The following is a 144179-nucleotide window of genomic DNA, read 5'->3' as shown; positions in this document are numbered from 1 at the left end:
CAGTGGTGGGCAAACTGCGGCTCAGGAGCCATATGCGGCTCTTTGGCCCCTTGAGTGTGGCTCTTCCACAAAATACCACGTGTGGGCGCGCACATACAGTGCGATTGAAACTTCGTGACCCATGCGCAGAAGTTGGTATTTTGTGGAAGAGCCACATTCAAGAGGCCAAAGAGCCTCATGTGGCTCACAAGCCGCAGTTTGCCGACCACTGTTCTAGAGAGTAAGATTTTTACTCCTTTTTAAACTATGCGCCAAATCTGTATATAATGAAATACATTAAAAAAAAAAGGCAATCTGTCACACTACAGAATCTTACTAGGCTGAAAATTTTTACAAACCTTGAACTTTTCTGCACTTGTCAACACCTAGTCACTCATAATTTTACACTGAGAAACCTAAGTAATAATCATTCTTCCAGAGTTTTCCAAGTGAAACACAAATTTGTATCGCACTTGTAATTTTCCAGTATTTGTGAAAATTTCCTCCTGGACGTTTTGATAGTTTTGTGGTCATAACATAAATAGTAAAGTTGATTCATTAAAAAAAAAATAAAAACTATAATTTACCAAATCTGGTTCAAATACAAGCACTTGTTAGCCAATAAAAAATTAAATATCTAATAAAAGAATCTTCCTACAAAGAAAACTTTATCCTAGATGCTTCATTGGAAAGTTCTACCAAATACTCAAGTATGAAATAGTTCCAATCCTACGTAAACCATTTCAGAGAGTAATGTACAGACAGATAATGTGGGGAAAGGCATCCTAGGCAGGAACAGCAGGTGCAAAGGCACAAAGGTAGAGAAGAATACCATGAATTTGGGAAATAAGTGGTTGAGTACAGCTGTAGCTCAGGGACTTATTGGTGAGAAGCAGAAGATGGGCTGGGAAGTCAGGCAGGAGCAAATCGTTTAAAGCCATGCTGAGGACGAAGAGGGATTTTATGTTGTCCTATAAACAATTACTTTCCAATTAGAAGGTCAGATCCTATCTGCATTTACCTACAATGAGGGTCTCTGCTATTAGATGATCCTGAGATACCACTTGGTATTTATGCAGAGGAAAATGTATCTATAGAATAAGACAACACCAACATCAACTGAAAACCTTTTGCTAATATTCCAGGAACAAAGAAGTTTCAAAAAACCTTTACAAGTGCCTTTAAAGGGTATCTTAATCACAAGTCCCTCCAAGGACCTGTATAATCCTGAACCTGAGATGGCAGATGTACTGAGCTGCATTTCTGGGCCTATAATATGTATGATAATAGCTAATGTTTATTAAGTACTCTGTGCCAGATACATTGCTAAGCACTTGACCTGAATTATCTCAACTAATTTTCATAATGATCCCGTGAAGCAGGTGTTACCATCTATCTGCATTCTACTGATGAGAAACAAGCCTTAAAGTGATTAACTTGCTCAAGGTCACCCCGCTGATAAGTGGCAAAGACATAACTTGAACTGTGTCTCTCTGACTGTAACACCCATGCTGTTAACTACTATGCCGTGCTGCCCATGGCAGATATCACTAAGGGATTTTTGCACTTTTTTTTTTCATTAGCCCAGACTGGCCCTCCCAACTTCTTTGAGTATAGTTCCCTAGGAAGCCACCATATATAGGTCATAGTTGGCACATGAGACAGGACTAACTTGTGCACTGGCCTACACCCTACTATCAGCCTGATTTGGATTCAGCTGTGTAAGCCTGAGCAACATCAAAAGCTGATTTGCCACCATAGATTGTATTCTAAACATCTTCACTTAGTGTGTGTGCATTAGAAGACCTCTCTAGACTGTTCTTCCCAGGTTACCCACACTGGTTAATTTGCTGGTGTGGAAAAACAAAGGGAAGAATTCAGGCTCTCTGTAAGCTGTCAATATGAGTTTGCTGCCTATAAAGAATACCTTTGGGCTGTAACCGGTTTGGCTCAGTGGATAGAGCATCAGCCTGCGGACTGAAAGGTCCCAGGTTCGATTCCGGTCAAGGGCATGTGCCTTGGTTGCGGGCACATCACCAGTAGGAGGTGTGCAGGAAGCAGCTGATCGATGTTTCTCTCTCATCGATGTTTCTAACTCTCTATTTCTCTCCCTTCCTCTCTGTAAAAAAAATCAATAAAATAAAATTTAAAAAAAGAATACCTTTGGTGAGAAAATTGCAGAGGTGATTCCAGAAAGAGAGTATGGCTTTATGTTACATGCTCCACATATCTGGGTTATTTGAATGAATGCAGAAAATAGACGTATTGTTGAAGACTTTGAGTTGATTTGGATTTTGGAGAAGATTAATGTATTCCTAGATATATCCTATAAAACATTAAAGGCGCCTTGTCATCCCATACAAAGTGGTAAGAAGTCAAGTATCCGTGTTGATTTTATAGAGCCCTTCCAAGCAGACGGCTCCACCTGTTTTTTCCCTTTCTCTCCAAACTCCACAAGAGCCACAAAATTGTCACCAAGTATTTACAATGTACAGATGGTGCGGTGGCTTGTGGTAATTCAGGAATGAAGAATGATAGATAAGTCCAGGGCTGGGAGGAGGGGAGAGGTCTAACTGGACCAAGCAGGGGCTTTATCCCTTGTGAATAGAGGGAGAAACAGGAATGTCCCATTCAGTTTTGAGGCTGGTCCTAGAAGGGCAGCTGGGTGCATGGCCATTTCTGGCTCGGTGGTGGAGCAGGCCAAAGTCTAGGTGCCTGTGGGTACCAGGCAGGCAGAAATCCATGCTAGAAGATGTGCCAACATAGTCTAGAACAGTGATGGCGAACCTTTTGAGCTCGGCGTGTCAGCATTTTGAAAAACCCTAACTTAACTCTGGTGCCATGTCACATATAGAAATGTTTTTATCTTTGCAACCACAGTAAAACAAAGATTTATATTTTTTATATTTATTTTATATACTTAAATGCCATTTAACAAGGAAAAATCAACCAAAAAAATGAGTTTGCCTGTCACCTCTGACACGCGTGTCATAGGTTCGCCATCACTGGTCTAGAAACCCAACTGGGGCTGAGAAGTGAGGGCCCGGGCCCGGTCCCATGAAGAATGATAACAAGAGTTAAGTGAGGTTCCAGGCTAGTCACTTGCCGTTGTTCTCCCTAAAGGAGGAAACGACTAGGGAGAACCCAGCAACAGTTAGCTCAGGTCAAAATCCCCACAATAAGGACTAGGACAATGTGTGGAGGGAGGAGTAGGGAGAGAAGAGGAGAAATGTAAACCACTTAGGCAGAACCTGGGCATTCAGATCCTGACACCAGATTCTAGGAAGGGTTGACAGTGAGACAGACTTTGGGACAACATGGGAACTCAGTTCCCACAGAATGTGGTGCAATGGCTCTGATGCATCTCTCACCTCCTCTAGGATTTTCTCAGCGCCAGGAAGATCTATGTGTGGTGACAGGGAAGGGAACTGACATGACATAAACCTGCCAGTGTTGGGCTCCTTTAATTCTCAAAATGCCTCAGAAACATTAAGACCTGCCCAAGGTCATAACTAGTAAGTGACATGGCCAAGACCCAAATTCACGTATGACTCCAAAGCCTTGATTCTCTCTCTACCCCGTCAAGAGGCTTCTGGGAGGACTTAGCCACACCTGGAAGGAGAGAGACAAGTGACACTGAAGACCAGGCAAAGGGAACTGATTCTGTTATCACCGCCATGGTTTTCAACCCTGGCTATACATCAAAACCTTCTGGGAAGGTTTAAAACACACACACATGCACGCACACATACGTCAGGACCATTCCCAGAGATTCTGGCTTAATTCCTCTGTGATGGGGGCTGGGCATTGGTGTTTTTTGTTGTTGTTGTTGTGTGGTTTTTGTTGTTGTTGTTGTTTTCAAAACTCTCCTGGTGAGTCTCAGGGGCAACAAGGGCTGAGCACCTTTGACCTAGTCCTTTAAGGCCATCTAATGCACTCCGGGCTGCTGGCCCACGAGCAAGCTAAACACCCAGGGCTCACTGCCTTCCTTGCCTGTTTCTATGTTCTTCTCCCTCTTGGCTCTTAGTTTCTGTGCTGCCTTGGGTAGAAACACCCAGTTCCTGCTCAAGCTGTGGAACCCGGCCCTTGCTCTCTGCTCTAGACATGCTAGATCCCTAGGAACTAGACACAAGCCAGGGTGCTGTGTCCTAGAAGCCAGTGGTACCGGGGCTCCGGGAATCCCACAGAGGGATACAGCGCATAGAGGGGAGGGGAGGGAAGGAGCTCAAGGAAAAACAGAATTAAACCCAGGGAGAACATTTGAGGGAGTAGTCATGAAAACAGAGGACCTAGGCAAGGAGAATTCGAGATAGAGATCTAAGAACAACAGCACAGAGAGGAGAGGGTTTATAGGTGAGGTCAGGAGGTGGAGATACTACCTGGAGATGCTGTTGACTGGAAGCCTGGGACCTTGGGCTGGGCGAGGTCCCCATGTGTCTGGCCTGGACCCAGCTTTTCGTTTACTTGCCTGAGCTCAAGGCACCTGTGTGCTGCTATCCTTGTGCTGCCTCACCTTCACACAAAAGAACTGTGGGAAAGGACAGTGCATGCGAATAAGGGACGCTGAAGCAATATTTTGGAGATTCACCAATGAGACTGAGGAGACCTCTTATCTCTCAATGTGTTCTTTCATGTGCCTGAGGCAGTGATCTTTGTAAACTGTTCATAAGAGTTACCTAGATCAGCTCCATCAGACCTTGCTGAGAACTTAGAAGCCAAATATACACCTCCTCTTTGCTTATTTTATCATGAAAACTGGTCTTTCACCAGCAGCTGTGAGCTGGCCAAGGCCGGCTCTACCAAATAGGACTCAGGCTGGCAAGGCTCTTCCCCAGCCAGAGTTCAACTTGCTTCTCTGAGTTCACAGCTTCTTGCTGACTTCTGTCTCGATGGTTCAGCCACCTTTCATCCCCAGCCTTGTTTGAGTTAAATGGACCCTTCCTTCCCTGGAGAGGCAAGGCAGTGGAACAGCAGAAGCCCTTGAGAGGCGTCTGTCCAATCTTATCATCAGAGTCTTAGAATCACAGATTCCTGTGCCTCAGGAGGGACTGACTGAGTAAGAATCTCTGGGTGCTGTACCCCACTGATTTGGTGTATTTCTCATCCAAACAGACACCTGCCTCAATTAGCCTGAACAGAGGAGAATCTTGTATACTGAATTCACAGCCGCCTTTCACGGATACAAATGTGTTATGTGATCTCCGATTCAGGTGTGAATCTGGTACATATGAAGAATCATAGCTATGACTGGTATTTTGGGAGCCAACAGGCATTTGCCTTTCTACCTCCTAAATCATAGTGTGTTTTTAAATGTTAACTTTACAGTAGAGAAGTGATTAAAAACATTTAATTTCCTACCCAGCTGCTGTGTCTGTCTCTATGACAGCACCTAACTATGAGGCAGTACAGAGTAAAGGGAAGAACACTGAATTTTGAAACAGAAGGTCCAGACTTTGAGTCCATACTTTCTCTATTATTAGCTAGATAATCCTGGGCTGATTACATCACCCTTCTGACTTTCAAATTTATCATAATCATCATAGAACTAACATACGATGTTACCAATGTCATTGGCTTTAATGTTCCCAAACAACCTCCCACAGAAGAGAAAACTAGGTCTCAGGAAGTCAGCCACTTTCGCTAAGTGCTCATAGAAAAATCCTACTCTGGGTACGTCACAGGGTTACTGTGAAATTTTGGGGAGAGAATGATGCAACAGTTGTACTATGTGTATGTTTCTCTCTCCAAAACTGTAAGTTACTATAGTCAAGACCCTATTTTATTTATCCTGCTGGTCCATTAGCCAACATTGTACTCAGCATATTAGTAGATGCTAGAAAACACTGGTTGAATGAAAATGAATACAAATGAAAATGTGTATGATTAGAAACAAGTTAACAAGTTTCAATGAGGCCCCATGTAAATGGAGGCACTATTGATCAGCCTACTACGTCAGTATGACAAGGGCCCCACAGATAACTGTGCTTTCCATCCACTGTGGGCATTATGTACGATAAGGTGGCTTACTGGAGGGTCTGTTTACAGGAGGCCTCGTTAGGCCTCTTTGAAGAAACAGTAACCAGACCTCTGGGGAGTGTGTTTGGCCCTGTGAGTCGGCACAGCTCTGTAAACTGTTAACTTGCCCACCTGAACGCACGCCATGCAGCAGGCCCGATAAGGGCCCTAACATCGTGCCTCGTGCTTCTTTACAACCTCTCCTGGCCCTCACCTGGCCTCCTCAGACCTGAGCCTATGCTTCCCCTCCTTTCTTCGGTTCGTACTCCGCATCCTCGGCCTGACCGGGCCTCTCTGGTTCTGACCTTGGCTGTCCTCCTGTTTGGCAACGAGCGTTTTACCCTTCAGAGTGCATCTGCGGCTGCCACCGTGGTCAAACTCCCTTCTCACTCAAGCTTGGCCATCACGTCCATAACCCATAAGACTGATTTCCCACTTTGCTTGGCTAGGCTCCATGGGTCGAAATCCCAATAATCAGACATCAAAACCAGGCAAAGGCATTTTTTTTTTGGGGGGGGGGGTTGTTTTTCTATAGACTTATTTATTTTTTAAAAATTCTTTATTGTTGAAAGTATTCCATATGCCCCCTTTTCCCCCCATTTCCCCTCCCAGCCCGCCTCCGCCCCCATACCATCCTTCACCCCCTATTGTCTGTGTCCACTGGTTATGCATATATGCATACAAGTTCTTTGGTTGATCTCTTACCTGCCCACCCTCAGGCAAAGGCATCTTAAATAAGCCAGTCAAAGAAAGACAAGTATCACACGATCTCACTCATATGTGGAATCTAATGAACAAAATAAACTGATGAACAAAATAGGTCCAGAGACATAGAAGCATGAAACAGACTGTCTAATCTCAGAGGGAAGGCAGGGTTGTGGGGGTGGGAAGAGATTAACGAAAGAACCTGTTTATATATATATGCATAACCCATGGACACAGATAATAAGGTGGTAAAGGCCTGGGGTGGGGATGGGGGGGCAGGCTAGAAAGGGCCAATGGGGGAAAAAGGACATATGTAATACTTTCAACAGTAAAGATTAAAAACAAAAACAGGCAAAGGCGTTCTCAGGGAGGGCCCCCAGGTGGGCCCGGAACTCCCCCTGTGGCCGGGCAGAGCTGCTGTCCTGGGTCTCAGTGCCTGGACATGAACACTGATGGAGGGGACACATGAGGATGGGATACAACATTGTGCCACTCAGAGTAAAACCAAACTGCCAGAAACATGTCCCAAACCTGTAGGGGAGAGGGAAAGAAGGAGCCTTTAGAAACTGAAAAAGATTCAAAAGGAAAAGTTGGTCCGCCGGCAAAAGAACACCAGAGGCAACTTAGTGAGGATGAAGCAGCAGAAAACTGACAAAGGCTATGGAAACATGGAGAGAGTGACAATAAAAGCGGAGTTAGGTGGCATTAAGGTGCCTGCTATAAAGGAGAGATTCCCAGCCTGGTCAGCAGAGAATAGCAGGCACAGCCACCAGGTGGCGCTAGAGTAGAGGCTGCGGGAGAATTTTAGCCGTGGCTCAGCAGGTGGGAGGGGCTCTGGGGGAAAAGTGAATTTGACGGGCTGAGGGTCCCTGGGTGACAGCTCAGAGGTGTAGGCAAGAAGACATACTTTGGTCCTCACACCTCTCAATGGCCTTGTCCTGGCTGGAAACTAAAGGGGCACATACAATACTGGGTTTCTAGTGACAAAATTCCCAGCTGGGCCCTAGCTAACATTTCCAAAGGCACTGATAGGGTATTAGGCAACTCTAGGTTCAGTAACCTTGGGGAATTGCTTCCCATTTTCCACTTGAGTGAGAATTCCACACTGTCATCCCAAACTTTAAATATGTAAGAAGGGCCTAGCATAGTGCCACCCTACCCCAGGAAAGGCCCAAGAATCGCTGTTCTCTTTCCTCAAGAAGCCCGTGTGACAGTCTGCCTCCAGCCTCACACATACCTGGTTGATCTGTGCCCCTCAGAGCTGAAGTGCTCCTGGCCCCATAAAGCCCGCAGCCCCTGTGGCCAAAGACCCTTTTGTCCCAGAGCCTTTGTGGCTGCAGACTTCCCACTGTGAGGCCTAGGCTGCTGCCAGGGGCCACCCCAGGAGCTGGGCTCTCAGCTCACAAACAAAGCATTATCCTCAGTCCTTTCTCTGCCCCTTCCCTGGCCCAGTTGCCCCAGCCCCACACCCAGCCTCCAGCCGCATGCCTATACACTCCCACCCCTCACTCCCACCCCTCGGACCCCCCTTCGCCAGCCATGTGTTTCTGGTCTGCCCGGGAACAGTCACCAGGCTCGCTGGGTTTTCCTGCCTGTAATCCGCTCGCCTCTGGGCCTAGGCGTCCCAGGGTGTGTAACCCAGAGGCTTGCACGGAGGTGATCAGATTTCAGGGAACAGTATGTTTTCCTCCCTGCCTCTGTTTTCTTCAAGGGCCAGGGCCGGCCAGCTGAGCTGTCTTTCCCTTTCCACTCCTCACCCTCCCTCACACGTGGTCTGCCTTCAGCGGGGTGCACAGCTGGCTGGGAGAAGGGGCTGCAGGCAGGGGAGACCAGCCTGTGGCTGCTTCCAGAAGCGTGGAGGAAGAAGGCTGGGCGGAATTTGTGATTTGCGAGGACTAGTTCTGGCCAGATCTCTTTTAAAATGTTTTGTTCTTGCTTCCTTGCTGCTGATCTTCTGCCCCCGCCCCCTCTTTCTCTGTGCTGAGCTGTCATTTCTTAATCCAGCCAGCCCTGTGTGACCTCCTGGTTCCTCTAGTTTAGGCAGTAAACACCCTGTTTTCCCAGGCCACTATTGCTTCGTTTTCTAACCCTCTTACAAAATGCAATTTTTTAAAAAAACTACACAAGTGGTAATGTCCGTGATAAGGGCAGGATTGAAATGTTGAAAAGCATAATTAAATCCAATGTTTATTGATCCTGGCATCTGATTCAATTTTATCCTCTCCTTTCTTGTTCTTGGCAACATTAGGTAAGAAATCAGCTGGGGAGGAAAACCTGAAAAATGTCTACCCTCCTAGAGCAGTATCAAAATAAATATTTTCAACAAAAACACAAACAGTTCACAAGGAAAGCATGAGCATGTGTATCCCGACAAAGGGACTGGGGTCTCTTCTGGCCGCATCACATTTCCACAGGAATTGGTGGCAAGGTGACTGGGAATGTCAGACACCAGACTGGCCTCCGTGAGGGTCATGGGATCAGGTGGGGGTGAGCTTGCCTGGGGTACCCCAGCCTCAGCCTCATGTCATCTGCTGCTTAGACGTGTTTGGGTAAACAGTGGCTCACTGACCAGAGATGGCTGTTTGGCTTGTGAGCTGCTGGACCAGCCTTGGTCCACAGCCTCGTTTTGACCATGTCCAGACCCCCTAGTCATGCCATTAAATGCCTTAACTTAAACCAGTTCGCTCCAGAAGAAAAGTTTATAGTTTCACTGTCAGTGTAAAATAAATATCACTTTTGTAAATAAAAAGTAAGCATAAAAATAGAGAAAGGATGACATGAAACTGTGGAAACAATATTTTTGGTACTTTGCACGTAGCAATAAATTTAATCAATTTATGAATATAAGCTTCTCAATGAGAAAAAGGGAACAGTTTATAATCTTCCGGTAAAATAGGGGTATTTGGCTCAATGTCCAGCTGCTCCTTCACTTATGATGCAGTTATGTCCCAATAAACCCATCATAAGTTGAAAATATCCCAAATCAAAAATGCATTTAATTCACCTAACCTACGGAATATCACAGCTTAGCTGAGCCGACCTCCAATGAGCTCATGACACTTACATTAGCCTGCAATAGGGCAAGATTATCTAGCACAAAGCCTGTTTTGTAATAAAGCATTAAATATCTCATGTAATTTATTATGCATGCCACTTTTGCACCATGATAAAGTTGAAAAATCATAAATTGAGCAATCATTAGCCAAAAAATCGTAAGTTGTTATCAATGGTTGAGTTGGGGACTATAACTAAATTTGCAAGGATGATGAGGCACATATCTGTTGGAGGCTGTTACCAGGCACAGCAGTCAGATTGCCTGCATGTGAGTCCCAGCTCCCCACTCAGCAGCTGGGAGACCGAGCTGTGTGCCTCCACGTCTGTGCGCGTTAGTTCCCTGTTTATCAAATAGCGCTAATATTAGCACCCATCAGAGTTCTGACAATGGCATGAGTTAATACATGCAAAACACTTATGGCCGTGCCAGGCTGGCACTTAGTAAGCTCTCAACGAATGTTAGCTGTAATAATAATCAGCGGTCATGGCAGTAGCTTTAGTTGTACTCGTGGATTTTAAATTCCTACACACTAGAGTATAGAGTCAGAAAGACTGAAAAGCAAGATTGAAAGATTTAACTATTTTTACCTCATAAGTTGGCTACAAGGAGTCAGTTCCTAACTAAAATGATGAAAGTGACTTTTGCTCAACAAAATTCTCTGTTCAATAAGGTCTCTGAAGCAATCTCTAAAATCTAGTCTTGGAATATGTTGAGTTACCTGGTAATGTTTGGAAAGTGATGGAAATAGGTTTCTCATCTACTCCCCTCTGCATCCCAGTCTAGAAAAACACTCGCAAAAAATATTTTATTTCATTTCCAAAGGATCTCTATATAATATTCAAAATAATTTTTAGTTAGTTGTCCACATAAATTTATAACCATATGGTTCATATAATTAAAATATTTGCTGATATTGGAAATTAGTTGCATGGTTTGGGCAGATTGGAAGACACATTCCTGGGTCCTTGATGACTTCTGAAGTCAGCTACCACTTACTGAGGATTAACTGTGCTAAATGGGATTAATATTTTTTTAATCCTCACTGGAGGATATGTTTTTATTGATTTTAGAAAAAGAAGAATAGAGGTGGGGAGAGAGAAGAGAGAAGAGAGAGAGAGAGAGAGAGAGAGAGAGAGAGAGAGAGAGAGAGAGAAATGTGAGGGAGAAACATTGATTGGTTGCCTCCTGCATGTACCCTAACAGGAATCGAACCCATGACCCTTAGTGCACGGGACAACACTCCAGCCAACTGAGCCACTCCAGCCAGGGCCAGGATTAATTTTTTTTTAATTCTCATAGTAACCAAATAACTTATATACTCTGTCTCCATTTTGCAGCTGAAAAAACTGAGGCTCATCAAGGTTAAGTGACTTAAGATTATACTATTTACTAGAGGCCCGGTGCACAAAAATTTGTGCACTCGGGGGGGAAGGGGGGGTCCCTCAGCCCGGCCTGTGCCCTCTCGCAGTCTGGGACCCCTCGGGAGATAACGCCCTGCTAGCTTAGGCCTGCTCCCGGGTGGCAGAGGGCAGGCCCAATCCCTAGGTGCAGCCCCTGGTCGGGCTCAGAGCAGGGCTGATTGGGGAGTTGGGGCGCCGCCCCCTGTCATGCACAGAGCAGGGCGGATTGGGAGGTTGCGATGCCACCCTCAGTCACGCTCAGGGTAGGGCCAATTGGGGGGTTGGGGCACCGCCCCCTATCACACTCAAGGCAGGGTCGATGGGGAGGTTGCGGCGCCACCCCCTGTCACACACAGAGCAGGGCCAATCAGGGGGTTGCCTTCAGGCTGGGGGTCCCCACTGGGGTGCCTGGCCAGCCTGGATGAGGGGATGATGGCTGTTTGCAGCTGGTCACACACCCTTCAGGCTGGGGGTCCCCACTGGGGTGCCTGGCCAGTCTGGGTAAGGGGCTGAGGGCTGTTTTCAGGCTGGCGGGTGACTGAAGCTCACAACCACTCCTTTTTTTCTTTTTTCTTTTTATTCTGGGCCAGCTTTAGCTCTGGCTCCAGCTCTGAGGCCTCTGCTGCTGAAAGCAGGTATCTGGTTTGTTTGGGTTCTATAATCGAAACAATGTATAACTCCAGCTCTGAGATCCCGGCTGGCTGAAAGCAGGTTTCTGGGGTTTTGTTTAGCTTCTATATTTGTTACAATGTTTCAAACTGCAAGCTCAGAGGCCGGCAAGGCAGGCGGGGAACGTTGGATTCCTCCGTCACTGAAGCAAGCAAGCCTCATGTTCGCTTCAAGCTGCCTGGCTGCTGGCCGCCATCGTGGCTGGCAGTTAATTTGCATATTGCCCTGATTAGCCAATGGGAAGGGTAGCGGTTGTATGCTAATTACCATGTTTCTCTTTTATTAGATAGGATGATGAGTTCAAGACTGGAATTCAGGTCTGTCCATCAGTGCCCAGGGCCTACTCTATATCTCCACGCTTCTCTGCCTTAATGAGACCAAAATGTCATTTGAGGCTATAGCTCTGCCTTAGTCATTCCCATGAGATTGGGCTTCAGAGCGGGGAACTAGAGTGGGATGTCTGCCCCCTATAGATTCATGCTGGCCTAGTCCTACATGGAGCCCAGGAAGGGTAAACATTGTGATTATTATTGACATTACCAAGGTCATACTTTTTGTGACTCCATCTAATGTCTTTCAAGCCTTGACTGTGCCTGAGTGCTGGCGTTTCTTTTCAAAACTGTCAAGATATGTAAATTCAGGGGAAGCTTGGGGCGGATGGCCTTGAGGAGGGCCAGTAAATGGGAAAGAAAGGAGCTATCTTTGGTTGTAGCACCTGGGGAGGGCAAGAGGTCTCTTTGGGGGGTGTTCCCCAAGGACTGGGGACAGAAGTCCTCATGGAGAAGCTCACCCTGGGAGAGTGAATAGTGTTCTGAGAAGTGAACTCACAGCAGTCCCAGGGAAGTCCTGAGGGGCACCAACCGCATGTTACCAGGGAGTCTCATTATAACCAATTTCCCCAAACGTCATAGACCTCGTGACAAAGAGCTCTTAGAAGGGGCAGGAAGAGCTGGGCCCAGCTCTACGGAGTCACTGCAGTGAACTTCTTTGCTCTTTGTCCACCACGTTTCTTTAGAGGTTCTCAGGACTGCTCCTCGCAGCCCAGCTCTGAGTACATTTTTGGTTTTGGAATTCAGCTTTGAATCCAGCATTTCCAGACAGGATCATTGTGGCCTCCAGTTGTGACCATCTCTCATTGACCCATGTTCATTTTCCTTGACTCCCGAGAGCTGTGCACTTTGGTGTCCCCCACCCTGACAAGCAATTTCAACATTCTCTTTCCGCCCAGGCCAGCCATGGATCCCTGTTATTTTAATCTCTGCTAAATATCACATTTGCTCAGGCCATGTGTGTTAGTCTGGCCCAGACATCCTTACAGCTGACATATTCAGCTCTTGTTCTCAAAACCCTCAGAGTCTCAGCCCAGCCATGTGCACAAGACAGGATTAGTCTCGTGTGGATTTTTGAGCTCTACAGTTGAAGACTTTAGGTACCAAAAATCAAATTAATGTGTTATTCAGGCCACTCAACATTACACATTCAACATGTTGCTGAGTATGTTACATAAAAACACATACCTGCTAGTCCCTTATGAAAGCAAGCTCTGACATATTCCCTGATTCCTTTCAAATCCTGAATTCATATCTTAGAAATGTCACCCCAAATTGGGCCCGTGATCCATTCAACTCAGGCAATAGCCATAACAGCCAACATCTACTGTGCAATACTGGCACTGTGTTAAGCATGTCTCAAGCATTTTCTTATTTAATTCACTATTCACATAGCAATACTGAGGGATGGACATCACTGTCACCATTTTACAAATGAATCTGAAACTTAGAGTCACAAGTAATTTGCCCCAGCTCACATATCTTGCATGCTACTGAAAAGGACTTAAACCCAGATGTCTGAAGCCCAAACCCAAGCTTTCAACCATTTACATTCTAAGGTCAAGTCTTTTAGGGACGAATCATACTCTCTGCAAGGCACTATCCACATAAGATGGGCTCTCCAAACACTCTTTTATTCTCTCAACAACCATTTAATTAACTTACAGATAACATCTTGTTATCTGTAAGTTAATTAAATTCTTCTTGAATCTAAATCTTCTTTTTGCACAAATGATTTTTATTTTAATCAGATTAGTATGAACTATGTGTTGCCTCTTATTTTGAGCTAATGCTACTATCTCCTATCTTTAAAGAGAAATCCTTAATTCTAAATCTCCAAAATTTGTAAATTCTAATTCCCCCTCATAGAAACTCTAAGGCAGCAGTTTTCAACCTGTGGGTCTCGACCCCTTTGGGGGTCGAACGACCCTTTCACAGGGGTCACCTAAGACCATCAGAAAACACATATATAATTACATATTGTTTTTGTTATTAATCACTATGCTTTAATTATGTTCAATTTGTAACAATGAAAATACATCCTGCATATCAGAATTTACATTACGATTCATAACAGTAGCAAAATTACAGTTATGAAGTAGCAACGAAAATAATTTTATGGTTGGGGGTCACCACAACATGAGGAACTGTATTAAAGGGTCGCGGCATTAGGAAGGTTGAGAACTACTGCTCTAAGGCCTCATCCTCCCATGCCAACAAGTCATGTTTTCAGTTGCTGTAAGGCAGCTATCTCACACCTCCATTCCTGATCCCATAGGCAAACCAATAGCTTTAAAATGATCCCTGTCTATGCCTTCAGTTTCCCTTCAAACTGAAATCTCTTCCCTGTTCTCCATCTGTTCCTAATCTTCTCATAGCCAAAACCTACACTTTCTTCTTCTTCTTTTTTTTTTTTAAAGGGATGTCCTTTTTTTCATTATTATTATTGATTTCAGAGAGGAAGGGAAAGGGAAAGAGAGATAGGAATATCAATGATGAGAAAGAATCATTGATCATCTGCTTCCTGCATGCCCCCTACTGAGGATCTGCACACCCCCTACTGCAACCCAGGCATGTGCCCTTGAACGCAATCAAACCTGAAACCCTTCAGTCCACAGGCCAATGCTCTATCCATTGAGCCAAACCGCCTAGGGCCCTACACTTTCTGACTGGCACAAAGATGGGCCCATTACCCACTTCTTGAATCCATTTTTTTTGACCCCAGATGGAAGTGAGTTCACTCTTATGTGAAATGACCACAGGACTATATGCCTTTGGATACTTCATAAGGTACTTTTCACTTCCTCTATTAGATTTTAGCTATACAAAACATTTCATATTTCTCCTAGAGTATAGCTACTTGAGGGCAGAGTGTGTATCTATTTCATAAGGACTTATATTATTTTCGGTACTTGCATATTGGTCAGTGCATAAAAAAAATATGCATTTGGGTGTCCCCAAAATGGTATATACACACTTTGAATAATTATAAAGGCAGTATTTATTAAAATACATTTCATTTTCAAAATTGAACTATCATCTGTTAAAGTATGTATATATTTTGGGGGGACAGCCTGTATATAAATATATAAATCAATGGTTTTGCATATATATATATATATATATATATATATATATATATATTTATAATTTTCAGAGAGGAAGGGAGAGGGAGAGAGAGATTGAAACATCAATGATGGGAGAGAATCATTGATCAGCTGCCTCCTGCATGCCCCACACTGGGGGTCAAGTCCGCAACTCTGGGCATGTGCCCTGACTGGGAATCAAACCATGACCTCCTGGTTCATAGGTTGACACTCAACCACTGAGCAACACTGGCCGGGCATTGCTTGTTTCTTTTCTGGAACATTTTTACTTCTTTATCAGAATTAGATAACTCTAAGTTCTTGAAGCATTCCATGTGATAGATTACTGTGGGGTTATACAAGGCTAAGACAACATTTTACAGTTTTTATCTGACAACCTCCAACATTTTATTGGTCTTTTAATATGATAGTAGCACACTGAATTGAAGTCTTCTTGGAAAGGTTGAGTCCTTTCCTGGACCAGAATGGAGAGCTCTGTGCTTGTCATGGCAAAATGAAATGTAGCTATTTCTCTCATAAATGCATAATTTTGTTTAACTATAACCTGAAAACACTCTATCTTACATACAAGATGAAGACTGCCCTGGGTGCTCTTTCAAATTATATATCATACACAGATATTATCATTTGTTTCTTGTGCCATAACTACCAGCAAAGTCTCAAAGTTAAAGACACTTTCATAGCAAAAACTATCTGCAATGAGTTGGCCTGAATTTCTGGCTGACGCTGTATGCAGAACTGTCAACCATGGCAGTGACTCTGATGAATACTGGCTAAGCCTTCATTCCCTGCCCATACACCGTGACTATGTTGACAAAAATTATTCAAAATATATCATGTACCCAAGGCCTAAGAGCTTCCTTTCAGATAAAAAAACAACAAAAAACAACTGTTCCTTTTAGAGAAACCTGAGGGTGTGCAAAGAAGAAAAGGAAATCATGATTATCCAATTATTACTGCGGCAATCATATTGTCACCTACGTGAGGACCTTCTTTCAACGAAATCATAATGCTTGCAAAATAACGCTTTCAACCCATTTTAATTTCTAATCTACTTTCCTACCATAGAAAAGAAATTTTCTCTGTGTCATGTTGATCAGGATTCCAAAGCCACTCCAGGAGCAGAAGAACTCAAAGGTTCGTGTGCATAAGGAATCTCAATGGGGCTTCTTGTACAAATTGCTGACTCAAAGGTCCCACCCCAGGCCCACTAATCCAGCATCTCTGGGGGTGTGGCCTGTCATCTGCATTTTTTCAAATGCCCTTTACGGATTCTGATCAGCATTCCTGGGACAAGACTTTGAGACAAATTTGGAAATCATGAATGAGAAAGATTACAAGCCAGGTATCCCAATATTTGGGGATATCAGAATAGAAAGGTGCTTCCTACAGGGGTCAACCCAGGGCCCTGTCTAAGCCCTGCTCAATACCAGAACCCCCTGCCTGGGTCGAAGTGGTGTAGCGGAAATGAGATAGGCTGATAGAACAAGAAGAACAAGGTCTTGGTCCAACCAGCTAAGAGATTTTGGGAAAGCACTTCACCTCTCAGATTATCCTTCATGAGATGAGAGATCTGAGCCTCATTATCCCTACCAACGCTCTATTAACCCAGGAATTAACTCAGCAAAGGCCCAGGCATTGCCTCCAAAGCATCATTTTCCTGCAAAATATATTGTGAGCTACATACAGAAGAGTGGATATTCTAGGAGCCATATTTCAAGAAGGAAGTAGAAACAGATAAAATTAAAAATAAACTTGAAATACTATCATTACAAAATGTAATCAACATAAAAATACGATTTTATAGTCTCTTTTTTCTCTACTAAGTCTTGGAAATCTGGTTATATTTTATTCTTCCGTGCATCTCAATTCAGACTAGCCACATCTCAAGTTCTCAAGAGCCATCTGGACAGTGCGGCTGGGGTCTGCAAACTGAGCTCCATCTGCTCTGCTGCCTGTTTTTGTACAGCCCACTAGCTGAGAATGGTTTTTACATGTTGAAACTATTGGGGGGGGGGGGAGAATATTTCATGATACATGAAAATTATATGAAATTTGAATTTCAGAACCACAAAAATAGTTTTATTAGAACATAGCCATGCCCTTTGTTTACATATTGTCTGTGGCTATTTTTGTGCAACGGCAGAGTTCAGTAGCTGGGACCGAGACTATATGGTTTGTAGAGCCGAAATAGTTGCTATCTGGTTCATTCCAGAAAAAGTTTACAGACCCCAGAGGGGAGGCATAAGAACTGGTCCTGGAGGGCCTGCTGCCTCCGGCCCTTGGTCATTTGCATGTAACCAGGGCTTGGCTAACATGTGGCTTGGACAACTTAGCAAACTTCAATCCAGAGAGACGGGGGGCTGGACGGTAGAGGTTCAAGGGGGAGGCCAACAACATGGAGTACTGATGGAGATGCCATAGCAGAAGGAAAGTCGGGCAGGCCCAGCACGGGGGCTTTGAGCAAAGTGGGATACACCAGGTGGCAGGATATTAGACCAAGGCCAGGGTTGGAGGTGGCACCTCATGAAAGAAGGGGCTCTGAAGATAGACTTGGTCAAGTTTAGAAGCCTGACCCATTTTCCTGTGGAAGGGTTTGGATTTGAGCCTTAAAATGAGGACACACAACAGCAGCTGCCTATTCTTTTTCTGTCAGTGTTTTGTCTCTAAGTCCTGTTCTTATCTGGTGATGAGCTTATTCAACCTCTTTCAAAGCTGTCCCTCTCTCTGGATTTGGGTTTTGCTGGTTCCTTGGTTTTCTGTTTCCCAGGCTGGATATGTGGGTGATTGATATTTCAGCCAAAGGCCTTGAGTTTAGGGAACCTTTCCAGGACTGTAATTACCTGGGATTTATCTCTATCAAAGGCATGTTTTGATCCATCAACTCCTTGTCCCGGCCCAACTGTGGCAGTTCCTGTAAGTCACCTTTCGGTAACATAAAGATAACGTTTATTAATTTTTTCTTTTAAACAATTGGAAAAATGTGACCAAGCCTTTGGTGGGGGGAAAAAAAACACCTTTTCCTGACCTTTTTGATCCATTTCCTCATGAGTTATAAATTCAAGGTAGTATTTCTTTAATGTGGAAGCATTTTTTGCTATATTATTCCATAACTGCTCATGAGCCTTTTGACACACTCATTTCTACTTCCGTTCATCTTAATTACTATTTTCAAGCACTTCCTTGTCCATAAGCTTATTTTACTCTGAAAAAATGGTCCCTTGTTATAGGGAGGGTGCTATTACTTCCATTTTTACAGATTCAGAAACTGAGGCTCAGAGATGTCAACAGATTTGCTCTGGTTCACACAGCTAGTTGGTGGTCAACCTGAGCTAAATATATAGTCTTCTAACTGCTGGGCTCATGGTCTTTCTGCTACATTTTACTGGCTGCCTGTTCTTCTTCCCATCTTCTTCCTTTGTTTATCTCAGCATTTCTTCCTCTCAAGTCATTTTAGCTTTAATCCACATTTTCTTCACCCCCTAATTCCCTCTCTCCCAGGCACACTCACGTCATGTGCTCTTGGAAATAATCACGCCCGCCTCAGGCCCCCTCAGCATCACTCCTTGCTGGACCAAAGAGCCACATCATGTCCTGAAAGTCCCTCTTCTCCTCTTCATGTTCTCGGTCCTACATTCTGCTCTTCTTCCACAGTATTTTGAGCCACATCTCACTTACTGACGTGGGAAGAGGGTGACTCTGTATGCTCTGAGAGAGAACACAAACTTGAGATGCTCAAAGCTAGGGTTCCAGCCAGGATTCTCTTTGGCCCTAGAGCACCCGCAATGAGCTCCAGAGACACCGGGAATTGTTCAAAGCACTCAAAGGTCAATGTCAGTTATCTTGATTTTTTAAAAATCACAAAATGTTAGAGCTGGAAGGTATTTCAGAGATGATGTTATCCATCCTTGGCATTATAGATGAGAAAACGGAGGCCCAAAGAGGTGTGTGAAATCCGACCCCCATTCAGGTGTTGCAGGATTTGGGAATGAGCATCCTAAGATCCTGCAATGATAGGATCACTTCAGTAGTAAAGGACTTGGGACTCAGCGGTTTAATTTAAGACTTTATCAGGCCATTGTTTGCCTAGATTACTGAAATATAATCAGATATAATGAAATACCAGGAAACATGAGAACAAAATTGTACAAGACCTTTCTTCTGAAATGTATCTCTCTCCTCTGCAACTAAGTAGTAGTTTTCTGTTTATCTCTGGTAAGGGTTTGATAAGCCAAAGTAAAAATGGGCAGCAAGGACTTGCCAAGCAGAAGGTATAGCCTGTGGAAAGCCTAGAGATGTGAAAGTAGCTGGCAGTTGGAGGAAATGGTATGTGAGATGGTCGCCTACAGTGTGAGGCATTAACTCCATTCACAGCCTGAGCTGGGCACACAGAGGCCTGATCTTAACTAACCTGAGACTAGCAAACCTTTCTCCTGGGAGCATTTGGATGTTGGTCATCCCAGTTTTTCTAACCAGCTGCTACAAACAAAATTTCAGAGAACCAACTAGAGCCAGGAGCTCGCCCAGTGTGTTCAACTGGATGAAAACAAACTCTGTAGTCCCTGTGAGTTAAAAAGAAATTCAGAACTGAGAACAGCGAGGCCAGCTGGCCAGCACGGAGACAGGCAAATGGCCAAAGGCTCATGTTTGGATGACAAGGGAAGAAAGGATAAAATGCAAGAGAAAACAAGGACTCTCTCTTCAAAGAGTTGGGGAACACCCTCTGCTGCCTGTCACTCCCAGCTGGGGAGGGCAGTGGCAGCAGGACAAGGGGTCAGGAGGAAGCATTCAAGCCCGGACACCCTGCCTGCGACCAGGAGGCCTCCTGGGGTGGGTGCCACTGGGCCGGATGCTGGAAACAGGATGTGGTGTCCAGGCCCCTGCCGATGCCAGGGTCTGCCCTAAAGAACTGGACGTCAGCAAACAGAAAACCATTCAGACCCTGCAGCAGGCAGGGTTTCTATGGCAACCCCATGGCTCTCCCACTCCCTTTCCCCCCTTGCTGCTCCACATTCTTTCCCTTTCTGCACTAAATTTTCCATCTGATTACTTTGGGTAAAGTACAGGCTGGATAAGAGGTGCTGGGGGGGGGGGGCGGTATCTAAAGGGGTGCTGAGTGTAGGAAGAAGAAATTTGGTTTTCCCTATTAAATCTGAGAATTAAAAGCCAGGGGATCTCTAGGCAGACCTATAATCAGGCTGTGTTGTTGTTTTTTGTGTGTTTGGGTTTTTTTGGCGGGGGGGTGGTGGTGGTGGGGGTTGTTGTGTTTGGGGTTTTTTTTTTTTCAGCCTGACGTTGCTTCCAGTTCGGGCTGGCATTTGCTGAGACTCTTTTTTTTTTTTTTTTTTTTTTATAGCCGAAGGCCACTGGTCACCGCTTCCTCCTGGCCCTTCCCTAGCCATCACTCCTGCCTGCTGAAGGGATGCTCTGCTGCCCGATATTGTTCCCAAGTCTGAGCTGGCTGAAGTCCCTCTGCCCTTTCAGTGGCTGACAGATTAAGGGGAAGGGAAAAGCACCCTGGGAATGTTAAAGAGAGTCGAGTCCTGGCCCCACCTCCAAGACTTGGAGTCATTAAGCCCTCACAAAACCTGCACTTTTCACAAGCACCCTCGTTTATGCAGGTTTTGGTGAATGCAGGGCACACACTGAGGAAACACTGTTCTCAGGGGTCACCTCGATTGCAATGTAGCCAAGACCATGGGATACACAGACTTCCAAGTATCTGAGCCAGGATTCAGGCTATAGGGGGTATGGACTCCTCGGGCCATTTGGAGCTGCCCAGTATCCTTTGGCAGCTCTTCACTGACACTAAAACTGTTCAAAAGAAGGAGGTTTCAGTTCTCTTCCTAGTGAGATGTGTGTTCCATTCCCTCTTCCAAAGTGACTCTAGATCTCTAAGAATGGGCAGGTCCGTGCGATGCTTGCTGAAGTCAAAGTTGGTTCACTGGCTGTCATTTCTGATTCTAGTAACCCCAGTAAGACCCAGGGGAAGTCTCATGAAATGAACCAGAAAATGAACAGAAATGAACATGACCAAAAAATGAGAAATTTCTCTCATGTCAGAGACGGAGGACATGTTTGCGTTGACCTTGTTTTCCTCTTTGGTATTGATTAGTTTTAAGCGGGTTGTTTTTATTTTCTTGTGCAGTGACTATATATTGCTTTGAGCTTTATCTGGCCCTTGATTGTCCCACCATTTAAGGCAAAGAAATTAAGGAAATTTCCAAAGGTATCTTTTAATTTTTAAAGTGATTGATTGACTTTAAGAAAGAAGTGGGAAGTGATTAAATCTCTTCTCTAGAAACAAAGATGAGTAGTAACTTGTGGGGAAAATGTGCTGGCATCATGCATTAAAAGTTAACATATAGAGATTTCCCTGAATGGGCCATCCTCTGCTCAATGCCCACCTGATGGAAAACTAAACACTTTATTTATATTACCCTGTATAGGTTCCTAGGGGCTGTGGGATCTTTGATATACTGTCTTTGGGTCTTTTATGGACAATAATAGCTTCATAGCATTCTTTCCTCTGATGCTGGTCCAAATTGAACGTTATATAGTGAATGCCAGAGGAAAGGCATATATTTTTTTAATATATTTTTTTAATTGACTTCAGAGAGGAAAGGAGAGGGAGAGAGATAGAAACATCAATGTTGAGAGAATATCATTATCGGTTGCCTCCTGCATGCCCCACACTGGAGATCAAGCCTGCAACCTAAGCATATGCCCTGACTGGGAATTGAACCGTGACCTCCTGGTTCATAGGTCAACGCTGAGCCCCTGAGTCACACCAGCCAGGCAGCATACATATTTTTTACAGGCAGGAAAAAAAAAATATCTATATGTATATATATATACATATATATATAATTCATCCTTAAAAAGGAATAAAATTCTGACATATGCTACAACTTGGATAAACCTTGAAAACATACTAGGTGAAAAAAGCCACTCTCAAAAAGAATAAATATTATAATTCTACTTGTATGAAGTACCTAGAATAGTCAAATTCATAGTAGAGCAGTGGTTAGCAGAGGCTGGAGGGAGGGGGTGAATGGAAACTGTTTAATGAATATAGAGTTTCTGAGATGATGAAAAAGTTCTGGAGATGGAGGTGGTGATGGCTGCATAGTAAGGTAAATGCACTTCATGCCACTAAACTGTACAGTTGAAAAGGGTTAAAATGGTAAATTTTACCACAATAAGACACCATGGGAAGCATGAAGAAAAGTGACGTCCAAGCAGCAGATGGACTTTCTGCTCCCCTCTTAGCACGAGCAGCTCTGCTCCAGCCCTATTACACAATGGTCGCCATGTTCCAACCTTGCAGGCAGATGTTACAGTCCGTTTTTCAGTGGAGGTCATCGGAGGCCTGGAATCTGCTCTGACCTTCCGATTTGCTCCACTAGTTCTGATGCCTGTTCCTCTTGAGCAGTCCCCTAAGGCAGTGGAAGGAGCAGAAGCGGGGAAGGTGGCTGAAGCAGGCAGCATCTTCTGAATAGCATAGGGCAGCAGGCTTCCTAAGAGAACTGTAGGCTCTCGAAGACATTGCTTTTAGGCAGTGTGTAACTAAAAGCATTTCTCTCCAGTTCCCTAAATAAACAATATATTTGTTGCTTCCCAGACAAGAGTTCTGAAGACAGTGGAATCCAACTTTAATGTTTCCATAGCTTTCAAATTATTTGGATTGCAACCTCACAGAATGACATTCATTTTACATCACAATGTGTACATTTATGTTGATAAATGTATATAACTGAAACAATAGTGTCACGAAATAACACCTTAGTACACTCAGGACACTGTAATTAATATTTTACCTTCTCAAGAATAAATATTCTTGTACTCAATGTACTCGATGGCATTTTTTAAATGCTGGAATTAGCCCATTAAATTTGTTTTAGGACCCTCTAATGCAGTGGTTCTCAACCTTCCTAATGCCGCGACCCTTTAATACAGTTCCTCATGTTGTGGTGACTCCCAACCATAAAATTATTTTCGTTGCTACTTCATTACTGTAATTTTGCTACTGTTATGAATCATAATGTAAATATCTGATATGCAGGATGTATTTTCATTGTTACACATTGAACATAATTAAAGCGTAGTGATTAATCACAAAAACAATATGTAATTAAATATGTGTTTTCCGATGGTCTTAGGAGACCCCTGTGAAAGGGTCGTTCGACCCCCAAAGGGGTCGCGACCCACAGGTTGAGAACCGCTGCTCTAATGGGTCTTTTTAAAAAATACATTTTTATTGATTTCAGAGAGGAAAGGAGAGGGAGAGAGAGATAGAAACATCAATGATTAGAGAGAATCACTGATCTGCTGCCTCCTGCATGCCCCACAGTGGGATCAAGCCCACAACCTGGACCTGTGCCCTGACCGGGAATCAACCATGACTTCCTGGTTCATAGGTTAATACTCAGCCACACCGGCCACACCCCTCTAATGGGTCTTGATCTGCAGTTTGAAAAATACTGCAATGTGTCTGCTGCTCTAGCCATTGCACAACATTAAGTTGCTTGCTCCAGGGGTTAACCCCAGGCAAGATTCTCTGATAGCGAATCCTCTGGCAGGTCCATTTCTCAGTCTCAGAGGGAAAGAGGCTGCTGAGGCAACATAGGAACTAATTGCAAAATGGGTGTGCAAGCGCCATGGGCCACCAGGGCAGCTCGCTGGGCAGGAGAGGCCCAAGTCCTGGAAGGACCTTCGGGAGAAACGGTAAATAATGGGTGTCAGCAAAGTCCACCCTTGGATACCACCACAGAGAATTATCAAATCAAAATTGGGAGATCAGGAAAATGGTAAGAACAGGAAACTCTGAAGTCTTACTAAATGTTTAGGAAGGAGAGAGTCTACGGCCTACGTGACACTTTTTCAGAGGGAAATTAAAGTCAGGCAATATTTGAGGACCCGTGTGGTGTCACCTGGACTTTTCAGAGCCCCGGGAACCCAGTTACCATCCTGCTTCTGACTCCATCTTTCTTACTGTGTTGTCAAGGGAGCTGGGAAACAGAATGCTGCAACCTCTTCCTAGTTTCTGTTTGGTTGTTGTTTCCTGTGCATATCAGAGAGCTCGAAGGGAAGGCAGCCCTGCTCGGGGAGTGAAGGCTTCTTCAACTTAGCCCCAGCAATTGACATTCACTGAGATCATGTGGAGAAAAGCACAAATAATGTGTGACAAGTACCCGGCACCATAAAAACACCTATTCTTTTTGGCAAATTGTGTTGAAATGTTTTTTTTTTATTTTCCTTTAAAAAAATAAAACGACAACAGATGGATAGTGTCTGCAACCCGAGGCTGCAAAAATGATCTGGTTACAGGCATAGGACATTCTGACCAATGTTTCTGCATTTTTTTGCCACCAGGGAATACAGCTGCCCTTGGTCTTGTCTTTCCAAAAGTCAATGAATTTTAGGGAATATAGGCAATGATGCACAGGACCCTGCTCTCTAACCTACTGATAGGCTCGGTAAAGCCTGTAGTAGGGTGGGGATGTGAGGGTGCCTTGACATGAGAAAACAGAGAGGAATAAATGTCACTGTTTTCCTAACTTACAATCTCAGACAAAGGTCTAAGAGACATGAATTTATTTTCATGGAGAAAATGGCAGGGTATTTCAAAATGGCACTGTTCAGAAAAGAGTCATCTATCTTATTCTCCATGGCATCCACATAACCTAATACAGCGCCTGGTTCAGAGTCGATGCTCGATAAATATAATGAGTGAATGAATGGTATGCCAGAGTGGGGAGCTAGCTGACCTGCTTATATCTCAGGGCAGCTGCCTTTCTTCTGCCCTGTCTACACAATCTCTTGAAAGGCTGCTTTACTCCCGTTAAATATTTGTGGAAATTTGCATGTTGGAGAAAAATCAGCATTCTTGCTGGAGAGAATTTCTGAGCCTGTTCACAATGACAGCAATAAGAGATAGTGTTGAACTGAGGCAGAAGAGAAGGGACACAGTGTAAGGACTGTGGATACAGTGAGGCAGGCAGGAGAGCCGAGAACTTCAGGGTTCTGGGTCCTTCTGAATGTCTGTAAATCTGTTGAAAAGATTTTGCCCAGTGGTCACTCTCATTTGTCCATGCTGATTTTGATGGTGAGCAGCTAATATGAACCTATTGGTGCGGTGACTGTTACCATTAAGCTGCAATCAGGAATTCTCCCAGCAAGAAAGTGCAGCCCTCAGGAGGTAGGGGGGTAAGAGATCAACTAACGGACTTGTATGCATGCATATAAGCATAACCAATGGACATAAGACACTGGGGGATAGGGGAGGCTAGGGGATTGTCTAGGGCGGGGGAATAAAATGGACACATATGTAATACCCTTTGTAATATTTTAAGCAATAAAAAAAAAAAAGTGCAGCCCTAACTAACTGAATAAGCCTTGGCAAACAAATTAGTAGCTCATTTGGTGTTTTAAGGCTGTTTTTGTCTTTGCTGGAATCCTTGGCATACAACTACTGGAGGATATTTTAAAACGTTACTTCCTGTCTAGCAAGAAGTGCTCCAGCTGCCATTGGGTTCCATTTCCTCTTACCTTGCCCTTAATGAAGATGAAGAATAGCTCTTCAACACCCTTCAAGTTCTTTAAGGCACTTTAAGCCGAGAATGGCTTTCCTGAAAACCATCTCTTCAGAGGGCTTTCCTAAAACTGTAGCTGTCCCTGCAAATATAACCATTCTCCTTACTGTGAAGAGCCCTAAATTACTCTACTCTCTCCCCCTAACCTGTGCTTTTTAAATCAACACCAAGCCCCTGGGGCCTTTGTGCTTAGGCATAATGATTCTAGAGCAGCGGTTCTCAACCTGTGGGTCGCAACCCCTTTGGAGATCAAACACAAGGGTCGCCTAAGACCATCCTGCATATCAGATATTTACATTACGATTCATAACAGTAGCAAAATTACAGTTACAGTTATGAAGTAGCAATGAAAATAATTTTATGGTTGGGGTCACAACATGAGGAACTGTATTTAAAGGGCCAGAAGGTTGAGAACCACTGTCGAGCAATGGTCTGCATGCCTTCCCAAGTCCCTGATTTATAGACGAGACATGAATGAGATGCTTTTATAAAGAATGTTTGGAGGAGGAAACAAGAATACAGCATTCATTCAGTCAGTCATTCATTTAGCATCTATTTAAATATTATAGATCAGTCACCAAGCCAAGTCATCGTATCAATACCCAGGATTACATAGAACAGACTTGGATCCTATTCTCAAAGTCAAATGTTCTAATAATTATCATCTCCTATTACACTTTCCTGGTTGTTGCCCAAATTCTACCTCCCAGGCTGGACTATTCACCACAGCCTGACATAGCTGGCCCTGGCCCTGCGATGACCCTGTAAATGCTGCTTCCCTGATGGGTATAGGATGGTAGGGTCCCTGTGGATTGGCCAAACAATCACTCAGGAAAGAACAAGTCTCCCTTTTCCTGCTCTCCCCCACCCTTTTCAGTGAGCTGTAAGGAAATGGCAAAATAATGGGCTGGAAATAGCCCCAGGGCCCCTTAATAAATTGCTCCTACACACCCCTCTTGCATTTTAATGGAAAGAAAATGGGTGCAGTAGATCACTTGCACAATTTCAAAACTGAATTGAGTTTAATTCCATAAGATAGATTCATCATAAACAGTGGTATGGGAACACAGAGATCTGAGCCAAAGAGACATGAACAGCCTGTTCCCAAGAGTAAAAAATCATGATGTGCAAACAAACATTAACAAGTAAACAATTGGCTCTCTAGATGTTGGGAGCCTGCTCATCTCCCTGAAAAGGAAGAAGTTCTGCAAAACGAAGGCTTGGCCAGAGGCTCAGGCTGACGTAAGGCATCTACAGAAAGCCTGGCACGTAGTAGGTACGCACTATACGAGGTTTGCAGCTGTCCTGCTTGGTGACATATGATAGTTACACTAGGTACACAGTGCCCCAGCATTCAGCACAGTGCCAGGTGGCTGATGTGATCATTTAAAAGGCACCGCATTACCCTGTCTGGTAAAACAAATCCATAAATCAACCAACCAACCAACCAACCAACAGCCAAAGATAGTTTTATTAAAATTTACAAATGCATGGAACTTTTCCTGCATTCAGCGCGTGATGTCATGGCGAAGATGACAGTAAGGAATAGTACCTGCCTTGAAGCTGCGTTTTAGTGTGTGCATCTGTGTGTACTTGGTGGGAGGGGACAGATGCAAATGCAGTAGTATTATGAAAGAATCCATGGAATCACAGAGGAAGAAAATTGACTAGTTTCCTTAGGGCCGTGGTCAGCAAACTGCGGCTCGCGAGCCACATGCGGCTCTTTGACCCCTTGAGTGTGGCTCTTCCTAAGCCTTAGGAGTACCCTAATTAAGTTAATAACAATGTACCTACCTATACAGTTTAAGTTTAAAAAATTTGGCTCTCAAAAGAAATTTCAATCGTTGTACTGTTGATACTTGGCTCTGTTGACTAATGAGTTTGCCGACCACTGCCTTAGGGAAATCTAGAAAGACTTCTTGGAAGAAATAGAGTTGAATTGAGCTTGAAGGAAGGGGAGGGGTAAATATTCTAAAGAAAGGGAATTCCTGAACAAAAGTAGAAACCGATGGGATTAGAGAGCATATTTAGAAAAGGGCCAGATGACTCTCAAAGAGTCCAATGAGCTGTCTATCTTCACTGTGCAGCTGTGAGTGCCTCGGTGGCCTAAAAAGCAGAACAGGGTTAATACTTCCACAAGCACTAAGCATAGAAGTTTAATTACAATGCTCCTCAAATACTACTTAACATTTTAATTTTTTAAAAATATATTTTATTGATTTTTTTACAGAGAGGAAGGGAGAGAGAGAAAGAGTTAGAAACATCAATGAGAGAGAAACATTGATCAGTTGCCTCCTGCACACCCCCTATTGCGGATGTGCCCGCAACTAAGGTACATGCCCTTGACCAGAATCGAACCTGGGACCCTTCAGTCTGCAGGCCAACGCTCTATCTATCCACTGAGCCAAACCGGTCAGGGCACTACTTAACATTTTAAAAACACTAAATTACAAAACAAAGCTAAGGAGGCCCTACAAACTTCTGACTTTGATCTTATAGAATAGTTTAATTTAAAAAAAAATACTTACATATAACATAATTTTAAAAATTGTTCCAGAATCTCTGATTTTGAGTATTAATTAGAATAGGAGAAATGAATTCTAGAAAGTCAGGGAATTAACCTTTATGCATTTTGGTTGGGGAAATCCCTTCAGGCAACTCTGCTCCACATGGTAACTCAGGAATCCAGACTCCTTGCAAGCACTGGCTCTGCCACCCATTAGAGCTTCCTTGGGATCCTCTGCTGATCTTCTGCTTTCTGATGTCTAACCAAGCAGAGAGAGAGAGATCATGGGACCTTGCACAAAGGTTCAGAAGCCAGGCCTGGATAGGGTGCATATCAGATCCACCACATTGCATGAGTCAGAGCTAGTCTCACGGCCCCACCTGCACTGTTACTGTAGATTAGAGATACTGGGAAACGTAGAGAAGCACCTGTGCATTCCTTTTCTATTGCTACTGTAACAAATTACCACAAACTTGTGGCTTAAAACAACATAAATTTATTCTCTTACAGGATAGATGCCTCATCTGAGTCTCACTGGGCTAAAATCAACGCATCTGTTCCCATGCCATTTCCGGCTTCTAGAGGCTGCCCACATTTCTTGGCTGGTAGCCCCTTGAAAGCCAGCAACATTGCATCTCTTTTAAATGCTGATACTTAACCTACTGGATATTGCTTTGATTCTAGGAGTCAATGGTTATATTTTTGTGGTTGTTGTATTATGTCCTCATATTTCCAAAGTTATATTACATATGGTGCCTGGTTCCCTGAATTTGGGTAAAGCTTTACCAAAATATTACCTCATAGTCCAGCCTTGAAATGAAATGGCTCCCTGCGCACACACCAGGAACAAGACATACTATTCCTTGGACTGCCAAGGTGCCTTCCATCTGGAATGTTCCATTATTCTCTGAGCCCTCTATCAGTGGTGTGCTGGAGGGAGCTTGCATTGGCTCTTAAGAGCCATTGTACACATCTATTCCCAACTTTGTGTTCAGTGACATCTCATTGGTAATTTGAAATGGTCACAGTGAGAGTATTTGCACCACCAAAAAATGGCAAATGCTACAAATGAGGACTTTATTTTTTATTATTAGCATACCACTGGCCCACATTGCTTTAAAATCATGGTCAGGATATATTTGGGGCAATGATTATTCTAACATACTGTTTGACATTATTGTTTTAGTTAGCCTTCAGGATCAAGAGATATTATGTCCTATGGCTTTAGGAGACCCATCAACAACAACAACAAAAACACCCACAATTAGATTTCTACCTGTTATTTAAGAAGTACTTTATTGATCAGTGCCTGTTTTCTCTGCTATAAGGACAGGAATATGCTTCCATTTTATTAATTGATGAATCCCAAGAAGCTAATAACACATGGTAGGTGCTCAATAAATATTTGTTGAGTAAATGAGTATGATTTCCCTGAAACAAGACCACTGTCTTTCTGGTTGGTGATTCTACCAAGCTTTCTCTATCATTAGTATTATAAATTCTCTATGGGAAAAGAGTTAAACTCCTCCCAATAATGCCTTCTTCTGCATTTTCACAATAATGTAGAAAATACCTATATTATATAGTTGGCAATTATCTATATTATGATCAATCTTTTTTTATTATATACATGTGTGACTCTTCCACTATAATAATAGCTTCAAAAATCAAAGGCAATGTTCTTGTTTTGTTTTAATGTTTATTTCCCTTATAAGAGTAATATTTCCTTTCTTTTTATTATTTATTCTCATGATGTGTTACATGGAAAGGACTTATCCTTGCTTAAGTGCAAGCCCATTTGCAACAGGTGGGATGGCCCAACATGCACTCCAAGTCTTACTCCCCTTGTGTCCTCAGCACTGGCGAGAGTTCCAGCTCAATACATGCTATTGAAGGAACAGTGCTGACTTTGCCTTTGTAAATTCTGGAAGGACTTCAGCAAAGCTCAAAGGAAGAAAAGCTGGAAATGCTCCTATCCCTTTGCATGGTCTCCCTCCCACAGACATGTAGTAGCTTATAACCTTGGTCTTTGAACCAGCCACCTGTCAAAGCAAATCTTGATTAAAGAGACTTATGCCAGGGGCCCACCTAAAACTTCATTTTGACAGAAGCTGTGTGTCTGAGTGAGGCTGACCATGTCCTTGGCCTTGGCTGTCCCATCTTGTGACTCAGAAATAACCTGAACTCCTCTGACGTAACAAACTCTGAGAGGCTCTGTTGAACTGATTGACAAATCGTTCCAAGACAGTCTGAGACGCCCGGACAACATATAATTGACACATGGGCAGCCAGGATCAGATAAATAGCTTTCCTTGAGTTTTACTTTTATCCTGAAAACCTGGGCCTTGAGGAAAACATGCTTGGAGTATACTTTGGCTGCTTGCTAAAGAATTATATTTCTGCCCTGGCTGGTTTGACTCAGTGGATAGAATGTTGGCCTGCGGACTGAAGGGTCCCAGGTTCGATTCCAGTCAAGGGCACATGCCTAGGTTGCGGGCTTCATCCCCAACCTAGGGGATGAAGGGGATGTGCAGGAGGCAGCCAATCAATGATTCTCTCTCATCATTGATGTTTCTATCTCTCCCTCTCCCTTCCTCTCTGAAATCAATAAAAAAAAATATATATTTTTTTAAAAAGGAATTCTATTTCTAATGTCTTAAAGGCTTCTAGCTGCAGGCATAAGGACAAGTGCCACTATATTGCAACCACTATGAAATAAACAGCTACACCACAAGAGGCCAGCACACCCTGAACTGATTTTCTGTGGAAACTCCTTAGGGATCCAGAGTTGCATAAAACTCAACGGAAAAAGACAGCCCAACTCCATCTAAACCTTCTTTACCCAGCACAGAAGTCTGTAATCTTTGAATTTGCCAGTTGTTGTTTACAGAATCAATCTACCACGCAGATGCTTTGCAGAAAATAGTTTTTACTGGTGTATGAGGCAGCTCCTTCAGGGATAGTTAGAGGTCAGAGAATTGTATGTTCCACAACCCTATGTCTTGAGTTTTGAGGCTAGTTGGCTAAGACACCAGGCAACATTTAAGGTGGAATATATACTTATGTGTGTATTATGTATTTGTTTATATTAGGTACTAGGGGACAGAGGACCCCTGTTCCAGAGGACAGTGGGAATGATGCTGCCTCCTAGTGGGAGAGAGTGGGAAATTGAAACAGCCTTTAGAATAGACGGGACGAATTGGAGAGGATCTTGGACCCCAGATAAACTATTTTTTCTGCCTTTGAAGAATCTAACTTTTTGCAATGCAAAGGATCTTTTTCTAAAACTCAGCCTCTCTTGGTAGCCCATTCAAACCTACCAAGCAACTTTTTTCCCCTTTATTGATTTCAGAGGGGAAGGGAGAGGGATAGAGAGATAGAAACATCAATGATGAGAGAGAATCATTCATCAGTTGCCTCCTGAGCCCACAACCCAGGCATGTGCCCTGACTGGGAATCAAACCATGACCTTCCAGTTCATAGGTCGACACTCAACTACTGAGCCGTGCTGGCCAGTCAAGATAGATAGATAGATAGATAGATAGATAGATAGATAGATAGATGATAGATAGATAGATAGATAGATAGATAGATAGATAGATAGATATTATTTTTTTTACTACTTCCTATGTGCTCAAACATGTATCTGGAATTAGAGAAGACACCAAGAAAATTTTAGGCAGGATTTTTTCCCTCAGAAGATGAGAGGACAGCTTGTACCTTAGAGTAATTAGGAATAAGCAAGTCTTCATCAGTGTGGCTCAGTCAACAGCCTAATCTTCCTTTGGTCCTCTCTGTCCACTTTCAGAATTCAAAGATTTTCATAATCTTGTTTCCTACTCTTAGGCCAGCTAGCCACATTTCTTGCCAATTCTCTCTTAAATTCTGTTTCAGGAACTCTTGGAGCTGGCGTTAAGGGTAGGACCCTCAGGGAACCCACCTCTAAGACTCTCTAACACATTACTAGAAATCCAGCAAGGCACAGAGAACAGAATTATCACAACTCATAAAGGAGAGGCCATTATGTGAGGGCCTGTGATAAACTGCTCAGATTGGGGAGTGATGTCCCCAGGGCATGGTTACATAATAGTAGAAGATTTCTAAGTTGCTTTGGATCAGGATGACATATGAACAATTCCAGATAGAGGAGAATCAATCGAAATGTAAAAGACGCCCAGAAATTAAGATTCCATGATCAGTATCTAATACCATCTAATAATATAATTTTTTTCTTAAAGACAGTTAGTGTTAATCGAGTACATATTAACAGCTGGGAATAGTAGTAAGCCTTTTATATTTATTGTCCTAACTTACAAAAGCTTTTTGAGTCAGGAATCAAAACAATCCATTTTACAGATGAGAAAACTGAGGTTCATAGAGATTAAGTTACTTGATCAAGTAAGTAGCAGAGTCTAGATTCAACTCTGGTATGTTTATACCTCTAAGGTTGAGATGATCTGCTATGCTTTAAGCTATACTACCTCACCTGAACATGCTAGTTCATATCTGTTTCCTTGTATTTGCTTCTGGCATATCCACCAGTTTTACTCAAAACCCTCTGTTTGCCCAGAGCCCCAGAATGACCAGACCAACCCTGTGCGATGGAAACATAATGTGAGTCACGTTTGTCATTTTAATTTTCTAATTAGCCACACTTTAAAAAATAAAAAGAAATGGGTAGAATTAATGTTAATAACATATTTTATTTAATTCAAAACAGTGTGGAACAAAAGTAGGTTTACGACTGTTCATATGGAAAATAACAGAATTAATAAATAATGATACAAGAAAACTCTGTTTTGCATGCTCACAACTGTAAACCTACTTTTGCCCCACCCTGTATACTCATGTTAGGATTTCAACATGAAATCAATATAACATTATTAATAAAATCATTTACAGCTTTTTGTGGATTAAACCTTTGAAATATGGTGGCATTTACACTTTCAATGCATCTTAGTTCAGATTACCCACATTTCAATTGTTCAATAGCCACATGTGGTTAGGAGCTACTGAATTGGTCATTGCCAATCTAAGCTCATGGATCCCAACTCCCTTAATAATCCTGGGAGCCGAAACCGGTTTGGCTCAGTGGATAGAGCATCGGCCTGCGGACTGAAAGGTCCCAGGTTTGATTCCGGTCAAGGGCATGTACCTGGGTTGCGGGCATATCCCCAGTAGGAGATGTGCAGGAGGCAGCTGATCGATGTTTCTCTCTCATCGATGTTTCTAACTCTCTATCTCTCTCCCTTCCTCTCTGTAAAAAATCAATAAAATATATTTAAAAAAAAAATAATCCTGGGAACTCTTCAGAGGATAGAAAGCAAAGAATTGGCAAGATGAAGAACATGTTTCTAGTTATTTTCTTGATAAGTCCAAGGGAAAAATAAAAGGAATAAACTCCACAATTTCCTTCTACAACTAGTGGTTAGCTCAGTTGCCTAAGAGCAGGTGAGAATCTGAGTGATGGAATCTACATCATTGCAGAGCTTGTATCAGGTATCCTTATACTTTTAGAGGGGTGCTGGACACAAGAAGCTCAGGGAGCTCCAGATCCCTGGCCAGAGGGTAGCCCATGAAGCCAGCTCACTGAGTGCACCCCATAGGGCCACCATCATTTCCCAGCCTCACTTCTCCTGACATTCACTCTCACACCGGCTCCAGTTTGTAAGGCAAGGTGCATAAGCTAGCCCCGAGGAGCACAGGCCCGGCTGTCCTCCTCACACTGATTCTGACATCTGGAGAGCAGAGAGAAACCTCAGACTGCCCCTTCCCCACCCCCATGGAAAATCCTCCACCAAGGAGTTTTCAAACTTTTGCACACATCAGAATGCCCCGGAGAGCTTGTTAAAACTCAGGATTGCTATGCCTCCCCCCAAGATTTTCTGATTCAGAAGATCTGGGCTACGGCCAGGGGATGTGCATTTCCAACAAGTTCCCCCGTGATGAGGAGGCTGCAGGTCGGAGGACCACACTTCGAGAACCAGGGCTCAACCCTAAAGAATCAACATATGATCCAACAGCAAAAAGAAATATAAGAAAAGGCTCCTTTTCCACCCTTAATGAGACAAATATGATTTGTACATAATTGATGTGTTTAGTTAATTTCCCCTGCCCTCCATTATTTCCTCTAGTCCAGAAAGGGATGAAGTGATCATAATGAGAAAAGACTGAAAGGAAGAAATGAAGGGGGCAGAAAGGCTGGAGGGAAACAGGAAGCAAGATGGTGATAGGACAGAGGATCACGTGACATCTGTACGCAGGAAGGGAAAGGGCAGCAAAGTCTCCCTTTGCTGGAACCACCCAGTCCCCCTTGGCTTGGACAGACTGAAGGCAAGTTTGCTCCTCATTCTTTCAACCGGTCACAGAGGCATCTTACACAGGTATTATTTTCCTCTTTGCTTTTTGAGGGGAAACTACCTGAACCATGAGTGACAGTGGGCAGTAGCAGACACATCAAGGGTCTCAGTTATCCCTCTTATTCATCGCTCACCTTCAGGGCACCTGGTTGAAAAGGAGAGGCAGTGAGACTTGCTGAGTAGCAAGCAGCTGGCGATTTGGAATGCATCTTTGGAGAGGCACACTGAGCCTGGCTCAGAACGTCCAAGAAAACGCAGTGGGAGGGGAGGAAAAACAGTGCAATGCCATGACGCCTTGCAGGGCCCGCTTCGGCCTTGCTGAATCGCCTGGAGATTGCATTCCAGCTGCACTGCCGTGACCCAATGTTCCAGTAAACAAGGAGGGGATGGGGTGGACAGACCTCAGATCAGGCTACCCTGGAGCTTTTAAAATAGAGCCCAGGGGGCTGGCTGGGTGGGGCCAGAGTTGCAGGAGTTGCCTTTTTTCATTTCCTGGATCAGGGAGGCACACCCACACCTCCTACTGACAGACATATACACATTCTCGCTTCCAGTGGGACTTGGATGAATTCCCAAAACTCAGATGGTCTCTGGTACAATGGTCAGGAATTGGTGACCTCCTTTTAGGACACTTCCCAAGGAGCCCAGAGCAAGAGAGTGTGCACAGGAGACACTGAGCTCAGGCCAAGTCCGGCCACTGACGAATGGGCCCACTCTCTAAGCAATACTTCCGCCTTCCAGAAGGACAGACAGAGTGGCAGCCAAGCAGCACAGTCACTCGGTCCATTTCCCCCTTTGATTTCACGGCATAAAACAACTGACTGATGATCCTGTGATTCCTCGGGCTTACGCTCCCCTCCCTGCCTCACCCCACACCCTCCTATTTTCTCCTGTCTCCATTTCTATTCCACCAGCCAGCAGATGGGCCTAAGTAGTAGTCAGAGGGGCTTAGTGAAAATATGAAGAAAGCAAAGTTCTGAAAGTTCCTTCTCTGAGTGTCCATCTGCCTGGGGAAATTCAGGGCTTGGTAGCCCAAATGGCATAGTTTCTCCTTCCCAACACATAAATGTGTGAGTGATGCTCTATATTCCATATGACTAGGTGACTAAAGAATTTATCATCCACACTGGGACATCTCTGAGAAAAAAAAAGGGGGGGGGGCGCTATTGAAAACCATTCTGGGACAAAGCCATTAACCAGGGCATAGGGTCACCTGCATGACTAGTGGGTGCATTTCCCACCCTGCATATCACTGCCACCTTCTACAGCCCCACACTGCTTGACTTCCTTCTCTGCTATGATTGACTTGACCCTTTCCTTTACTGAACTTGGCCTAGTCTTCATTTACTTCCTTGTTTAACAGTGCTCCTCAGGCAATAATTGCATCTCTATTTTGAAGCAGGGAGAAGGCAGGTTTTAAAAATCTCCCACGTAAAAAGCTGTATGACTCCTTCATTTAAGCTCTGGGCAGTGTGTTTCAACAGTCTCTGGAGCTGGTTTTCAGTTCCAGAGACTTATTCCATTCAGAAATTTGGTGGCCAGTGTGTACTGTCAGATTTTACTCACCAAATGGTCACACTCCAGTTTTTGGACAAGCAAAACAGCATGAAAAATGATGATTGCTTGAGTACTCATGGCAGGAAAAAAAGCCTTCCTCTTACTATTTCCTTAATAATAATGACAACAGTTCTGGCCTCCTTTCTGTCTCTCCAGGGTGCTTAAAGCACCATGCATATTATGTCTAATGTTTACAGCCACCCTGTAAAGCCTCAGTCATCCTCACTTTACCAACTGGGGCTGTAAGTTGAGGCCAGAAAGGGGATGTACCAAGTACTAGTATTGTCCAGACCCAGATCTACCTGATCCCAGAGCCCATGCCTGCATTCCGCCAGGTCATGTACCTGCCTTTGTAAAAACTTGGACCTACTTCCCCAAGGGCGGTGGCACCTTATACCTCGTATGAGGTTAGCACTCAGTAATTGGTTATTTATATGGCTCCTGTTGCTATTGCTCCGGATTGGTGTTAAGTCCTTCCTCCAGAATCAACTAGCCCAAGAGCAATAGAAACAGAGATGCTGGAGACAGAAGGACCGTAGCAGTCATCTGGTCCACCATTTTCATTTGGGGAGGAACCTGAGTTTCAGCCAAAGTTCATTGGTTTGCCCAAGGTTCTAATCTTCAACTAAGGAAGTTAACTGGATAAAGCACTAGAAAGAACTTTGGCTTTGGAGTCAGACAAATGCAGATTTGAATTCCATTTGCCAGGTAGGAGGACTCACAAGTTACTCGATTGGATTCTGCCTCATTTCATCTGCGGCACTGAGCTGATAGAGCCGATCTCCCAGGATGCTGGGAGGACTAAGCAGGATAATGTACATCAGGTACTCCGTAAGCACTGGTCGTCCACTTTCCCCTCACATCCTTAGACCACTCTAGGGCAGGTTAGAACAGGGGCAGCCCAGCCCTAACCGGTTTGGCTCAGTGGATAGAGCATCAGCCTGCGGACTGAAGGGTCCCAGGTTCGATTCCGGTCAAGGGCATGTGCCTTGGTTGCGGGCAAAGCCCCAGTAGGAGGTGTGCAGGAGGCAGCTGATTGATGTTTCTCTCTCATCGATGTTTCTAACTCTCTATCGCTCTCCCTTCCTCTCTGTAAAAAATCAATAAAATATATTTTAAAAAAAAAAAGAGCAGGGGCAGCCCAGCAGGAGGAATTGAGTGCTGAGTGAAGCTCAAAAACACCGTGGGCTTTACCTAAAAGTAGAAATAGGGCGATTTAGAAGTAACTTTTGCTTATCAATGCCCAAATGCCAACTTTCCAGCAGAGTCTGACACACTAACAGGAAAACATTTCTTCTGGTGAGGCCGAGAGCAAACATTGGAAAGATTATCTGCGGGCCGACTTAGAACCCTAAAGTGAGGCAGAGTGAGGAAGGAGAGCTGGGGGTAGGCTAAGGGAGAGGTCAGGGAAGATGATCCTGAGGGTTTTAAACTGACCCTCTATGATATCTTCTAAAGCAATTTTGAAAGCAGCCTGGTTTCTAGACGCAAATTATATTTTGAATTGGCAGCACAAGTGGAAGGCAGCTTTGAGATGAGTGGTCACTTCTCAGATGCAGTGGTTTCGAAATAAGAAGCATAGGCAAGTTTTGCAACGAAAAGCAAGGTCTGGTGTGGGTTCATTCCAAGATGAATATGGAGAAGGACACTGAGACACTGGACAGCGGGCTCAGCCCCTGAATGATCCAATTACAGGTTTTGAAATGGACCCAGGGACAGAATTTAGAAACCTTAAATGGAAAGGCTGAGGAGAAGCTATTTTGCAACAAATGACTGACTGCAAAAAATCCTCCAGGGAGAAAAGGGTATGGAAAATGCTGTGCGGGTAGTTTCTAAATGCCCCAGGGGAGGTAGAATGGACATTTCTAGGAATAATTAGGGTGAGGTTGCGTGGGGTCTGAGAGAGGACTATGGTATTGTGCTTCCAATTCTCCCAGATGGCTTGTGGAATGGAGAGCACTGGCAAGTACCATCAGCAGAAGCCAAGTACGTGACCCTATTTAACAAACAAAAACAGCGAAACAGCAGAGAAATTTGTTTTGAACTATGAAATTCATAAGTACTGGGCCTAGCCTTTTGTCACCTTGCATTTTTAGTGTCTGGCAGAGCTAATGAATTGAAAAATATTTAATTAATGAATTAATGACATAAGATTGAGAGTTCTCCAGCATAGGAAGTATTCAAGTAATAGTGCCTGCATGCTGACCTTCCTACCCATTCATCCTGTTTCTAAAACATATGCATTCTGTTAATTTGGAGGATAGAATACCTTACTGAAAGTCTAATCTCAAACATCGGCTGCTATTAAAAACTTAGCTGACAGTTATCACACAAATATTTGGTTAAGAGAGTCTGAGAGGCATGATATCTATCCACATGTCTACGTATTCTTTTTTAAAATTGATTTCAGAGAGGAAGGGAGAGGGAGAGAGATATTGAAACATCAATGATGAGAGAGGATCATTGTTCAGCTGCCTTCTGCACACCCCACCCTGGGGATCGAGCCCGCAACCTGGGCATATGCCCTAACCAGGAGTTGAACCATGACCTCCTGGTTCATAGATCGACGATCAACCACTAAGCCATGATGGCCAGGTTCTAAGTATACTGAGCATACCATAGAACTACTTTTACTATATTTATGCTTCAGCATAGGTATTTTTTTGCTTTTATCAAAAATTGTCATGAAAACTACAAATTCCACCTTTTTATTCATTGTGAAGTTGTTAAGGAGAACCTTGCATTACTTAATACCTCCTCTTAGATAAAAAGAAGGATCCCATTTTATTCCTTCTCTCCTCTCTCTTTTCCTTTTATCCTTTTGGTTTCTTTTTCTTTTCTTTGCCCTTCATTATAGTTTCCAGAAAGTCTTGATCAAGTTTTATATTTAATTTCAGCCTCTGCCTTACTTCTTATGATGATTGGAAATTGGGTTTCTATTTCTTAATTCTACATCCCTACTTACCTCCTTATTTTGGTAATCTTAATGTTTCTGTTACATAAAAAACGTCATTTAAAAATAGGAGAATATGCCTAAATTCAATTAAATATATTTTTCTTATGTCCCCAGGTACTTAACTGCTTTGGATGGTGAGCAGTGAGGACAGGCCAGTCAAATGGAAAGTTAGGATGAAAGGCTTGGTCAGCGCTGATTTATGTGTGATTCAGAGCCACTTCTAATGAACCTGCTCTGAATAAGGTGGGTGTGTTCTCTCTTCTTACCAGATTTATCCTTTAAGAGCATGGGAGGAAGAGTCAGGGTCCTTGAATTCTAGCACCTAGTGGCCTCTAACTAGCTATTAACTGGGGGTAGATCTCTACCCCTTCCTGGAACTCAGTTTCTTCATCTCTAGTAAAAAGTTGGATAGAGAAATACTGAGTCCATTTCAGTTCTAACTCCCTATGACTCTCTAGCTTCTACTACTGGTATGGAAGAGTGGTCCCTGCCCTCAACAAGCTTAGATTCTTTGAAGGAGATAGGCTATAAACCTGCCCTATTTGTAAAGAATTATATATGTACAAGTAGATCTGCATACTGAAAGCCCAAGTTTGCTAATCAATACCTGGTTGAGATAGAAATATTTGCCTCTTGTTTTCTTCCTTTAGGATGATAATCTAAACTAATTTGAATAAAATTAGAATTTCATAATTAATTATCCTAAGTCTTTTTATTTTAAGATTATAAGAAACAAACAAAAGAACCTCTATTGTTTCTATTGTTGGGTCTGAGCATTCTTGTTAGGTGAAGTGTGTCCTGCCTATACAGGATGAGAATGACCAGGACTTGGACAAATAATCTGAGTTCTAGTTGAGATAATCTGTCAAAAGGATAATTTAGAATGAAAACACAGTTTGAAAAGTGCATGGGGAAACATACTCTCCTACCCTGACCGAAGATGCATAAATCTGTATAAGCTTTTGAAAGGAAACAGCTAAAGCTTTAAAAATATGCATTACTAATGCTTAAGCAATTTCACTCCTGGGAATGTATACTATAGGTCAGTGATGGCGAACCTTTTGAACTTGGCGTGTCAGCACTTCGAAAAACCCTAACTTAACTCTGGTGCCGTGTCACATATAGAAATTTTTTGATATTTGCAACCATAGTAAAACAAAGATTTATATTTTTGATATTTATTTTATATATTTAAATGCCATTTAACAAAGAAAAATCAACCAAAAAAATGAGTTCGCGTGTCACCTCTGACACGCGTGTCATAGGTTCACCATCACTGCTATAGGTCATCATAACTGCAAACAAAGATCTAGCATAAGGTGCCCCGCCTGCGTGGCTCAGTGGTAGAACCTCAACATATGAACCAGAGGTCTTGGTTTGATTCACAGTCAGGGCATATGTCCCGGTAGGGGGCATGCAGAAGGCAGCAGATGGATGATTCTCTCTTATCATTGATGCTTCTATCTCTCTCTCTTCCTCCCTTTCTGAAATCAATAAATATAAAGATATAGCATAAGGCTGTTTCTCACAACTTTATAAAAATAAAAAAAGTTTAAATCTAAATGTTCTAAACTAGAAGATGATTTTAGGTGGCATAAGGGATAACCTTTTAATATTTAAGTACTTATTTAACATTAATTCAAAATATATGAGTTTTCCATTTATGTTAGTAATATAAAATTTTATTTTAAAATAAACTTAAGGAAAGTCAGATAGGTGGAATTTGAATGAATACATTTGGGGAAAATCCTGTGATGACAGAAATTTCTGTAGTAGGTAGACTTGACTTTAAGCTCTCTAAAGTTCTTTAAACTTTGAGATGCTCTGATTCTATAACAATGGTTCTGTGTCTGTGGCATTGGCTCTCTGCCCTCTAAAAATGAATCGTGCACTTGGGCAGACAGAAGATGCATCTTCAAAGATACCCAGAATGGTGAAGCTGTGTGCATTAATATCCCCCATTTGCTCCTTCCACAACAGTTACACCAGCTCCCTTGCTATTCCTGGTCCACTAATGATCCTTTCCACCTCAGAGACTTATATTGTTGGTCCTTTGGTGAGGGAGGTTCCCCCCCCTCCCCCCCCCCCGACATCTGCACGGCACCTCCTCAGAGAGGTCTTCCCTCTAAAATGGCTCCGTCACCACTCCTCACTCTTATCCTACTGTATTGTTTATTTCTCATTTGTTTCTCTCCTCATAGAATATCAGCTCCATTGAGCATAAAATGCTGTCTTATTCATCACTGGATCCCTTGGGGATGTCTGGAGGCAAAGACCCTAAGGCAGAACTATGCCCAGTGTGTTAAGGCTCAGCAAGGAAGCCTGTGTGAATAAATTGGTGTTGAGGAAGAAGAACCTAGTAGGATTCCCAGGGTGTTTGTTGTTTTTGACACAGGTAACATAAGAGAGCCTGCTGACCACTACCTGCTTTCACCAGTCTTCATGGAAAGGGAAAGTGCAGCATAAGGAAATCTGATAGTGCCTCTCCTGTTGCGAAATCATGGACAGGAAATGGGCATTTGGTTGTCACTGAGGATCATTTCATCTCATATTCCAGTTGAAACTAACGACCTTGGAAGAGGATAGGAGATATTGGAAGGAAACTGCTAGCTTCATAAACAAGTTGAAAAACGAGTTTGATTTTCCTGGACCATGGCTTATAATAATAGAGTAACAGACTCTTGGCAATAGGCAGAACAGGAAGAGAGATTTGGCAGGAAGTTCATAAACTGATCAAGGGAGCTTTACCTTAATATTTGATGCGGAGGGAGAAAAGATTCAGATAAAACTGATAACTCAATATGAAGGGAAGCTCGGGAGTTAAGCAGAAAGAACAATAGTGGTGAAGATCTCCAGAAAACAAGAGGATAAAGGTTTGGTAGCAAAACATATGACCTCAGATATGAGCTAAGCATAGATAATAAAAGTGAAGATGATCATTCCTTTTTGTTGTTGTTAATCCTCACCCGAGGAGATTTTTCAGTTGATTTTTATTTTTAATTTTTAGAGAGAGTGGAAGGGAGGGGAAGAGACACAGAGTGAGATACATCAATGTGAGAGAGACACATCGATTGGTTGCCTCCCACACACGCCCCGACCAGGGCCAGGGACCCAGCCTGCAACGAGGTAGTGCCCTTGACCAGAATCGAACCGGGACCATTTAGTCCGTGGCCAATGCTCTATCTACTGAGCCAAACCAGCTAGGGCGAAGGTGATCATTCTTATAAAAAGGAAGTCATGCTTTTATAAAGAAGAATTAGACTTTTTGGAAAGTGACTCAAAGCTAGAACATTCTGTGCCATTGTTGGGGCGAGTATCACCTGAGAGAGCATCCAGTGCCCAAAAGAAGTACAACTAGTTCAAAGGTTAAAAATTTGCAATATATAGGGTGGGGCAAAATGAGGTTTTAGTTGTGAGTACATGAAACACAGAGTTTATTCTTGTATTATTATTATTTATTAATTATTGCATTATACATTTTCCATACAAACAACTGTAAACCTACTTTTGCCCCACCCTGTATAATAGAATTATCTGCACCTTTAGAAACATATGTGAAGCAGAGAATAGACACTTTGGGGTGAGGATTAATTGAATGCTAAAATACAGAAGCATTTCAGAACATGACGGACATTTTGCAAATATAGATTAGAAAACTAACATAATAAGATACTTAATAGCAATAGAGAAGAGAATTTGAACACCAGGAAGCCTAATACTTCAAAAATAATAATAATGATCTGGTCAATTTTTTCCTTTTTGAAGAAAGCAAAAGAAGTAGCTTGAGGAAATGATGCTCTGTATTCAATCCTAATGTACAGGGGTGATAAAAATGATAGTGAAAAAAATGATAGTGTACATTTATTGAGACCTTTATAAAAGTTAACATGTATTGAGTGCTCACCATGTCTCAAACATCACTTCCTTTAGTCCTCTGAGATTCCTATGCAGCTATCCCCATTTTACAGATGAGGACACTAATAGTTAAAGAGGTTAACTAGTGCAAGGTTACTTAGCAATAAAACCCTGGTCTACCTGACTCCCATGCCCATATTTTTAGCCAGGCCTCTTAAGACTGATGAAAGGTAACGATGCCATTTTAAAGAAAGAGAATTCTAGGAAGAATCAGTCACACGTGTTAAACTTTAGGAAAGTGGATGTCATAAAATAAATAGAAAAGAGAGATTGGGTCTATGGCCAAGGACTCCAAAAGACAGGACATCTCAAGGGACTTGAAAGATTATTTTTTAAATCACATTTTTATTAATATAGTCATAAGTCATCCAACCTGCTGTGCATGTGTGCATAGCCATGCCAAAAATAATACATGGAAACTAACAATTTGGCTGTTCAGGACACTTAGATTTTAAAAAGATGAGCACAAAAGATGGAACAAAAGGCCCCAAAAGACCAGTGTAAGAAAAAGCTGAGACTTACAAAAAGCCTAAAGACAACAGAAATTTTTGTTTTAGTTGTGTTCAGAGTAGGAAGAACAAGAAAAAAAAACGAAAGCTAACTGCTTGAGGCAGATGGTGTAAGACTGTAAACAGGACGAAAGAGCTGGATGCCAACACCGTATCATTTAGAACAAGTCTCATCAAACTTTCATTTGCTTTTTTGATGGTATTACCCAACAGGTCATGTAAAGTAATTGCTCTGAGCAAAACATTTACCAAAGCTCTCATAATACTCTCATGGGCAAGATAGGAAAACCAAGGTAGCTTCCTAACTCCCTAAGCAACTAAGCCCATAATGTAGTATTCAGTGGACTACATTAACCTGAAGGCCAGGCCCTGTGTTCTGTCCTCTTCAACACCTGAGTATGAAATTTAGCCTGAGAACTCAAATGATCACATCCACAGATGACCCAAAGCTGAGCAGGATGGATGCCTGATATGTATGTTAAATGACAGACTCAAGTGGCAGAAATCTGACAGGCTGAGGCTAACAAGATGGGGTTTGATGTAAATCTATGTAAATAATCCTGCTGTCAGAAATCACTGAAACTAGTATAGGATGTGAGATGTTTGACTTTACGGTATTCACTTGAAAAGGACCCGGGAACACTGACTCACACACAACGAGAAATGGACAAAGACAGGGCCTACCAAAGGCCTACCATCTTTGGCTGTATTCATGGAAATACGATGTCCAAATACAAAATGGAAGTATTTTACTGTATCCGTAGTATACATGCCATATTTGGAGAAATGTGTTTTTAATCCAAAGAACAAATTATAAAAGGATCTTAAACAAATAAAAGGAATTATTGATAGCAAAGGTTAACCATGGTCTATTGGGTTCAGAAAACACACTGGTGGAAGAGATGAAAATTACTAGCTTTGTTAAGACAAGAAGCCTGAAGGAATTCTGATACCAAAAGGCTCAGCTCCTTGGAGAGTCCATCTTCTTACTCTCTTCACGTGGCCCTGTGTATTGTCTTTGTAGTATTCACTGCTATCTGAAATTCCCTTGCTTCTTTACTGTCAATTTCCCCTTCATAGACTATAAGATTCACAAGAGAAGGGGCCTGGTCTGATCACTGTTTTATCTGCAGCACCGAGAACAGAGCCCGACACAACAATAGATGCCAAGAGAAAGGAGCGGATTGTCTGAACACAACATTCAGAGGACCTCCCTCATGTCAAGGGGATGGGCCCCAACTCGTCTCCGGGGCCTACCTTTCAGCACGGGATATGGGGCAGGGCAGATCTTTAGAAGAACCCATGGGGATGAAACATCTTACTATATGCAGAGGGACTTGTATGCAAAGGTTTCTGCTGGCCACTGCTGAAGCTTCAGGCAGGTCTGGACACATGGGAAGAAATGGTGGGTCAGGCTGGGAAGAAGTCAAATTTGCATGGACATTAAAGAGCCTGCCTGGCAAAAAAAAAATTCCACAACCTCCAGCTGCGCCCCTTGATGGACTTCCGACCTCTCTGGGTATGCCGAGTGATTCAGGAGGGCAGTCGGTCAAAAATTTACTTGCTGGTGAGGATATGGAGAAACTGGATCACTCCTACATGCTGGTAGCAATGTATAATGATACAGCCACTCTAGGAAAGTTTGGTAATTTCTTATCACAGTAAACATGCAACTACCACACAACCCAGCAATGGCACCTCTGGGCATTTGTCCCAGTGAAAGGAAACTTATATTCACACACAAAAAACCCAACAACCCTGTAAATTAGCAGTTTGTTCATAATAGTCAAAATTTGGAAACAATCTAAATGTCCTTCAACGGGCAAATGGTTAAACTGTGGCACATCCATACCGTGAAATACTACTCAGTGATGAAAAGGAATGAACTCGTGACAAAACAACTTCAGTGAATCTCCAGGTAATGAGGGAATTGGGGGTTGCCAGGAATCAGGGATGGGGGTGGCAGGGGGCACATGAAAACTGACACGGTTTTTAAATGACCCTCTGTATGACCCTACAATCACAGCCGCCCTGCTGTGGGTGCCTCTGACGCAATGCAGTTCCACAAGGAGGGAGCCACTGTCCCCCACTCTGCCACAGACCACCACATAGCCTTGAAACAGAAACTGCTGGGCCTGGTGGAGTCACAGGGGAGAGAGCAGCTCCGAGAGACAAGAGCAGTGTTGGTGGGTCCTGGGGATTGGCCCACAGTTTTATGACCTTCATAGGGCCCAGCAGAACTGGGCATTCACCAGCTTTGAAACTTCCGCGAGTAGCCTTGTTCTTGAACACAGGTGAGAAACCTCTTAATGACCCCAGAACTAGTCAAGGGGGAATTGTCAGGAATCTGAACTCTTGCATACACAAGTGAAAACCACAATCAGGTAACTTGGACTACAAATTTTTGTTTAAATTGGTGTATCCTTATGTCATATGGGTCCTGATTTTTCACTAGGGAGCTGGATTTGGGATCAGAGACCCTCAACCCCAAGCTTCGGGTTTATTGCCCTAAACTGGTATCACTGTGTCTGCTCTGCTTACTTTACAAGGATGCTACTTTGAGAATTATATGAAATGATGTCTATGAGACAGCTTTTTAAATTGTCAAATACTATACCCATGCAATGTTTGGTATCAGTAGTTTAAGAGTGCTTCCTCATCGCCACTGTAACTTCCTTCCTATCATCTCATCTTCTAGAAGCTGCCTAAGCTCTAAGCCTGACTTTCTGTGCCCCCTTTCCGTGGTATTTCAGGTCCGGTGTGACCCAGGAGTGTTTGAGGCACACATCTACGGTAGTCTTTGTCTCTCGGACATCGCCTAAGAGTTGTCCTGGGAATAAAATCTGCTACAATTCCCTGCATGCCTGCCCAGGGCTCTGCTGAGGGTTTGATCATGGACGTTGGGTTAACTGTGGAGGGAGAGGAGCCAATCACCCAACGGCTAGGAATTAGAAAAGTTGCTCCATAAATAAGCTCCTGTGTGTCCAATTTATAACATTTTACAGGTCCCAATGCGTGGAAATTAAGGGGTGGGAATGAATCCTGGAAATGAGGGAGCTGAGAGCCAGGAAGTCGGAGTCCCTGGGTCTGGCACCCACTCCTCAAGGGAACCCTGCTTCCACCGCTCCCTGGGCTGATGCTGCGGGTTGTTTGTGCTTCCTGCTCCCGCGTCCAGCTGGGGGAACAGAGCCAGCTCCTCCTCCAGGCTTGCGGTAGGCAGGGCAAGAGCAAACAGAGATGCCCTGCCCTTTGTTCCAGCAGCTCTGGGAAAGATTCCGTTCCAAGGAAAGTTGGAAAATGAACTGATTCAGAGTCACAGATTGACTCAGCCACTTACTGGCTGTGGGGACTCTGGCTTCAAGCTACTCCTTTGAAACAGGAGTATCTGCTTTGCCTATCTGGATCAGTTGGGAGCTTTTTGGAGTTTTTAAAAATGAAAAAAGTCTGTTGTAAACTGTGAAGCGGACCAATGCAAATAACGTATCTTTTCTGTAGCCCAGGGTCCCCAGGTCCCCAGTGAGGGAAGACCAGCTATACTAGTAACTAGTTAATGAGAGCAACTTCCCATTTAGAGACAGGAACTCTCCTGAGTCCTTCAGCTGAACAAAGGTCTTGTTTCAGCATCAAGAGAGTGTTCAGAAACACACTGGGAGTCCTAGCCTTTTGTATTTGCACATAAACTTTTAAATTGTAGCGGAGGAAAATTATTTTAATCCATGAAAAGACAGATCACTTCATGGGCATTAAAGGAAGCACCAAGTAAAGGCAAACCCCAGTTTTTCAGATGCTGGGAAGAGGGGGAGAGAGTGCATTCCGTGCAAAGCCAGGTATGTGTGTGAACGATGGCAACCAGAAGCAGGGGTGGAAAAGCTGAGAATGGGATGGAAAGGATCCAGCTCTCTGCTGCAGGCCGGGGCTGCTCCACTCACTCACTTCACTCATTCATTCATTTGTTCATTCCGTCATTCACTGAGCATCAGCTCTGTGCTAGTGGATCAGACCAGGATAAGGCAAGGTTTCCGATCGTGAGGCATTCTCAACAAGGAGGTGTTGCTGTGGAGAAGTCTGGTGGGACACAGGGAGAGAGCTGCCTGAGGATGAGTGCAGGCACTTGCCCCAGGTTGGCTGGAACCTTGGCTCAGGGAGCTTCCCAGCTGCCAGCAGGAACGAGTCCCATAAAGGAATCTGAATGTCTCAGGGCGTGCGATGACTCAACAGGACACTAAAACAGAAGTTGCCTTTGCAAACATGCAGATTTGGGGTTCCTAAATCATGATTATTTGAAAAACAGGCCACTGCAGATTTGAGGCAGGGTCCCTGAACATATTAAGGAATCTAGAGGTTGTGACCCCTGAACAAGGTAGAAAGCAGACACCACCTTGGACTTCCAAGCCCTAGGTATAATTAGCCATCTCCTTTTCTGGGCTTCCACAGGCCTGGGCCCATAGCTCTTTTCAGCATGTCTTAGACCAGCCGTGGGCAAACTACGGCCCGCGGGCCGGATCTGGCCCGTTTGAAATGAATAAAACTATTGAAAAAAAAGACCGTACCCTTTTATGTAATGATGTTTACTTTGAATTTATATTAGTTCACACAAACACTCCATCCATGCTTTTGTTCCGGCCCTCCGGTCCAGTTTAAGAACCCATTGTGGCCCTCGAGTCAAAAAGTTTGCCCACCCCTGTCTTAGACTCATGGGAGCCATGCTCACTGTGCTGCGAGCTCTTCCAGAGAAGGAACAGCAGGGGACAGCAGCTAGGCCCCTGGCCATTGGGCAGAAAGACCTAGGTTCACACCCTGTTTAGACCCCTTCATGACTATCATTTTGCTGGGAGGATGGAATTAGATTACATCTGCAAAAATCTGAACTGGTGTAACCAATATGTGATGACTATTATTTTAATGTTTCCATATATTAGCAAATAATAATAGTTGTATCCAGCAGGGTTTGATACAGGAAATAGAAATTGCTTTATTTATATTAAGAAGGAAGGGATTTGAATAAAGTGCTTGCCAAGTTCGTCGAAGGGCTGAAAGAACAGATTCTAGACCAGGGCTACAGAAACAGCTCCTAAAGCAATACAGAAGTGACCTACCAGGGCAGTTGCGACGCCCGGGGCCCCTCTGGTGCTGTGCTGGAATGGAGAAGCCAGGGCCACCTCTGCTACAACCCCTGCTTCTCAGCGCCTGAGAAGCTGGAGAATGGACGCTAGAGCAGCACTGCGGAAAAACCTCACACTTCCACAGCTTTGCTTACCAGCAAAAATGACAAAAAAGGGAGCAGATTCTGCCTTCCACTTCTCATGCTGAGCTCATCTACTTGGTGGAAGACAGTTTACATCTCGAACTCTGAGTGCAAAGATGTATGGGAAATATGGTGCCCCGCTTTCCAACCTCCCCCCCCGAAGGAGGCTGCAAGGCAGCCTGAGTGAGCCCATGTGCACACGGCTCCCATGTACTGACCATCCCATGCCAGGGACTCTGCAGTGGACTTCATGCCAACCTCGCCCACAGCAGTCCAGGGAGGCAAGTGCTCATTTTACAGACGAGGCACCAGAGCATCTGAAGTTGCCATGTCCTGGGTCACAGAGTAGGAGTGGAGATGGGAGGTGACCAGGTTTTACCTTATTCTAGAGCCCATCCTCTTTTTTAAAAAAAATATATTTTATTGATTTTTTACAGAGAGGAAGGGAGAGGGATAGAGAGCTAGAAATATCGATGAGAGAGAAACATCGATCAGCTGCCTCCTGCACAACCCCCACTGGGGATGTGCCTGCAACCAAGGTACATGCCCTTGACTGGAACCGAACCTGGGACCCTTGAGTCCACAGGCTGACGCTCTATCCATTGAGCCAAACTGGTCAGGGCTAGAGTCCATCCTCTTAACCACTATTATACTAGTCGTCACTGAATCTTGCATGCCTAACCCAGCACGTGGCCACGCCTACAAAGTGTGAGAGGAGTTCATTCATCATGGGTTTCAACAGAAAATTAAACCGAGAATCCTGTGGCCTAAAATGTCTTCCCTTTCTGGGTCTGATCCAAGTCAGGAAGGCAGGAGGCTGATGATGAGGAACATGGAGGAGGTGTGGCCACGTGGGTGGGTGAGGCAGAGCTGTGTGTGCAAGTCCAGCAGGGAACTGGGGCCAGAATACAGGGGGAAAGGCCATTCGGAGGATTTGGGTGGTGTCGCCCCCCCTCTTCTGGAAGAGGATTAGAGGATATGGATGGGCCTAATGAGTATGACTGACTGATTCACCCAAGAGATGTTTTCTACTTCCTCTTTCTTTTATTTTTAATAGAAAATGAAAATATGATCTCAGAGAAAAAAGCACACACAAGCACTCTGGTGCCTGCGATAATGGCTTCCTGAGTGCCCTGCCTCTGCTGATAACCACAGACGCTCGTCTCTGCAGGAGCTGCTGGCATGCCGCACACGCAGGCCCACAGTGACTGTGCAGGCTTTTAAACACCTGCCATGAGAAGCACACACAGAAACACATACACAGTGCACAACACCATATATGTACTCATGCTCGCGCACATACACTACTTCTCAAAAAGTGCCTCAAATGTGGTATAACCATGTCATACAGGTTTAAAACAATGGTGGACAATGAATATAGGAGGTATGTATACAAAACAGTAAAAGAAGTGGGGAAAAGCAGCAAAATTGATATGTACACAAGATGAAAATCTCTGTAGAAAAGCATGCATGGTATTTACAGGGACAGGAGGCAACACAAATAATTGATGTCTAGTGATCTCAAAAACTGTCCTCTGTGAATGTATTTAGTTGAACAGAATACGTTTCAAGTGACTGCTCTTTAGCCCCCACACACTCACTCTGTAGCCACCGACTGACTTCCACAGGCACATCAGCTAGGCCTCCAGCTCACCCCTTTCCATTCCCAATATACCTGTTGTTAGGGATCAGCCCCAGGTAGCCCCTGCAGTATCAGTTTGGTGACAGAGCTTGCCACCCTTTCCCCCTTGTCCTTCTGAGATCCTTCCTTGCCCAAGTCAGAAAAGCCCACGTTCTTGCCTCAGAGTACGCACAGGGAAGTTGAGGGATTTGGTGCTGGCCTTAGAGACCAGCTTCCAAGGACAGTTACATGTGTTTTTTTCAGTTACAACAGTTTGCCTCTGTGGACCCAGGGGGCGCTCAGGCCCAGGAATTGAAAATGTCAGTGTTTCCCTTTGGTATTTCTAAGATCCAGTAGGGAAGAGCTGGAAATTGAAGTTAAGGGAGCTGCAGGTGAGAATGATAACTGGGAGCTTTTGAACAGAAGGAGAGGGTGGGCTAGTTGTGAGCATGCCTCCAAGACCCACTGTCTTATTGAAGTTCAAAGCTGAAAGGGATCATGCATTAAACCGTCAGATATAATCCCTTCATTTCCCAGATGCAGAATCCAAAGCCAGGAGAGTGGAATGGTATGTTCAAAGTTAAAACTGATTAGAAGCAACTCTGTAACAACAAATGTAGAGCTCATTTGTGACGGAGCAATGTTTCCTCTCTCTACCGTCCTGTTCCACAGTATTGTCTCACTGACTCAGTGACTTTAAATATATTCTGGATATGAGATATTATTAGAGAAGCTAATTAATTAAAAGTACTTTAAGATTTTCCCTTTTATTAAATGAATATTAAATATTATATAAAATGCACAAATCAGTTGTTTAATATAAGTATGCCTTGCTTTAAAAGAGTTCAAAATACAAAAACCCAAATTCAAAAATAAACTGTCTGATTGTCACATTATAAAATGTATCAGTCTGGTTTTTGTTTGTTTGTTTTTAAATAGGAAGTTTCCACTACATTTTTCAACACTAAAGTTTTTAGGAGAAAAAAAGATGTAACTCAAGAAAAATGATGGTGAATTTAGGTGTAGTTTTGGCATCCTGATCACTCACGAGTGTGGGTTTTTACTACATTTATAAAACAGGAAGAAACTGGGAAGATGTATGGGTTAGCAGTTGGGAACCAGAAGTCTAGCTCTACATTTGCCACTAATCCCTCAGCCCTTACATGAGTCTCCTAAGTCCTCAGTAAGAGGGACCAGATAACTATAGGTTATTCTAAGGTTGCAAAGCATTATGGGAGCACAGTATTCATGAGAGTCAGACCAATAGTCTGGTTCATCTCTGCCTTCACCTCTCTGTGCAAGTCATTTACATTCTCTGAGCTGCAATTCCTCTTGAGGAGATAAAACTTGTGCGATCCACCACCCAGGGCTATTTGAACGCTAAATGAGATCATGCACACCAAGTGCCCAGTGATGGCGAACCTTTTGAGCTCGGCATGTCAGCATTTTGAAAAACCCTAACTTAACTCTGGTGCCGTGTCACATATAGAAATTTTTTGATATTTGCAACCATAGTGAAACAAAGATTTATATTTTTGATATTTATTTTATATATTTAAATGCCATTTAACAAAGAAAAATCAACCAAAAAAATGAGTTCGCGTGTCAGAGGTTTGCCATCACTTGCCCAGACACTGCCTGCCCACCAGAGGCTTCAGCCCCACCTCCAACTCTGCCACTCTGTCATTTGTCATTCTTTATAATTTTATAAATAATCCACGGCATCCATCCGGCTTAGGGTAACATCTTGGACCATGAAGGACTTGAGCAAAAAAGGCCTTTTGCTATCAATGTGGGATGGACGGAAGCCAGGCTGGATGGAGAGGGCTCTGCACCCACACCCCTGCCACGGTTGGCAGCTGTTTGGGAGATTTTGGTCCCACTGTGATTTGTCCTTATTTTGTTCTGCCTTCTCTTCATGAGTTTTGCCCATTTGCCCTTTACGGATGGTTTCATTGTTGTTGTTTTTGAGATTTCCCTTTTCACCTGCCTCTCTTCACTCATGCTGTTATTTCCTGTTTAGATAATTTCCCCCAACCCTCCTCCTCTTCATCTGGCTAATCCTTCAGGGCTCAACTTTCCACATGGAAATTTTCCGACCTATCACCACCCCTGCTATTTGATTTCATAGCACTCTGTGCTTCTCCTTCCTAACTCTTACCATAATTACAGTTACATAATTTATTTGTCTCCTATTAGTCCGTCTCCCTTGCCAGGTTTCAAGCTCTGAGAGAGCAGCACCCTTTTTTATTTTGTTCACTCATCTACTCCTAACACCATAGTGCTTAGCACATAACGGGGTTCCATGAACGGGTGTTGAATGAATGGATAAATGAATAAAAACACACATGAATGAATAAATGAATCCCCAAGCCAGCTGTCACCTATGGGAACTGACTAGCTCATTAACAGAAGTTCTTCCCCTTTTCTCACTTCATATTCAGTTTCATCTACACTCTCTTTGCAGGTTATCTCCACAGCTTCCACACTCTTCAAAAAGGAACTGATTTACTAATACCACAAACGTTTCAACCAGAAAGGCTTGGTAGACTGTGATTCCAAAGAAATTTAATTTTGCCCAAACTGCGGCTTAAGCACACATACCCAATGGCCTCCATATCCTGAGGTAGGGCATTTAAAGCTACGTGGGGAATAGCCATGTAATTATCAAGAGAAGCAGAAGGGCTCAAGGATCTTATGGAAGACAGAACCCATTGTAGATTCCACTTTGACAATTTTTCCAGCCCCACAATTCACTACTAAAGAATCTTGGCTCACCTCCCCTTTGCCTCTGGGATTTCTTACCCTCATTGAGCCCCCAGTGAATCAAATGAGGAGGGAGAAGCTCCTCTAAAAACGTATGTGTTTAGTGAAATCAATGTCTTCTCCTGCTGACAAAGGCCTATAGAACTCAAAGAACATTTGAGCCCCAGAAAGGGACATTGAGGAGGAGATAGAGAGTGAGGGCAGACAGTGGGTTTCCCCGGAGCTGTGGCTCACTCCACTATCCTTGTTTTTCTCTGTATGTTTCTCCCCTTCATTGAATAGCAACACCCAGGGTTCTCTGCCCAGTGACCGGTAGTTTTCTTCTCCAAGTCCAGTCTGACCGAGGACTGGGTTGAACGGCCACAGGCAGCTATGCAGGAAGCACTTGCCACAATAATTTCTGGAGCCCTGCTGTGTTTGGGTCAGCCTTCAGGCTTCCTGACAATATAGCTTTGTCCTCATTTCCTCCCGATACCGGCTGCAGCCCCATGCGATTGTGCTGCACGGCAGTCAGTGCGCCTTCCCCGACTCCCATGGGTGTCTTGTCATTATCAAGGAAACAATAGGCCAAGCTGAGATGTGGAGGGTATATATTCAAGGACACTGTGTTTAATTTCCCTGCTTCCACGAATAGTCCTTAAGAGGAATAGCCTCAGGATTCCTATAACTTGTTTATTTTATTTTTTCCTTTGAAGAACATATCAGGGGCCCCACTTCAGCCTAACTAGTGCCCAATGCAGGGATTCAGGCCTGACTGGGTGTGTGTGACAGAAAGCGATTTAGGTGGCAGGAGTGGGAGTGGGGACCTCAGGCAGCAGCAGATCATTGCCTTGGCCCCAGGGAAAGAGGAACTGCATGCTGAAGCTGCAACAGTTTTCAAAGTTGGAGGAGATGTGAAAAGGAGAAATCTGATGCCAGGACAACATGGGGCAACTGAAAGTGGGAAGGAGGAACATTCGTCTGTTTCTGTGTCCGCGCTGTGGCGTTTTGGGCTTCTGAGACTGTGACAGCGCATCGCTCCACAGAGCTTTGGGGACACCCGGGGGGAGGGGGGGCGGCAGCAGCACTGCCATGGAGGGCACCGGCAGCTGTGGTCCTCAGAGGCTTCTCAGGCAGTGAGCATCCATCAGAGCACATGTCAGAGGAGGAAACACATGCCATGTGGGAGCACGAGACCCCTGGGCACCCCCAGGAATCAACTGGAGGGAGAGATCTCACAGAGAAACAGGAGGAGCCAGTGGAACAGCAATTACTATAGCAGTCACCATGGTCTGAAAATAGTAAATGAAAAAATGCAGAAATACTAGTGAACAGTTTGTAAGTTTTACACTGCATGTCATTCTGAGTAGCGTGATCCCACTCCATGCTGCCGGAGTATGAATCATCCCTGTGTCCAGTATATTCATGTTGTATATTTTCCCTGCCCATTAGTGACTTAGCCGTTGTGGTTATTAGATCAACTGTTGTGGTATCACAGTGCGTCTGTGCAAGTAACCTTTATTTCACTTAATTATGGTCCCAAAGTACAAGAATAGTGATTCTGGCAATTTGGATTGCCAAAGACAAGCACTAAGGTATTTCTTTTAAGTGAAAGGAATAGGAAAAATCATGGTATGCATAGAGTTAGGTAGTATCCATTGGGGGTCTTGATTGGTTCTGGGCAAATCTGAAGCAATGTGTCATTGTTGTTTTATATTTCTTCATGAAATCTGGTCACCCAAATCAGTCTGCCCAACATGAAACAGCCCCAACTCCTTTATCCTGGCTCTTAGGAAGGTGAAATCAAGGTGGTTTCTTGGCATGGAATGTTCCGGAAGCTCAGGAGAGGACCCAACTTTCCACAGGGCATAGCATTAATTTTTAGTTATTCACATTCATTAGAGCATTAATAAAGGCTGCTAAATTTAGTCTACCCTGGAGCACTCAGGAGGTATCTTTTGACTTAGCAAAGGTGCATATTACCTTCCTGGGTGATTTAAAGCACGTTTTTAAAAATGCACACACACCTTTAACTTAAAAATACACGTGCATTAAAAAATACACACACAATACAAGTATAGCTCTCTCCTATGGAAGATCACTGTGTGGACGGAGACATTTTTATATAGGATAAACAAATGGCCATCTCAGCCCATTTTAGGATCACGAGGACACCCCTCACCTCAAGCGTTCTTGTGAAGGGGCCCAAATCCCCCTAGATACCTTGTACGTTCCCTTTTTTACTCTCTCACTCTCTGACCCCAACCATGCACACTTGATCCCCTCACTTCCTTTCTCAGTTTACCTTCACAAGTGCCCATAACAGAATGAGAACTTGTCTTTGACTTATTTCAGGTGAGTCCCCCAGTCTTGGCTTCACATGAACTCTCTGCAAAGCCAAGGCAGTCTGCCACCAGAGGCCACACTGACCACACGGAAGACAGACTCTACGGAGCCATCATTTAGTTCTGCTGTGAGCCAGGGGGGCTCAGGGAGAGGACAAGCCTTCACCAGGTTTCTGGTCGAACTCCACCCTCCACCCAGTGCAGCCCATGACACTCTGGGATCTGCTCACACAGAGAGCTTTCTCTCGAGCCTTTCTATTTACACTCCTATACTTCTGCTTGATCTTCCCATCAAAAGTGTCAATATGAAGAGTGTCTACTTTTGTCCCCCAAAACTCTCATGAGGAACTTGGCTGTGACTGAAGTGCCAGACACTAGTGGCTAGAACACACAGGGGGGGATGAAGCCAGCAAGATGAAACACAATAGCATTTGGGTAGGTTTCCAGAGTTTAAAAGCAAACAACAACAAAAATCTCTGATCATGCCATCCTCAAAGGATTGAAGTTCAAGTGCTGTGATGAGGACAGATGGGGCAGATAATGGTCCCACAGTGAGTTGTAAGAGTTCTTACAAACTCTCCCCTGTCCTTCTAAAGAGAGGTGTTGTCATTGATAGAGTTCCACGAGGCTGAGATGACTCAATGGATATGCCTCCTGGCCAAGGCTTGGGAGAGGGTCAGATTTATTACCTTTAACTTCCTGCCCTGATCCTGAAGAACTGAGATTTTTTTTTTTTCCTATACACAGTTGTTTTGGTCAAAGATGTATCAACCAGTATCAATAGGCAGATGGAACAGCTCTCTGGAGGAAAAAAAATCCCCAAATGTTAGAGGAAGAAGTTTTCAACTGCCAGAATAAGGGCTATAATAGATATGGAAGAAGCACTGAGATAAGGATACTAATACTTTTCTCCTCTAAAAACAAAACAAAACAAAACAAAAAACAACAACCACAACACTTGGAAAGATTAATAAACCTCTCGCATTTGTTTAACTTTTATTCTTTTTTTTCCTCACTCCTAATTCCTCCATAAAGTCTTTTTATCTTCCAACCAAAATGAAATTGTAGCTGTGTGCTCTGAGAACCTGGGATACTTATGTGTACTTTTACAATGTTTTACTATGTCTGCCTTCCCCACCAAAGTGGAAATTTCTACGTAACTGTCTCGAGAGAATTTAGCCATTAGAAAGTGAGCAGTCCGTGTGGTGTAAAGACAAGAGATTTATGACGCTTTCCTGGGGATCATTAGACAGGCCTTCCTCGTTGTCATGCCCCTTCTTTTCTGTACTCCACCCTTTGACTAATGTTGACGCACATTATGTGGGACAGGCCAGTGTTGACATCTATGGTCCATAGAGTGGAACCCACTGAGATTGTGAGGGAGGAGGGACCTGGTTGAACAAGAGACATGCATGACAGAGCTTCTAGTAAACTATCTAGAGAGAAGCATGCAAGGGAAATGGTTATTCAAGGTTAACAAATTGGTCTGTATCACCATCATCTCTGTAACTACCACTATCATCATCAGCACCCACCCATGTCTAGGGCCTCATGGTTTACAAAGTATTTTCATATTCACTCTCTCCTTCCATGCTAGCAACAGTCCTCTGAGGACAGTTCTGCTTTTGGGATCGTGAGTACTGAAATCACTGGCTTTTTCCTGGGCTTTGAAATGGGTATTTTCATAGTATAAGATTTGACACTGGTCATATAAAGTACTACTACCCCTGTACAGGGTGGGGCAAAAGTAAGTTTACCGTTGTGAGTACATGAAACACATATTTATTTTTATAATGTTACTTATTAATTATTGTATTATTTTCTATGCAAACAACAGTAAACCTACTTTTGCCCCACCTGTATATACTCTGGGAAATTGAGGTTACCTATTTGCACTTCTCTTTGTTGTTTGCTAATGAGATGATACTAACCAAACAAATAAATAAATAGACATTAATCGTGAAGATTTTACTATGAAAAGTAGTTTCCTAAATTACCCTCATATGCCCCAGTATACTGTAGGCCTCTGGATAGCAATGTCAGTTCAGACCCTGTGCCCAACAGTCCTCAAAATATCTGGATATCTTCCTTTGCCCTGTATATAGAGACCCAAATAAATAGCCATAGTTCCTTTTGGGAAAGAACTAGAAAAATAGCCTGTTCACCCATCGTGGTGTTGCAGGGTCCCCCTGGCTGTTGCCTGGAAACCCAGCCACCTCATCAGACAGCGTCCCAGGGTGAATATTGGCCCACATCTAGAATCTGTGCAAGGGATGGTGATTGTATTGTGATGACCACCCTCCTCTCAAATACACTTCAACTCCCATCATCCATCTTCATTTTCTTCCTGCTGATTCAAGCTGAGTAATACCATGATCAGCATCTCATCTACTTTCTCCTGGGAACCCGATGTTCTATTAAGTGTTCCCATAACTCTACAGATCAGGCCTCCTTAGGTCTCACTCTGACCTCACCAGTCTTTTCAATAATTATAACCTCTTGACTTTGGCAGTTAAGGGCTGCCTCCTGGCCTTTATTACTTCAGGGTCCTACCCCTATTGCTATAAGCAAGCCAAGGTCTGCAGCAATTTCTGCTACTGTCCTTTGGGCATTCCTGTGAAACACGAGCATTTAGTGGATCATTTGGCCATACCTAGCAAATTCACTGCCACATGATCATTCCCACAGCCTTTTGATCCCTTCATCCACTGTCTACCACTATAATTCTGGCATTCCGGCTTCTCTCTATGTGGACCATCACCTTTTTTATTGTTCTAGGAGCCATCCTACCGGCAAGTTCACACTCTCTCCTGGGATCCATGCCAGGGTATTACCAGGGTGTTAAGTCTTATATCTCAGGAGACTTCCTTCAATTCCCTAAACCCTTCTGTATCCATGTATCTGTTTTAGGTCCCTTGATTAAACACCCTCAGAACTTAATTACAGTGGTCCATTTCAAAGTACCCCTGCCACAAGGTCAAGGGCCTTATCGGTATGTCCAGTGAGTAAGTCAGATGATAATCTTCAACTGACCACAATGTTGGGACCACCATTCCAGGCTGTCATCTACTGATAATACCCAGCTCTGCTCTTCATGTTTTCAGCCTGGAGAAGGTTCCTCTTCAGACGCAGTGGCAGAGGGAGTTTTTGGCTCATGATGGGTAACGGTTGGTCCAGGGCCCAACTCTGGTCTCTGGCCATATTTTGACTTGCTTCTCATCCTTCCTCCAATTGGGTTTACCTGCCATTTATGCTTAAAAAAAAAAAAAAATAAAGTCAGCCACTGGATCCATCAGGTGCTTTTTGTAAGGTAGGGGCTATGCCTGGCCCAATGGTTTTGGTATATGTGAGAAGAGCCAACCATCTCAGAATTTCCAGCTCTCCAGGTGTGCACCAGAGGATCAGGCGGGGCCAGTCTTTCTGTATTGGTGTTAAGGCAATGCCTTCAGCAGGGAAGCCCAACCATTTCTAAGAATGGAGCTTGCTGTTCCAGGAAACAATACTTGCCAAAGAAAGGCTCTTCCCTCCCTCCCTCCCTCCCTCCCTCTCTTCTTCCCTCCCTCCCTCCCTCCCTTTCTCTCTCTCTCTCTCTCTCTCTCTCTCTCTCTCTCTCTCTCTCTCTCTCTCTCTCTCTCTCTCCTCTCTCTCATTCTTGCTCTCAGTAAGTGATGAAACTTTCAGAAGTTTGCTGGCTTGGGACAAGCTTCTTCATCTGAGTTTACATTTGTGTGTGACCAGTTAGCTAAATTGTCCAGAAATGCAAAGAGCAGTCACAGGCCCCATCCTGAGTCTTCTAGAGAAGTCAGCTCTGATCTATGACCCAGACTGCCCTGTGTTCCCCTTAGAAGCAGCTACTTTGTTGCCTCACAAAAGCAGGCCACCATCCCTTCCCCCAGGACTCCACAGCAATGTCTTGCCAGGAGCCAGCACATGACAGTGCTTGCAGAGAAAGCCCCGCTTGAGGCCTTTCATTGTCGGTGCTAGCTGCTGGGCTCCCTGGACGTTAGAATGATAAGTATCTCAACCTCTAGCTCCGTGGTCACAGGCTGGAGTCTAACGTGTGCCCTATGGTCATTTTGCTGATTACGGGTGAACTTCAGACAGTTGAGAACTGGGACCCTGTTCCAGTTACCTCTCCAGGAACTTGAATGCTTCCCTATACCTCATGAATCTGCAGAATAAGGCTGACAAGTGTTCAAGAACAGACCACCTCATGAGATTTCCTGTACTTCCTGCTGCTGCATGTCCCCAAGAAAGCCTTTCCCATGATGGGTCAGCACTTCTGTTGCCAGTTGTAGCAGAAGCAGATGTGAGGAGGAGTGTGAAAAGGCAAAATAATGAAGAAGAAACGCACCTTCCACTTTTTAGTGGGGGAGGAGGGTATAGAAGACGGACATGAGGACTTAAAAAATGTACACATGGGCTCTCGTGTAAAGTTTGCCAAGAGGGCTCACAGTGGATTGGAAGTGGCTTAAGCCGTTGTGGAATTAGCCACAGGCAGCTCCCTCAATCAGACATTTATGTTTTTTTCTTTTTTAAATATATTTTTGTTGATTGCAGAGAGGAAGGGAGAGGGAGAGAGAGAGATAGAAACATCAATAATGAGAGAGAATCATTGATCGGCTACCTCCCGCATACCCCACACTGGGGATCGAGCCCACAACCTAGGCATGTGCCCCAACCGGGAACTGAACTGTGATCTCCTGGTTCATAGGTCAATGCTCAATCAGACATTTAAATGGCAGTGTTGCACCAGTCAAGAACTAATATCCAAGTCTTTTCCTGCTCTGAAACACAAGCATTCAGTGGATCACTTGGCCATACCTAGCATATTCACTGCCACATGACCATTCCCACAGCCTTTTGATCCCTTCATCCACTGTCTACCACTACAATTCTGGCATTCCGGCTTCTCTCTATGTGGACCATCACTTTTTTAATTTTTCTAGGAGCCATCCTACTAGCAAGTTCATACTCTCTCCTGGGATCCATGCCAGGGTATTACCAGGGTGATAAGTCTTAAATCTCAGGAGAGCTCCTTCAATTCCATAAACTATTTGGGTAACTCTTATGGGGGCAGAGGAAGATATCCAGACAAACAGCTCACTGAGTACGACTGTCTCATATGTAAGAGGGAACCACCAAGTTCAGGGCTGTAGGGAACCTTGACAGGCTTGTGGTCACCATAGGCAGCTGGCCCAGATCATCTTGGAGAGAGAAGGTTCTTGTAATGTCAATAGTGTGTCTCGATGCCCAGAAAAGTGCCTGCACCTAACCGGCACTCAATAACTATTTATGGAGTAAGTGAATGGAAGCATTTTTGCCTCAGGTTAACATTAGAATTAGAGAAATATAGTTATCTTAAAGTAAAACAGACATGCTACTTTATTGTCTATAGAGTAATCTCTGGCCTTTACCTTTGTCCACTATCTTAGAGAGAACCCATAAACAAACTTCCTCTGTCCACCCCCTTAACACATACTCACCTTAAGTGTTTGTTTGTTTTTTTGTTTTTTTAAGATGGTAGTTTGGAGAGGGAAGAACAGAGTGGTTACCACAACACGGCAAAGCTTCTAGCCTGTGTATTTCCTCAAAGCCTCCCGTTTGGTTCCGCCAAGGACTAGAGATGACCAGGGGACTGATGTCACACCTGGAATCACAACTGAGCCAAGGTCTGTAGAGAACACAAACTCTGGGATGCCCACAACAGTTCAAGCTAAGTTTTGATGGAAATTCCTGAGATTTCCAGTTCTTTTTGACACTACACTCTGGAGTTTGTGAAATTAATTTATATTTCTCTGGAATTCTAAGACTCGTCTGTGGCCTCTTACAAATATGGGATGTGGAGTACATTCTCCAGTGGGTTTTTTTGGGGTTTTTTAATCCTCACCTAAGGATGTGTTTTATTGGTTTTTAGAGAGAGAGGGAGAGAGATAATCATCAATGTGAGAGAGAAACATCAATCAGTGTGTCCTGTATGCACCCCAACCAGGAATCGAACCCACAGCCTAGATATGTGCCCTGACTGGGAATCGAACCTGCAACCTTTTGGTGTATGGGATAATGCTCTAACCAACCAAGCCACCCGGCCAGGGCCATTCCAGTTTTTATCTGGAGCTGTCTTATACCTCTTTAGGTATAATCCCCTGATGGCATCCCTCTCCCTCTTTCTCCTTTCCTTCCTAGAGAGGCAGCTACCAAATTACCATAGGATAGTTAAAATATCCTTCAGGTTCCATAAATATTTATTGAGTACCTATTCTGTGCAAGGTCTCCTTTAAGGATTATGAGAGAGGGGATGTTTTATTAATGAGAACTAATGGTAAGAAATATATAAACAAAAATAATTAAGATAAAGCAAAACGTAAAATTCCATTAGAGACAAAAGCAAACTGCTCTAGGGGTCTGAGGAGAGGAAACTTCACCTATTTGGGGAGAATTAAAAAACATGTCATTAATGCTGTTTCTAGTTTTAAACAATAGATACAGAAAGAAGTTATACCTGGTGAAAAGTACACGATGAGTAATGGGGTTGGAATATTTAGTCATGTTTTGAAACTAGCAAGGAAGATAGTCTGCCTAGAATATATGAACACATGTAGAAGAATTATGATAGATGAGACTAGACACGCATCTGGAATCACTTTGGGGAGAACCATGAATGGACATAGATGAGTTCGAAGTCAGAGGTGTTTCATATTCATCAAATATCCATCAAATCAGTAGATGTGAAGAATCACAGAAGGCTTTTGAGTAAGGGGGTATTTTTACAAAAAAATTAGGCTTGACGGGAGTTGAGGCTAGAGGTGGGGAAAAACATTAGGCATCTATGCCTAGGTAAACTGTGGCAATAAGTTTGGAGAGTGTTAATGAAGGCATGGAATAATATAGTGTCTGTAGACATAGAAAGGATCCATATTCAAGAGAAAGAAGAGTTATACTTTGGCTATCCGTTGGGTAGAGGGAAAGGGGCACCAAGGATGATTGAAGATCTGAGACTGATACCTAAGAAACTAATGGGAACCACAAACACAGACCTAGGTTAGATCAAGAAGAGGAAACAGTCTGAAGAGCTCAGTTCTTGCTTCCTGTTCCTCCTCTCCACCCCATCTGGACAGGCATCTTGAGACCACCTGCGTATGAGGTCCAGCCTTGCAGCAGAATGAGAGTTCTTTCTGCATAAGAGGCTGGAGTATTTTACTTTCCTCTTGACCACAGAGCTTCAACGAATTTCTGATCCAACAGACCACTTTGATCACACCTTCTGGTTCCTTAACTTCCTGAGGAAAAGCCAGTGAGAAACAAGTTTTCAAATTCATCTGCCAAATGTTCCCAATAGTTTTTTAAACAGTGAAAATAATCTCTGCACACCAGTCCTACAGGGCCTGAACCACTTATCCCCTTGGTATATAGAAACTTGAACTATGAATCGAATTTTTCACATTGGGATGAATATGCCTCAAGGATAACTCTACTTGAGGGTCTTATAAATCCAATGAATGAATAAAAAGCTCTCAGTCTTGCTGGCATATGTCACAGTATTGGAACTGGTCTATTTCGAAGGTAAAAAGATTTTTTAAAAATACAGTCAATCCTTATTATTTATGAATTCTGTATTTGCAAATTCGCCTACTCACTAAAATGTATTGGTAACTCCCAAAGCAATACTAGTAGCACAGTTTTGGTTATTTACAGACATGTGCTGAGTGCAGAAAAATTTGAATCTCTGAACATGCTTGTTACCAGCTAAGGTTGAATTAAGCATACTCTGCCATTTTGTTCCAGCTCTCATACTGTAAACAAGGGTCCTTTTTCCAGTCTACTTGGTACCAGATTTTTAACATTTTTGTGCTTTCTTTCAATAACTGCTGTTTAAAATGGTCCCCAACCTAGTGCTAGAGTGCTTTCTTGTGTTCCCAAGCACAGGAAGGCTGAGATGTGTCTTAGGGAGGAAATACACATGTTCAATAAGCTAGGTTCAGGCATGACTCACAGTGCTGTTGGCTGTGAGTTCAATGTTAATAGGAATCAACAATATATACTGCAAAGACGTCTTTAAACAGAAATGCACATAAAGCAATGTGATGTATTGTTTGGTTCACTAAAACGTTGTGACCAGAAGCTCCACCACCTAACCCTGTTTCTCCCTTGGAACAATGGTTCAATATTCATCAATTCAGTGTTTACAACTTTATAGGACATAACTACTGCAAATAATGAGAGCCAACTGTATCCTTTCCAAACCCACAGCCACATACTAAAACCCAAGGAGCAGAAAGCCATAGGCAGAGGAGCCAACCTGAGATCTGAGTTCATCTGGGTAGATAAAAATCTATCCTGTTCCTGCATGTACCCATTGTACACCCACCTTCATCAAAAAGATCTGAAGTGACTTGCCTGAAAGGTAACGTGAAGCAGGACGAGGTGCACTGAGAAGTCTTAGCGAGAAAGAAAAAGGGCACAGAGAGTTTGGCACAAGATGGTTCCAGGAATGAAGTTCATACAAGATGCAGGATTCCAGGTACTTACCAAAGGTTACAAGGTTGGCCCTAGACTTTTGAGCAGTGGATGAGAATGGGAAATGGGGTAAGATACCCAGTTCATGGGGTCCATAGGTAAGTGTAGCAGAGCAGCCCAGATGAGTTTCTAAGCTCTAGCAGCTTCCCCTCCACCTAGAAAGCTTGCTCCCCAGGTCCCTCCAGGGCCTTCAATCTCAGCAGCTTACACCTCCCTGCTTCTTCACCCCACGGCAGCACACTGATCATTGTGCCTTGAGCACACCAAGGTCATTCCTGACTCAAAACCTGTGCACCATCCTTTTCTTCTTCCCAGAATGCCCTTATCTCAGACCTTCCCATGTCTACCTTGTTCTTGTCATTCAGGTCTCAGCTCTACGTCCCATCCTCGGAGCAGCAGTCTCTGATTGCCTAATGGAAAGTGAACTTCCTCCCCCCAATCCCAATGTGGGATGGCTTTGCCCGGTCTAATCTTTTTTCAATAGCAACTAATCACTATAAGAGAAAATTTAATTTGACTTATTTGATAAATTTGTTTATTGTGTAATCCTCCCATTATAGAAGGTCCATGGGTGCAAGGACCTGGTTTGTACCTCCTAGGACAGAGAAGCCTCAATGAATATTTGTTGAATAATTAGTTGAACAAAAGCAGGTACTAAAACTAGGAAAAGCTTTTTTTGAAGAGTCACCATAAAAGGGATGCTGAGCAATGTGATGGATATATCCTTGGCAGCATCCTTACAGCAGACACTGTTAGGAGTCTCCCGGGACTCTTACTTAGCATCAGGTCAGCTCAGAGTAGGGACAGGGGGCACCCACCAGTAGTAGTTCTATCTGTACTTTCATCCTGTCCTCCTTTCTCTCTAACTTGCAATCCCTCTTGCTGCAACCAAAGGCCATTATACCACCCTCAAGAGATCCAGATAATAGTTGGCTGCCATCATATGCCTAAAATAATATTCATTTCGTAGGTGTGAAAAATGCCATCAATTTACATTATTTAGAAGGAAGCCCCATAAATGAATAAAAGGATGGCATTTTAGAATATTTTTTAAAGTATTATTATTATTATTATTATTATTATTGAGTAGACTCATTGACACAATTGCTAATACAAGTGGTATCTTTTGGACCTATTTAAGTTATTCAAACAAAACATTAGAAAGTTACACTATTGCGTGTACATTTGTGTTTGCTAAAGTCACTGACTAGGACAGCGGTTCTCAACCTGTGGGTCGCGACCCCTTTGGCGGTCGAACGACCTTTTCACAGGGATCGCCTAAGACCATCCTTGCCTATCAGATATTTACATTACGATTCATAACAGTAGCAACATTACAGTTATTAAGTAGCAACAAAAATAATTTTATGGTTGGGTCACAACATGAGGAACTATATTTAAAGGGCCAGAAGGTTGAGAACCACTGGACTAGGGTGTATTCTAAGCATTAACACCAATTTCATCAAGTCTAAGATGCTCTGTCTGTAAGAAAGAAAAAAGGCTGGCAATTATAATTGTAAGACACAGTTTCAGGATGTGTCTCAGAATCTATGAAAAAAAAGGTAAGAGTTAACATTTATTTAAAGCTCAGCTATGATTTAAGCACTGTGCTAAGCATTTCACATAAATGTTCTCTTTTATTCCCCGCAAAATACAAGAGAATAGATGCCATTATGATCTCCATTTTATAGATGACGAAGCTGAGGCCAGTGATCCCAATTCACAAAGCTGGTACATGGTGGAGAGCCAGTATAATCCTTAGTCTGGCAAGGTTTAGCCCCAGATTACCTTTTCAGCTTTATCCTAGCTACAAGCCTCCTAGACATATGTACCCACATACACTCATGCACATACAGTCACAAACACACACAAATACACAATTTCTAATGAAATCCTATCACTCATTCAGCAAAAAACCAAAAAGTCCTTACTGAGATCTATATAACCTCCTCCCTCTCCCATTAGCTCTCTCATCTTACCTCCTATTGATTTCCTTCTCCCTCATTTAGCTCCAGTCACACTGGTTACTTTGCTGGGCTTACTCCTGCTCAGGACCTTTGCACTTGCTGTCCTCTGTGTCAACAACGCTCTTCTCCAGAAAAACATGTCTCAGTCCTTCAGCATTTTACTCAACATTCCCTTCCCAGTGGGGCCTGCCCTGGCCATGCTATCTAAAATGTTGCCCCCTGCCCTGGCATTTCACATATTGTTTGCCTGCTTTATTGCTCCTCCTTAGCCCTTCTTGCTATCAGCCTTTCAAGTCCATCTCAGAGTGTACAAAGAGAAAAGAGGCCCAAGAAAAATGCACAAAAACAAAACACCGCACAGGATTTAGCATTCTAACCTATAACTAATAAGAGAGGATGACATTCTGGCCGAAGTTAGACTAAGTCTAACAAGAACGAAAAAGGAGGTGATAGAAAAGTTACTCATTTAGGTGTACAGGGGAATTTTCTACTAGTATTTGAAGAGTGAGGAGACAGTCCTAGATAAAAACACAAACCAGATGCTATGCAGGCTACTAGGAGTAGCAAAGAGAGACCATTAGAGGAGAGGGCACACATAATAAAGCTCAGCAGTAATACCAGAGTTTAAGTAACAAAATAAACTGGAAATTTCCATGTAAGAGTGCAAATACAATCTTGAGGATTTCTAGAGACTTGGTAGAGAGTGTCTGGCAACTGCAACATGGCTATAGAAGGTATGCTTTTACAGATTTGCCAGACCTGCAGGACATGGCTTAAATGCCCAAGAACTCAAGGATGTAAGTCCACAGGGGACTCTTTAGGGGTTATCTGAAGAAAGAAAAGCCAGTAGTAGCAACATGGCTGGACTGAGCCTGATGCTATCCTCACACAGCACAGAAAATATGGATGTAAGAGAAATTGTTTTCAGTTATCTGGAAATCCGTTGCAAGTCTCGTTGTTGTTTTTTTCTAAAAACAGAGCTTCTCTAAAATTGTTGCACACAAAATTGAGGAAGCTTTAAAGCAACTGCTTAAATTTAGACTTAAATTTGATAAACAAGTAAGCAGTCATCGGGATCATAGTGATGAGAAAATTTTAGGGAAAAATATCTATGATATCCAAAACACCCGACAGCCAAACAAGTAAATGTTGAGTTGTGTACTCTGAACTTCTGGAGGGCAAATTAAAATTCTTAGAAAAAAAAAAAAAAGACCACTGATCCCATGAACAGAAGCTGATTCAATAATATTGACTGAGCACATACTATATACTAGGCACTGTTCTATGGCTAGGGATACAGCATTGAATAAAGCAAAGTTCCTGTCCTTGTGGACTTGCAGTTTAGTCAGGGGAGAAAGGAACAAAAACCAAATATACAAATAAATATGTAATATGATGTCAAATAGTGATAAGTGTCATTTAAAAATAGAGCAAGCTCTTTGGAGAAATAGCTGATTCTAGAGCGAGGGCAGGAAATATACATAAGCTTGAAACATTTTTTGGTGTCAGAAAGTAAGGAAGTGCTTAAAGGAGAGAACCAAGATGGCGGCATAGGTTAACACCGGAGTTTGCTGCTTTGAACAACTACTTCAAAAGTGAAACCAAAAAACGGAAGGGACATCACCCAGAACCACAGGAACGCCGGCTGAGTGGAAGTCCTACAACTGGGAGGAAGGAGAAACGCATACGGACACTCAGAGGAGGCGCAGTGCTGAAGTCAAATTCTGAGGTGCGGAGTGCGCGGAGCGGGCTGGCGGCGGAGGGCACGACTGGCGTTTTCAATCGGGAGGGAGTTGCAGACTCTGAGCTCCAGATCCGGGCGAGTCTTTAGGGACCCAGACTCAAACGGGAGAAGCAGGACTGTCTGGCTTCGGTCAGAGTGAGTGCAGCTTTCTCTCTGAGCTTTGCAACGGGTGCTGGGACTCAGAGAGGCAGAGCCCCTGGGGACAGGACTGAGAGCCGCCATAACTGCTCTCTCCGGCCCACCCTGTTGATCCTGTGCTACCCGCCCCGCCCAAGCCCTGCACACAGGCATTTGCCGGATAGCCTCAGGCAAACGCCAGATTAGCACCTCCCTAGAGGACAGAAGTTCTCTCACTGCTGACACAGCTGATTCTCATAGCCACTTGGCCTGGAGGTCAAACCCTCCCTGGAATTAGCTACAACAATCAAGATTTAACTATAAGACTGCGAACAAAGACCACTAGGGGGTGCACCAAGGAAGCATAACAAAATGCGGAGACAAAGAAACAGGACAAAATTGTCAATGGAAGATATAGAGTTCAGAACCACACTTTTAAGGTCTCTCAAGAACTGTTTAGAAGCCGCCGATAAACTTAATGAGATCTACAAGAAAACTAATAAGACCCTCGATCTTATATTGGGGAACCAACTAGAAATTAAGCATACACGGACTGAAATAACGAATATTATACAGACTCCCGACAGCAGACCAGAGGAGCGCAAGAATCAAGTCAATGATTTGAAATGCGAGGAAGCAAAAAACACCTAACTGGAAAAGCAAAATGAAAAAAGAATCCAAAAATGCGAGGATAGTGTAAGGAGCCTCTGGGACAGCTTCAAGCGTACCAACATCAGAATTATAGGGGTGCCAGAAGATGAGAGAGAGCAAGATATTGAAAACCTATTTGAAGAAATAATGACAGAAAACTTCCCCCACCTGGTGAAAGAAATGGACTTACAGGTCCAAGAAGCGCGGAGAACCCCAAACAAAAGGAATCCAAAGAGGACCACACCAAGACACATCATAATTAAAATGCCAAGAGCAAAAGATAAAGAGAGAATCTTAAAAACAGCAAGAGAAAGAAACTCAGTTACCTACAAGGGAATACCCATACGACTGTCAGCTGATTTCTCAACAGAAACTTTGCAGGCCAGAAGGGAGTGGCAAGAAATATTCAAAGTGATGAATACCAAGAACCTACAACCAAGATTACTTTATCCAGCAAAGCTATCATTCAGAATTGAAGGTCAGATAAAGAGCTTCACAGATAAGGAAAAGCTAAAGGAGTTCATCACCACCAAACCAGGATTATATGAAATGCTGAAAGGTATCCTTTAAGAAGAGGAAGAGGAAGAAAAAGGTAAAGATACAAATTATGAACAACAAATATGCATCTATCAACAAGTGAATCTAAGAATCAAGTGAATAAATAATCTGATGAACAGAATGAACTGTTGATTATAATAGAATCAGGGACATAGAAAGGGAATGGACTGACTATTCCTGGGGGGGAAAGGGGTGTGGGAGATTCGGGAAGAGACTGGACAAAAATCGTGCACCTATGGATGAGGACAGTGGGTGGGGAGTGAGGGCGGAGGGTGGGGCGGGAACTGGGAGGAGGGGAGTTATGGGGGGAAAAAAAAGAGGAACAAATGTAATAATCTGAACAATAAAGATTTAATTTAAAAAAAAAAGAGGAAAAAAAAAATAAAAATAAAATACACTTAAAAAAAAAAAAAAAAAAAGAAAGTAAGGAAGTGCTTAAAAACAAAAAAACAAAACTAAACAAAAAACCCACATTCATGGGAGTATGTCAAAATGACCGAGGAGCAACCTGACAGAGCTCCCAATGGCCAAAACTGGAATAATTTGAGCAATTAAATAAAGTAGTAGTAAATTATTACCCAAGGTGAAAAATAAATATCTGTGTGTCCATGTGATGTAAATAAATAAGTGAAAATAAAAATCACCCATGCAAAAGAATTCCCAATAATTTATGTAGCTAATTCGCCCTGAAGGAGGTGGAACCTAACTCCCACCCCTTAAGTATGGGCTGTGCAAAGTGACTTCCTTCCAAATGCACAAGGTAGAAGGCCGTAGTGTGCACTCCCAAGCTGGCCTGCCCAAGGTCTCATCCTGGCTCTTCCACACACTAGCTGCACGCCCTGACCAGGAATAACATTAAACTGGTGATCTTTCAGTGCATGGGACGACCGATGCTCAGCCAACTGAGCCACACCGGCCAGGGCTGAACTCAGATACTTTAAAGTCAAGAAATAGATAAAATGGCATAGAACTATACCCACACATTGTACCAATGTCAATTTGCTGATTTTGATATTGTGTTATAGTTAAGATATCCTCTGGGGGAACCTGGAGGAAGGGTATTTGAGACCATTCTGAACTATCTTTGCAACTTCCCAAGAATCTATTATTATCCGATATAACAAAGGGTAAAATGCAAATCAACCGAACGGTGGAACTACCGGTCGCTATGACATGCACTAACCACCAGGGGACAGATGCTCAATGCAGGAGCTGCCCCCTGGTGGTCAGTGTGCTCTGTCAGTGTGCTGACGGCTGGCGAGCACAGCGGTGGTGGCAGGAGCCTCTCCCGCCTTCATGGCAGCGCTAAGGATGTCGGACTGGGCTTAGCTGTCAGTCGCTGTCAGTCAGACATCCTCCGAGGGCTGCCAGACTGAGGGGACCCTCCCCGCCCCTCCCCCTCCGCCCCCCCCCCCCCCCTGCACAAGTGCAGGAATGTTGTGTACTGGGCCTCTAGTTCACAATAAACAGCTTAAGAAAAATGCTTTTGTTTAGGAGAAGAAAATAGCAGATATTTTAAAGGTTTTAACTGACTACAATACTGTGATGTGGTTGACAAACTAATCTGGCTAGGATTAATGGAAGCCTCATAGATACAAAGAAGAGATTGACGGTTGCCAGCGGGGAGAGTGTTGGGGGACTGGGTGAAAAGGTGAAGGGGTTAAGAACAACAAATTGGTAGTTACAAAACAGTCACAGGGATGTAAGTACGGCATAGGGGATATGGTCAATAATATTGTAATAACTGTATGGTGCCAGGTGGGTACTAGAAATACCCAGGGGATCACTTTATAAAGTATATGATTGTCTAATCACTATGTTGTATACCTGAAAGTAATACAAAATAATATTGAATGTAAACTGTAATTTTAAAAAAAAATTAATTCTAAAGAAGGTCTCCAGAAGTACCACTTTATTTTGTTTACATCAATCTGCATCTGAAATAGCAATTCAGATTCCAGACTGAAACACACTGACAGCTAGACAAAACACCCAGAATTGGACGGCCCTATCATATAAGATATAGTTGAAGTAAAGGTATTTAACCATGTAAAGTGCAGACTTCCAAGAGACATAGCATAGCTGCTGTCTTCTAAAACCTGGTAGACTGTCATTTGGTAATCAAATTCAGGTGTCTTTGACATTCCTTTAGCTACAATAAACTTACACTTTTTCACAAAACATGAAGTGTTTTGAAAGAACACAGAGAACTCATTTTAGCTGCATTACAGTTTCTCCTCTTTTAAAACAACTGAAGCGGAATAAACTTAGAATATCAAAATGTTCTTCCAAATGAATCTTAATTGCTATTTCACTTGTTTGAAACTGTGTCACTTCGTATAAGGAGCCTCCACTTTATTGTCACCACCTTCAACCATCTCTTCCTGCAACTATGTCAAGAGCTATTAAGATATAAGACCTGTGACTCATACTTAGGGACCAAACGTCTCAGCCTTTCAGATGGGACCAAGAAGTTTTATACTAAATATCTGCCTTGGCTGTCAAGGAAGGGGGTACACCTTTCCTATGTTTCTTTATCTGTGGATGAAACATAGGATGGATTTCATGCTTCAAGGTTAATATTGCTATCAATTTATTAATTTACATTATACACTGAAGTGAAGGTTAGACAAAAATTTGAAAAGAAAGAAATTATTTGACACTTTGCTATTATAAAAGGCTACAAGAAGTATGATGATAAAACCCAATGAAAAGAATCTTGCAGACACTCATTTCCATATCCTGATCATGACAGAGGCCTTGATCGAGCAGTCTCACGATTGTGAGCCTATTCTGTTGGCTGATGAATTTTTCTATTTAGGACCCAGCAGAGAGCATGAGATGAGTGTGCTGCTTTGGCCAAAAAAGCAAACAAAAATGCTGAACATCACGAACCAGAAACAAAACAGCGAATATTATTCTTCCTTCAAACACAACAAACTCTTGCTCCACCTGAAAGGGACAGTGTGTGTGGTTCTGGATGCTAGCTGACTGAAAAGACACCCAGAAACGATAACTCGAGAAAAGAATGAAGCCAAAGAGGGGGTTTGCACACTTAGGATGTGCCAGGTTTTAAACCAGGGGTCCTCAAACTACGTCCCGTGGGCCACATGCGGCCCGCCGGGTGTTTTTGCCGCCGCTGTGTGCATAGGAATTTGTTCATAGTTTTTTTTTAAACTATAGTCCGGCCCTCCAACGGTCTGAGGGACAATGAACTGGCCCCCTGTTTAAAAAGTTTGAGGACCCCTGTATTTAAACTAAAGGGGACGGTGTTAAGGGGGCTTTATTATGAAGCGAGGTGATACTACTGTTATTCCCATTTTAAAGCTGGAGAAACTGAGGCTTACAGAGATTAAGAGAGTAGCAAAGTCACTATGTAAACTGTAATTTTAAAAAAAAGAAGGACTCCAGAAGTACCATTTTATTTAAAAATTTTTTTTAAAATTGCAGTTTACATAGTGTAGAAAGTGACAGAGGTGGAATTTAAACCCACATCTGTTTTGATTCCAAAGACCATACACTTAACTACCGTGTTCTATTTAATGATTACTGGATATGAAGCATCAGTAAAGTGTCCATTCTCCCCGTCTTCATCTAGAGCAGCGATTCTCAACCTGTGGGTCGCGACCCCTTTGGCGGTCAAACGACCCTTTCACAGGGGTCGCCTAAGACCATCCTGCATATCAAATGTTTACATTACGATTCAGAACAGTAGCAACATTACAGTTATGAAGTAGCAATGAAAATAATTTTACGGTTGGGTCACAAAATGAGGAACTGAATTTAAAGGGCCAGAAGGTTGAGGACCACTAATCTAGAGAATCACTGGTTCAGAAAATTGAGGAGCTTGCCCAAAGCTGGCTTGTAGCATAACTGAGGCTTGAACCAAGTTCGCCTGACTCCTAGGCCAGGTCTTCCGGCTGTGCCGTGGATAAAGGATAAAAGCTGAGAGCGGATATCTAAAAATAGATAGAATGGCATAGAACTATACCCACAAATTCTAGAAAATCACAAAGGAAATGGAGAAAGTAAACTTAGAATCTTCCAATACCCAATAGTGTAAACATACTAGGACCTGAAACCATTCTGGAAGCTTGAGAGATGCATTTAGAACAAGAGAAGGAAGTGTAATTGTGCACACAGGGCAATGAACTCACAGAACTCAATGCCCCTACCAAGCAGTAGAGGCTGAGAATGAGGATCCAGACAAGACATCAGATTGTATTTATTTATTTAACATTCTATGTGCTAAACACTGTTCTAGGTGTTTGTTTCGTGTTGAATTAAGCCCTCCCTCCCCCATTTTACATGTTGAAGCCCTAAGCCCCATACCCTCAGAATATGACTGCATTTGGAGACCAGGCCTTTAAAAGGAGTGATTAAGTTCAAATGAAACCATTAGGGTGAGCCCTGGTCCAGTGTGACTGGTGTCCTTATAAAAAGAGATTAGAACAGAGAAAAAGACACCGGGGGCATGTGTGCACAGAGGAAAGACCATGTGAGGGCAAAGCACGAGGTGGCATCTACAAGCCGAGGAGAGGGGCCTGAGGAGAAGCCAATTCTGCTGACACCTTGATGCTGGACATCTGCCCTCCAGGACTGGGAGAAATTGATTAAACAACAGGAATTTAAGCCATGCAGTCGGTGGTACTTTGTCATGGCAGCCGTAGAAAACCGAGGCATTGCTTTAACAATACACATTCATCAATCCCTATAACAACCTTTTGATGTAGGAACTATTATCATCCCCATACTACAAATGAATAACCTGAGGCTTAGAGGGGTTAAATAACCTCATCAGTGTCACCCACTAGTAAGTGCAGAGCTGGGACAACGTCATGAGTGACGGAACTCAAACGGATTATCACAGAAGCCTGGGCCCTACCTCCAACCTTAGCAGGCAGACTTCGAGAAAGACAAACAGCTCGCACATGGTGTTGCTTCTGCTTCTGGACCGGGTAGATGGAGGCCACAAGCTGGTGTGAGCTTCGAAAATGTTGAGGAAGGCACCTGTGAATGACACACAGTGTAAAATAAAGGTCAGAGCACTGAATTGGGCACCAGAGCCCCTGGGCTCAAGTCCAATCCCCAGAGCTCTTCTAATCCCCAGGTATTCTTGAGCAAGTTAAATTCTAAATCTGTTTTCTAATCTGTGAAAAAGGGAATAATATCTGCCTACTACCTGTTGCTTTGGTTACAATAGTATTTCATAGCATTCACTGTGCTTTGTTAAAAATGCTTAGCACCGTTTCCTTGCGTGTGGTTGGCTCTCAAATAATGCACAAGAAATGAGCATGGGGGTTCTCAGCACACCGTGCAAATGTAATGCGCCCTGGTTAACACGGGAAATGACCACTCTTGTTGCATTTTTTTCTAGCCCTGGGTGGAAGGCTGACGAGTCAAGAAGCAAAGGCATGGGCCCAGGTGGCCCCAAGGAAGGTTGCAGAGGAGAGGGCTATGGTCTGCTCCCGATGATAGGGGTTAGGCCCTGACCTGACAGCCTGCACCCTTCACCTTCCCCTCTTCTGTCTGAGTGACAGCTGTTCCCATGTCCCCTTATCTGTAATCTACTGCCTTTGCCCAGGAATCCTTACTATCAGCCAGTCTGTAAAAAGAAGGGGGAGGGGGCTCTGTAAACTGGAATGGAAGCCTTTGTTTGTGTCCTCCACTAGGGGCAGCCCCAAATCCTGTTCCAGAGAGCCACAATGGGTCCCCAGGAGTCTAACTTGCCTTCCTGGCCCAGGGGAGGAAAGATATTACACCCAAAGTAAACACTCAACAAGCACTTTCTCATTGATTCAGAGGTTGAGGAATGAGCCCCTAGCACTCTGGCCATCCTGCCACAAACAGCAGCAAAGCTCACACACCCATCTACTTATTTACTCATCAATTAATTCATTCATCATATATTTATTGAGTGCCTTCTATCTGCAAATCACTGTTCCAGGTGACTACAAAACAGACAAAGATCCCTGCCCTCATATAGCTTACATCATTGTTGGGAGAAGGCAATGAGCTAAACAGATAGAACTTGTTAGGTGGGATGTGTTGTGGAGAAAAATATGCTAAGAAAGGAGATCACCAAATGCTCAGATACAGGCCTAAAGATGAGAGAGTATAGAGAAGCAACAAGCAGAGAGAAAAGCAGTTCAGGAAGAAGCCGGGCAATGTGCCTGGCACATCCTAGAAACAGAGGCCAGCAAGGCTGGTGTTAACAGTGTGAGAGGTCAGGGTTAAAAGGAGGCCTCATAGGAAGGCCCTAAAATTAGATGGCACTTACTTATGCTCATTACACGAGATGAAAGCACGGGTACTGAGTATGGGTAGAAGAGAGACAAGGCCCGATGGCCAAGTCCAGGAGCACGCCAACCTGAGACCTCAGAGAAGAGAGGTACAGGAAGGAGTGGGAGGAAAACCAGGAGGATGTGGGTCCTGCTTTCCCCTCACTGCTCTCTCCAAACTCTCATTTTCTTTTCTGCTCCAGCTCACTCTACCTCTCTAGGCATCACTTTTGGGTAAATAAAGGAGTTTTCTATCAAAGTGCATGAGCCAAAATAGATATTTACCAGGTAAACACTATCCTTTTAATTGGGTGATTCTTCCACAAAGGCACACAGATCGCTGCTCAGTGCATTCGTTGCAATATGTGGATCAGCTGGAATATCCAGTTACCCAGCTCTGTGGATTCCCAGCCTGGCCAGCAGTGTGGAAGGTATTTTCATTATTGTTGCTGTTGTTATTGTTCAGGGACACTTTGGCCCTGGCTGCACCCACCCTCCTTCCTTCTCCCACTCCCCACCCCCGCTCCAGAGGGCAATGAAAGCTCACATCATTTCACGTTGGTCCAGCTGCCAGGCTGGGGAACAGATGTTGTATTGTTAACACAAAGAAGAAAACAAACAGCCCCCTCCTCTGTGTTCCTCCACCTCCCCATCCACCCCCCACTTTAGCCCGCTGGTGAGAATGGGCAATGTCGGGGAGAGGAGAGGATGGGGCTCCAGTGAGTAATGCCACCTCCCTCGCCGAGGCTGAGCCCGGACCGGAGGCGCACAGAGCGTTCTCCCGGCCCTGTTTACAGCAGGCACGGGTTCTGTCAGCTGAGAGGCCGGCTCGTGGCCGGTGCCCCGGAGATGCTCACACTGAGTGGAGCATTGAGAGAAAGAAGACAATGACCCTCTTGTGCATGTGGCCAGAAACGAATCTACCTGCACTTGATGGGCAAAAGCCATCGCCAAGACAACCCAGAGACAGGAGGGAAAGACTGAGGTCTAGCTCTGTGTGCTTGATGATGCCTCTTGGAAGCTTTGAAGAGCCGGGAATGGGGGTTGATTTCTTTTCTGAGGACCACCAGTTTAGAGTCCTCTGCCTTTCCTCCCACTTCTCCTGCAGACCCTTTCCTTGGGTGGGGGTCTGTGGGAGTGGATGGGGGTGGCACAAGCCCGAGAAGGGTAGAGTGAAGGTTAGAAGTGACTAGTGCATGGAGATGAGGCCAAGTGAGGGCAAGCAGGGCCTTGTCAGCCAGGCTAAGGGCCTGGCACTTCCTTTGAATTTACTAAGTTACAATGGAAAGATCTTAGGAAGGAGAGAGAGATACAGGAAGCAGGTACACAGCTCTGTGCGGCTGCTGTAGCAATCCAGGTAGCAGACAGCAAAACCCCTAAGGTGGCATTAGAGTCAGCTGAATTGCTGTCAATGAAGCAATATCAACAGGGCTCAGCAAGCAATTAGGCATGGCGAGCGGCAGCTAAGGAAGACCAGCGCCACCGTAAGAACTTACTCAGTGGTTCTAATCCCTGGAAAAAGGTTACGCCCACCCACCCTTCTGTATACAACATTCAAAATAAAGGTAATATCTAGCCATACAACAAGTAAAGGAATTCCGGAAAGTTTCTGTTATTCTAGGATGGCTACTTTGATATATTTTTAAGCACTGAATGCTTTCAAAATGTTTTGGCTCCCTAATTTTGTTTTCTTGGTGTTTCCAGCAGGTGCCCTTTTGTGCTTATTGGACAGTCCTACACTGGGAAAGCGTCGCGGAATTCATGTGTGGGCCACTAGGTGATAGCACGCCTCTCACAAAGAACAGGGATGCAGGAAGAGGCGTAGCAGGAAGCGGATCAGAAGGTGATGAGCTCAGCCTTGGACTGGACTGTGAGTTTGAAGCATCAATGGAGACAGACACTGCCAGAAGGCAGCTGATTAGATGAGTCTGCAGCGGAGATGGCAGACCTAGGCATCATCAGCACTCATGGGACGAGGGGCAGGGGAGGGGCAGGGGGAGCATAAGGTCATCCAGGGTGAATTTGTGGAGGGGGAGGGGTGAGGGCCCAGAGTGAAACCTGCAGAGAATGGGCATATGAGGGATTGGTCAGGAAAAGAAACCTGTTGAGGAGTATCCAGAAAAACTGAGGAAAATTCAGGCGAGAGCAGAGCCCCAAAGACTAAGGAACAAAGGAGGACATAATGAACAGCGTGAAATGCCCTAGACTAACTTCAAGCCAGGTAAGAGGATGTGCAGGGCTGGTTGGCACCACTGCATGCAACATCAGAGAGGCCACTGGTGGCCCTACTATTAAGAGTGATTTCTGGGGAGAAGTATATGTGGAAGGATGAGTGATCAAATAGAGGTAATGAGTTTATACTGCTAGTGGTAGTTCTAGCAAGGAAGGCTGAGGGGGCGTTTCATGTAAAGATGACAGAGAACACATTAATATCTCACTCGCACCTGCCAGACAAATGCATAAGACCCACCAGACTTGGAAGCAAGGAGGAGGCTTCCATACATAAATGAGTTTGAGGGGAAAACTTTTCTTTGCACCACCTACAGATGACAGTCAGCTGAGGTCATAGTTTTGTTCGGCTTGGATGTGGTGTTCTAGAAAGTCGGTCAAGCATTGACCAGGTACCTACTATGCATACTGGTTAGTGCATGAGCTGCTGGAATTTGGAAACAACAAGCTAACGGAGCTCCTCACCTCATGGAAAGAGAAAACTGGTGTCAGAGGCTGCCCACCTACAGTGTGACACACCATTGTTGGTGGCCCCACACAGTGCTTTTGTAAAACTGAACCATCACTTTTTAAAAATCACAAAAAAGCCTGGCTTCTCCCGAAAAACTAGGAGACGTGTGGCCCTTGCCCTGAATTCCCACCAGAAAGCAACTGACTAGAGCAGCGGTTCTCAACCTGTGGGTCGGGACCCCTTTGGCGGTCAAATGACCCTTTCACAGGGGTCGCCTAAGACCATCCTGCATATCAGATGTTTACATTACGATTCATAACAGTAGCAACATTACAGTTATGAAGTAGCAACAAAAATAATTTTATGGTTGGATCACAACATGAGGAACTGTATTTAAAGGACCAGAAGGTTGAGAACCACTGGACTAGAGCGAAGGTGAGGCTGCCCATTACTGAGAGCATCCATTCTCCAGGCCACTCCAGTCCCCAGAATTCTCTATTAGCTGACGCACAGAGAGAACGTCATTTATAGATGCCTAGCCTTTGGGAGGCACTTGTGTTTGTGATTAAACCCCAGAACAACCTAAGTGATGAATTACTCCGTGCTAGGGAAATCAGTAGAATTAAATTTCTGAGCAAAGATTCTTAGACTTGGTCTTGACAAGGAGGGAGAACAAGAATAGGTGGTGGGTGGACAAATGAATGGATAGATCAAAGAATAAAAAGCATAACCCTTGGGTTCAGGGATGGACTTGATGCTTGTGAGTCACAAGCCACGGCTGGAATTGAGGGAGCACAGATCTAGCATCTTTCATTAAAAATCTGAAAACTTCTGGTTGAGACAGCCTTCTGATAACAGGATTAATCATATAGTGATATTGCAAGAAGCTGCTCCCTTTCAAATAGAAAGTTCATATAACATTGGGATTTTATATCGATACAATAGTCCCATTCTTGCTTGGCACAATTGTATCAATTCTGTGGGTAGTCATAATATCCAAGTAATCTTTCCTTTTATCTTTTCCAGCTGGTTGTTTGTGTCTATCCCCAAAGAGGGTGTGCTCTTCCGGCTCAATGAGTTTAAGCTCCAATCTTTCACCAGCTACAAGTTTCAGACAGCACCTGACATGACCTCAAAGAGGCAATCATTTATCAATTCCTTTGATGATTTTAAAGTTCAAGAATGAAACAACAACAACAAAAAGTCACTGTAAACAAAGAGAAAAAACATTGAACTTTTACCATACTAATTCAATGACCCCAGTTTCAATGACCTGGCCATTGCATTACATTTCCTGTCTTCTGAATATGACCAGCCATGTGTGTAAAAGCCCACTTGCCACCTGACGACCCCCTAAAATGTGGCCCACCAGTTGACAAACCTCACTCTGAAATAAGAGCAGACAACTAGGAAGCATCACATACTTAAGAAAACCCACCAACATGAAATACGGAGATAATAAGAAACAGTAAAAAAAAAAATAATAATAACCAACCTAGAGGAAGCAGAGGCAATTCAGAAAGCAGAAAACAACCAAGAATAGATAATTAGTATCATTAGTATCTTCAGAGAGATAGAGGAAAGATTATATCCATGAAAATAGAGTAAAATGCAACAACGACAACAATAGGAACCATGAGAATAAGAAAAAGTGCTTTATTGTAAAAGTTTATTGTAAGTATACAATAAACTCAGTGGGAGATGTAAAAAAATTAAATTGGAGGGATCTCCCAATAGGTACAAAAAATGTGCAAAGTGGTGGATAAGATTTTAAAAGTCAGAGAATCAATGTAGGGTGTTATTTTTCTGACCGATTATAGTTACAAAAAGAAAAAGAAAATGGAAAAATGATAGGGAAGACATTTTCAAAAAAAGAATAATACAAGAAATTAAAGAACATAAAGTTGCAGACAAAGGCCCATCAGTTGCACAACATAATGAATTAAAAAAGACTCACACTAAAGTATATAATCATGGAAATTTAACATCCTAGGGATAAACAAAAGCTTCCAGGAGGGAAAATACGTTGCTGGCAAAGAAATGAGTAGAATAGCAGTAGACTTCCCAACATCAGCTCTAGAAGCTAGTAGACAAAAAAAATTTTTTTGAAGCAAAATTATTTCCACGTATTCCCAACAAAAGGTCCGCCTTAAATACGAGCTTAGAATACAGACATTTTCATATAAGATTTCAAAATACGTAATGCCTATGTGCCCTTTCTCAGAAATTCTTAGAGAATATGCCCCAACAAAATGAGGTATAAATCAAGAAAGGGGAAGACATGAGATCCAGAAAATAGGAGCTGCAACAGAAGAGAAAGAGGAAGGAAATTCCTGGATGACGGTGAAGGGAGGTCCCCTGCCCTGTGGACAGGTTTGCAGCTGTTCAGGAGAGCAAGAGGCGCTGGAGGACAGACTCCTGTAGGAAGGTCTCCAGAAAACGGATACCTAGCAGGCTTCAAGAGGAATGGGAAATTACCTCCATCCCCCACACAGCTGGTTTAACCACATGAACAATTTGTACAGTGAGGATGTTAATTAGCATAGGGGAATTTAGCCATAGATACAAAGGTAATTGGCAAAAGAAGAGCAGGAGGAGGAAAAGGAGGAAGCAGGCAATCATGAGCCACCTGAAAAAAAAAACAAAAGGTTGAAATGATATCCACCACTTGGCTCAGCATGAACAATCTTGCAGTGGTCATAAGAATCTAAACACTGATGATTGTTTTTAATTCTCTGTTGAAGGAATTGAAAGCAGGAGAGAAAGAAAGGAGGATATAAGAGATCTTAAACCTCATCAATGGTAAAAGTATTGTCAAATTATTAATCTATTCACAGCAGTGAGAGAGCATATTATTTTAAAATATGGAAGTACATATCACTAGAAAGAACTGAAAGACTGACGCAATTGCCCCTGGGGAGCAGGATATGGGGGAGGTGGGGAGGTGGGCAGGCGGTCCTGGACTGCTGTGTTGACAAGTGTTTTTAGCCCACTTGACTTGTTTCAAGAGAGCCCATGTCACTTTGACTAAAATGTAAATTAATTTACTATCAGAAATAAATAGTAGCCACCAAACAACCTAAGAATAACTATGCACCCACCAAGGTGAATAGTTGGAAAAATAGCAACTCACTTGGATGCATCACTTGTGCGTCTGAGATTTTATTAAGCAGTTACCAACCTGGAGTTCAGCTCCCTTCTGCACAGTCACCTGTGCACACAAACACTTGCCCATGTGCTCAGGCAACAGCTGCTTCTGCCAGTACATGTTTCAGGATAAAGGACAGTAACCGAGTTAGACAAAAATAGGTGTTTGTGTGAGCTGGGGATATTTTTACCCTCATCTTTAAGCCTACTATGTAAACATCTACTATGGCAGAGTCTAAATTTTGGACAATGTTGAAACTAACAACTAGTTCTCACACTCATTTCTAGACAAAGCTATAGAAAAACGGAATGAAATTTGCCAAGTTGCTGAGATTTACAGTACATCCTCCCAGCAAAAACTATCAGCTAGTTAGTCTGAATAAAACGTCCTACCTGGAGGCACTCGAATGCTTCATCCTAAAAGGTAAGTGGTAGAAAGGACCTTAAAACTCATCCAATCAAACTATCTCATGCGACCATGAGAGGCAAGGAGACCTGTCCAAAGCTCCCCAACATACCTCCTCAGAACCAGATCTAGAATCCTGAATGGGACTCTGTACTGCTAACCTCAGAGTTGAATCTGTAGCCTTCAGGTAAACAGAGATATAGATGTTATAGTGAGGTCTGAACACAGGGGTAAGTCTGAAACTTTCGATTCCTTCCACCACTCCACACTGCCTCGCAAAGCAACAATGAAACGGGGGCTGTGAAATCCAACAAGTCAGAGGCTTACTCTGCCTGAGCTGCCAACCCGAAGGGTTTAGACAGTCCATGCATTCAACAGTAACTTACTGAGCAGTCACTGTGTCCTGAGGGACTTCCAAGTAGAGGTGTCTAGTGGACAGGTGGGTACTGGGGTCTGGGAAGAGAGATTTCAGTCATCGACATGCAAGTGGTGTTCGCTGTTATACTGAGGAATGAAACTGCCCATGGAGAATGAGTACACTGAGAAGATACCCATGACAAAATCCTAAGGAAAGCCAGCTTTAGGACAAGAAAAAGAGAAGACAAGGAGCTCCTGGAGCCTATACCTGTCTCTGAATAACTATCTTGAGCTGAGGTATGAGATTCTCATTGCTTATGTTCCTCTCATGTGTTACAGCACGTGTGGCCAATGCTTGGAGTGATAGAAGGAAGGAAGGGGAGAATTTAAGGGTGAGCAAAGACATCTGAAGTTCATCTTGGAGAAGCTGGGGGGTGGGGCTGGTTCTGGACTTCCTGCAGAAATGTAGGCTGCTGCCCACTCTGCCCCCACCCTAGCACTGCCGCCACTAGCACCGGTGCTGGCGGAATCTGGGGAGAACAGGTGTTTCCTGGAAGGGTCAGTAGAAGGCCACCCACCCCTCTGCTAAGTGGACTTAGTCCAGATCAGAGCCTGTGCTGCTCAGGGCCATGTGGTATAAAGGTTGGGCAAACATGCACTTTCTCTGCGCTGAGGGCAAAGACCAAGGAGACTAGGATATGACCATAAAGGTTATCATATGCTAAAAACAAAGGAAAGGAGGCAATGGCATCTACCTCTCGCCCAGTTAAGTGAATTTCTCAAAGAAATGGCATTTTGGGAGGGAGAGGGAAGAAATTCAAAGGAGGAAAGTGTTGAGCTGGCCTAGAAGGGGTGCTGGCTATTAGCTTTTGATTGGCCTAAGATCCAGGAAGTTTTATAAGCAAGGAGCTCCTGGCCTCTTCCCCTCCCCCCAGGCTTAAGTACACTAGGCCCTCCTTAGAGGCCCTTCCTGGCTGGGATGAGAGAGAGCTAGAAAACATGCAGTGAAGGAAGAGCCCAGGCTTTGGAGCTAGGCAGATTATTTAACTCTGACTTTAGTAATTATTATTGAGTGACCTTTTGAGAGTATGTAAAGTCAAGGGGTCTCAGGTTCTTCATCTATAAAATGGGGACGATACATACCTCAAAGGGCTGAACAAGACAGCATTTCTAAAAAGGTACCAACAGGTAACAAGCAAGTGCTCCCTCACCTTCTACTTCCTCCTGCTCATCTCACCCTTGAGGGCCACCCTTGAGTAAAATAACACTTTGTCCTGGCTTTCTCAAGCTCCTTGCAAATTAGGTACACGGTCCAAAATTACCATGTCCTCATCATTTCCTCTGGACCATCAATAGGTGGAATTCTATCATTATGTCACCAAGCTGTTGTACCCTAGACTTCGCATGTTCATGGTCATCTGTTATTCCTAAATCCCTGGATGCTTCAAGTGCCTCAGTTAAAGACAACCTGTTCCATCCCCTCTTTGCCCTGTCCCCTCATCACCCTCTCTCCCCAACACTCACTCTCTCTCTCTCTCTCTCTCTCTCTCTCTCTCTCTCTCTCTCTCTCTCACACACACACACACACACACACACACACACACACAGTATGATTAAGCACTGCTACTGATCAGCATTGATGAGATTTCCCCCTTTCCCTTTTGTGACTCACCAGCCATGGGTACTGTCTTTTCTAATCTCTCTGGTACTTTTTCCCCTGAAGTTCATGCCCTCAAGCACCTCGGGCAACCTGGATAAATTTAGCTCTTCTCAGAAACCTTTGTTGACTTTGTTCCCTGACTGTTAAAGGTTTGGCTGCTCCCCAGAAAGAGTTTTTTTGGGCTGCCTCCCCTCGCTTGGAGGTCTCATCTGGTTCTGGTGACTGCTGTGCCACTTGCATAACTGGTCCTTTGAGTCACCACAAGTCATGGCATTTACTTTCAGAATCAACCAGTTTGTGCTCTTGGAAGCTGAAATCCTTCGTTCTAGCTTCTGACCCTTTGGAACTCCTTCCCTATTTTTTCCTTCTGCTGAACAGCCTGTGGTCGCACATAGTGATCATGGTCACTTCCCCTGAGGACTAAGAAGGAAGTACGTGACAGTGACTGATAAGGCTTCTTAACTCTCTTCTCCAGGAACAGAGCCTCAGATTCCACTACCAGGATCCAGCGCAGTGAAGCACACTTAGAAGATGGCTTCTTTCATACTTGCTCACTTGAATTGTTCTAACTAAACATGAGAGGCTAGTGTCAGACCCCCTTGCTCAGTACCTAAATGAAAGTTTATTATGTGTTGAGACATGCTTATTTTCAAGGATCCCAAATAAGTCTCATGGATCATGCTGAGCCTGTTATCATTCTAATGATTATTTAGTGTACCTTGACATCGACTATAGATAAATCAACCAATCAGCAAGCATTTAACAACCACCAACTTTGTGCAGCTGGCTACGGGCATTTCAGAAGTGATGACAAAGGGAAGATAAGTGACCCAGGAACAAGAGCATTTTAGGTAACGTGGGCAAAACATGAAGAAAATCCAACATGGCCTCTGCCCTCCTGGAGTTCACAGACTCTGTGGGCTTACAAAACTGACCCAATAACATGAGATAAGAACCAGGGCCAAGTTGTGAGAAAGACAAGGGAACATTCTGGCCAGGCTATAGGGAGGAGGACCTTGTGTTGACTTTGAAGGACGGGAAAGATTAATTGCTACAGAGGAAAGGGAAGGACTTAGGAGAAAAGGAGAGCGTGAGCATAGGACACATAGACGAGAGGAGAGAACTAGCACAGATATATATGTGTGTGTGTGTGTGTGTGTGTGTGTGTGTGTGTGTGTGTGTGACTTTGGGGGGAGTATCTGTAAACAGCTCATCTTACTCCAGTTGAAAGTCTGTGTAAGTGGAGGAGGGAACAAGCTGAGGATAGTCAGCATCTGCTGGGCCTTGAAGGTGGGGCTCAATCAACAACCCAGCTACAGACATCCCCTGCCCCCCAACAGCACAAGCAGGCTCTGGTTGGGAAGGGGAGACTTTGTCTTTGTTCCTTAACTACTAGAACATAACTACTAGGTATGTTCTTATTCCAGTCCCATATTCACCTCCACCCCAATTTAGCCTCCCTTGCTTCACGGAAGATCGGGTTTAAAAAGTGTCTGTAATCTACTCCAGGTCTGTGAGACTGTTTATGCATATGGCCCGCTGTGAGGGTCTCTAGCAGTGTCTGCAGCAGAGGCACTTGTGTGAGGACTCTACCTCATGGTGGTAGTCAGGGCCACCAAAGGCTATAGTTCAAGAGGCAGTGAGATGAATGAACAGCTATGCTGTGAGTAGATAAGAAGCCCACATACTCCTGATTGGCCATTGTCCTGGCATGTGAGTGGGACCAATGGCCCAGGGCTCACTGTTACCATCCTGGCTGATCTACAGAAAAGAAAGTCAGGTCTATTTTAAGAATCTGTTTGATTGGTCACATAGAGAAATTGCTACTCAAAAACAGGGATTTACTAAAAAAAATAAAACTCCCTGAAAAACAAAAGGTTACTATCCCCAGTAACTCTTTAAACCAAAGCAAACATACAGGCAGGCCATGTTTGCTCTGCACAGTTCTTGCTTTTTGCCCTTGGTCATCTGATTCCCAAAGTTCCTGGTTAATTTCTTCCTCAGGATAAAGTTGACAAGGGGCAGCTGGGACTATCAAAGGACAAGGATCTCTAGAGGCAAGGGGGTTAAAGGCACACAGCAGTTCTCTTGTTAGATAATGGTTTTGTATTTGACTTCCTCCCTCCCCCTCCCACTCCCCCCCCCACCCCAACCCTGCCCCCACACCTGGTCAAAGAGCTTGACCAGGCAACACCCAAAAGATTCTGGAAGGTTTAAGACTCTTTAACAGAAAAGTGTCCTCTCCACTTATATGTGAGGATTTTGTATTCAGGAATGGGACCACATCAAATGGGGTCTAAAGAGAAATTGCTCAAACCATTAAGGCAACTCCAACAGCTTTAAAATCAACATCAGAGAGACTTCAAATATGCTGATTATGGTGTCCTGTGCAGTGGTGGGCCTTACAGTGACAACGGTGTGACTCCAGCTTCTCCATGGATCTCCCCAAGCCTTCTTTACCTCTCACGTTCTAAGACAGTGGTTCTCAACCTTCTGGCCCTTTAAATACAGTTCCTCATGTTGTGACCCCAACAACCAAATTATTTTCGTTGCTACTTCATAACTGTAATGTTGCTACTGTTATGAATCATAATGTAAATAACTGAGATGCAGGATGGTCTTAGGCGACCCCTGTGAAAGGGTCATTCGACCGCCAAAGGGGTCGCGACCCACAGGTTGAGAACCGCTGTTCTAAGACATACTACTACACTGAGCCATATCAAGTTAGGAAACCTTTATGTAACCTGAAACAACAAAGAAAATACTAGTAATATAAGGCAATATATAAATACTAAATAAGTGGCAGTTTTGAAAAAATGCAGGGTGTGGATGGGGACAGATCAGTGTGGCCTAGAGCACAAAATGGAAAGACACTGCCTATCATGGAAATGGAAGTTCCTAGCCCGCTTTCCAGTGATGGCCATAATCTGGCTTCAACCTGCCTCTTACAGCCCTACCTCCCAGGACTCTTCCTCTGTAATCAAACCAACCTGAACCCTCAGCTCACTTTGCTTCATGGCTGGTTGGTTTGTTTGTTTTTTGGGGGTGGAGGACGGGGGGTGGGGTGGGAGGGTGTTTATTTGTTTGTTTTTACCGCTTAGCACAGTTCTTCCTTTCCTCTCTGCTTGTCCAATCGCTAAGCAGGTTCAAGGTCTGGTTCACATGTCTCCTGTTCCTTGACACTTTTCCAGCCCCTCCCCCAGCCCTTGGTGGCCTCCAATTGCTCTGTGTCCACCAGCATTTCACGTGCAGCACTTACTATCTGGACGTTCATGCATTCATCAGGTGTGGACAGCCGTTCGATGGCTCTGGGCTTGCTATCTCAGACTATTACCTAACCTGCAAATTACCTACTTTCCCTTCAAAGTCCAAGACCCCCATCTCCCTCTCCTTCATCCAGGATGACATATTAGCCTTAACAGTCCTATTTGTCCTTGGGTCTCCTATTTTTATGGAGCCTCCAGATGTAGATATGTAATAGATTTGGTCATCTTCTCCTGTTAATCTGTCTCATGCTAATTTGATAAGACTAACCAGAAGAACTTAAAAGGGTAGAAGGAAAATTATTTTTCTTCCCTTACTATGACTCCCTTGTTTTCTAAATGCCTGAGCCTGATAGTCAGCCTTTCGGATAGTCATCCCTGCTTCTGTCCCTTCACCTTTACCCTCAGTTTTTCTCTCACTTCTTTCCTCCTCCCAGTGGTCTCAGTTCCTGCATAGTCCACCTGCTGAACCTCAAAGCTGACAAACTTGGCCCCCAATACCTTTTTCTAAGAACTCGCCCTTGCAGCTTGTGTCTAGTTTCTTTGAGTGGCCTCACAGCTGCTGTTGGCTGTACTTCCCACCTACACTCCACTCTTCTTTCTTGGGCTAGTCCCAAAGAACCCAAAATAATGTCAAGAACTGTGCTGCTGAGGTACTAGACACATAGGCTCTGACCATGGCCTTTGGGGTTGTGGGGCCACCATCTCTACAGAAAGGGAGCATCAGTTCTAGAATACACACCAGATTAAGGGCAACCCAGCAAACCAGAAAAATCAACTGTGATGTGGGAGAATCATATCGGTACTCCCAGGAACATAGATAAAACTCCCTTGTCTGATCCATCTTTATTTTGGCAGAGTTCATGTTGAGTCATTTTTCTTGCTTGAGCATCAAAACATACACCCACATAGTTCTGAGCCCTGATCCCAGCTGTCAGGTAACTGGTTCACACTCCATTCCCAAGTAAGTTCACTGGTCAAGGGGACTTGAAGTGGGGGAATAAGCAGCTATAAACAATCCCCCTGTGGCCACCTTTTACTTCCACCCCAACCCAAGCCCACAAATACCACCTGGAGAGCCTCTCCCTCACAGAGAGGGGTGTTTGATCCACCTGCCTTCTTGATAAACTTTCAGACAGAAGTCAGGCGTGGGGCCAGGGGGAGAGGGGGATAGTGTTGAGTAGGGTTGTTAATGTCATCATTTCCAATTCAAAACCAATTCCTGGATAAATACACTGTCTTAGTCTTGGAAGACAAATATCTATTCATTAAATGTCAATAATTGATTTGGAAGACTTTTTTAATGGACCAATACTAAAAAAACAACAAAACAATGCCAGTAGATGAGTGGATTAAAAAGCTGTAGTACATTTATACCATGGAATATACCATGTAGTACATTTATACCATGGAATATACCATGTAGTACATTTATACCATGGAATATACCATGTAGTACATTTATACCATGGAATATACCATGTAGTACATTTATACCATGGAATACTATGCATCAGTAGAAAAAAAGGAACTTCAAGCCCTTTGAGACAGCATGCAGGGACCTGGAGAGTATCAGGCTCAGCAAAACAAGCCAGTCAGAGCAAGACAAGCATCACAAGATCTCACTCATATGTGGAGTCTAATGGACAAAATAAACTGATGAGAAAAATAGATCCAGAGACACAGAAGCATCGACAGACTGCAGAATCTCAGAGGGGAGGTGGGGAAGGGTGGGTGGGTAGGAAGAGCTCAACCAAAGAACTTGTATGCATATATGCATAATCCATGGGCACAGACAATAGGGTGGTGAAGGCCTAGGGCAGGGGATAGGGGTGAGCTAGAAGGGTCAATGGTATGTGGAGGGGGGGGGGGTGTGTGGATAATACGGACTTGTGTAATACTTTCAACAATAAAGATTTAATTTTAAAAAAACACCATAGATTAGCTTTGCCTGTTTTTGAATTTGATAACAATTGAATCATGTGGTATAAAAAAAAAAGAAAGAATGTGAATAGGGGAAAATAAAAGCAGGCTATCAATTGGTAGATACCATGTATTACAGGCAGAGATAGAGACAAAGGTAAGCATTGAACAGGGAGCAAAAACAAATACATCAAAATGCCAACTTTTTTCACCATGAGCAAATGTGACTCTAGTAATGGTAAATAAATGTTTTGTTTTTCAAGCATAGATTGCCTTGCCCTGCCTCTGTCGCATCAAGAAGCCCGGATGAAAGCCGAGTGACCTCAGTGCAAAGACCTGCAGATCTTCCTACCCTGTGGCCTGGCCCTCCTTCCTGTGGTCCAGCACTGTGTCCGGCGAAGGCCATTACCTTTATCTGAGGGCAAGGGTGAGTTGAAAGCCCCACAGCAGAGGTAGCTCAGGCATTGAGGTCTGTAGGAATCAAACTCAGAGGTAGTTTCAGAGGCCACCAATGACTCCACAGTTGCACCCCCAACCCACCCCCAAAACTTGCTCCAAAAAGATTCAATAGCAAAATGGAAAAGAGCGGAGGTCAGGAGTAGGAGAGGACTGAGGCAAAGGAGCCACGAGGGGGATTTCTAATAAAGAACTGAAACTACCCTGTTCAGGGGCTGGCAGACGGCCCAGGACCTCGAGGGTGGGAAGAGAAGGGCTGGGAGAAAACCAGGGAGAAGAGGCAAGGTTCAAGTCAGCTCAGGACACCCCCACCTCCTCCCTCTGGCTCCAGCCTCCTCTACTCGTTGCCAGATCTTTTAAATTCCCTTTTGTGTTCTGTTATCTCTCTAGCTCCCACACCTCCCCCCACCACCAACTTGATTCTATCATCCTTGAACAATCTGAACTTGTTTCTCCAGGGCCTGTAGCTCGTGCTGCAGGTGGTGACAGTCCCACCCCAGTTCTTACAGACGGAACTAGAATGAAAGGTCAGGGAGGAAGTAGAGGGTGGCTGGGGGTGGAGGAGGAAAGCATGGAGGAGACTTCACTTGGAGGAGACACTCAGAATGGAAAGAGGGCTTCTGAGAATGCCCAGCCCCAAGCTACCCTCATCCCCGTTACACTATTACTGTGGTCTGACTGCTGGGCTGCCCTTAGTGTTGAGTTCAAAGTAAGGGGAAGCAGAGGGGAGGAAAGAGCAGGCTCCTAAGTGTGGGGGGGGGCGATTCCTACAGGGAGAATTACCCACCTCCACATTCACAGGACAGGGCCCTGCGGAAGTGGCAATAGGTAGACGTCTGTCCTTTAGATACTAACATATTGCTTGACAGTAGTTTAACATGCACACCTAAGAAGTATGTGTGCATGTGTTTTGTTGGATTGAATTGTGACCAGTGTTCCCAGGATTAATCGGATAAACCCAGCTAACGAGTTCCCTAAGAGTTTTCATTCTTCTCTAACTTAAAGTTTTAATCCTCTTCTGCCTCCAGGAAAAAGAAGGGGGGAAAAGAAAGAAAAAAACAACCATTAGGGCAGCGGTTCTCAACCTGTGGGTCGCGACCCCTTTGGCGGTCGAACGACCCTTTCATAGGGGTTGCCAAAGACCATCCTGCATATCAGATATTTACATTACGATTCATAACAGTAGCAACATTACAGTTACGAAGTAGCAACGAAAATAATTTTATGATTGGGTCACAACGTGAGGAACTGTATTTAAAGGGCCAGAAGGTTGAGAACCACTGCATTAGGGCTTTCCCAATCCCCACAGTTATTTCCCTGCACCACCCCACTTTGGCCCTCCAAATTCTCCATTTCCTCCCACCATACAAGCAGAAAGGCGTGGTTTTCAGGTGGGCTGGTGAATGAGACTTTCCTGTCAGCTCTTTGGCTCACATGACACAGGAGTCACAACTACGACTGACTGAGGCCAGGTTCCAGCAAACTTCTGCCTTGTTTACTGACTTACTGCTTGTGTCAAGGTGGTTCTGGGAGAACTGCTGTCACCTCCGAGGCCCAAGGCACAATCTCTGGCTGCTGAAACTGCCAGCATCCTGGATTACCACTCCTTGCCTAACCCCAGCCTCCCATCCTTGGCTCCCTACTAGGAACTGGATGGCTCAGGGGACTTCTCTTGACGTTACCTCCTAATTTGAACAAGGTAATGAAGAGCAGTTGACAACTGTAGAAACCATTTATTTTCACTAAATTTCAAGGGGAAAGTGGAAGCAAATAAACAACCGTTCAGTAAAAAAGCATTTAACGCACACTGGACAAAGTTATGGTGATCCAGATTAGTCCTGACCAATAGAAATATAATGTGAGCCATGTATGTAATCTAAAAGTTCTAGTACCCACATTAAAAAAGTCATTTTAAAAATGTGATATTCATTTTTATAACCCATTTTATTTAACCAAATACATCCAAAATATTATCATTTCAACATGTAAGCAGTATAAATTTATGAATATCATATATTTATACTAAATCTTCAAAATCCGGTGTCTATCTTATAGTTAAAGCACATCTCAATTCAGACAAGCTTCATTTAATGTTCTCAACAGCCATATGTGGATCTAGTGGCTACCATACTGGACAGCACAGATCTAGAAAGAAATAAATGCCTCGTCACCACACTATCAGGAGAGTTAGAAAATAAATAAGTAAAGAGATGATTCTAGATTATGATAAGTGCTAGAAGTGAAATACAGTGATGAGACAGCAACTGAGGGGTAGGGACGGGGAGTGTTACTACTTTAGCTGAGAAAACCACGTGGGGCCTCTCACAGGGGAGAGCATTGGAGTGGGTGCCTACAACATGGAGATGGATCAGGTGGGTGAAGAAGTAGGATAGAGACTTCCAGGCAGTCAGAAGAGCAGAGGTCCTGAGGCATCCAAATGCCTGGCTTTGAATGTTCTCCTGTGTGACTGGAGAATAGTGCCCATGGAGGGGAGTGAAATGAGAAGACACCGAAGAAATGAACAGGAACCAGAGCACCTGGGGCTTGTAGGCCTTGCAAAAGAGCTCCATGTAATTCTAGGAACAAGGGGATCTGGTGAAGGCATTTAAGCATAAATGAGATGTAATCTAATTTACAATTACAAAGGATTTCTCTATCTTTTGCACGGAGAAAGAATTAGAAAGCAGGAAGAGAAGATGCACAAAAACCTAGTGGGAGGAGGTAACTGAGTTGAGTAGGTGAGGGATGGCAGAGGCTTGTCTAGGGTGATGACAGTGAAGGTAAACAGATGTGACTTCAGAGATGCTTTGAAGGTGGCCCTGACACACTTAATAATGGGGGTACGGAGGAGAGAAGAATCAAGAATGTCACCCACAATTTTGACTTGAGCACATGGCTTCCTTCCCTGTTCTCTCCACCTAGTCCCAAATTCAATAAAGCATATCCCAAGAACCTCTAGTCTCCCTGAAACTGAAACTTTAGCCAAAAAAAAACAGCTTTCCTAGGCATTGGACAGGAATTTGTCTCCAGAGTTTGAAGCCAGAAGAGGGGTCCCTCCTCTCTGTTCACCTGTGCTTCTGCACTCCTGAAATCTGTAAGGAATCCACCAGCTCCCAAATCAGGACTCCATTCTGTAGACCAGGGGTCCTCAAACTTTTTAAACAGGGGGCCAGTTCACTGTCCCTCAGACCGTTGGAGGGCCAGACTATAGTTTAAAAAAAAACTATGAACAAATTCCTATGCACACTGCACATATCTTATTTTGAAGTAAAAAAACAAAACGGGAACAAATACAATATTTGTATTTACATGTGGCCCGCGGGCCGTAGTTTGAGGACCCCTGCGACGGTGTCTACGCTTTGGGATCAAAGAAGTGTTGAGAAGATAACCTTGATCAAATCACTCACAGCACAGCACAGGCCAGCCAGCCTAAATTGGCATGTGCATTTGTCTTACTGATTAAAGAAAGGGTAGACATGTATTCTAGGGGTGTCAACCAACAATGCATTCAAAATTAAAAGTCACAAAGGCAAGTCTATGTGCACCACACTAAAAAACAACTGTAATAACCAAAGTTACCGGTCTGATTTAAGACATAAATAAGATCCTAAGGAATGAATTTTCTAACAGCACTTCCTTATTTACTCTAGGCAAAGGTAGAGCCTTAGCACACTTGATACAAAGACTCGGTTGTATATGAAAATTGACATAAGCATTTAAATCAAGTCATGACTTGAAAACTAAGGGAGGGTTTGGTTGTGTGGGGAGGCGGGGGGGGGGGGGCGTCAAGAGAGTGAGGGGTATGACAGTGACCTCAGGTAACAGGGAGAACACACAAAAACAGGGTGAACTGGGTGACAGCAAATGCCTGCCCCCTACCCTTTCTTCCTGGGCCAAGGGTGATAAAAGGCATGCTATAGAGCAACTATACCAGAACAGAATTAGTAACATTTCTGCTGTTCAGAAATCAGTATCCCCAACAGCTGACATTTCCCAGGAGAACTGAACCTGGAGCCTAACAGGCCTGAGCTTACATCCTGGAATTGGCCGAGTTACAGTAACTGTGAAGGAAGAGTCCCCTATTCAGTTTGGCTGTCAGTCTGTCCTTATGCAAGTCAGCCCCCTCCCTGCTGCCCCCCAGCCAAGGGACCAACACTGCATGGGCTTAAGAGATGTGAGGACACAGTGCCTAATGTAGTTCGGTCTGTGCGTGAAACCTTCTTGGCAGTGGGCATGGCTCTCCAGAAATAGTAGCTCTCAGGGAAAAAAGCCTGACTTTCTCTCTAGTTGAGGCCCATTTCCTTTTCTGACACTTTCCCATGCCCTTGCTGGGGGACTGAAGAGGGCAAGATTCTCTAAAGGAGACTCCAAACACTAACTCATTTCCACGGCTAGAATACCATGACCTGAAGCGCATCCCTAAAGAGCCTCTCAGAGAAAGGGGCTGTCACCTCCACACCAGATCCAATATGTGAATGGATGTAAGGGAGAGATGGAGGTAGAAGAAAGGTCATGGGAAAGAGAAGCCATCAGCTGAGTTCAAACTAACTGAGACCCCCTTTGAACAACCAACTGAGCTTCAGATACTGACCTGGCACCTTAATCGCACATCATCATTAACCTTTCATTAGTCACCCTCCATGCGACGGCCCCAAATCTTTTTTAAAATTTATTTAATTTACCTGTGTTTGTGTGGTCACTTCAAAGTGTTACAACCATGCACTCGTGCCAGTCTGGTTTTCTTTAAGTCGGAACTGGCCTTTCAGCTGATGGTGGGCCACTTTCTCTAGAATCAGTAAGGACTGAAAATTCTAATCACCTGATCCCACAGCCTTCTGATAACATTGTGTGCACATGCATGTGTAACCTGAGCAAGGCCAGTGGATCTAATCTAGTGCCTGGAGGGCAGAGACCCAGAAATCAGGTGTCCTAGACTCAGATTTCAGCTTTGCCACCGAGTTGTAAGACTTTCAGCAGGTCACCCCTTGTATGGACTGCCCACGTCCATAGGTAAATTTAGAACAACGCCAGCTCAGAAGTAGTAACAATTCTGTTGTACAATGTCTCATTGTTCTGTGAGTCTGCTAAGGATTAGAGATGGAGGGAGGATGTAAATCACTAGCATTTTTAAACAATAGATGTGCACATATGAGAAGTCCACTCGGCAAGAACAAAAAACCTGATCTGAGATAAAATTCTGAACAATATCCTCATTATGAGAACCCACAGATTTTAAAAATTCACCAGAGCTTTTTGGTGGTTTGTCTTTCTGGGATTTTCAGATCATACAGTCGACACAAGAAGCAGCTGTAATCAGCGGGGAGATTCTACAAGGGGGAAGGTACATTGCTGATCCTGGCCAAACAGGCTTGCCTTTTATTTCTAGAGCTCAAACTACCCTGCCTGCCTGAGAGGTGGGGAGGAAGGGTTCATCTAATCAACCTGGCTGTGAAAAACAACCCTATCAAAGTGGAGGGGGTGGTCACAGGACTTAGGGACTTAACTACAGATCTTCAAATTACAATTGAGAGTTAAACTGAGTCTGGTTCTAAAGGGGTTTGACTTCCTCAGGAGGGGCAAGTTCAAATATAAAGTCCACAAAGAAATGCAAAGTCTAGTTAGACCAGTAGTTTTTAACCTGTTTTTCGCTTCTTTTAGTCTGTCATAGGGGTGATTTCATGTGTTGTTGTTTATCATTTGCCTCTTCACTTTGGAAGTGAGGGTGGGGATCATGTCTATTTTATTTCTATTATATTCTCTGGGCCTAGTAGAGGATTTTAAAAATATTTGCTGTGAATATTTGAGTGAATAAGGAATGAATAATTTAGTCATTATTTTAGGTCCTGGACGCCCTTTTAAAAATTGGGTAAAAAAGTCTCTCTCCATTTAAAAATTTAAAAAAAGATATTCAAAGGATATTCATGCTTCACCTGTGATAGTTGGTATCCCTCAAAAGCACATAAAATCTCTACTGTCATTGCAGTCTCCAGAGGAGCAGTTCTGAAGATTGGGACTAGGGTCTTCTGATCCCGGACTAAGGAGTCTGAATTTAGCCCTTGGAAATGCCTGAAGGATTCTTCTTTGGACACATGCCCAGTAAAAGAAGACCCTCTCAACTTGTGACTCAGAAAACTTGAGTTGGAACCCAGCCCTTGCCTCTTCCTAGTTGTAGTGTCACAGCCAGATGCCGGACCACTCTGGGCCTTTGTGAATCAAGAGGTCTGACCTAGCCCAAATGTTCCATAATACAATAGATAACTTAACCAGGCCAGCAAAGCAACTGGCAGAACTTTAAAGGGAACCGGATGTTGCTGTGTAGTTTATGTGTGTAGTCTGTCTCATAGCGGTGCTCACTTATTGAGAGAAGAGAGTACAATTTATGCTGAAGCAAGAGATATTCTGAGCAAGACATCAGGAAAAACTCTGAACTATAAAAGGACTAAAAGACACAAGTCAGGAATATGGGTGGTGGTGGCATCTCCCTCTGAAGGCGTATCGGATATTTAGCTCTCAGATGATTTATTCACAGTATTACCTCAAAAGGAGTCATCAAATCAGACTGCCTCCAAAATCCATCACTATTTTCATTCTAGAAAAAACCCTAGGATGACCTTTGCCACAAATAAGGTCTTAAGTGCAAGATTCCTGACCATTTATTCTAATCCTTTGGAACAGAATATTGGTCTCCTTGAGGTGTTTTATTTTTTCTGGTCAGCTCTTTAATACAAAGAAGCCTGAAAAAGCACCTACCAGGCAGTTCTTCCCATTGCCATCTCTTGTTTAATCCTAGAGAAGTCTGCAGGCATGCTTTTTCATATTAATTTTATAAATAAGAAAACTAAGACATATTAGTTTCATGGATATGACACCATGATTAGACATTTATATAACTTGCAGTGATCATCCCAATAAATCTAATATAAACTGTAATTTAAAAATAAAAAATATTTTAATATATAAATAATAATAAAGACAACTGACACAGAGAAACAAAGTAACTTGCTGCCACGTAACTAGGAAATGTTGTAGAATTTAAATCTAGGTCTATCTGACTTGGAAGTACTTTTCACAACACCTGGCCAGGGAGAAACGAAGTGGTGGTTGGGCAACTGAAGGGTTTCCAGGTAGTGCTGTATGCAAAGCGACTGACTCATCCTGCTCACTGAGGGCTAAGGTGGACTCCATATGTGGAAGGTCTCTGCTTAATCTTTTCCCCAAGTTACTATCTTTGAGTATCTTCCTTAAAACAGTAGACATTTAGACTCCAGCACTCCTTAAAATTCAAACATTTGAAAAAACAAAGAGATAATGAATTTGGGAAGCGATGCTCAACTTCATGACATATCAGGGAAATGCAAATTTAAATCATGGTGAGAGAGCACTTCACACCACTACAAAGGCCAAAGTTAAAAAGTCTGACAATGCCCCTTGTGAAGCGAGGATATTGAACAAAGGGAACGTGTGTACACCAATGAAAATAATATTTGTACCATCACTTTGGAAAACAATAGGACTTACCTTGCATGCTGAACATGCCTATAATCTCTGACTTAGCAACTGATAACTAGGATACGGTCCATATATTCTCTTGCATGTATCAATCATTTAATAAAAATATTTTAAAATAAATTAGAATATACTATAATCTATGATCTATGTATCACAGGCACTGAGACACTGTGGGACTGAGGAGTGTCCCCAGATGAGAGGAGTCAGCCATAGAACAGAGCAACCCTAAACGGCCTACAGAGGGACTAAACTCACCAACTTGCTCTCATTCGTTATGAATATGGATGCCAGATAAGATGTGATATCCAAAAAAAAAAAGAAAATTAAAAATAAAAAAAAATTAAAAAAAGATGTGATATCCAGTAAATCTGAATTTCATATAAAGCAAAGAATAGATTTTTAGTGTTAAGATTGTTCCATGTAATATTTGGGGTGTACTTTTATTGTAAGAATTTAAACTTAAAATTATTTATCTGAAATTCAAAAATACTTGGTACTCTCTATTTTTACTTGCTAAATATGGCAACCCTAATAATGAACCTCTTATTATTTGTAAGTTAAATGTGTTTTGATCCTTAAATAAAAACCAATTATTTAGCACATAAAAGAGAATAATTTCATATAGTAGGACTTTCTTGCCAATAGGGAGTAGAATAGTACTGTTAAGAGTTTGACATGTGAAATCAGGCAAACTTGGTCTGAGCCCTAGCTCTGCCACCTGCTAAATGTGGGCTAGAGTAAATTATTCACTCTTTTTATGCGTTGGTCTCTTGATCTGTAAAATGAAGTGCCCACCTCATTTGGGCTGTTGTATTAAATGAGGTAAGATGCACTGTAGGTACTCAGCACTGTGCCAGACACAGTATCGTGTGCCACCAATAATATGACTCACTCTTACCCATACAATTGGTTCCTTTAAAACTAAACACTAGAATAGATTGATAGCATCTGGGTGGCCGGGACACCATCCTCATTTCAGGATAGAAAAAAGTCAGAGGCGGGAGCTCCCTCCTTCCTAATTCACTCATTGTCTGGGAGAAAAAAAAAAAAAAAAAGCAGGAGAAAGGACTGGATGACCTCCACCATCCTCCCAACCCTGGCATTTGGTGGCCTTTATGTCCTTAGCGATCTCAGGGTCCTGATGATCGCTGATGCTTGGGGCTGTAACTGAGAAACGCGCCCAGTTGTGTTCTATCCAGTGTGAGTCCGTGCAGTCATGGGAATTCGCTCTGAGGCTGTGAGCCACATATTCTTACCCCTACTGTGGAAATACACTTTCCCGTGCTTTTTAACTCTTATTCATAGCTCAGGATATTACTCTGGATCCAAAGAAAACAATATACGTGATCAGATGAGAACCTGGCCAAGATTTTAGAGACCCCAACAGCAACTCTCTATCACTAGCAGAACTCTGTCTCTAGGATCCCTTCCCTTTTCTTGCTTTTATCCTCTCCATCCTCTGTCTCTATACTCTACATTAAAAATTATTTTTACTGGTGTAGTCACAGGTTTAATCAACAGTCAGTTCCTATCATTACATTTTTAATTTTAAGAATGTTATTAACAAATAACTGATACTTGATAACTCATATATTGACAATCATAAAGCAAGTCCATACAGTAGAATATCCCTCTGTCACAAGGATAAGAAAAAAATTATCTAGAACAGACATGGCCATGCTCTGCATCAGTGGCTCCATCGCATCAAGTGACATTGCACTATGAAGAGAGAAATACTCCTTGAAGGAGGAATGAGCTGAGTAGAGTTGATTCAGCTACAAGCCCTGATTTACATCCTTTGTAGGAGACAACTGTTCACAGCATGGCTGAGGCCCAGAATGTGAACTGGGCCATCATCTCATGAAAGATGCAGTTACCCAGGTGACATCAGAGTCCTGGTGGGTTTCCCTGAGCCTGAAGTATCCCACACCTTGCTCAGTTTCCCTCTCCCTCCAGGCCTCAGACATTACAATTTTGACAAACTAATTTTGACCGAGAGCCCAGAAGGCATCAAGCATGTTTTCAATACTTTTAGTTTTAGGACAAGCAGCCTTTCTTTGCAGGCTGGCCATCTCATCCTTACCTCAACCCACCCAGTCGGCCCGCAAATATAACCAAGCCAGAGGATACTAGCTTAAACGTTCCAAAAAGTATCATGTCATGCTATGCTTCAGAGAGAGCTCCAGCGGGACTTGTGAAATTACGTGAGCACTGCTCCCACTTCTAGCCTGGAGTCGCAGGAAGAGGCAGGGCTGTGATTAAGAGTCCTGTGCAAGACCTTAGCCTTTGGGCCACCATCTTCAAGTGGGTGGATCAGAATAATCCCTGAGGTCCCTCCTTATTCTATGACTTGTACTGCGTCATAGAAAAGGAAGCTCTCCCCTTACTCCCAGATGTATTCTGATGGCTTTCTATTGTTACCTCTCTCAAATGGGGAATATTTTGTTAGCCTTTCCCTTTTCATTGAGAGAAAGGAAAGAAGGGAAGGAGGGAGGAGAGAGCAAAGCTTTTGCAAACAATACAAAAAAACAAAGCCATGCTTTTTGGAGTTGGTTGGATGCTGGTGTCTCCTCTGCAATGCAGTGATTATATACTAGTATACCTGGCATTCCATCCCGGGGCCATGACTCTCTGAAGTCGCCTGGTTATCAGATCCAACTTTATTCAAAGTGAAATGTGGGACCCAGACAACTTGCCAGGAGGCATCAGCAGTCTCCAATGGGTCTGGATTCAGGACACAAGTTTCCCTGCTGCTGCTCCTCTCAGCCTCTGCTTCCTTATTTTTTTAAAAAAAACACCATTACTGGAGTTTCGCTAGAATGATATCGTCCATTAGCTTCAAATGGGTGTTTTGTTAAACACAGGAATATTTTAGGATTCCCCCTCTTCCACCAATAGTCAGAAACGGACAGCAGGTTTTGCTGAGGGGCTTGGGGAAGGGCTTCCCACTTGTTGCCATCACCACAGTTCCACAAATTGTCCCCACACTGCAGTGACTATAGCGGTGTTAATCATTACTGGAAAATGAAGACCAAATCACTTAGCTATGGGATCTAGGCTACCAGGGGCGCAACATTCACATCCACCGAGTTCAAAAGGATTTCCAGAGGAAAATTCCACTGGACATTCCCTAGGCCAGCACTTTCCTGGCTGCCTATCACCTGCCCCCAGCGCTTCCTCCTCCTCTTCCACCCACCCTAACTGCCCCATTAAAAAGCAGCCCCCGTACCCCACCCAGGCGGCAACTAAGGTCATACCTCTGGGCAGCTTCAAAGGGAAGAGAACTGGAAAGGTCTGGATCCCTCCTCTCCTGCCTATCTCGGATTGAGGCCCGAGGCTAGTGTGCATGTGAATCAGATTGTTCTTATATGCCCGCATGAAGTTTCCATCCTGGAAAAAAAATTCCTCCCTTTGAAGAGAGAAAGCATCCAAAAGCAGTGCTTTTCTAAATAGGTGCCACAGACTATTTATAAGCAGAGCATTCTTTACCAAAGACTGAGCTTAATCTGAAATGGATTTCTTGACTACAAGATCTCTCAGATGTGCGCTGTGAGTCTCCGCAAAGGGATGTGGCTTCTTTCAGCATCCTCTCATTTCATCTGACTATGGAACTCCTTTGTTGGGATGCGACTCTACAGGACAAATATTCTTCAGAATACACTTTGGGAAAAACTATCTTTGGATAAAGATAATAATTTTTTCTTTTCCCCACTTTTTAAACCTCTGGTTTAGATCTTTGGGGATGGTTGAAGCCAGAATTGATGTAAAACACAGGTCACCACTGCAGCTCATGAATACGATGGATGTTCAATTTGGGGCCTAAGAACCATTATTTAACTCTGCTTATTCTGGCAGTTGAGGAAGGAAAGATCTGTCTGTCCACCGTGGTTTCCTCATTGGAAAAGCAGCCTTTTATCTCAGAAGCCCTGGATCTCTAACTAAAAACAAAACAAAACTGACCATTGTCCTAGAGTCCTTACCTTTTCCACAGTATCTTTAAGGTCAATCATCTTCACTTCTGCTCTTTCTCAACTTGATCCCCCTATTAGACTCCTCCTCCCTGTGAGTGGTCAACAACGTACTTCAATGGGGTACAAATCTTGTGCAGTGTCCCTTAAATTACGGTCCCTGGGCTAGCAGTTTAACAGCGCTGGAGAAGTTATTACAAATGCCTCTGCCTAGACATTCAAAATCAGGAAATCTGGTAGTGAAGCTTGAACCATCTTGATTTAAAAAGCCTTCCAGCTGATTCCCTTACATGGTGAAGTTTAAGAACTCCTGTCTTGAGGAATCCTCTTTTACATTTTCATTCATTCATTCTACAAATACTTGCTGATGGATGAGGCTAAAGTAGGGTCAAAATAGAAAAGGTCCTTAACCAGAAGGAACTTAACATTAATGGGGGAGCCAGCAATAATCAAGTGAACAAAATAATTAAAGACTGTTGTAAGTGCGACGAAGGAAATAAATAGGTGGTGAACAAAATAAATGAGGGGGAACGACTTAGGTTCACAAAGACTTTTCTGAATTGGTGACATCTGAGCTGAGACCTGCAGAATGAAAAGGAGTCATCCTTTAAGGGGGCAGAAGAAGACTATTCAGACAACATGGACTGTCAAAGCCTTTGAGGAGAGAAAGAGCCTGGGGTATCAGAGGATGAGAAAGAGGGCCGCCCAGAGGTAGAAATCTATTGGGTTATTGGCACCGTGGGCAGCAGACAGATTGCAGTGAGACTTTATTCTGACAGCAATGTGAGCTCATGAAGCAACACGTGTAGGCTGGTTTCTGCTTAAAACAGACAAAATAACCAAAACATAACATTTAATTTCAGATTGGTTTCTTTTGGAAGAAACTATCTGCCTTAGGGTTTTTTGTGTGTGGTTTTTAGAGCAAGATGAAGGGAGGGGGATGGGAGTGGAGGGGGAGAGAGGAGAGGAGAGGACGGGAGGGGAGGGGAGGGGAGGGGAGGGGAGGGGAGGGGAGGGGAGGGGAGGGGAGGGGAGGAGAGGAGAGGAGAGGAGAGGAGAGGAGAGGAGAGGAGAGGAGAGGAGAGGAGAGGAGAGGAGAGGAGAGGAGAGGAGAGGAGAGGAGAGGAGGAAGGAGAAGGAGAGGGGGAGGGAGAAGGAGATGGGGAGGGAGAAGGAGATGGGGAGGGAGAGGGGAAGAGGGGAGGGGAGAGGGAGACAGGAAGCGAGGGAGAGGAGAGAAGCATCGATGTGAGAAAAATATCAATCTGTTGCCTCCCACATGCACCTGGACCTGGACCAGGAATCAAATCCACAACCCTTTTGTACACAGAGCTGAGCCACACCGGCCAGGGCCACTCCCTTAGTTCTTATTTGGTGAGCTGATGGTAAACACACCTGTTTTAATAGTCACTAAGTCAAACATGCAATTTGATCATGAGGAAGATAAATCAGTAGGGGGGAAGCCTAATATGATGTGTTTCAAAGCCACATGAGGAAATTCAAATGATCACTCCCCCACTTCCCACAACCCTTCACCTCTGCCTCTCACACCTACACATTTCAGCACATGGCACCTGGCCTGCCTTGGAACTTCTGGCTTACAAACTTTTCTTTCGGGTAAAGAGCCCTGGACTCTTCCTTCATTCCTCTGGCTGTCAGTTACAAACCCTTCTCCCTGCCATGTAAGTTAGGTGTACACCTATACTGTTCTCTGGGTGTAAGATATAAGAACAGTTCCTAGGCCTAGTACAGACCCATACGCTAAAATTGTAGATGGTGTGTGACCAGAACCAGGCTATTTACACCCCCAGAACTTTAGAAAAATGCCCTGCAAATGCATGGATTCATTCATTCATTCAACCAATCTTTATGAAGTGCCTTTCATGTTCCATAAAACTAATAAGGCATATCCTACCACAGAGGAGCTACACTACAGTTAGGAGACATGCAGTGACGTGTTGGAACTCACTCATAAAGACAAACGTTGTATAAATGCTGGTCGCTGCATTTTCAGGAATTTTTAGAGTTGTTAAACAGCCATTAATTTAAAAATTATGTGCACTTACAATTAAGTAAATTATATTACAAATAAAAATAATACTCATCGCTTCCTAATTAACACTTTATTTTATTTACATTTCACTATTATCTATATTGTTATGATTACTTATATGTATGGTACAAAAACTGTATAATGCTATGCAATGTGCATCTTTTTCTGACTCCTCATCTAATAATGTTACATTAAACCCCTGTTCCAGGGTAGGAGAATTTACATAATGGGAATTGGCAAACACTATAAATCAGTGCTTGGCTTATTATTTTATTAACTGTCAGACTTAAGTGAAAGAAAAAAATGTTAATAATGCAGATTAAAAACTCAAAGTACGTCATGTCTGAAGCTACTACATTGTAAATGGCATAAAAATTTGAGGAAATATTCTTCCACTACTCAAAAGCTATTATCCATTTCAGCAAAATTATTGATAAGCAAATGAAGTTCCAATATGTCTTTGTTTTACTTTTTCTTATTCATTAATGTAAGACTGGCTATGGATTCAAGATTTTGCTGAAAATGAAAATATTTCATGAGAATCAATTTGGCTACATAGAATTCACATAAGGAGATTGCATATTTTATTTTTTAGAAATTATGTAATATACTTCTTTATAACAGTAAAATTGATAATAAACTCACATGCATGTAGATAGATAGATAGATAGATAGACAGATAGACAGACAGACAGACAGATCTCTATTGTTTATTTCCATTGAGAGCCAGTTGGTAACCATTGACCAGCACTCAACTGGCTTATACGCACTGCCAATATTTGCAATATGGTGTGACAAGTGCTGTGATGTATGCAAAGGAAAGACATGTCAGAAATTGGGGAGGGGGCGTAATTTCATGTGGAGCCAAAGAGGACGTGACTTAAGTGTTATCTTGAGGAAAGAATGAGAACCTCTTAATTAAGTGACAGGAAAATAATTCCAGGGGAAAAATCCACAAAGATTGTAAAACAAAGTTTTGTTCAAATTTTGCACCCTGCTCTCTCTGTTGTTATTGACCTTTAAACAAATAAGGGAAATTATAATGTACATATTCTTCTATGAGTTGGTTTTTTAATCAATATTATATCATTGAATTTCATCTATGGTGATGCACAACTATAGTTTATTCATTTCCACTGTTATATAGTTTGCCATTGTATCTACTTAATGGTTTATCTATCTTTCTACCATTGAGGTACATTAGGGTTGTTTATTTCGGTTTTTGCCATATAAAACAATGCCACCATGAGCATTTTCATATATGTCTCTTGTACATATACAAGAATTAACTCCCTAGAAGTGAAATTGCTGCAGGCGCATTTGCAACTTTGTTTGAGGATGGCCACTCTTTTTCCAAAGTAGCTGATCCACTAGCAAGCCGTCTACTAGAGATTTTATTATACTACATCCTTGTCAACACTTGCTATAGTCAGACTTTTAAAATTTTTGCCCATCTTGTGGGTAAAAAATGATTTCCTATTATCAATTTAATTTGCTGTTTCTTTTTTTAAAATGAGGTTTGTTATTTAGTAGGTTTTCCTAATAGCCCGGCTGTTCTGGCCCTGGTGGTTAAGGTGAAGAAAGGGAAATAAAGGACCCAAGCCTTTCTCATTACAATAAAAGCTGCGTGATTTGCTTTAGTATGTTGAGTTGATGTTTTTGCCATGTCACTGAGTATCAAAATTCCTCAAATTTTGACTTTGTTTTCTAATCATACACTACTGATCCTATAGGAGTCGGTTTGAATCAGATATTTGGGGAAATGGAACTTTTTCAGATAAGGTAGGACTGCTTCAATGGGTTTCAGACCTTCTCTCTCACTCAAGAGAGACAGAGAAGGTGATGTCGTTATTTCATTCAGCATTTTCAGTATGTATCAGGCCCAGGGATTAATTAAGAACATGCCCCGTACTTTTCTGGAATTTGCATTCTAGTGGCACAAATTAGTCATTAACAGTTTACCCCAATTCCCCTCCCCATCTCTCACTGGCCCTTCATTCATTCAATCAGCATTACTGAGCATATGTTCTGGGCCCTGGCACTGTGTGAAGTGTCAGGGCTACCATGGAGGAGTGGTGCCTCCAGAAACCCTGTCTGGAAGCCTGGCTTCAAACCTCCATGAGGAATTAGCCCTTTAAGAAAGGAATTAACCAAATGACACTTTGGCAATACCAATTTTAACAGCCATGTCTCCCAAACTGCAATTTACTTGCAATCAGAAGTTTTCTTCAATGCCTGTTACAAATACAGATTCCTATTCCCCAAGTCAATGACCTACTCATTCAGCAAGTCCAAGAATCTGCACTTCCACAAGATCTTAGAGAATTCCGATTCCCTACTGAAGTTTGTCCCCCTGAAGTCACACTAAAGAATGTTAGAGCCAAAGGGGCATAATTGATACAAAACTGCAGATCAAGCCCCATGCTTAGCAGGTTCTTGGCTCTAAGGAAGGATGCCCAGGGGGAATGTGAAGCAGTGAGCCTCGCAGTGCCCGCTGTGCTGTTTGCTCAGTTGGTCAGTTGATGAACTTGGCTACTAGGATTCCCTGAGGGAGTTGGCCTGCATGACCACGCCCCATGCCTCCGGACCTCTGTCCAGAGAGAGAGAACACACCTGCTGAAACATTCCAACCCCTCGAGGGCCCCTCTTGGTGGTAAACGGCATTGATTTACAAACACAGCATGCTTGGAGCCCCAAAGGGATCTAGCTGGAGAGCAAAATAACAAGCAAAATGGACTGTGGCCAACATGGACCCAAACATGGCGAGGCTGGGAAGAGTGGCCGCCACAGGCCTAAGACAAGCAGAAGAGGATGTTACTTCCTGGGGGAGGATCCCAACTCTTAGCAGGTGCTCTATAAACGTGAGATGGGTGTTGAAAGAAGGGTAACAAAGAATGGAAGTATTTGGAGATGGGAGGATGTGGGAGGAGAAGGGCCTCCTGTATAAATTGGGTCTTTATGTCCTAAAGAAGGGAACTCTTTCTTAGTCCACTCGCCTTTCCACCGCACCCTCCCACCAGGAGCCCCTGTGCTGGCCTCCTGTGTGACTTCAATTATCCCAACACTGCCTTCCAGACACTAACCAGTTGTGCCAACTCCAGGCTCTGATCGAGGAATGTGGGGTGAAGCAAGAGAGAATGAAGGCGCTTTAACTGATACTGAATTTGATATCTGTGTTGCACTAAGTACTTTGAGAAGCATTTTTTACTTTCCTTCGCCCATAATTCTGCCTGGAAAGCTCTTCCCTGGTTGACAGGACGGGCTCTTTGGCAGCGTGTGGGTAGAGGCTTTTAAATAAATATCACCTCCTCCAAGTTATTCTCTATTTCAGCATTTTGTTTATCTCCCTCACAACACTGATCACAATCAATAACTGTCTTATTTTCCTGTTTCTGTGTTGTCTCTTCACTCTAGAATGCAGTTTCCATTAGGGCAGGATCACAACCATTTTGTTTAGCACCATATCCCAACACTGGGAAGAGCAACACATTTTTGACTAATGAATAACAATTCTAAGGAAAGTGTCACTAGGGTACAGAGAGAAGTAACCTAACCCTGAACACCTGGTTAGTGGCAAAACCTGTATTAGAATCTGAGGTCTCTGGCTCCTAGTCCAAGTACAAGCAGGATGCCAGCACCTGTGCCTGTCCTGGGAAGCAAATAAAACTCAGTGACCTGCCTGCAAGGGAGGGAAATGAGAGAGCCTGACACCGACCAAACTCAGCCAAAGCCTGTCCTCTCTATAGCCAGTGTTTCCGATTTATTTCTTTGTGCTTGGAACCTGGGGCAGAGGAGAGAGGGAGTGTTTGGGTCTAGGGTGAGCCACACCCAAGGACACATCTTCCTGCCCCAGCATCACTTTCTGCCTGAGCCTTGCTGGAACCCAGAGGTGAGACTCAGGTCAGTGGGACTGTCTTAATCAGCGTGGGCTGCTATAACAAATACCACAGACTTTGTGGCTTAAACAACAGAAATTTATTTTCTCACGGTTTTGGAGGCTTGACGTCTGTGATCAGGGTGCCAGCCCGGTGGGGGTCTAGTGAGGACTCTCTTCCTGGCTTACCTTCTTGCTGTATGCCAACATGGCAAAGTTTGGGGGGGGGGGGACCTCTGGTCTCTTCCTCTTCTTATAAGGACACTAATCCCATCATAGAGATTCTACCTTCATGACTTCTTCTAAACTTCCCAAAGCTCCTATCTCCTAACACCATCACATTGTGGGGTTAGGGCTTCACCATATTACTTTGGGGGAGGAGGGGGAGAACACAAATATTCAGTTCATAACAGGGGCCCAAAGTGGCAGCCTCAGGGCAAAGGAGAACCAAATGTGAACCTTCTCTGATCCTCGGTCAAAGGTGAGAAGAGGAGGGAACAGGAAGTGAGCAGAGCGATGGAGAATTCCACCCATGGGTTAGGTCACAACAGCCCTTGGATGGTTCCCCTGGGCTTCCCGGCCTCGACAGACACCATGGGGAATGAAGACTGCTCAGCTGGACCCCATTAGCAGGCCTTGTTTTCCATTCCAGTTCGCCTCTGACCTGGCACTAACTAGCATGCTCCCCCAGGCTGGGAAAGAGCCGGGCACCACCTCATGCTGAGTCATCCAGCTCAGGGACCAGGAAACTTACATAAGGAGACGGATTCTATGTGTTTGTACAGTGGGCTCAAGCTCCAGGGACTGGAAAAAAAGAGGCAAAGCTGGGGAGACTGGCTGATTTTGGTCTGCTCTCCCTCACTACCCTCCCTTGTAGTTCTAGGAACCCTGGGTCTATCTGTGCGTGGGGGTTGCTGTGTCCCCAGGGCACTCTGAGAGGGCACACAATGTGGCAGGATTCCTAGGGCTTACAGATCCAGATTAAAGAGAACAGCAACATGGAACTTGAGCTTTAACTCCGTGTGGCACAATTCCCCTGCAGTCTGTTCTCCAGGGCCTGGGGAATGTTAAGCTTGTCCAAAAAGAACACAGGTGGCAACTGAGGAACTTAATAAAAACGTGAACTCCTGAACTATCTGAGATATGTCTCCAGGGTATTGTTACAGCCACAAGAGACCGCGCTGCAGCGACATGGGACTATGTTTGTTGGGTAGAGAAATAGCATGTGGGCTTAGAAAAATGTGAGTGGGCAGCTGTTTGAACTTCACTGCACAGCTCCTTTCAGTCTCAACCCTTTGCAGATGAAAATTAGGAGACTGGCAATGGTAGGAGACATTTCTGAGAAGTAGTGGAAAGGGAATATTTTCGTTTATAGGAGTATTTTTCCATCCTAGCCCTTCCATTGCTTCTGAGATCACAGCCTTCCAGGACCCCTGCCCCACCCCCACACACATATAGTAAAATGTGTCAAAGGCAAGTTGTCTACAAATGAAGCGAATCATCCTTTCCCACCAAAAACTAAGTATCTATTGCTTTAGTGGGACTTTTTCCCATGTGCACACAATTTCTTGGCGTCTGGCTACAGATGGAGTGGCATCACGTTGTAGTTCAGCTCTGTGGAGCATGAGAAAGAGTTACCTTCAGAGTGAGAAAGACTTGAGTTGAATCCTAGATCCACTTTGGATTATCTACCTGCCTCTCTGAGGCTCAGTTTAGACACAGTGGTAATAGTACTTAGCCTCACGGGTCTCTGTGAAGCCTTTTATAGGACATTGAGAGCTTTGATATTCTAAATCCCTGGGCAAATATTCGCTAGTATTTTTTATTAGGTTTTTGTTTGGTTGGTTTGGTTTTTAATCCTTACCAAGGAGAGGCTTAGAGAGAGGAAGGGAGAGAGAGACAGAGCTGAGGATCAAACCTGCAACCCAGGTATGTACCCTGACTGGGGATCAAACTGGCAGCCTTTCAGTGCATGGGACAATGCTCAACCAACTGAGCCACCCCAGGCGGGCTTTTATTAGTATTTTTTAAGGTTAGAAAATTATGAGAGAAAGTAGCAGAAAATGAGAAGGGCATATTTTACCATGTATGGATAATAAAAGGGATAGCAAAAGGACAGTGTTAGTGTTTTAGAAACAATTTTTGGTCTCATACACACACAAAGAATCTGATTTTTTTTTAAAAACTATAGCCAAAATCTACCGGAAAAAAACATATTTAGAAAAAGAAATTTTTGTTATTGACCCTCATCCTAAGATATTTTTCCATTGATTTTTTTTTTTCTTAGAGAGAGAGTGGAAGGGGTGGAGAGAGGTAGAGAAACATCAATGTGAGAGAGACACATCTGATTGGTTGCCTTCCACACGCGCCCCGACCAGAGCTGGGGATCCAGCCTGCAACAGAGGTACATGTCCTTGGCCGGAATCAAACCCTGGACCCCTCAGTCCATGGGCCGATACTCTATCCACTGAGCCAAACTGGCTATGGCTGTTTATCAAAATTTCATACAATTTCAGGTTTATGGACACTCTGAGGGCTAATATAAATCTCAAAATAAAAGCCCTATAACATAAAAGGATTAGTGCTCACAAGTCCCATACCTGCCTCTTGGGAATCTACAGCGGGGCAAGGAGACATCATCACTAAAAATCTTCAGCCACAGAAATACTGTCTCCTCTTGAGGACAAATACCCTAATACCCTTTTCTCCTCAGTAATTTTTTGTCTTAGATGCGAAAGATGACTTCTGGGAACTGAACATTGGTTGTTTGCAGGGTGTAGGGCTGGAGCTGGAATGTGAGTGTTCACTCACCCACTGGCTGGACACACCTCCTTGCCCATTGCCTGGCAGGTCTGTCAGGGTGGGTGCTGAGGCGCCCAGCTTTATGCACTACCTGGCTAAGAGAACTGAGGTTGGGGGCTAAAGAGGGAGTGGAAGAAAACACAGGCAATTTTCCCATTACCACGTTTCTGCTATCCCTCTCTGTGGGTGATGCAGAAATTACAAGGAGCAGTGTATTCTCCTCAAACGCCCATGACTTTGAACCCTGGGTGCAGACTGGCCCTGAGAGACAGCGACCAGTCTCCCCAGATCCAAGATCATGAGACTGTGAGCCTCTGCTGTGAAAAATCCTCCCAAAGCAGGACTCAGTGTCCCTTCCTCCATCACTCTGTGCTACTTTCTCTATGCTCAATCGCTCCACAAGGAAATAACTGCTCAGTGTACTAAGGCTGAGAGAAAGAGAAGGGGTCTGGGTAAGTGTCTTATGGGAGCAAGTACTTCTGATGCTTGCAGACATTCATCAGGAACTTATTCTTCAAGCAAGACTCAAGAGAGGCCTTTGTTTGCAGAGGATTGAGCTTCCTCCATTGGCAAAGTGGTCCCATTGCTTCTGCTAAGTGCCAAATGTTTCCATAACAATTCACTTCTCTAAGTCATGGCTTAAAAAGCATTTGTGAAAATGTGTATTGTTGATCAGTGGTTCTCAACCTGTGGGTCGCGACCCCTTTGGCGGTCGAATGACCCTTTCACAGGGGTCGCCTAAGACCATCCTGCATATCAGATATTTACATTATGATTCATAACAGTAGCAACATTACAGTTATGAAGTAGCAACGAAAATAATTTTATGGTTGGGTTACAACATGAGGAACTGTATTTAAAGGGCCAGGTTTAGAACCACTGATGTTGATCATGTCTAAACATTTCCTTAAACCATTACCAACACTATCTGATTCAATGTCATCTATCAAAAAGGCTTAGCAGGAAATAGGGGCTTAAGAAAATGGAACAGGACAGGTCCAAACTGGGAATAAACTGGGCCATGGAACGCTACCCGGAAGTTATGATCTGGGTGGGGCTCTCGAGAGACTTGGGGGTTTGAGCCATACAGGTATTGTGGTTTTGAGGATTTGTTTCTGTCCACTTTTATTTGGGGGCTGTGAGGATACTTTGTCACCTAGTTTTGAGTTAAATGTCATCCAAGGGTTTTTAGTTTTCATTCTAGTTCCTCTGTCTGTTATGTGGGGATTTAGAAATATTTGAAAAGCACGCTGCTGCTGTTTCAGAGTGACTCGAAACATATCAGATCACGCCACTTCTCAAAAAATCCTGAGTCCTAGCCGGTTTGGCTCAGTGGATAGAGTGTCAGCCTGCGGACTGAAGGGTCCTGGATTCAATTCTGGTCAAGGGCACATATTTTGGTTGCAGGCTCCATCCCAGCCTCCAGGGCCACATGCAGGAGGCAAACAATTGATGCGTCTCTCTCACATTGATGTTTCTCTCTCTGTATCTCTCCCCTTTCCTTCCACTCTAAAAATCAATAGAAAACTATCCTTGGGTGAAGATTAACCAAAAATAAATTTTTTTAAAAAAAATCCTGAAATAACTTCCTATTTCACTCAAAGTAAAAGCCAAGTTCTTTACAATGGCTTATAAGGCTATGTAGGATCAGTGCCTCCCCCATACTCACCACCTCTGCCCCTTCTATCATACTTCTTTGCTCCCTCTGCTCTAGTTACACTGACTTCTTACTGTTCCTGGAACATGCCAGACATCTTCCCACCTTTGTATCTTTGCTGTAGCAGTTTCCTCCACCTTGATTCTTCTCCCCTCAGATAAGCTAAGTTAAACTTGTTAACCTCTTTCTTCAAGTCTTTGAAATCTTCTTCTCAATGACATCTAGCCTGACCATGTTGTCCAATACTGCAACCTCCCACCAGCATCCTGATCCCCTTTACTCTGTCTGATGTTTCTTTTTCCCATAGCATTTAATACCTTCTGGCATTAAACATTTTACTTATTTATGATGCTTATAATTTATTATCTTCCCCTGGCTAGACTATAAAATCCATGAAAGCAAAAAATGTTAACTCTGCTTTGTTCTCTTATGTGTTGTCCATAAGCCTACTGTGTGAGTGAGTACTAAGTCCAGCCAGGCAGAGTCTGTTCCTACGCCTCATGGATTCTCAAAAGACAAGCAGCATCACAAGCATTCTTTCTAGGACTTCTGAGTTCAGCCCAAGCCAGAAATAGCATCCCAGCCATGTGCCTTCTAGCATTTCAGGACATTTGTTCCTCATCCCACTATAAGAGCAGAGGAGGCTAGAGTGCTAAAAACAGAGAGACACTCTAGGTCTTGAAAAGGGGCTCAAAGCTGGGGAGGAAGAGGCAAGTGTGTGATAATCTCCCTGCCCCTGGGCACCAGCCAAGGCCCACCAGCATCCTGTCTGTTCCAAAAGCCTATAACCTGAGTCCAGTTGAGTCCTTGTCCCTTTGTATGAAATCCATGACTATTATTTACATGGTGTTCTCAGCTTAGTCTCAGGGAACAAATGTCGCATTGCCTATCTTCTAGCTGTTCCAGCATAGTTAGAAGTCAGGACTGACCAAGTGAGCATTGGGCTCAACAGTCTTACCTTCTAAGCAAACCAGTAGGTTTCAGGCAAGCAGGGCTCCCTCGCTCCTTTCTCAAGACAAGGAAGCCTAAGGTGGCCCATTTTAGCAGGGAAACCCTGCACCAGCCTCTCCTAAACTCAAACTAGTCTTGAAAATGTTCTGAGCTTGGATGCCTGAAGGATCACTGTTGAATTAGCAGATAGCAAACCTATGCAGGGCCAAGAAAATAGGTAGAAGGTCAAAATTGAGGCCTTTTCCAGCTCTAAGTTTATCTCTTTCCTTCAGATCTTTATTATTCTGGTGGTAACTGCAAACAGACACCAAGATTAGATCCCATACTGTCTCCACATTGTCGAAAGGTAGGATTGGGTCAGTGCCTCTCCCCAGGACAGTACACGAAGCATGTTTGATAGCCCTTTCTTCTTTTCTTTTTTTCCTTCTCATTCCCAGCTGGTGGATGGATAGTCCTTAACCCATAAAAATGAGTGGGTTTCATTTTCATCTACTAAGAGCAGGCTAAGAATTTTCAAATGACAGGAACCTGAAACTCAGATTATTTCCCAGGATTTCCAGCATTCTCTTGAACTTGGACCAAATATCCAGTGGTCCCTGCCACCCTAACCAGCCACCAGGGCCCCCCAGCCCAGCTGAGAAATGGACAACTATGCACCATGGATAGTACATATATTTATTCCATGTAAACCCCTTAGAAACATCACTGCGCCCATTATATACCTGAGAAAACTGATTTCAGTGATGTTGAGTGGCTTATACAAGGTCAAGCAGCTTTGAAAAGGCCCCATCCATTTTTACTGCCTTATGAGATTTTCTAGCCAGCCTGTGCAGATGTGGTCTTTGTGCTTGAGGGTGTGAGAAACATTTGCCTCTGGGTTTCTGAAATGTTTTGGAAATAGGACTTCCAAAATAGTGAAACCATGCATCCTTGCTTTTCCAGAAGAGTTCTGATATTCTGATATCCCATTTGAACAAATTATAGTTACCTTATCCAAGATAGACCAGGAACAGAGGAGTGAAACACACACACACACACACACACACACAAAAAAAAAAAAAAAAAAAAAAAAAAAAACTACAAAAAGAATTGCTCAAGAGATCACTGAGCAGTAAGCATGAAAAAGGCTTAGGGTTTTGACATTCTCAGGGCCTGCCCCACCCTAACTTCTACCGACTTCGCCTCAGATGCTCCCTTCCAAACTGTTGCTTACACAATGCCAGAACCATGACCTCCAGGACAGGAGGGAAAGAGATTGGAACATGCCACAAGGTTCTTGCTACCCCAGATGATCTTTCCAGTGGACCCCCATGTTACTAAGAACAAACATTCTCCAGGCAGGAGACCCATGTCTTTCCAACTCTAACAGATAATGGATTCTCTCCTGCGGAGAAGAAATCTGACAGACTACCAAGGTTTCAAATGTCCTGCTAGGGAAGAAAATAAGAATACCTTTGACCAAAGCTTTTACTCCACATTGGAGCTTCCCCAGAAACTGTCCTCTATCGTGCAGTCAAATGACACAGTGGAAAAAGCAGGTATTTAGAAATCAGAGATCTGAGTTTGTATTCAAGCTTGCCCACTTATTAGCTGAGTTGCCTTGGGTAAGTTTCTCAAACTCCCTGAGCTTCAGCTTTCTGACTCATCAAAAATGGGTATAAGAATGCCTACTTTGAACCATAATTGTAAAAGGTCTGGTACATGACAAGCATTTATTAAGAGTGACGATGAGTCCTGGGTGGTATGGCTCAGTTGGTTGGAGCATCATCATGTATACCGAAAGGTTGCAGGTTCAATCCCAGGTTGGGGCAAGTATAGAAGGCAACCAATTTCTCTCTCTCTCTCTCTCTCTCTCTCTCTCTCTCTCTCTCTCTCCCTTTTCCCCTCTCTCTAAAATCAATAAGCATATCCTTGGGTGAGGATTAAAAAAAAGTGATGGTGGTGGTGAAGTCATCTTTCACTGAATGTAACACAGTAATGTTTTTCTCTGGACATAGAAAGAATATTCCAAAGGTATAAACTCCAAAAGGAATAAGCAATAAATATTTCTCAAGCAGTCAGAAGGTTTAAGAGGAAAAGGTTCAATTATGTAACCAATTCAAACTAAACTGAGATTTATTTGGCAACCAGTATGAGCCAAGTAAGGTAACAAATACTAGGGATTATAGCAGTGGTTCTCAACCTTCTGGCTCTTTAAATACAGTTCCTCATGTTGTGACCCAACCATAAAATTATTTGTGTTGCTACTTCATAACTGTAATGTTGCTACTGTTCTGAATCGTAATGTAAATATCTGATATGCAGGATGGTCTTAGGTGACCCCTGTGAAAGGGTCGGTCAACCGCCAAAGGGGTCGGTACCCACAGGTTGAGAACCGCTGGATTATAGGGAGATATATATATATATATTCATGCCTTTAAGATGCTCACCGCCAAATGGAGGGGACAGATTAAAGGGGGACATATATCCTCACTTCACCATGCCAGGCAGAGACGTAAAAAGCACTATTGGGGCAGAGGATGAGAAAAACTAGTTTTGCTTAACAAGTATATACAGGAACCTCTCGGGGGAGTAGGCAAGTGAACTGTGAAAGAAAAGGGCCACATGCTGACCTGACAAGCTCAGGAGAGGCCTGCATGGCAGTTTTGCAGACTCGGAGACCTAAAGTAACCACAAAGGATGGTCTGAAATTAAACCTTAACTAAAAGCAGTTATGGTGGGCAGTTACGTCCTAAGCCGATAACTTCACTGATAAGGTCAACCTTTACTGTAACTGAGCCTATCTGTCTTTTTGCATCTATGATAACATACCCTTGAAATGTCTGGGTAACTTGTGATTTCCCTGTATCTGGAGCCCCTGGGGCAGGGCCAAGTGTGCTGGGCCCAGGACAGATGCAGCAGATTCTTTCATTTGTCATGTTAATTGTTCCTGCACCCACCTAAGTACATGTCCATCATTTTACTTTTTATCCTATCACAGAGGTCCCCCCCCGCCCCCCCCCCCCCCCCCGCTTCGCTTAATCCCACCTCCTTAAATCTGTCACCAATGAATTTCATGTATAAATACGGATGTAACCCTGCCATTCTCCGGAGCACTATCTCAATTCGTTGAGGTTCTGCTTCCCGGCATATGTCGACAGTTTGGCTCAAATAAACTCACAAAAATTCTTTACAGGTTTCAATGGTTTTTTTTACGTTAACAGAACCAACCAATCCTTGATAGGTAGGCAGGATTTCTAGGCACCTGACAGCATGTTTAGTTTATATTCCAGACTGGGGAAATTCAGTTCCCTTCTTCCCTCTCCAGAAAAGATTACTTATTTCTCAGAAACGAGGATAAAGGAAACTCCTTCAGGTTCCTCTTCCACTTACTCATCAGTGGCTAATCGAATACACGTTCTGAGAGCCACAGAGACAAACACATACCCTTGGATGCAGAAATTAATCAATACTCGGATAAAAATTCAAGTCACATAAAAAATGTTTCAACTTCACCGAGTTCATTTTGAGACATTCAATGGGAAACAAGGCATTGTATCACAAAATAAATACACACAATATGACTGATCAGAGGTAAAAAAAAATAAATAGTACTTAAGATATATCACTGCTAAGAAATATCATCCAAGGTCACTAGCTGGAAAGAGGAATTAGCAGAATTCATTAGTTTTCTGCTTCTATTCCCGTTCTCAAACCTGTTTAGTTAATTAGAATTTCTTAAACAAACAAGCAATTGGCTTTGGAATGGTAAATGAAACAGAAGCATAATTCAGTATAATTGTTCTTCTTGTTTGGATATTAGCTAGTAGACCATGAGATGTTTCTATGTTTTCTACTTGCTATCTTATCTCTTTTTCCTTTTTTTGCTCAAAGGCAGAAGCAATAATTCTCAAGGTGGGCAGATTGCTCCCCAGGGGACACTTGGCAATGCCTGGAGACATTGCTGATTATCAGAATGAAAGTGGAAGTGGGGAGGGCTACTGGCATCTAGTGAGTAGAGACCAGGGATGATGCTACATATCCTACAATGCACAGTACAACCCCTAAAACAAAAAGGTATCCAGCCCAATATGGACATACATAGCTGAAACTGAGTGAGGAACACTGTCAATATAGCTGAGACTGAGAAACACTGAATGGAATTCTGGGTAAGTTGAGAAAGGTCTTGTGAAGAAAACAGAAAAGACAGGATTCAGGAAATTGATTGCTTTCTTAATCATGAAAATGTGAGAAGAACATTATTAATAAAGGCAGGTACTTAAAGTTAAAGCTCCTACAGCAAGTTGAGAAGAGCTGCCCTCTCCATGTTACTGCTCAGGTCCTGCAGTGATTATATTTTATGAACTCCAAATTGAAACTATGGTCTGATAAAGGATTGCCTTCTTTAATTAGTGGATTTATTTTTATACAGTTTTTAAATAGTAAAAATAGTATACAACTTATGTGTATAAGCATGTATGTGTGTGTGTACACTAGTATATACACTAGTATATACACTAGCATATAGCAATTCCTTTTTATTAACATAATTAGGCTATGTAAACAACTTAAATATCCATCAGTGGAGGAATGTTATGAGTTATGGTATATATTTTTATATCAGTTCCTATGTCCATTAAAAATAATAAATATTTTTCAAGCATGCAAAAAACGTGTATGGAAACATGCTGGCAGGGATTTGCTTTAAAGTACTTTTCCATAATAGAGTCAAAAGTAACCACTGGGAAGCACTCTGTTCTCATATGCAAATACCTTCAAGATATAATATGAATTAAAAGAAGTGGGGAACAGTGGGGGAGGCACACATAGTGGAAGACCACAGGAATTTTTACATATGCAAGCACTTGAATAAAGAAATCTTTAAATGATACTCAGAAATTCATTAAAGTGGTTCCTTGGGAGCATTAATAGAGGCGTCAGGAGCTAAAAGGATGAGGGATAAGGGTGAGAGCAAGGCTTCTCAGTGTGTACTTTTAAAGTTTTAAGCCATATGAATGTTTTAGATATTCAAAATCTTAACACAAAATAAAAGTTCATCAGATAGAAAACTAATCTGTCCTAAAAAAATTAGAACATATTGTTGCCATACTTACATTCCAACCTTGAAAAAAACTCACATTACGTTCACAAAGATTATCTCATTTATCTTCACAAACACCCTCAAAAATTTTTAATGGGCACAGTGGGGGAGGAAGCAGGAATTTTGAGTCTGATGCAGGCTGGGCACATCTTGTGAACAGGAATTAGGTTTGTTCTCCCTGGCTCTTAGGGTAGAAAAGGATCAAAGTGTAACAGTAGAGAGAGAACCTAATTAGACTCAACAGAAAGAATTTTCTAACACAGAAAACAGGAGGCCTCAGGATGTAGCAAATTCCCTGTGTAAATCTTGGTGGAGTGTGCACCTTTACATTTTTCTAGCTTAGACTGGACTAGGCTCAAAGGTAGACCTGAATTAAAGATTAAAAACAAAAAACAAAAAAATCCCCCGCCACCACATTCTTAGATACAGCTATCTCTGAGGGGGAGTAGAGGGTTACTTGGCAATATTTTTAAAGATTTAAAATGCTCGCGTGCTAAAACCCAGAAACTGCCCTTTATGGTAACTACGCGTCCAAAAAAGGCATCTGTATAAGAACAACCACTGCATCACCGTTCTGCAACAGCCTAAATTGGAAATGATCTATGTGTTGATGAATAGAGGATTATCTAAATAAATATATAAATCCATACTAGGAAATACCAGAAAGCAATTTGGAAAAAGGAAATAAAGGACAACTTGGGAAAGCTACATTCAATCAAAGAATAGATTGCCAAGATATGTCATTGAGTTGGGAATGGGGGGAAAGAAAGTTGAAAGATGATCCATACAATATAATGCAAGTGTAATTTTTTACAAGCAAGTGTAATTAAAAAAAAAACACGAACTTCATTATTTTCAACGAGTTCATATATGAAATGTACAGAAAAAGGCTTGAAGGAAAAACAAAAGCGATGGGAAAAGGGATGGTGAAGGAATGGGGTTGTCAAAGGGGCCTTTAAGCCTTCTCTGTAATGTTTTAAATTTTTGGAAGGCAAGTGAATTTATGGATCACTTGTTTAGTTAAAATGGTTGCTTTTATACTTAAAGCAGTGGAGAAGGCAGCATCTTCGCTCAGCGGGCTCACAATCTTTTAAATGATGTGTTAGAATATATTTTAGTATGATCTGTATAACAATCAAATAGTAACAGCAAACACTTATTGAGTTCTTATTATGTACCATGGCCATATGTTTATTAAATCATTTAATTGTGACCACAGCCCTAGAAGTAGAGACAATTACTATCCCTACTTCATAGGTGTGAAAACAGGCCCGGAGTGACTGGACCAAACCCAGAAAGCTAGTGAATTTGGAACAGAGATTTGAACACATATTTCTGACTCTGGAGTCTAGACTTAAGTACTCTGCTGTACTGTCCAAGTATAGAGAGAGCATACATGATCTACAGAGGTAGGGTTGGGATTTGGAAATGTGAACTTGGTAGGGGGTACTATGGGAGGAGTCCCAATTATGGCAGACAGGGCTACTTACCTACAATATATCTATGTCATCTTCTTTTTCCACTAAGAGAACCCTGACTTGCCCTAGCTCAGTGGTCGACAAACTCATTAGTCAACAGAGCCAAATATCAACAGTACTTCTTCAAAATAGACTCGCCCAGGCCGAAAACCGACTTCTGCACATGGGCCAAGAAGTTTCAATCGCACTGTACACGCGCCCGCACGTGGTATTTTGTGGAAGAGCCGCACTCAAGGGGCCAAAGAGCCGCATGTGGCTCTCAAGCCGCAGTTGCCAACCACTGCCCTAGCTGATTTGGCTCAGTGGATTGGCCTACAAACTGAAGGGGCCTGGGTTCAATACTGGTCAAGGGCATATACCTCGGTTGCATGAGGGAGGCAACCAATCAATGTGTCTCTCTCACTCCCCGTAAAAATCAATGGGAAAAATATCTTCGGGTTAGGATTAAAAAAAAGAGAGAGAGAGAGAACCCTGACTTGATGTTGGGTGTTCCTCAGTTAAAATTCTCACAGCTTCCTTTGCATATAGAGACAGCCAGGTGACATGGTGCTGGCCAATGAGACGCTAGCAGAGGATGTTTGCAGGAAAGCTTGCTAAAGGAGACATCGCAGCTGGATAAGTGTCACTTTGGCCTTTTGCCGTTCACCATTCATCCCTTTTTCTTACCTAGAACACGGATATAATGCTGGGAGGTGCCATCTTTAGGCCACGAGAAGAGCCACTTACTAAAGATGAAGCACAAGCCCTTAAGGTGTCTGGTACACCCTGACACTGCTGTGTAGCCCTGGTGGCTACCTCTGATTTCTTATGTGAGAAAAATAAACCTCTTTGCGGTTAAGCCCACAGTCACGCCCATGCTGACAAAGGCAGTTTAACGAGCACCGTGGGGTCTGGAGAGGCTCATCCTTGGGAAAGAACAGAGATGCCTGAAAGGTCTTAGCCTATCCTGGCTTTGAAAATGTAAAAGAATTGCTGCTCTACTCCAAGTTCCCCTGGGACCACCAGGCCAAGGGCATGTATCAGCCTACACCCGGCCATCAGACAGACCTCAAAGACACGGAGAAATGCGGAAGGGAGCCAGGAAGTCCACGGAGCTTAAAATCTCCCTTAAGCAAAAACACAGGGCAGGGTTGAGTATCTGCAATTTGATTCCAGTGCTGGGGGGTATAGATCCCATTCTACTTATAGCAGCAGCAAGTGCAAGTGCAGCAGCGGGAGGAGTGGGGCTCTGGCAGCTGTGTTTTGAACCTGCCTGGGCAGCTCCCTAAACACTTGTTTCAAAAACAGGCAAGAGAAGGGGATATTTTTTGGGGGGGTGGAAAGGCATTTAGGAGAAGGGGAAAGAATGGTATACACTCTGGAAATGGACTACTAAGGTCTCAACTCTCTGCAGGTGATAGTTCCCAAGCCAATCTTGGACTTGTCAGATGGGCCAAATCTCTCCTAATGAGACTCCCCGAGCCGGATCACTCCTTATGCCTGGGGTTGGCCAAAGGTCAGCTAGACTGGACTTAGAGGCTGTTTCAAAGTCAAAAGGAGACTGAAGAAGATACAAGAGTGGCAGCCACTGACACTAAAGGGGAGGATGGAGCATTGTGAGAAGGACTTAACTGGTGGAGCACCTCAGAGAGGCCAGGGAGAACTGGGATGTGGCCAGGCGGCCCCGGAATGTAGGTAGCTGGGGTGGACCATCCTTTCCTAAAGTCTGGCAGTGAAAGGAAGGAACAAATAAGGTGGCAACTTAACAATATTGTGGAGGAAAGATGGAAGGTGGGTCTGTCTAGGTCAGTGGTTCTCAACCTTCCTAATGCTGCGACCCTTTAATACAGTTCCTCATGTTGTGGTGACCCCCAACCACAAAATTATTTTCGTTGCTACTTCATAACTGTAATTTTGCTACTGTTATGAATTGTAATGTAAATATCTGATATGCAGGATGTATTTTCATTGTTACAAATTGAACATAATTAAAGCATAGTGATTCATCACAAAAACAATATGTAATTATATATGTGTTTTCCGATGGTCTTAGGTGACCCCTGTGAAAGGGTCGTTCGACCCCCAAAAGGGTCGCGACCCACAGGTTGAGAACCGCTGGTCTAGGCAAAAGAAGTAGAAAGTAGCTGTAGGACTGAAGGGGCAAACTGGGTGGGAATTTTAGATTATGACAGGTTGCAGCCATGTCCCTCTGCCAGCCCATTTCCCAGGGTGCCTGCTGTCCCTGTTTTGCTGTTAGGATCCCTCCATCATTTTTGCTGTTAGGATATTTCAGAGAATTTGAACTTCAACTAGACAATCTTAAAAATCTAAACATTTGTAATGTCCAAAGGCATAAAGTTAAATGGTAGAAACTGAGTGACAAGGGATCATTTAAATGACACTACATAGAGCCAGCTCTTGACAGAAACTTGAGAGTATTTTCCAATAATTAAGTAGAGGTCAGAAACCTAGAACTTGGAAATGAGAAAGAAATGTGGGTTACCTATTCCAAACCTTGGAAATGAGAAAACTGAAGGTCAGAGAGGGGAAGTGAGTTGCTCAAGTCACCCAGCTAGTTTGGGGATCATAAAAGCAAATGCAGAGCGCATATACCAGGAACTTCACATTCACATGCCTTAAATTTTTACATCAACCCTACAAGGTAGATAATCTAACAGGCAAAGCCACTGACTTGAGGCCATACAGAATCAGTAAAAGGGCAGAGCTTGGATCTGAACCCACGCAATCTGGCTCCAGAGAGTCTGCTTTTAACCACTACTCTTCATTCCCTGGGTCCACTCTCCCAAGCTACCTCCCCTGCCTGCCACCTCCCTTCAATGTCAACAGAATGTCCTCACCTCACTCCTGCTCTGATGGAGGCAGGCAAGAAGGATGGTTCTTTGGTGTAAAAAAAAAAATAGCAGAAGAAGAATAAAGGGGAGATGCCCGCCCTGGAGGACAGGAAGGGGTGGAGGAGGTAGCTGAAGAGGGTCGGGGCCTACAGCCTCTGCTGTGTTCCAGGAGGGACTGGCCTTGTCTTCCTGTCTGGTAGTTTGGAGCAGGAAGTTACAATGAATGTGGAATTCATGGAGACTTGGTGAGGTGGGGGTGATAAGCCGCAGGAAATGATATGAAAAATTATGATCATAAGCATTTTTTCACATCCCACTTCCTCCAATATAAAAGCTGATCTAGAATGAACCAGGCTCTTGCTGTTGCCCTCTCCCACACCTCCTGGGATCCCAGGAAAGACAGCCAGGATGGAGGCAAGAGCTAGGGGGCTGCAGTTAGGAGACCGGGGTCCAAATGCTGGCTCTGCCTCTTAACTTGCTGTGTGCACTTAAGCAAAATAATAATTGCCTTCCTCTTCTTCTTATCACCAGGAAGTAGGAGACATAGATGGCATATCATAAACATGATGGACTGCAAAAACACAAAACACAACATCCAAACAAAAACTGAAAGCACAGCAACACAGTATGGGTTGTTTAGTCTTGTGATCACGTAGCTCACGGGAGCTGCAGCTGGTTGCTGCTACCCAGCATTAAGAGACAAGGATGGGCCCTGGCTGGCTTGGCTCAGTGGACAGAGCATCAGCCTGCGGACTGAGAGGTCCCAGGTTTGATTCCGGCTAAGGGCACCTGTCTGGGTTGCGGGCTCCATCCCCAGTGCGGGGTGTGCAGGAGGCAGCCAATCAATGATTCTCTCTCATCATTGATGTTTCTATCTCTCTCTCCTTCTCCCTTCCTCTCTGAAATCAATAAACAAATATATTTTTTTTAAAAAAGAGAGAGAGAGGATGGTATTGATTATCATTAGCCCAGGAAAAGATCACAATTCAAAATTCAAAGTAAAGGTTCTAATGTACACGCATCGCTTTGCAACATAATAAAGTTGAAAAATTGAAAAATGGTAAGTCAGTGACATACAGGTATATTACCTCTTGAAGCCTTAGTATCGTCATCTGTTAAGGGACAGTAACCTACCTCTCATGTCGGAGTCGTGAGAATCAAATGAAAACTAGCTGTGATCGAGTGCACGCAGCTGGAGCTTGGCGTGTAGCTGGCAGGCCCTCAGACTGTTGATCACATCTGGATTTGGGGAGACACATTCAGGGAATACCTGAGCAATGGCAAGACTCTGAGACAGAGGGTCTTAGTGGCAGCCGCTGGTTGAAAGAGAGGCTTGGGCTATTTGAGTTGAAGCTATATTTCCAACAGCAAGCACACCGTTGTTTTTCACTTTGAAATTTATTTTTACTTAAAAATTCTATTTTGTCATAACATAAACCTCCTTGTTGAGAAATTAATTTTAAATGTTTTCATTATAAAATGCATTCTCATTATTAAACATTTATAAATGTTATGAAAATCAACCATAATTCCCTCATTTAATTTTAACATTTACTATATTTCACTGCTTCCAGTGCATGTTTTTCTTTGTTTTGACTCTGATAAGATGTTGATAAAAAACTAATTAGGTTTTGTTTGCTCATGGGAAAAATTGTAAATATAAGTCATATAAATAGATATAAATATATAGAAAGAGAGAGACTTTTATTTTAGGGAATTGACTCACATGATTGTGGAAGCTGGGTGAGCCTAGCCCTAGAATCTGATGGGTTAGGCCAGCAGCTGGAGATTCAGGGAAGAACTGCAAGTTGAGTCTTGCTCAAGGGACGTCAATCTGTTTCATTAAGGCCTTCAACAGACTGGATGAAGCCAACCTCCATTATTAAGGGTAAATTGCTTTACTCCAAGTCCACCAATATAAATGTTAATCTCATCCATAAACATCTTCACAGGATCATCCAGAATAATGTTTGATCAAGTGTCTGGGCAACATGGCCCAGCCTAGTTGATACATAAAATTAACACTTTGTAAAAACCTTTAGAAATGAAAACTATGAGGTTCAAAGGAACTCTGTATTACATGAGTCGTTTCTTACACATTAGCTGCATTCGTGGAAACAATTCCAGGTGTTCATCCTTGAGCACGTTCAGCTTAACTCCAGGAGTTCTCTAGTAGGCTGTAGCAGTGTGTGTGGAATGGGTTTCCTCTCTGGAGTTAGCAAGCACACTGCTTTTCCTTAGATTATATGATGGGGTTGGGGGCAAGTAGAGTTGATGGAGATTGTGGTGAGGGGTTAAATCACATGGTGGGGTCACTTGGCTTGAAGGAAACAGGAGGGACGATGACATTCTGACTGTGCCTCCTCAGGAGATAATGAAATGTTCTCGTGTTTCTCTAGACCACGACCTCTGGAAAGCATGCCAGCCCAATCCTGATGCTCTAACAAAGTTCCATCATCCCAGAAGGGGGCTTGAGGTGGCCAAGGCCATAAAGGAAATTAAAACTCCGGCAACAGTGGAGAAAGACTTCAGGCCAAAGAGAGGATGGAAGTTGGAGCCATGAGCTCTGCTATTTCTATCTTCTCTGGGATTACAGCCAGGCTGGCAGGCATCTCTATCAAGAAAAATTTGCAGAGCATAAGAGCCAGTAGGTCACATGGATCTGACGAAGGCACAGCCCCACCCCTGCCCCACCTCCCAACACATGTCATCAGCAACCTTAGTCATCCCCATCCCCTAAGATAGAGGTAGCCTTAGCAGGAAAGGTCAGTTGACTTAAATAGCTGTGGCATGCACAGCAACTTTCCTGGCCTGAGAAAGAAAACCTAAGCCATGAAGGATGACGTGCAGCTATTGCTACCTATGGTCGGGCGACAGAAAGGGAGACTCACAAGCATTTGTTAGACATCTTCTGTGCTCCCGACTCATGTGCGTTTGCACGTCCACATAGTGGCCTTACTCAGCCCTGAGGGCTGTACATCATTATAATCATGTTATAGGTGATGAAAAGATTAAGTGACTTGCCCAAAGGTAATGGTATTAGGCATTTCTCCTTCCCTGACTCAGTGCTATCATAGATGTGGTGCTATGGCGCTAAAAAGTGTAGATGTTTGTTCTTTTAGAAATATCATAAATGCGTGATTTAAAAAAACTGTAGATAAAAACAGTCACAATGTTTCCTAGTCTTGTCTCGAGCAAGTCACGACCATCAGTACTTGTAAACCTTTCCAAGAATAGTCTATGAACACAACCAGATAAGAATGTGTGTGTTCTTACACACACACACACACACACAGTAAAATACAATATGCTCTTTTGCACCTTGCTTTTTTAACTTAACAATACAACTCCAATTTCTCTATCAGTACACATAGATCGTCATTATTGTTAGCAGCTGCATAATTCATATGAATAAACCAAATTTATTTAAACCATTGGTCCCATTAGTTTGCTAATATAAGCAATGAGGCAATGATCTTTCCTGTACATGTTTTTATGCACATATGCAAGCATATCCATTCCTAGAAGAAGACTTGCTGGGTCAAAGGGATATGTGCTTGGCAAATAATGATCTGCAAATTGCCCTCCTAGAAGGATTCCCAATTTTCACTTCCTCTAACATTACCTGAGAGACTGCCAGTGATTTCAACCTGCCAGAAAGGTTCAGAACATCTTTCTCTGCTGTGTCTGACTGAACCAGTGCCCAGACCCAGGACTTCTGTTTTTAAGTCTAGTGTTTATTTTCCCTTTTATGCAAAAGTTACCTTCCATATAGACATGGTCTAAAGGAGGTGGGAGAAAGTCAAATTTTAAATGAAATTTGAAAGGATAATGTCACCATCTTTATAGGTTAGCTCCTAGGAGTAAATCAAGCAATACAAACTTATGAACAAATCTCTGAACAATCTGAGTGCCAAAGCCCAGCCCCATTTCTGAGTCTCATTAAGTCCAATGCTTGCATGGAGCTACTTTAAAAAGTTACCTTGTCTCCACTGGATCTCCTGAATGCCCTCCCTGGGCCTCACTGGGCTTGTCTGGCTGGCAATAGTTCCCTGTGTAGATTCAGGAAGCTTTGCCTGCCTTCCCTAAAGCCTATTCTCCAAGAGTGAGGGGCCTTGTGTCCTTCCACTCAACTAGTTTGCAAGATGAAAGTGCTTAGAGCACTTCTTTGATTCATGCCATGAAAATGGGAGGGGAGCCCTAGCTGGTTTGGCTCAGTGGACAGAGCGACCACCTGTGGATTGAAGGGTCCCAGGTTTGATTCTGGTCAAGAGCACATGCCTGGGTTGCAGGCATGATCCCCAGTAGGGGGCGTGCAGGAGGCAGCTGATCAATGATTCTCTCATCATTGATGTTTCTCTCTCTCCCTCTCCCTTCCTCTCTGAAATCAACCATATATATATATATATATATATATATATATATATATATATATGTATATATATATATATATATATGTATATGTATAAATATATATATTTAAGTTTTAGAAGCGATGGAACACAATCTGATTTAGGTTTTTAAAAGACGACTTTCCTTGCTGCGGGGAATACATTCTGTAGAGCTTAGAGTGGAAGGAGAACGACCATTTGCAAGGCTAAAGCAGACGTGAGAGAGGATAGTGACTTGAAGTGGGAATGCGACGGTGGCGCCAGGAACACAGAACTCTCGGGTTGGCTTGGAATATTAGAGGACCATCTCTTCCATGGGTGTAATGTTTGAGGAGAAAGTGTGTGTGTGTGTGTGGGGGGGGGGGGGTGAAAGGTAGTTCTCAGTCTAGTGGCTCCCCACCAATGAAAAACAAATAGCATACAAATAAGTCCTCGGCCTTTTGAAAAGCAAAACTTACACGTCCAGGGAATACATTGGCAGCGGGGAGGTGTGCTCTTCAGGGCCAGTTCTAGAACGCATTTTTCCCAGGGACAACATACTTTGCTTCCATATTCCTTTCGTTGTTTGCACCTCTTTTCCCCCTGCCTTTCATCTAGAAGATGCCCTGGGCTGCCTTCTAGCTCCTACCAGATTAGAAGCTGGAAGTGGGAGGCCCGGGAAGCTGAGAACCATCATGGAAAACTCAGGCTGTTTGTTTTTCTGCTTAATCCGTCTGGTTATTTTAGCCCCGATGGCAGCTCCTTCAGAATGTGAGCCACTCATCGCCCTTCCAGTGAAGTCTTTTCAGATCAGAAAGGGAAGCCATCTGGATAGGACACCCTCCCTGGGAGACCTTCCTTCCTCCCTTTTCTCCCGGCCCGCCCCCGCAGAGGGTCACGCCCCAACCCGTTTTAGTGAGAAATGCCCACTGGAAGCTTCCACTTCGTAAAGAGAGAAAACCAAGGCGCCGAGAAGCTGCGCTGAGCGAGGTAGGTAGGAATCACTTCCCGGAACAAGGAAGGAAAAAAGAGGCTTTTCTGGGGGGTGAAACATAGCTTGCCTGAGAGGGAGAAAACAGACAGCTTCCCTGAGTGAGGAACAAAGAACGCGCTTTTCTGAGGTAGGAACAGCCTCCCGGAGGTCAAGACGGCTCCCGGAGGGAGAAATCTGAGGTGGAGGCAAAAGCACCGGCAGCAAGAACACGGGTTCTAGAGTGAAGCTGAGGCCACGCCACAAAAAGGAAGTTAAACAAAAGAACGGGCTCTGTTACCCCTGTCACTCGTACAGAAAGGGGAGACCCTAGCAGCAGGTGACACAGTTCGCGAACCAGGCTTACCCTAAACACCGAAAGCGAACTCTACTGAGACACACGGGACCGGGACCGGACGGGACACTGCCTCTTATAGAGGAAGTTCCCTCCCTCCCAAATTTCCAATTGGTCCAGTTTTATGCAAATATAGTTTCAAAATTGGTCCCAGTTCTGATTGGTCGGAATCATGCCATTCTGGTTGGTTGTTATGGAGTAGCTCTGACTGGTCGGTTTCGATGCAAATGAGGATCTAGCTGTGCAGTTCTGATTGGATGGGGCAGGTCTCAGCTCATTGGTTAAAAGACAAAACCAGGGCTTCCCTGCAGTGGTTGACTCAGAGTAACATACTGGTACAGTGAGGGGAGGGTTTGGGGGGAGCTGAGGGGGGGAAGGAAGGGGGAGGAAGACTTCAGTCTGAAATTCTTCCCTGTATGCAGAGTACAGGAGGAGTCCTTGTCAGCAAATGGGCCCTTGGTTGACCATGAAGCGTTCATCTCAGCAGATAAATTTCCACCTGGGGTTCACATCAAATGATTCTTTCTTCTCTGGATCCATACTTTTCATACCAGGAGGCACTCAGGAAGACTCAGTGTCCAACCAAGAGCTGATTTCCAGCTGCCAGCGTCAAAAAGCAAAAGTCCTCTGTTGCTAGAGCACGTTGCTAGGGAACGAAGAACCCAGTGTTGCTTTGATGTGTGAAGTGATTTGTGTCAGGATGTCATTATCCCACCTCGCTGTTATGTAAGAATGAAGTAAGTCATGTCATGATGTCATCATTCTACATCTGCTGTCATTGATAAGCAGTCAGCAGCCCATCTGTGGGTCCACTGGGGTCTTATCTATAATGAACACATGGAGAAGCAACTATGGCAAGGGGACGTTATAGCTATAAACACTGGGAGTTTGTGAGGGATATTTGAGACTTTCCGTCTGGGCCAGGTGACCCTTCCCTAACCTAAAAACTCCTCCAAATACCTTTGGGGCATTCTTTCGAGTCTTGGCGAGACATTTCTTCTGGATGGTGGTGATATGCCTCATCTGAAACGGCTAGAAAGCGACCAGCCTGCCTACCAGCATTGGCGTCTCTGTTCCCTAGCAACGTGCTCTAGCCACAGAGTACTTTTACTTTTGCGCTGGCAGCTGGAAATCAGCTCTTGGTTGGACAGTGGCTCTGCTGAGTGCCTCCAAGGATATAAAGGTACACATCATATTAAATTTGGACTCTATTTCTTCACCTCCCCTTGCCTCGAACTATAGTGTGATTAATCTGTCATTTGTTGGGAATATGTTATTTCTTTATTTTGCTTATTAAGAAATATTATCCTGCATGCTAGTGTCTTGTGAAAGTCGTACAGCGAACCTGTGCTAGATGAATGACTGGCAAATACAAACTCAGTTACTGAGCATAACTTTTGCTGCCTCCCCCAAACAAAATAAAAACAAAACACCTGTCTTTGACCTCTACTCCTGATGTCTATCCAACTTCTTGGAAGCGGGCTGTAGTGGGCTATATCATCTTCTGAAATTCAAAAGAAAAAGAAAAAAAGGCTTCCCACTGGGGCTTCCTCACTCACCAGCTCATGTAGTCAGCACGGAGGCTGGGTGAATGGAGACAATGTCTTGCTTGTTTGTTTTCCACAAGGAACACTGAGTACTGCGCCACACCAGGCTGCTGCAGTCTCCAACAGGGACACCAGTGGGCCCTGGGGTGATGCCTGCAGGCAGCTGGCACTCAGGGACCTCCTCCACAGACTGTGAACTAAAGGCTGCCCCCTCGCCAGTTAAAAGGAGAGCTAAAGAACTCTTCAGGTTGCATAGCCCGTCACGGGAGACCGAGAACATAGGAGCAAGAATAAATGAAATGGTCTCCCTCAGTCTCCACTCTCCCCTCTATTTTTTCTTCTCTCCCGTCTCCTTCTCCTTCCTTGCTCTCTTTCCCATTCCCTCTCCATTTCTTTGATTGTTCTTCCCCTCCCACTCTGTTATGACCTCTAAGTTGGCTCAGCATCGCTGTTCAAGATCTTAGTTATATAATATGGCTTATAAAAGCAAAATAACTCTGCTGCCTGCCATGCCAGGCTGGGCAAAACCAGAGTGAAAAGAAAACACCTGGTGCTTGGCACCTCTCGGCTTCTTGGACTCTTTGCAAGGCGGATCAGCAGGAGAGGGCTTACATGTTCCAAGTGCACCAAGTGTATCTAAGTCTCTCTTGAGACCAACTCAGTCCGGGGAGAGAAAAAAAAAAACATGTCAGAGACAAGGGAGGGAGTGGGTGTTGGTAGAAACTCAATGGTTACATAATGTGAGGACTAGAGCAAGACTCTTCCATTCCTTCCACCCTTTGTCACTACCTCTGAAATTCTCAGGCAGCACTTTCCTAAAAACTTTGCAATATCCCCATTCATTTAGTAGCCCCTGGAAATGTTTATTGGGTTTTCAATAGTTGTGTAGACAAAAGGGCAGGGACATACAAATATTTTCATACTCCTAGAAGTGACTTACTTTAACATTGTCCCCAGGTGATGTCCCTGGGTCCAGATCCTGATTAAGGCAGAAATATTAATGTGGCCCTCTTGGGTTCCCTCCTGGGATTGCCGTGGCAAGAATATAGAAATCTTTGGGAGGCTAATTGCCCATCAATCACACCTGGAAACAGGTCATTGGACAGATGGGCATGGCCACTGCAAGCGCTCAAAATCTAAATATGTAAACTCTCCAACAAAGGAAGCTCAGCCCTTCTTCTTTCTCTTGGCTCCAGGGTCCTGGGCCCTCTTGAGACTCCTGCTGCAGGGGGCAGTGCGCCCCTGTGCACACGTGGCACCCCACCATGTTGGATTTCACACGTGGATTAATGGACTTGAATCTGGCCTGAAAGCTAAACCACACACCTGGCTGCAACATGGAACAGAAACTCTGGATGCTGGCCTAGTTGCTGACTCTATTGAACACCCAATGCCCCTCTTCAGGACCGGCTTAGGGGAAATGGGACATTGCAATCATGCCAATAAAATCTTCTACCGCCTCTCATCCTCCCGTGGGGGGGCTTCTGAAAATGCTGATTTCAGCAGTGCCCCAAGAACCCCACAAACAATGGAGGATTCCCACGTGTGTACCCCTCCAGCAGCAATAGGAGGAGTAGAGACATGAAGAGGAAGAAAATAATTTCCATTCACTTGACCTCTTCATCCATAGGCTTGCACGAAAACACCAACAATAGTGCTTAGCTGGCCCCCGTTTTATTTATTAAATTTGGAGTATCTTGAATGCCTTTTCCATTTAATGTCTATAGAGCAGTATAATGTGGTCACAAGGGAGCAGTTACTCTGAATTTTTACTGAAGTCAGTAGGTCTGCTGACTAGGCCACGTGGTGGAGGAGCTGAGCAAGCTGAGGCGAGTTACAATCTCAAGACAATGCAAATAAGTCCATCTGAGACCCATGAGAAAGAGGACAACTTGCTGAGGTCCCAGCCACTTATAAATGCAATTAATCAAATGATAACAGGAAGTGCATGAACACTTCCTCTGTAATATGGGACTAGGATATCATCCACCCCCTTGTATCAGAGGGGCTCTGAGAAATGAATTAGAGACAAATAGTTGACAGTGCCCAAGAACCTTCTGTCTATAAAGCCCTGGAAAGGGCAGAATTAGAAAGGGTTGGCAGTAGAGCCATGCTTTAACAATAATCGTAACTTCTATGCTCCGCCTCCTTGTTCCTAGTGACAGGTTCCCAACCCAATGAATTCGTTTTTGTGTACAGCTTCTGGAATAGATATTCTTAAGTTCCTTTCTCCTTTATAAGATACTATAACCTTGGCAAAACGTTCATGTAGGATACCTGTGTTATGTACCTATTGTGTGTATTTATATTGTAGTATATTTAGTATATTTATATTGTACATATGGGTATGAGCATTTATCTGAATATTATAAAATCAAACATGACTTAAAAATATATTGTTATTGATTCCAGAGAGGAAGGGAGAGATAGAAATGATGAGAGAGAATCATTGATCGGCTGCCTCCTGCACGCCCCACACTGGGGATTAGAGCCTGCAACCTGGGCATGCGCCCTGACCGGGAATCGAACTGTGACCTGGTTCATAGGTTAATGCTCAACCACTGAGCCATGACGGCTGGGCTCAAATATGACATTTTAAAAAATGAGTGTCGGTGATTGAACTACAAGCTATAAAATGCCAGGGCTCTGATCAGCCCAACCATTTACAGTAGCAATGTACCTGAAGCCTCCGGAATTATATGACGAATTGCCACTTTATATTAGTTATAACTCATAAAGCAACATGAGGCTCCTGGCAGCACACCTTCAACCAGAATTAACCAAGACAGCAGTCATTAAAAGCCCAGGGAAACAGAACTTCGCTTAGTGCCATGACTGGGTTGTTGAAACACAGCCAAAGCACTAAGACCTCTTGTTGGAGGGTTTGACACCACCCGATAGAGTTAGTTGCAGGCATAGAGCTCACAAATCTGATACTGAACAGTAATTTACTAAGCAAGCACTGCCGGCAATGTGACAGGTCTGGGGATACAGTCCTGAGAAAGAAAAGGAGGATTCCTGCCTTCACGAAGTTGTCAGAAGGTTCTATTGAGTGATGAGCTTTCTTTGGGACAGCAAGTTACTGGGCAGACTTTGCGCCTTATTGGTATAAGGGCCGAGCAGTAGCAGGAATTACCTAAGAGCAGCCTTTGATGAGATTGGTGAAACCCCAGAACCAAACGTTGGCTTAGGAACTTCTTTCATCCACTCCATGTGCCATTCTACCTGGGAGCGCCCAGCAGTGACCATCCAAGGAACTCCCAGGAATCTTCTCTTAGCTCCCTGGCATTCCTGTTAGCGTGTGCAGTCATCCTTTAGCTCTTCTCCTATGACTGGCAGGATGAAATGAAGGGAATTTATGTTTAACATGGAGAGTTCCTTTTGTGCAAATTGGCCTCTGTCTCTTTAAGGCTGAAGGCTTGGCTGTCATTGTTTAATCTCACTGATAAAGTTATCATGTAACCCAGTGTCTGTTAAATGAGCTATAAAAAACACCTTTGAAATACAAGAGAAGTGCATTGTGACCTGCAGGTCACATCGAATTCTAGGCAGGAGGGTAGGGAAGGAAATACCCTCGTTGCTTCCACCTAAATTCTGATCAAATTACTCTAGAATTCTTTGTCACGTAATCTTCGTCAGGGAATTGGTTTCAATGAGCAAAAAATCAAAGTGCTCAAGTCACTGCCTCAGTCTAGGGCCCGCGCTGTGCAGAGCCCAAGCACTGCAAGGCTGACCCAGCGAAGAGAAGACGAAGAGCTTCAGTTGAAATAAGAACCACCACGTAATCTATCAGTGAAACCAGGAAGACACTGATAGGGGGGGCGCTCTTAATAATCACGCTGAAGCAGTAGGTGCAAACTGGGACTAGACCCAGCAAACTCAGAGGTAAGATCACCCATCCTACTTTGAAAATCAAATTGTGCCTGGAGCCAACCATCCTCAAAAAATCTAAAAAAAAAAAAAAAAATATATATATATATATATATATATATATATATATATATACACACCAAAGACTGGAGCAAACTAGTCACCTGCCCAAAGAAAACTCATTTGTTCGCTGTAACAGGCCCCAGTTAACTCCGAACTGACTGAGGACACCACCTTTAAAAACAGAAATATGAACAAAGTGTGGTCATTACTACTGGCCACAATACCCGACACCTTAGGTTCAAGTGTTGGATGAGTAAGTGGTTTTGCTAGAAATGTGTATAACACTATGGCGCCGGAGGGAGCTCCTACCGGCCTGAGGTAGAAATGAACTAAGGCAGGTATGAGCCAGGAGGAGGTGGAAGAACTTCCAGGTAAAGGGACCAAGAGCAAGGGCACGGAGGTGTCACAGGAGCTTTTGGGGAATCATAGGCAGCTCGCTGGTCTAGTGCAGTGGTCGGCAAACGGCGGCCCCTTGGGTGTGTGGCTCTTCCACAAAATACCACGTGCGGGGGCGCACATACAGTGCGATGGAAACTTCATGGCCACACTCAAGGGGCCAAAGAGCCGCATGTGGCTTGCGAGCCGCAGTCTGTCGACCACTGGTCTCGTGCAAGGGAAGGCCCATCCGGGGCATTATGTGGGCTGGCTGACCCTGAGCACACCCAGCCTCGGAAGGCTTTAACCAGGATAGCAACGCGGTCAATATTTGCCATTTAGATGAATCACTGGCAGCTGGGCAGAGGATGAAATCGAGACCAGTTAACAACACAAATACTTCAGGCTGCTATAAAATTATGGCAGGAGTGGTTCAAAACAACGTGACAGTGTGGTAGGTCAGAGCCCAGCTCTGAGGCCAAGGGGTTGGGGTGGAGGGTTGTACTCTATTATGTCTCTAGGGCTGAGATATGTCTTCATCCAGAAATGCCAAATACCCAAAGTACAAGGAAGAGTTGTTCAGCAATATGGCTCGATTTTTAATTCCAAAAACAGGTAAACTTGAACTTATTTGGCCTCTTAAATACTCATGCCCCCCCCATCCCCCTTTTTGGCAGGAGAGGGAATGAAATGGCACACAGGGATTTAAAAGAAGCAAGTCAGAAGATATAAATGTTAGCTTGATTTAGAGCTGCTCTGGGCAGTTAACAGTTTGTTTACAACGAGGAGTTATCTAACCCTGAACATACTGTACATGGTAATGAGACGTCGTCACGGCAAAAAAAACCACAGCCAGCTTGCTGCCCCAGCCAACACAAAAACAGCCAGGAACAGTAGGGATGAAGGTGGGGTTTGTTTGTTTTTTATTATAAAAGAAAAAAATAACTCCTCAGTATCTTAACGAACGAAAAGGAATATTTCACACTCAGAACAGACACCAGGATACAAAATTACAAGTGTTTAACCCCAGTCTTGTCCCCCTCCCCTCTAGGAGCAGACAGGAAGGAGACAGTGGAAGCAAACAAGCAATTCTGTAAGAGACTTCAAATCCCTACAAGTATGATTAAAATCTAAACTGGTTTTGCTTTAAAAAAAAAATTTTTTTTTAATATATCAAAAGGCCTGCTTTAGTGACATGCTAGTCCCCCAGAACATAACCCAATACCCCCCTTGTCAGTAACATACATGCTCAAGTTGACCAGCCAACTCATAATTCTAAACCCCTGTGCATACATGTGTCTTTATAATCCAAAGCCAAGGGGCTCAGGTGACTGTTATTTGCTCCTGTTAGCCGACCCGTGTCCAGAAGGACAGGCAGGGCACAGAGAAACCCTTAAATGGTAGTGAGTGTTTAACAGCCCCGACGAGCCAACTTCTTGAGCACTGCCACCCTCACCCCCTCCCCTCAAAAGGTGAGCCTTATTTCTAATCAGACTTCTCGCCTCAACTTTGGCTCCCAGCGACCAGAACGGGTTTTGTCCTTTAGAAAAAGCACACAGATCTGCACACCCATATATATAATTTTTTTGTTTTTGCATTTAAATATAAAAATACTACTCTGATTTGTGTTATAAACGGAGGACCAAGCAACGAGAACTTTTTCTTCGAAGGTAGGGTTACCCATCCCATCCCTTTATGCCGAGCTTGCCTTCCAGTGAGGGCGCTCAGCCCCAGGCTAGGGAAGCAGGTCACTGCGAAGGGGTCACAGTTGGCAGGTAAGAGGGCTTCCTGCCTGCTGCCCCGCCCCCCCCTTTCCTAATTCTCACTTTCATTAGAAAGCTGCTTATAACCTTTTATGGAACTTCCCAACCAAAGGGAGTTTCTAATCTAGTCACAGAGCAAGCCCAGCACTCCTACCCCCTTCAGCTACCTCAAAGAAGAAAAAGGCCCTTCCCCTCCCTTCACAAATACTATGCTCACTGTCCAGATAGCTACGCCTGTTGGACAAACACCTGATTAAGTGAAGCAGTGGTTATGTTTCCCCGCCCCCTCCCCACTAACACACTAGAAAGCTTCAGTGATAGGGGAAAAAAAGGGTGTGTGTGTGTGTGTGAAGAGACTAAGAACTTGACCCCGCTAACCTGGCCAAAGAAAGCAAGAGATATTAACTGGGCAGGAGGAATAAAAAAAGACCTTGATATTCTGCCCTTTTGAGTTACATTTGTTATGACAATTGAGGGGCGAGAGTGGGCGCGGGATGAAGAAGTGATTAGAAGGAGCTGGATGGCTGCAAGTCTAGTCCACTTAGTTTTTGTACTGGAAGGGCTCATCGCCAGTTTCGTTGAGAAGACACGTGCGGATGAGGGCTTCCGTCACTGCAAAGGGGTCGCAGTTGGCAGAGGGGCGGCGGTCTTCAAAGTACCCCTTCTTCTCCTGGCCCACAGACCGGGGAATGCGGATGCTGGCGCTACGGTTGGCCACGCCGGCAGAGAAGTCGTTGATGTTGGAGGTTTCGTTGAATCCGGTGAGGCGCCGGGCATTGTCCCGGCCCCCCTTGGGATCGTAGGCTCGGATGTGGTACTGGTGCCGCTTGCTCAGCCTCTCGATGGACTCCTCGATGTACCTAGAGGAAACAGAGAAGATGAGGGTCCGTCCACGGGTCCCCAGGAAATCTCTCCTTCAGGGGCAGGAGTAGGTACGGATTCAAGAATGGAGTGACTTATCTATTCAAAGATTTTCCCAGTTTCCAATTCACCTCCACATTGCTCCAGCAGAGCAAATGCTCCTCCTGTTCCTGGCCTGTCCCGGTGCTCAGAAATAGTGCCAGACACCCAGTACCTGACATTTGTTGAATGAAAAGATCCCAGGCTTTCTCTCACCCATAAGCATGAAGTTCATTCACATGCTTGTACTGTTACTAATTTAGTTCTTATTAAAGATTTTCACATGCCATGAAGCTATGTCAACTTTCCCTATTGCCACCCTTGAGTTCTATTCCTGGAGTCATTTTGACACTTTTCAAATAGGAACAGGACCACAGGATTAGAAGACAGTTTTTGAAGCCAAGTGGCAAAAGCTAAGGTCCGAACTAAGAAGTCTGGCTTACTCATCCCCAATACATCACGACCCTGGTAAGTCTTCTCGCACAGAAATAAGATGGCCCCCAGCAGGAGAAGGCACTCACTTCAGACCGTTCTCCTCTCGCATGGCCTTGGTGCTGAAGTTGGTGTGGCAGCCTGCACCATTCCAGTTGCCAGGAATGGGCTTGGGATCAAAGGTTGCGATCACTCCGAAGTCTTCACACACTCGGTGCAAGATGAAACGGGCCACCCAGAGATGATCTCCCATGTCGATGCCTTCACAGGGTCCTATTTGGAATTCCCACTAGAGAACAAGGTTGGCCTTGAATATAAAGCCAACTGCTCACCCCACTCAGAAGCTCTGAAACCCGCTCCCTTCTCACCTCTAGCCCATCCAACCTTTTAGGTTTTGGGTTAAGGAGGGGAGCATCAGCAGCCCTTGCTACCAAAAAGCCTCTACTTGCCTAGGGATGGGGAAAGCGGCAGATTAGAGCCGTTTACCTGGGCAGGCATGACCTCGGCATTTGTCCCTGCGATCTTGATGCCAGCGTACAAGCAGGCCCGATAGTGAGCCTCCACAATATCCCTGCCGTAGGCTCTGTCTGCTCCCACGCCGCAGTAGTATGGACCTGTAGAGGCATCAAGACGAAATGTCGAGAGAGGAAATCCAGAACACCCCCCACTTTCCACCTAGGATGAACAGCCCAAGGTCAGCAATCAGAAAGCTCTAACACTGGCTCTCCAGAATCACTGTCCCCGCTGCCTTCAGCTGGCAGTGGGGCAGTAGGGCAGGGGGCTCCTCAGTGGAGCCAAAGGTTTCCCCCCAGTATCAATGGCTAAACATCTATGTTTGGGTCTGGGTAACATGAGGGCACAGTATTATTCCAGCCAGTCTCAGGGACACTCCCATAGCTTTTTGATCCACAAGGAGTCACTGCCATCTCTGGGGAAAGAGACTTTCCTCACCAATTGAGCAGCCAGGGAGGAGCCAAGTTCAACTCTCACCCAGGAGACTTACCTTGGGGTCCAGGGAAGCCATTGGAAGGCCAGCCAAAAGGGTGCCCATCTGTGCCCATGAGAGTATATTCCTGCTCCATTCCAAACCAGGGATGCTGATTGCTCACCATGTCCATTATCCGTTTGCAGGTATATCTTAAATTGGTCTCTAGAAAAAAAATAAGAGACAACAATCCTTTAGAGCAGTGGTCCTCAACCTGTGGGTCGCGACCCCTTTGGCAGTCGAACGACCCTTTCACAGGGGTCGCCTAAGACCATCCTGCATATCAGATATTTACATTACAATTCATAACAGTAGCAACATTACAGTTATGAAGTAGCAACGAAAATAATTTTATGGTTGGGTTACAACATGAGGAACTGTATTTAAAGGGCCAGAAGGTTGAGAACCACTGCTTTAGAGATATCTGGGCAAATATACTGAATCTGGTGCTGGTGGGGAAAAAAGAAGTTCTTGCGAATCCACGCAGCCAAAGTGTTGCGAAAAAGCTAAACTGGCCCTGTTTACCTTGCTGGGTCCCATTGGTGTAAAAGAGGAAAATGGGAGATGCTCTAATTAAACACTTGTAGGGAGGTTCCCCCAAAATTTGTTATAATCAAGTCACATGACAGTGGCTCCAGGAAAGTGCAAGTGTTCACCTTATCAGCATGCTGGCCACCTCGTAAGTACCCAATGCCAGGCACTTACACTGTCTATTGACAAGACAGCCGCTTGTACAGCCAGACCTATTTCTAGTTTCTTGGGCATTTAGAACAAAACCTACAATTTTTATTGAATCACTTGTGCATTGGGAGCCTTGAATTCATTTCAGATGAGAAGATTTAGTGCTGAGTTATAAAGAATTGGATAGTGCAAAAGAAAAACATTACAATGAGATGAGCTCAACTGGAAACAATTTCTAAGCAAGAAGGGAACTTTAAAATAAGTAAATACAGACGTACTGACTGCTTAACTATGCCCCAGGACCCATTTAAAGAGGTCTACATTAAGAAAAATCCACAACCAACTCTTCCTAACAACCCTGAGAAGGGTATTAGACATCTCCACCTTTACAAGTGAGAAAATGAGGCTCAGAGATGTTAGGTGACCTGTCCAGGTTACAAGGCAGGCAGCAGAGCCAGGAAACCCATGACTGTCTTGGCCATCAGAGCTCACGCCCTTTACCACAATGATATGGGCTCTCAAAACAAAGGCATTACAAAACTAAGTGACTTGCCAAAAAGTCTCAATGCCAAAGTGTAGCAAGAGACTACACAGGAGTGAGATTTCAGCTGAGTTTAAAAAGATGAATGACCGAGAACTGGGAACAATAGGCATGCCTGACGAAACCCAAAGGTGCAGTTACAGCAAACCTCGAGGTAAACGTATGTTATCAATGAACCAAGAGGCTCATAGTTTAGTCAGTGGACAGACAAGGAAGAAAAGATGTCTGGAATGAAGCAGCAACCAATAGTTGATGTCAAACTGCTCTCAATTATTTGCACATATTAACTCATTTAATCCTTCAAACGACTTTAGGAGATGGATTTTATTACTCATTTTAAAATCAGGATAGGGGAATGAAGGATAAGGGATAAGTAACTTGCCCAAGTTCATAGCTAAGAAGTGGCAGATCCCAAATTCAAACCCAACATTCTAACTTCAGAACCATGTTCTTAAAATCTACGGGCATGCAGGCCGGACTGTGTCACGGGGGACTCCACCAGCAAACAGACTTAGAAGAATTCAATTTTATGCAACCAACAGGAGACCATGGGAGGATGGCCCACTTTACCACTTGGAATGAGGAAGTTCAAGGTAGAGAGATGCACATTCAACCCCCAACTCCTGAAACATTGAGACAGTCCATTACTAATTTGGCAATAGCCTCTCCCTCCCCTTTCTTCCATTCATGAATTGGGGTGGGGGTATCCATATCTATCCGATACACACCTGCGGGTTTGCGGTTGTATTTTAAGACTTCACAGAACACCAGCTTGTTGGGGTCCTTGCGGAAAGGGTCCCGAAACATGGTAGTAGGAACAAGATACATGTCACTGTTGGAGCCTTCAGACTGCATAGTACTAGAGCCATCAAAATTCCACTCGGGCAACTCTGGGGTAAAGAGAGGAAAATTAAGTTAAAAATACACAGCTTTTCAGGCAGCATGCAGCCCTTCACTCACCCGTCTACACTCTCATTTCCAGAAAGCCAGTGATGCATGTCTGCCACTATTAATATGCACTGTGATGTGTGCACATAGCCCTACAGTTCTTTCTGAGTTCTAGTAAGACCCTTACATCACTTCCTTAACGAAATAACAGTCACAAGAACAATCTATGAATGATGGTTCTTCCCTTAATAAGACCACTGGACACCAAGGAGACAAATGGAAATATTCTGACATCAGCAGTCAGTCATCATTTTAAATATTGAAATAGGAGAAACAAGGATTCTCAATTCCCCCACTAGACAGACCATCTGTGTTTCTTCTTTCTCTGATTCATCACCCCCTCCCTGACTGGGTCTATGGTCTGTCCTTATTTTATAGATGAGGAAACAGATGACCAGCAGGATGACTTATTCAAGGATGCTCCCACATCACTTATCCACTTCTCCCACTAAGCTTAAAGGCCGGTTTCTTCCTCTCTCCAGCTGACTGAGTTCTCCGAAGGCACAAACCAAACTCTTACCTGTACCCCCAATGTCTTTCTAATACCTGCCACATAGCAGACACACAAGGTATGTTTTATATTATGGTCATTCATTCACTCAAATGTCAAGTTCTCAGAAGAGGCAGCTATCCTAAAAGTAGGTAAGAGGTGACAGTTGTTCTCTGATCCCTTTTTCTAGAAGGAAGAGGGTGATGGCTTCCCTGGTCTAGACCAAAAAAATAAAGGCTACAACTCATATAATGACTGTTAGTGGAACAAGTAATCAGATTATTTAAAAATTCCCAAAAGTGGCTCAGCTGTTGAGTGTTGGCCTATGAACCAGGAGGTCATGGTTTGATTCCCAGTTGGGACACATGCCTGGGTTGCAGGCTTGGTCCCCAGTGTGTGATGTGCAGGAGGCAGCCAATCAGTGATTCTCAAACACATGAATGGCTGGTCCTTTTAAGAAAGCACTTTAGGGTGTTGACTTTGCATCTAGAACCCCAATAATATGAGTTCAAAACAGTAGTCAAAGAGTTTGTAAAGTAGATGTCTCAGTCAGATTAGAGCAGTGGTTAACAAACTGGGTTCCTGGGGGGCCCTTAAGGCAACTAAAGGCTACCCAAGTCCGCAAAGTATCCAGCCCCCTTTTACCCCCGAACCAGACTTTATTTTTTGTCTTATATATACTGACTTACACACAAGATTTCATTGAAATAAAGGAGTCCATTGTGGCCACGCTTGGAGGCAGTGTAAGAGCTTAATGTTGAGTGAGTGAAGTCTGAAAAGACCTGCCTTAGAAAAGCTTTCCAAACAGAACAATAAAGAGGCCCAATCTAGTGGCTTGGTCTCAGGCTGCCCACCCAGCACAGACTCCCCACTCTGCTCACCTTCTATACTCTTGGGCTCACTGTCCAGGGTCCGGGTCTTGCATCGCAGTCCTTCTCCAGTACCGTCAATCCAGATGTACATAGCTTGGACTTTATCACCCTGAGGCAGGGACATGTACATCTGCTTGATGCCTTTGTTCAAGTGGGAACTCGCTGAGGTGGACATGGTGGAAGTTGCTCTGGTGAGAAAAAGAAAAATAAATAAATGAAGAACACCAATTCCAAAAGGATCCTCTACAGGAATCACTCTATAAGGACAATGAAATCAAGAAGTCACAGAGGGAGGGGTGACCCCCTCCCTTCGGAAGTTACACACTTCAAGGGTCTATTTATTACTCTGCTTTCGGGGGGATTAAAGATTTATGTGAGACAAAAACATCCTTATAAGCTTCCTCAAGCTAGAATCTTGAGGGCTAAGCTTTATTTTCTCAGTGTGGTCATGGCAGGGAAATGGTTTTACTTACTTATTTATTTATTTTTATACTAAGACACTGGGGAGGAGGGGAGGGAACCCAAAACAAAAGACACAAAAGTTCAGAAACGCAAATTTACAGAACAGACGTGGTCTTCTAATACAAACAAAATCCAGCCACAGGAAGGCTTGGCTGCCATGGTCTCTGGGTGAGCCTTCCCTTTGCCTGGCATCCTTAGTGGGCATGTCAATAAAAAACCCGTTTTGAAGATTCCTCCAAACCCTGGGGGGGGGGGGGGGACCTCACATTTAGATAGTAGGTAGGATAAAACAAGGGGGTTAGCCAGGCTTAAAAGACTGGTGGCTTCCTAAAAGAGCTGCAGTCCTTATAGTCACCAAGATTAAAAAATAGCTGATCCGAGTTGGATCCTAAGATGCACGCAGCCATCATTTCCATCAGCCGAAGCCAAAATTCTCACTTCAAGAAGGTAAGTTTGAGAATGACATGCTGAGATTTCCACTAGAGAGCTTTTCAAGGAATGAGGGGATTCCCACTAATACATGAAAAAGATGTGCAGTTTCAAAAGCTGACGCCTGCTAGAAACTGCAAGCCAACACCACAAAACCTCGGAAAAGAAGGCACTCTGCAGCCACAAAACCTAAGAGGAATCAGTTCTACTGCTCCTTCCCCCCCACCCCCCTCGGTGGCCAGGGGTGGCTCAAAAGGGAACATATTGTTCTCCTCCTATGACTTGGGCAACTCTGAAGTACAATGACAAAGTTTCTATGGGCAACCGTCCATGTTTACCCAGCTGAAAACATCAGCTTCTTCCAATATCTTCGCCCTTCCTCTGGGGAAGAGGAACTCGCCTCTCAAGTCGCCCTTTGCCTACCGTCTTAGAAGACTCGGTGGGAGCGTCAAATCCCACCCTCACCCCCACACCCGCTTCTTAAGTCCAGAAGGAACAAATCCCCCGATCCCTTCACAGCTCCCAATAAAAGCTACACAACCCAGTCTCCGGCTTTCCTCCCAGACACCAAGCCCACTTCCTCCCATCAGCCTGGGTGGGGGATGATCTTGGATCTTCTGCTCTTTTCCGTGAAACACGTTGGTCGCCAACAGCCTAGTTGTTTACTGTATCACCTGGTGCCACCGCGTGCCTAGTTGACCCGGTGAGGAGGAACACAGGGTCCTGCTGTTTCTGCAGCTGCCGCTGGCTGGAGAGCCTCCTCCCGGTCTCCTCACTCACCCCAGCCACAGAAGGTCAAGCGGGTCGTTGAAGTTGCACTCTTTGGCCCTTCTCTTTTTGGAGTGGCGTTCGTGCCTGTCCTCCTTGTCCCGCTCGGACTGGAACATGCTCCGGGGCGAGGGAGTCGAACGTAGCGAGGGAATGGAGCCCGGAGAGGCAGCGGGAGAGAGCGAGGGAGTCAGAGAGCGATCGGACCAGGACGCGCCGGAATACGCATGCTGGTGGCTCGTGGTCTTCATCGTAACTCGCGATTTCTCTCCTGGGTTGTTCATGGAGTAGGCAACAAAGCCGAAGCAGCTGGGGGGCTGCTCGGAGGAAATGGACTCCCGGTCATCTTCATCTTGCTTCGCTGTCTTCACCGAGGATCTGCGGCTCGGGGAGAAGACCCCTGGGCCACCCCCGGGGTAGTTGGAATAATCCACTTTGAGAGCAGCCCTTTCCTACTGAAATGTCCCGACAGTTGGTGCCCCGCCGCCCCTCGGGCCCCCGGCCTGATCTCAGGGCCTGGCCGTGGGGGCCATACCCCTACGAGGCCCAAGGCTGGGGGACAGCGCGCCGAGGCCGCCTCTCCTCGGCCAGGCCAAGCCTCTCCACTGGCCAGGCCCGCCGCCGCGCCGCAGCCCGGGGTCCCCATTGTTCAGTCACAGTGGCAGGTCCCCGGGACGGGACCGCAGCCGGCGCTGACCGCACTAACACGGCCACTCGCCTCCACGGAGGCCGCTAGAAGAGCATCAAGACCACGACGATCGCCCAGGCCCGCCGCCGCGGGGGAGGAGGGCGCGCTCCCGCACGGGCCACCCGGCGACTCCATCCACCGCGCGCACAGCACCGCCCGCCGAGCGACCTCCAGGGGCGGCGCTCGGGGCCGCCGGCAGCCAGAGGCCGATCGAAACAAGTCCCCGCCCTCCTCCAAGCCTGGCGACCGGCGCGCCCCACCGTCGCCAGCCCAGGCCCCCCGAAGCCGGAGCGGCGCCAGCCCGCGAGGCGGCCCGTCGGCCGCGGGGCAGACGGAGACCGGGAAGCGGGAAGGGGCCGAGCTCCACGGCCGGACGGCGCGCGCCACCGAGTCCCCGGGACCCGCGCGCCGCTTACCTGGGGGGCGAGCAGGCGGCAGGGGGGCAGGGCGGGCAGGCCGTGAGAGCGAGGTGCAGAGAGGAGAAGAGAGGAAGCTGGGAGTGCTGCTCAGACACTCGGCTCTTCTCCCATCCTCGGCTCTGCGGGGCCGAGCGCTGCCCGCACTCTTTATCGGCGGCCCGGTCCGCCCCCGGCACCCTGATTGGCTCCCAGCGGCCGGCAGCCGGGGCGGGTCGGCTGATGCGCGCCCGGGCACCGCGGCCATTGGGCCACCGGCGGCGCCGCCGGGGAGGGGGCGAGCGCGCCGGGAAAGAAAGAAAGGGAAAGGGCCCTGGGGGAGGAGCGCGGGAGAGGGGAGGGGGCGCCAGTGCTTGGGCGGAGGGGAGGGGTGGGGCGGGAAGCAGGGCGGGCTGCGTCACGAGGGGCGAGTTCCTGCGGGAAGGACCCTGCGTGCCCTCGCCTTCCGCCCGCCGCCGCGGGGCGTCCCTGCCGCGCCCACCGGGCTCTGGAAGCGCGCAGCAAGCCGCCCGCAGCCTCCGTCCCTGCAGCCGTCAGGTTGGATTAAGTTGCAAGAGTCCTGTCTTTCAGGAGGTCCTACTGCGGACCCCGTACGAAATTCTGACCCCGCGGAACATAAATTTGGCTTTTGTTGTTAGAGACACCCCCCTCCCAGCCCCATTCTCCGCGCTCGTGTCATATGGAGAGGGGCGCAGGGCGCAGGGGCGGGAAA

At 44.1% G+C, this 144179-nt stretch overlaps 1 protein-coding gene and 2 long non-coding RNA genes across 4 annotated transcripts; 1 reads left to right on the top strand and 2 right to left on the bottom strand.

Annotated features, from left to right (window-relative positions):
- Positions 1-56583: 56583 nt before the first annotated feature.
- LOC118673170 lies at positions 56584-127612 on the bottom strand. The gene is made up of 5 exons (XR_004973326.1): positions 126392-127612; positions 123269-124156; positions 122677-122781; positions 74052-74176; positions 56584-58865 (listed from the first exon to the last, which is right to left on the bottom strand). It is a non-coding gene; the product is annotated as an uncharacterized LOC118673170 (long non-coding RNA).
- A 487-nt stretch (positions 127613-128099) lies between these two features.
- On the top strand, positions 128100-130486 carry LOC118673169. Its single transcript, XR_004973325.1, has 2 exons — positions 128100-128420; positions 129981-130486. It is a non-coding gene; the product is annotated as an uncharacterized LOC118673169 (long non-coding RNA).
- Positions 130487-133992: 3506 nt separating this feature from the next.
- On the bottom strand, positions 133993-143626 carry GLUL (glutamate-ammonia ligase). 2 transcript variants are annotated; one of them, XM_036343705.1, is made up of 7 exons: positions 143468-143626; positions 140714-140892; positions 139123-139284; positions 137191-137337; positions 136674-136801; positions 136277-136476; positions 133993-135715 (listed from the first exon to the last, which is right to left on the bottom strand). In XM_036343705.1, exons 2-7 carry the CDS (start codon positions 140877-140879, stop codon positions 135397-135399), a joined length of 1122 nt encoding a protein of 373 aa, XP_036199598.1. In that variant the 5' UTR covers positions 140880-140892; positions 143468-143626; the 3' UTR covers positions 133993-135396. The 2 variants fall into 2 exon arrangements, with proteins under 2 accessions (XP_036199598.1, XP_036199597.1); XM_036343704.1 differs by lacking the exon at positions 143468-143626 and adding an exon at positions 142376-142989.
- Positions 143627-144179: the final 553 nt, after the last annotated feature.

Source organism: Myotis myotis, unplaced genomic scaffold, assembly GCF_014108235.1.
Source record: "Myotis myotis isolate mMyoMyo1 unplaced genomic scaffold, mMyoMyo1.p scaffold_m19_p_18, whole genome shotgun sequence".
NCBI lineage: Eukaryota > Metazoa > Chordata > Mammalia > Chiroptera > Vespertilionidae > Myotis > Myotis myotis.
Note: the sequence above shows the minus strand (reverse complement) of the source record. Positions and strands in the feature narration are given on the sequence as shown.

Excerpts from the sequence above, each read along its gene's own strand:
- GLUL (XM_036343704.1), bottom strand. The coding sequence starts at position 142,647 with ATGAACAACCCAGGAGAGAAATCGCGAGTTACGATGAAGACCACGAGC. Across the intron at positions 139,285-140,713 it reads TGAGCCCAAGAGTATAGAAG|AGTTGCCCGAGTGGAATTTT; the intron begins GTGAGCAGAGTG and ends TCTTTACCCCAG. Across the intron at positions 136,802-137,190 it reads TGGCTTCCCTGGACCCCAAG|GTCCATACTACTGCGGCGTG; the intron begins GTAAGTCTCCTG and ends ATGCCTCTACAG.